The sequence below is a fragment of the Phaethon aethereus genome (assembly GCF_964289735.1).
Source record: "Phaethon aethereus genome assembly, chromosome: 1".
Lineage (NCBI taxonomy): Eukaryota > Metazoa > Chordata > Aves > Phaethontiformes > Phaethontidae > Phaethon > Phaethon aethereus.
The window spans coordinates 204,745,697-204,867,592 of NC_138575.1; the positions used below are offsets into that span (position 1 = coordinate 204,745,697).

The window sequence follows — 121,896 nt, forward strand, 5'->3', positions numbered from 1 at the left end:
GAAGGCCAAGGGCAGGGTCCTGCACCTAGGTTGGGGCAACCCCCAGTATGCATCCAGGCTGGAGGATGAAGGGACTGAGAGCAGCCCTGCCGAGAAGGGCTTGGGGGGACTGGTGGATGAAAAGCTGCACATGAGCCGGCAACATGTGCTTGCAGCCCAGAAGGCCAATCATCTCCTGGGCTGCATCCAAAGCAGCGTGGCCAGCAGGTCGAGGGACATGATTCTGCCACTCTACTCCGCTCTTGTGACACCCCACCTGTAGTCCTGCATTCAGCTCTGGAGCCCTCAGCACGGGAAAGACATGGACCTATTGGAGCAGGTCCAGAGGAGGCCATAAAAATGCTCAGAGGGATGGAACACGTCTCCTGTGAGGACAGGCTGAGAGAGTTGGAGTTGTTCAGCCTCGAGAAGAGGAGGCCTTCCAGTACTTCAAGGGGGCTTATCAGAAAGATGGGGACAGACTTTTTAGCAGGGCCTGTAGTGTTAGGACATTCAAAGTCAGGTTGGACAGGGCAAATCCGAGTGGAGAGAGGCCTCGAGCAACCTGCTCTAGTTGAAGATGTCCCTGCTCGCTGCAGGGGAATTGGACTAAATGACGTTTAAAGGTCCCTTCCAACCCAAACTGTTCTATGGTTCTATGATTTCCGTAAAATAATGTCCATTTGATAACCTCAAGTTTTTCCTAGGATCGCAGGCAGTGTTGTAAGAACATCCACCACCTTTACTGGCCCATTACTACACCAGATACCCATGCAAGTTTTATCCCACTTCAGCAGTCATATACACATGGGCTGTACAGGGAAGAGCTGTCAAAAAATCAGCTCTCCCTCCTGCATTTTCATGATAGACTGGCCACGCTGGTCAGCAGACACACTGGTCCTGGGGCACAGTCACAGGTTTAGCCAGCAGAACAGTCCCTCTTGCAGCCAAGACTTTGCCAGTATCAACAAGACACTGTAAAGGTACTAAAACAAGTCTCTTCCCCCTGCTAAATTCAGTGGTGGGGGATTTTACATGCGGCAAAAAAACAGAACCAAGAATAGGATATGAAAATACAGGAGCCAAACCAATCATACTAGAGACATACATTCACATACCTATGGGCACATCAGGAATTTGGTAAAAAGAGTAACCCTTCCAATGAAAACAACCTGAAGATGCGTAAGTGGATATTTAGGTAGAAAATTATCTGTATTTTTTTATTTATCAAGTCAATGACTACCGAAGACAAAAATGCTGCTAAACTGCCCAGATCTCCTATCAGCCAGCCTATCTAGAGCAGCAGCCCAGAAACCATGACAAAAGGGAAAGCTCTGCTACAGTATATCTGCCCACACAAGATTTTGGGTTAATGAGTCTTATTAAATAGCATCCTTTAATATTAATACATTCAATCATACTACTTAAAAAGATGCACAGAACAGTAATATTTGCATTTATACAGTTAAACAATAAAGTATTATACCTGCAAAACCAAAAAATTTGTTACCTGAATAGCCAAACACCAACACGTCCCTCCCTTCCCCCCCCCCCAAAAAAAAACCAAAACAACAAAACCTTTGCAACTGTCATAAGTGTGGAAGACAGTGCATCTTGAGAACTTACAGGTTTCTTGCCTACACATTGAAAAATATTAGAAGTGTTGCTCCCACTGTGCAAGGATGCACAGCATGTCTGTGCCATAGAAGGGATGCTCAAATACAGGGGAAAGTGCTGGGAAAGCATCAGTTTTGAGGGGGGGACAAATCTACCGAAGGGTACAGCGTAACACTTGAATGTGGATGTGGACAGCTTAAGACAGTTGGATTTATGAGGAAGCATCTCTAGAAGCTCTTTAAAGTATCTTAAAGTTTCTTCTTATTATTTAAAACCTATGATAGGAAGGGAACTTGTTCAGGTGCTTAGTGTTATGGGTTTTTTTTCTTTGTTTTGCAATTTTGGTTTTTTTGTTTTGATTGTTCTACCCCTTGGTTTGGTAGTGGCACACATCACGACTCAGAACGTCAGCCAAGTATCCTAAAGACAGGAGAGCAAGACTAGCATGATGTCTGTGTTATGTCAGTAGATTTACAAGATTTGCCTTTTTAAGGCATGGGTAGTACAGAAGAGTTAGCAAGAGTACAAATTATATATTTCCCCACCACCACCACTTACAGAACGTCTGCTGAAAGTGAGTTAGTGTTGGAGCTTCTGGAGCAACGTTGTAGAAATGGGTCTTCAGAGCTCCACTCACAAGCAGGTTGTATGCGAGATCTGTTATGTTAATGCCCACAATGGCAAAAGAATAGCTGTAAGAAAAAGCAGCAACGTTTGTTGACAGTTTGTCTTCTTTCAGCACACTATAATAAACACTGATGACACCAACGCTGCAGATTGTGTGCTACTGAGATGTATTAATTCTCTCCCTCATGAGCTTCCAAGGTAGAGAGGTGGAAAATGAGAACATTTATCCTGCCTGCTTTGTACACTCTAATGGCAGTGTTTCCCTTGTGAAACATATGGTCACAGTTAAACCAGGAGTTTCATTACTGGGCCAACATTCAGTGGAGCAGCACAGATTCATTCCTGAGGAATATGAACAAGCCCAGGCATCCCTGTGCTCGCCTCTGACATGGGGTGAGCACTCCACACGGTGGCTGTGTCTGCAGGGTGACCCATCATTTGCTATTTTAACCCGTCCACCCAACTGGAATGCATTACACACAGCTAGGAACATCAGGTTTCGACAGTCAGTCCTATAAAGACATTCATATGGCTAAAAAGCCTGAGAAAACAATCCATCTGAGTCAGCTCCAATTTGTTCCTAACAAAAGAACTCGATACGCAGGCCAGAAAACAGGCACAAACCTAAGAGCATGCTGGAAACAGAAATAAGAAAGTCAGACTCATGAAGGAAAACCCTGTCCTGCTAAGACAAATCAACAAGGAAAGTATATTTAGACACAACAGAACTCAGAAATTGGAAGTTATTTAACTTGTGAGCCTGTTGCATAAAGAACGCATTTCTGGCAGTGACTATTTCCCAAGAAAACATATAAGTGTCCCACACTAACATTTAGTGATAAAAGCAAACTTGTTTAGTTACTCAGTGATTTTTTTGTTGTTGTGCTGTTGTTTTTTTTTCCCTCTAAACACAGCTGTCTTCTGTAGACCATCCTGGGTATTTTTTCAGTTATCTCTATCAAGCAAAACACTTTTATTTCAGGAGGAAAAAATAATAAATATGAGTCCAGAAATTAACCACAACATGAGGCTTGATGGCAAGTTTCACAGAAAAATTAAATACAGGCATTAAAATGTTGTATTACAGATTTTCAGATACACTTAGAAGGAACATCCAGTTCCATACTCACAAATAATGCAGCTATACCAAAGCTACTGCTTAAGAAGAAAAAAACTTCACTACTATTTCTTCCCTATTATACTTCACTGAAAGGAGATCAGAACCTACCCTGACAGTAAGAAGTGAGACTTGATCACATTATGTGTTAAGAAGAATTAAATAGATATTCATTACTGCGCTATTCATAGCACACAGAGAAAGCTTCTCCTTGCTACAAATTTTTGGGTTATTTTTCATAATACTCACTTCAAAGTGCTTCTACTGTAATTTTTGATCAAAACCAAGGTGTGGTTAAGACAATACATATTAGTATGTACACTGAAGTTTCCTTTAAAAAGTAACCAGGAAACACCTTTTTCCCCTCCAATATACAGCATCATTGTTAACTATTGTGTTTGTGGCAACTTAAAAAAAAAAATTAAACTTACCCAATTGCCTTGTCAAACTTCTTCTTCTCCCATTCGGCTTTACTGAATTGACTAAGGGGAAAAAGAGATTTATAATCCAGATATTGCCATGCATTACTAACTGACAAATATTTTCTATTTCTCCAATATTGTAACATTGACTGGACACAGTATTTTACCCCCATTCATATGGCTAGTCACATTTAACTCTGCTTTTGACTGAATGGATTGGTATAAAAGGACTTGAAATGGGTAACTGGCTTTATAGCATTGCTGATAAAATCGTCTCATTGTTACAAACTATGAGCCTACGCTAGTGCTGTCAGTAAAATACAGTTATTTTCTATATTGACCACAAAGATGATCCATTTCAATTAAGTCTAAGCTATATAAAAACTTTAAAATATTACATTTCTTTTAACTAATCCAAGGTGGTTTTAGCCTTTTGTGTTTTCAGGCATATACATGACACTCATCACTGGAAGCATAATTCACCTTTGTAGGTGACTGGAAGTAGGAAGCATGATTCATCTTTGTAGGCTGTGGCATAATGTCAGTTACAAAACCCCAAGCAAACATGAAGTATACTCCTCTGATAGAATGTTTTTATGTCCAGCCAAATTAGAAGCCACTCAAGAGCCAAAAATAAACAACAATATTTCCTATTATTTGGCACAATAATGCAGAGCTTTTCAAGGACACAGAGAGCCCCTCCATTAAAACAAAATTAGTTAGGGAACAGATTGATCTTAGACTAAATTTCAGCCGTTCAGTAAGTTTCATTTAAAAAAGCTGTGTGATGCAACCAGCCAGCTGACATCCCACTAACTGGGTTTTAATCTACTCAAATGGAGCAAGTTTAGCAGAAACTGTTGCCTGCATTCATCACCACCTAAAAGCAGGAACAGAACCAATCCTAACCAGTGGGCTACTTACATGCCTGTGGGGTTTTTGCCTTGGTAAGGCGGATCAGAGTTTGCAAGCTTTAGATCCCAAATTACAGACAGCCATGTGTGAAAGCATTGCTCTTGGACTATACTTGAACTACAATAAGTATATCCTACACTAAAAACAATCCCCTGAACTTAATGTAAATACGGTATTTAAAAATTGTTGACATCATATTAAAGATGCTAATAGGTTCATGCCCATCCTGACCCGAGTGTTACCCGGTGGCATGCGTGAGGACAAAACTTCACCTCCCAAATGGCTTAGCATACAAGAATACATCAGTCTTCATTCATTCCCTAAAATCTTAAGCATCTTTGTAGGCTGTGGCATAACGTCAGTTACAAAACCCCAAGCAAACATTGAATAATAAAAGGTGGCACATGTAGGATGTGGACAAGTAATGCAGTTCAACAGAAATAGAAATTACATTGCTCACTATCACATCAGAAACCAGCATAGCTGCTAAGCAACCACACCAGGAAGAACACCACGGGCACCACCAGCAGCATCTACTTTCTACTGAATGCTCTTTCAAGGGATAGAAATCGTACGTGCTCACACAGCACTCCAAGACAGTCCTTGGTAATCAAACATGTAAATGAAGAACACTGATGTGTTCCAAGTGCTTTTAATCACAAAATTGCCATTGGGAACTCAAACACAAAATACTGAGGAGATCAAAAGGTTCACAGGATTCAGATGTGGACCTGCTGTATGGATATCTAACATTACTGATAGAAGACAAATGTCTTTTAAGGCAACTGATTACTACGTAACTGGCTAAGAGGCATCTCCCATCCCCCCCCGGGAAATTATGGAATAAGTCTCCTAGCCACAAATCATTCACAACACAAAATTTTTGCCACTTGAATCTACCTGATCTCTCAACAGTCAGGACAACAGACCAGCCAGATTATACCCTCATTATTGAAGGCAGCCAGAATATGTGACTATAAAGGGGCCTCCTAACAAGTCCTTGGCTACTTTTGATCACCAAGTCAGTCACAGCTGTTGTGACCATAGTGGCATTGCTTAGACTTTTTCCCTACAGATAGAAGTCACCCAAAATTTGTTTGTTAAGCCTGGTACTAAATAGGTCTAAAATACAGTCCTTTAGCTACATCAAGTAAGGCTGATTTCATTCTTTATATATAAGCATGCTCAGATATACCCAGTGTTGCACCATCAGCTACACTCGAGTTAACTTTACAGAAAGGAATACAGATCTCTTGATGTTGCAACAAAGATTCTCAGTTTATAACATGGCAAACTGCAGTACGGTTTGATCTTTGTTTACATGTAGAGTCTCATAAAACTAAGAGAAAAGAAAAAAAATACCTTATTTCCTTCTTAGTGACTTCCCTTCATTATGAAAAGACAAAAGAATTGAAAGAAAGGTAAATAAAAATACAAAAAAATCACTGGAAATTAGAAGTATAAGTGAAAACATTTAACAGAGTGTAACTATTTCTAAGATTCAGTATATATTTGCCTCTTGGACTTGATCGGTTTTCAGGATCAGCACTTGAAAACAGATAGCATGTGGCAATACGCTACCTGTTGGGCAATACCCAAGCCTATGCCCAACAAAAAGAAAGAAAAAAACCCAGCACCACCACACACATCCCTCCCCCCAGCACAGTACTCTCTCGAGTTATTTTTTCTTGACTTGAGCATTACCTGTATTTAGGCTGAAGAGAATCAGAGAGAACTTGCTGAGCTACCTCAGTGTCCCATTCAGCAAAATACCTGCAGAGATGTATGTTTAGGGTGAATTGTTAAAGAAACACAACAAAATACACACGCTTTTAAAGGTCACTACATGAGTTATGCAGTATGAGTAGCCTTTAATGTGTTAAATTTATTAAGCTACCAGAAACCCAAAATGAAAGAGAAAAGCAGCCTCAAATTACAAGTGCAATCCTGTAAGTGGTTAGTAAACGTGCATTACCAGAGTCCCCTTTCTACCCACCCTACAGAAAGTCAGTTGCTTATTACTAGAGCGTGTTGGCTGCTGGGCTCAAGAGAAAGCAGTTCAGGCTTCTTGATCTGGCAGATTCATTAAGCAAGATAACAGTCATCACAGGAGACTTAAGAAATTAAATACGTGGTAGGGATTCATCTCCACTGGAAGTTCAAAGCCAGAGTCAAGAGACTAGATCCTCAACTGAGCTTTGCTAGAAAACAACATATGGACCGTGGATGATTTACATCCTTCAATCTGTAAAAGAAAATACCTTTCCCCTCATAGGCAGAGGTTATTTTACCAAACATTTCTAAATTATGTAACTACCTGGAGTAGATACAAGGGTTGGAGGAAATAAGAGGCATTGATCAATTCCTGAATTACCAACTTCTTACCAACAATTACAGTACCGACACCTGGTGTGCGTGAGGCGGAAGGGAGGAGCGATGTAAACTCACTGCTTCATTTTGAGTATCAACAGAAATTAAAGTAGTCCAACTATGGACGACTGTCATCAGTGGCTGCACTTCAAGTGTTTTGCTTAAGATTTCTGCATGAAATTCCCAAACAAGAAAGCTGAGCAGTAACATAACCCTCCCACTTACCCACTTCCAGGGCATTTTGTTTAAGGAGGTCTATATATTTGTTAAAAAGTATTTTACAGTTTCTTTCTTGTGGGAAGAGTGCTAACGTACTGTGTCACAGAGAAACAAAAAAAAAAAAAAAAAAAAAGGGCTTAGCAAGCAGTGTTACTGAGTTGAATTAGGAATACTGAAAGAAAGAAAGAAGACCCCTTTGAGAAGAGAAACCCTCCAAAAATTGGGATAGCAAGTAAATTCTTTCATTTTTATATGAAGTTCCTAACACTCTTCTAAGTTATTCCCACAGTACTTGCTAAAGATCTGCAAGTGATGCTGCTTTTCATGACTTCAGACGTACATAAACCCATCTACAGAGGAAGATACTTACACCAAGTTATATAAGCCCAGGAGACCCATCCCTCTGAAGTCAGTTTTAGGATCGTCACCTTGGAAACCAATTTCACACCACTGCTTCGAAATCCGAGCTTTCAGTGGCGAGCTGGGCTTCAAGCACTTCCACAACTAGGAAGATTACAGGTAAAACATAATTAATCTTCCACATATTAGTATGGATTTTTCTTCTCTTCAAACCAAGCTAAGTATCATGTAGCATCACTGTGTTGCTGTCCCAGCAACCCAAATATAAATTCAAATTAAGTTTCTTGGGGTGACAAGGGTGGGAGGGAAATCCCAAACTACTCTCAAGTATCACAGACATTTCAGCCCTACAAGGCCCTTCCAACCATATTGGCAGCTGCTGTAACATCTCGCACAAGGACTTGTTTTGTTCATGCTTTGTGCGGCAAACTAGCGTCTGCCTCCATAAGCACAGAGACAGGAATGGGCTGGAATTTGGTTGTAAATCACTGACAGAGCAGCAGGCAATCAGCCCTCAGGTCCCTGAGGCTCTGCAGCAATCTTTTCTCCAGCATCTTTTGCAAGTCTCTGGACGGGTTATAAATCAGGAGTGCTGGACTTGGCTACCACAGTGCTAAAGAACAAATTGGAGAACATTTTAAAAAAAAAAAAAAAATCCATACAAGAATAGCATGTGCCACCTTCATATTTAACTAAAGGGTAAATCATTCATTGATCTCACATTTGGGGAAAAAAAAAAAAAAAAGACAAAGTGGTTTCACAAGCCAGATCCTCAGCCAGAATAAATCTACTTCACTGCACCAGTCCAGCAACTTCAGTGCCTAAATATCATGTTTAGCTTTAGCTAGACACCTCACCTAAAAGAAGCCTAAACCGGTATGCCTGGCAAATACATACCTTTCTGCACACCTCATGTGTCATAATACACTTAGCAAAGTATGAGTTTGTTATAAGAAATCAGATGTTCTCCATAACCCATAAGTTGGTGAGTAGGGCCTCAAGAAATGCAGTTAGACAAAGCCTACCCAAGGGAGAGCTGTATGCACATTTTCCAAATAACCCCCCCCGAAATGGTATTAATTTTAGCAATTCTAACTGCATTTAAAATGAAATGTCTTAGGAAGCTTAAAACTTCAATGCTTTCACTTTGTAATGACTGCATAAAGCATCATTGTTTAAATCATATTTGCTATCTATCTTGTTCATCCATTGAGAGTAAATACAGTATTATTCATTAGTTCAATCACATTAAGTTCATCTTTCTCTCATTCATAAAGTGCCCTCCTGGTAAACATGAATAAATGATAAGATATTAGGAGCTTGAATTACCCATTGCAGAGATCACTTAGCGGAATACCTGCAAGGAATGAAAAGCAACTGGCCTATTCTTCCCCAGCGTGGGCTGGAAACAGAATTAAACCCTTGGCCATACTTCCATTTCACATGAGAATTCGCAAAAGCAAAATGCCCGCTGTAAACAAGCGCTCATACACAGGTTACACTGGAGGCAGATGGTGAAACTGATATTTTCTTCAACATTGCGAGTTTTACAATATAAACTGCACCGTTTAATCTCCCCTCAGACAAATGCTCAGTTTCCATTCTGCTTTTATTCTCCTGCAGTTATGTTTTTAAAGCACTTGCGTGACTACACATCGTTGCTGACATGATTCTCAGGAGCATCTAAGAACCAGGACCTGGCCCTTACAGGCTGGGTGACTAGGACGGGAGACCACAGCCAGCTCCTCAGTGCTCCTCACCTGTGAAAAGCTCACGATGAAAGCTAGAGTTTTGCCATTGGGATACACAGACAAGCTCTATCAAAAATCCAAGCTATTTAGAAAAAAAAAAAAATAGTTTTTCTTGTTAGGAGAGAAAAATACCCTTCTCACCTTGAAGAAGGGTGCACAGAAGTAGGATATACATCTATTTTTTCCAGAGCTCACAGTACAGAGCTGTTAACTGCAGTAAGAGCTGCGTATCCAGTGCCTAGACATAGTCCAGCCAAGGGACATCCGTTCATCAACCAGGGAATGAGCTGCTTGCTTGGCAGGTGTTACACCCAGACTAGATTAATATGCTGTATAGCCTCATCTTAAAACAGGTACAGGATAGAGGAAGGCAACAACGCCTCTCGGTGTTTTAAAGAGGTTTATAAATCAAGCCATTTGGAGCAGGCATGAAAAAAGGATGCCCTCTAAGTACCTCTTAAGCACCTACCTTGAGAAGCATTTCCTCATGTTGCGGATTCTCCGAATCATACTGTTCTCTGCGCAGCTTTTCAACCTCTGCAATCAGGTTTCTGTACCCCACAATCTGCAGCAGGCACGCCTGAAGAGATACTCCCAACCTGATGGGGGGGATAAGGAGCAACGTAATCCAACTGTCATATGTTAACCATGAAACAGCACTACAGTGTACATACTTGCTTAATTCATATGAGTAATGTTATGTCAATGAATTGATAGTCTAACACTTTAATTACAATGGGAGAATTTCCAAGAGATTGGTATTACATAAAACAAGGCCTTGTGAAATGCATAGTCTTATTTAGTGCATTCCTTAGATAATAAAATTTGGGATTTTTAAAAAATTTTTGAACTGTGAATTTTCACACACTGAAATCTCATTGTAACTATACACAGCTGTGTTAAACACCTGCTACAAGCACATCACTGAATCTCTCCTCTCATGCAAATGGCAGCTTCTCAAACAATGCCCTGAGACCAGAGATGTGAACTTAAAAAGAGGTGGGTGGGGAACTCAGTAAAAAGCTAAAAATATTCATTTTGCTTCCATGCCACAAAAGCTCACATAAAGCAGCCAAAACCCTGAAGTACTGTAGTTCAAAGATCTGCCTCTAGAGTCTTTTTTCCCAGTCTCCTGTTAAGAATCACCATAATGGCTCTCCCTTCATTATAATGCAGATTTTACATTTCCTTTTTATATTTCCTGATGCATCACTAAAAAAACCCAAAACAAAATACCTCCCCCAAGCAAAACAAACAAACAAAAAAATCAAACCAAACATGTGGCTTCCGAGGCTTTACGTTGCAGAGACTTACTTAGTTTTAGGTTCGGATTTTGTAATCATAGAGTCTTTGGGTTGGAAGGGACCTTCAAAGGTCATCTAGTCCAACCCCCCTGCAATGAGCAGGGACATCTTCAACTCCAGCAGGTAGCTCAGAGCCCCGTCCAACCTGACCTGGAATGTTCCCAGGGATGGGGCATCTACCACCTCTCCAGGCAACCCCTGCTAGTGTCACCACCCTCATTGTCAAAAATATTAAATACAAGTCATGTAGTACACAACTGCCATGCTCGTAAGAATACTGATTATGTATGGGACTAAACTCTTTACTTTTTAATAATGTTTGAAGTTATCTGAACACGTACTGTGAATTCGGAAGGCACAGTTAGATGCGTACCCTCATTCCTCTGTGGAACACAGACTGCGCTAATATGAAGCTGCACAGGTTCCTCATCTGTCTTGTTTGATATACAGAAACATTTTGTTTATGCTGTAATACTGTAAATTTTCTGAGCAGAAGGATTTTCACCGCTTATCTTTTGAGATTAATCTACAGAATCAGAGATGTCATCTTAGGTAATTTCTCTTGCTGCAATTTCATGCTATTTGTGGCTATAACCCTTTTGGAATAACCTGTGCAGTGTTTTCCCTCCTTTGCTGTTTTTTTGGGTGTGTGGTTTTTTTCTCTCTCTCTCTCTCTAAACATGCTTCTCTTGCTATAACCTACAGTTTTACAGAAAGGCTGCATTTCAAAGAAAGCTGAAAAGCCTGACAAGACTGCACATGAATTGCTGTAGTGCATCAGTAAATCACAGCCATAATGTTTTTAACTACTCTCTAACCTCAGAATAGTTTAGAGCAGAAGACCACAGGCAGTGGCAAAGCACAGCAATCATATATTAAGAGAATAGATATATTTTTAAGTTCCGAGTTGCGCAACATCTACAAAGCAAGCCATGTTTGCACTTTTTCTAAAGCCAGTCAGATGCCCCAGCAGCACCCAGCAGAGGACATGGGCGAGCGGCTGATGCCCCAACGTCTCCTCCCTGTGCTGGCGGTTCTCAGAGCACAGGAACAACCTGCCCGGGCTTGCACCCCCACCCCACTCAGCCCCAGGTGCTCCACGAGATGGAGGCGAGCCTAAAACTGGCAGTATTTCACAGCCTGCTACCACAGGTAGCGCAGACTGCCCGTGTCACCGCCTGGTCATTCCAGCTGCTTGCTCCCACCACGAGACACACGGCCTGTTATCCCGGCGGTGCCGATGAAGGGCCCCCTCTCTCCAGGTCACAGCAGCTCACAGCATCCAAGAACAGCTCAGTGCAAACACCCCAGGGATGCTCGTTCAGCTCTGCAAAGATGCTACGGTAACAAAACTAACTGCCTACAGATTTGCAGAAACACATATAGCATGACACATGGCCCCTTGTCCTTACCCCGGGAGATTTCACGTCTCTACTATACAAGGAAAGGCCAGAAGAAAGGGTCAGAGCTGCTGAACAAGACAGTTTGGACGCAGGTTTTTTTATGTTCAAGAGTAGGCAAGCCAATAGATTTTCCTTAATCCTGTCTAAAGAAATAGCTGACCTGCTTTTGCTGAAGCTTCTCCAGAAAAATTTAGTATAAAATAAACAGCTCACATGTAAAACTTCAGTGCAGATGCTTAAAGTTTAGCAGAACTATGATTAATTTAATATGAGTTATTTAGTGGCAGGGTGCATATCTATGTATGAGGTACCACCTCGCATGTCCCAGGCCCTTATTTCTCACTGTTTTAAAGAGATATTTCACCAAATTGGGGGTGTGGTGTGTGAAAGACCGAGTCCTATAAAATGTTGAGTGCATGGGTTCCAGTCCAAAAAAATTAATCACTTGTTCTGTGCCAAGCATATGACCACCACCTGGATTAAACAAAAAATAGTTAAGGTTGTTGGGTTTTTTTAGTTGTTTTTTGGGGGAAGGTTGGTGGTTTGTTTTTGTTTGTTTTTTTTAAATATTAGGAACAGATCACTCAAAATGTAACAAGGTTTGGGGGCCTGGTTCAAGCAAGCAGAAGTCATTTGCACCTCTGTGCTTGCTCTCTTCGGGAAGACAGCATTTCTTCAGAGGCCAAAGGCAATGCCATAAGGAGAATACTATTGTAATGAATTCCTTGTTTTTTCTTGGAATTATTCCACCCAGCTACCCAAGGGTCCAACATGGAGAAGGGAGTAATCGAATCAGCCTGACTGCTAACACTGCAGTTACTGATGTCCACAGGCCAGGCTCCGAGCTGAGCACATTTACATCCTGCAGTTTTTCCTCATGTGTCACCGTCACTAATTTTGCCATCACTGATTTTTTTCCAAATTTCAGCTATCAGCATCCTGTGCAAGACAGGAGTACCAGAGCTGTGACACCCTCCTCAGATGGTCAGCCTCTCAGCATGGTGTCGCATCCACTTGAAGTGGCTGCTTTTTCATCACCCTCCCTTTGAAAGTCATGTGGGCAAGGTTCTGTGAAGTGACATCCCTGGAAATGCTCTGGGCCCACTCCCAGAAAAACTTCACAGGGCCCTCACCTATGAGAATGAGGTGTTTTCTTTGTCTTGTTTCTCTTACTTTCTTCCCTTCTTTAATGGTTGAGTGGCCATTTTTTTCAATCCGGGTGGACAGCAGCCATAGAATCTTTGAGCTGGAAGGGACCTTTAAAGGTCATCTAGATCAACCCCTCTACAATGAGCAGGGACATCTTCAGCTACATCAGGGTGCTCAGAGCCCCATCCAACCTGACCTGGAATGGTTCCAGCAATGGGGCATCTACCACCTCTCTGGGCAACCTGTGCCAGGGTTTCACCACCCTCAGTGTGAAAAATTTCTTCCTTAGATCTAGTCTACACCTGCCCTCTTTTAGTTCAAAACCATTACCCCTTGTCCTATCGCAACAGGCCCTGCTAAAAAGTCTGTCCCCATCTTTCTTGGAAGCCCCCTTTAAGTGCTGGAAGGCTGCAATAAGGTCTCCCTGGAGCCTTCTCTTCTCCAGGCTGAACAACCCCAGCTCTCTCAGCCTGTCCTCATAGGAGAGGTGTTCCATCCCTCTGAGCATTTTTGTGGCCCTCCTCTGGACCCGCTGCCACAGGTCCATGTCTTTCCTGGCATGTCCACAACAGTTGTCTCTCAAGTTAGAGAGACATCCAGTGTCCTCTATTTCCTCTATCATCAGTGAGGCCTCATTTTAAGACTACCCAGTTACTGTCCATTTCACTGGGGTGTAGGGCTGGGGGGTCATTCCTGTAATGAGACGGAAAAAAAAATTATATTTTTTCCAACTGAGCTTTTGGGTTTTGTTGTTGCAGCAAGACCTTGGGACCACCTTACCTTTTGATGCTGATCACTTAAAGAAAAGCAGCTATCAATTTATGGATGCCCATTTTGGATTACGTACATCAATTTCAAGTTTGGAAGAGGAGTGAACCTCAGACTAATCACCTGACTAATACAAGCTTCAACATTTCTCCCACTGATTCCTGACCTAGACCGTCTTGTGCCTTAAGCTAGGGGCTGAGAGGTAAGGCAACCACAAAAGTGTTATCGCTTACTCTTCAAATACATGCTTGTAAATTTAATGGTTTGTTGTCAATCTCTTCTTACCATTAAGATCTTGTACTATTAAAAGAATGTCAGCTATGTTGTATCATTAAAACTTGTGTTTGGATAGTTAAAGGCAATTTTAAAATATAAATCAGTTGTGGTTGGTGTATACCGTTTACATCAGTTACAACAGGATGATTTCTTCCCTACTTAAAAGGGGAAGTCTTGCTAAGAAGCCATCACTGTCACTGCCAGGACCACCTGCCTTGGTTGTATTTTATCCCTGGGGAATTGGCCCCCACAAATCAATGCATCAACAATATACTAAGACAGCATGATTCAGGAAGCAGCTAGATAAAGAGACTCAGGACTTGCCTATTACAGTCACCATAAAAGATCATTCATTTTTCCATCAGCTTTTTGACAGCAAAGCTTAAGTTGGAGTTTTATGCTGAGAGACAGAATTCAGCTTCAAATCGCGTGCCATGATCGCTATGGAGAACCACGTTTCTAGGCACTGAAGAAATCAATAATTCCCATTTGTTTTGTAAGGAAGCCATGGACTTACTGTGGATTTATATCTGAATTAATCCTTTTCAGCTCCATGATGTCATCTATAGTTTTTTCAATAGCATCAGGGTGAACACTTACTGAAGTTTGCAGCCGCTAAAAAGAGGTTTTAAACACATATTAATTCTTATGGAAACTATTAAGTTAACAATAGTAAATTTGGTACCCAAAAAACTAGATTAAGAGCCCAGAAGACCCAACTCAATATGTATACACACCTTTGCAGTCTGTTCAACCCTACTGACTAGTTTCAGAGCACCAGCTTAGTTGCTGGCTGGGTTAAACCACAACAGAACTCTAGTCGCTTCACCGTGCTCTTGTAGTCAATCACATTTCTGTGGTGGCTGCCAGTGAAGATGATCTGCACTAAGGCCTTTGATCAAGAAGCAGCTTCAGATCATCCATCTAATTACACTGAAATTGCTAGCCTTCATTTGACACCCCCTCTCCCAGACATGTTGCAGTAACACAGCAAAACATTTTTCCTTTCTCTTACATGTCATTGCACTTTGTAGAGATGCCCCTGGAAGTTCAGTATTCAAGAAAATCAACATGGCTTCCAAAAATTAAGAGGTTGAACTTTCTGGTGCTTGTCTCAAAACTATACGATGCTTAAATACAGACCTTTTAAATAAGAGTCTGCCTTTCTGTTTGTGCTAGAAGTATATTTGGAAGCACCATGGTGAACTATGAGCTATATGACATAGTTTTTGCTAATGTTTAGGTAAGGGTTTCAACATCACCGATTTTCATGCCAAAGAGAAATGAACGGCTGAATGATGCTATTTAACATGTACACAAATGTTTTGTGAGAAGAATTTAGGTTAGCACAACCAGTGCTACAGTGAAAGGATAACGTGACAGAGGCTCTTCTCCATTAACGTATTTAAAAAGAAAGCAGAGAACAAAGTTGTCTTGGCTATACAGGTACTGCTGCCTTCAGCCTCTTTTATACCTGTTTCCAGGCAAAACAACTGTGGTGTAAAGTGTGTAAACGACTGACTGTACGTTACAGAAATTCTAAGACAGGAGGAGGAATCAAGCCAAGAACTCCTAAATTACAACACATCACATCATCTCCACCATGACCTGTTGCTCCCTTGATTCCATCAGTCCCATGGCGTACTTGTCCCTGGAGCACAGGACACTCTCCCTGACTTTGCAAGATCACCTGCTATTGCAGACACAGGACCCTTTTCAGTAGAAGATGGTTTTAATGTAAAATCATAATCAAACCTTAAAGTGATTTTTTTGTGGTGAGCAAACAGCAGACTGAGCAAACCAAGTGCACAGGATGCAACAAAAAAGGTGAATGATGAGATCTTTCACTCACCTTACTTTTTGAACCTTTCAGTGATGCCTCTGTAAGAGAACAGTATTTGAAAGCATCATGTCAGACAAGCTAAGTTTATATTGGATTGATTTAGCTATTTATTTATTTCTAAGAATGAGGTCATACTATTTTTAGCACATGCAGAAAGGTACAAAGGCATGCAGAATGAAGGATTTTGCAGTTACCTATTTTCATAGTCCTGGCAGCTCCAGGCTTGGTATTGTAACAGATCCTTTGTAATTCACATCGACCCGTTAGTTTCCTGACCACGAATTTCAGGCAGCGCCACAAGCATTTGCAATAGAAGTACAGGCATACCTGGACAAACATCCTGGCGGGAGGGGGGCGGAGAAAGAAAGAAGCAGCCTGAAAATAAGAGTCTTGAGCAGAGTTTGTTTCAACAAGGTCATCACCCAAACAGAAGATACTTCCTCACCCCAAATTCCCACTGCCCAAGGGTACCTTTAAAGCAAAAGCAGCATTCACACTGCAAACGTTTATCCTGGCAAGTGTTAAATCATGCTTTTTAGCCTTAACCAACAAGAAAAAAAAAGCAATACACAAAGCACCAGAACTGGAAGCACAGAATAAATCAACTCCAGAGTTCGCAAGAGATTATCTCTAGAAAACTCTTTGTCTCCTTAAAATAAAAGGCCGTATAGATCCTATTAATGCTTTGGGGAAACAGGACTTCATGGGGAGGGAGCAGAGCTCACCCTGTTGTCATGGCTGCTGAAGATCCAGGGAGCCACTACACCCTGGCTTGGCTTTGCCTCTGCATCCAGCTGCTCCGAGCAGAGCGGCTAGTTATCCTGACAAACATGAATCAACATTCATGTCAGGTCCCTAAGAGTGAAGAGGAATGACCAAGGAAACCAAAGCTTCCCTGATTTGGGAGAAAAGGTGTGTAAGAACCTGTCCTGAGGACTGCCAGTTCTTCCCAAGATCAGCTTTTATACAGCACTGACGCTGTGCAACTTCCCAAAGTACAGAACTGATAGTAAGCCAAGAAAGCCCTCACTAGGATAATGCACCCAGTTTTGAGCCCCAGCAATACAAGCCAGACTTTGACAAACTGGATGGATTTCAGTGGAAGCCCCCCGAGATGGTGGGGCTGGAGCACAGGCCCTGTGAGCAGAGGCTGGGATAGCTGAGCTTGTTCAGCTGGAGCAGAGATGGCTTCAGGGGGACCTAACAGCAGCACCCAGTGCCTGTGGGAAGCTCACGGAGGAGACAGAGCCAGGCTCTTCACAGTGGTGCAGGGCAGAAAAACAAGGGACAACAATCATAATCTGAAACATAAGAGGCTCAGCCTAGATGTAAGGAAAAGCTTTTTCCCCATGAAGCCAGTCAGGTAGTGGCACAGGTTGCCCAGAGAGGCTATACAGTTTCCCTCCTCAGAGATTCTTTTATTTTTAATCCCTGAGCAGCCCAGTCTGACCCAAGAGCTGACCTGCTGTGAGCAGGAGGTTGGACCAGAGACCTGCTGAGGTCCCTCCCAGCCTAAACTGTCCTGTGATCCCAGGAAAGCCTGAAAAATGCTGCGTACATGAGAAACACGCTGTTTGTTAGTATTGCAGCTGCTACCAAAGCCCACATACTGCTGCCACAATTACATAACACCCCCCAAAAACAGATTTCATGGGCTTCAAGTTACTCGGACACAATTCAGCTTTCTTGTTCCTACAGCTATGAAGGCACAGATCCTGACATATTACCCAACTGTCAACCCTCACGGGGTACACCAGGACTTGAGGTGGGGGGCAGGATCCACTCAAGGTCCTTGGGTTCAAAAGCACATCTCAGAAAAGGCAAACTGCAAAGACCTGACAAAGGAACATTGCCATCTGGACATGGTCCTCAGCAACTGGCTCTAGGTGCCCCTGGTAGAGTGTGGGGGTGGAATAGATGACCTCCGGAGGTCCCTTCCAACCTCAAACTCTCTGTGATTATGTTCTATGATTATATTATGGGAGCATCAATACAGCTTTGATATTACCACTAAATGGTCAAAAATAATCTGGTCCATTATGTTCTAAGCCTGTATGTATGCATATTCATCATTAGCCCATTATCTCCTCCACATGCTATTGATGCTTTCAAAGGATGGTTATTTGTTGGGAGGCTCTGTGTTCTCCTTTTTGATGGAGCGTGCTGGTTATTCTGAAATACTGAATTCCAGATACTCAAATCAGTTCTAGCTTTAATAAAGCTTGAAAAGCTCCATCACTTCCTAAAACATGCCGAAGGTCACGGTGTAGAAGGACATTCATGGAAGGGAATATAAGTTAGCTCAACACTTGTTAATGTCCACACAGGAGTTTAATCTGCTTTATGTTCACTTTAGCTTAATCCCCTTTGAAGGAGGATTAAGCTAACAGAGCTAAAACCATTTTATGTCTAAATGAAGAGTATCTAACATGCTTTAAAAACACACACTTTATCTTCACACTTCCAGTTAATTCACTTACCACTCCCAAATGCCTGCATGCAGGCAACCCCCTTGTCTTTACGCAGCAGGAAGCCTCTATTTTAGATAGAAAGTGAAACCTAAAGAATGAGGAATCACTCCCACGCTGGAATCAAGTTTTAGACAAGCAAAAAAGTTTCAGCTGCTGACACTGAGATATTTGTTTGTCATCCCCTGCCTGCCCCGTCCCCCCAGATGTGCCAGAACACACTACTGTGAGGAGTTCATAGGTGCTTCACAGCAGGTGATCGCCTTCAGTATTAAGAACAAGACCAGTTATCAGGAGGCAAGTCCATCATCAGCCAAGCAGCCATTCTTTAAGTTTACAACAGTCAGAAGTATAAGTTAAAGAGTCAATCTCATATAAAGTCTACCACTGCTTTCAACTGCAGCCTTTAATAGTGACTTGAAAAATAAAAACCCACAGACATTTTGGTTCTCCAGTAGATATTTGATATCAACCATTACAGACTTGACTAGTCCACCATCCCTGAAGCATCCAAACACTACCTATAGCCAACCCTCAGCCTCCTCAGCACAACCCCGCTCTGTGCTCAGGCTGAAGGTCCGGAGATACAAGTACCAGAGATAAACGCCAAACTGGAAGATGAAGCGTGGTGAAACAAAAGTTCTGGGTTTTCACCATACTTTTGCAGTAGAAATTAGAGTTACTTTCTTTTGGCCTGCTTTGTTTACAAAGGTTAGGTCTCTATTAGAGCAACTCACTACCGAGAGAGCTCATTTATATGACAGAATAGAGGAAAGACTCCATTAACTTCATGTTTTAACCATCCATTTGAGGGGATTTCCTTCTAATGAGCAAAGTAGCTCCCACATAAACCACACTTCCTTTAAGAAAGTTTGTGCCTACACTCAATTGCCTCCAGGGCTGAAACATTACAACCAATTTCATTACCCAAAACCTTGTTTTTTACTGTATTGTGTGATGTGGATAAAATTTGGGGTTGGGGGTGGGTGTTAGATGCATTTGAATTATATGTTGCTGCCTTTAGGCTCAATGACAGATTTGCAAATCAAAGGAAAACCTCTAAAAGGGATAGAGCTGTGATCTTCCATGGTTGCAGCCACCTTACTCAACTGAGGTTTTGCTTTGGCTATGGTTTGCAAAAGATTAACTAATAAAAAATGCATCTACTAAAAAATGTCACTACAGCACGCAAACACTACATCTGTGATTCACTAAAATATACCTAGCAGCTATTACTAACAAAGCAGACACACACTAGTTTCGACTAGGTAGCTTATAGAAGAAAGTTAGCCTTTGTGGATACCTTCAATTTTCTACTACTTGTCCATCTCAAGCTTACAACAGTCGAAATCTTCCATTAGTAATGTGAACGGCATAAAAAGTAACACAAGTTTGTTCTCAAGGAGTTGTTCTTTATAAAAGCAAATTCTTGCTTGCAGAAGTCCTGTAATAAGAGCACACTAATGATAACGTAAGACAAGTTTTCTTTTAGCCACTACGCACTTCAGCTCATGTAAGCAAAGTGGAGACACTGGCAGCAATAAAACAAAACATAGCATATCATGAACAAGAACCCACACAGAAGCATAGCATAAGCCATGTCTTCCGATTCCAAATCTTCTCTCCACTGTCCTCTGTGTTTTTAGGTTTTTTTCCTGCTTGCCTTCGAAGGTTTTCTCAGCACAGAAAATAGTGTGCTTCACTAGCAGTTTGCATAGTCATGTACAGCAATATTTCAGATCCTAATGTGAGCTTTAAAAACAGAAGTATTACAGAAAGAAGGTATTTCTCAGACACTTGCACTCCACTCTTCCCATCCCGATACAAGATCCTTCTCCTCCTCCTGTATTACATGCAGCTGTACAGACCTACAGATTCGTGTTGATACATGCAAAGTGCATTACAAGAGTTCATACAAACATTTATTCAGGTAAAACAAAGAAAAAACTGCATAATAAGATGCTGATGTGCACAGGCCCAAACAACAGGCCAAGTATGAGTGAAAACACATGCAGCCATCCTCCCATGAGAAGTCTGGGTTACACATTCCCAGTCGTTGATGCCAATCACTTAAGACATTAGAAGCTACCTGTTTGGTCCTGAGCAATACCAACCAACGCAGCTCTGCTTAGTTCTCCCAAGTTGGCTTACGGAAAGGGGCACTGAACTCTGAGGTCAATACTACAGAGAAATGTACTTATTACTTGGGTTCCAATTTAAAAAAAAAAAAAAAAAATCAAAACAACAAAATATTCTGAAATAAGTAAGTATTCCCTTGCAAGTCTGGAAGAGACTTAGGGAATATTACCTAGTGCTTATAGCTACCACCACAATAGTCTGAAGTGCCACAGAAACATAGTTTTCTTCTGTATAATTAGCAGACATCAATTAAGTGCTGGTATATGCATCTATTTTACCTCTCCTTCTTCCTTGCTCTTCTACTTTTAACTCTTTCATATCTTTCCTGCTGCATGTCACACTACTTCTCAGCTCTAAATTTTCTGCTAAGAACAGCTTTAACCCAAAAAATAATTGGGCAGTCAGTACCTTGCAAGGACTATCAGGAATGCTGGAAAAGCAAGCAAGCAACCAATCTGTATCGGCAATAACAAGGCTCAGCAGAGATTCTGGAGAGCTCTTTTCCATGAGGGCGTGGATGAAGACAGGGGGGTTCTGCAATTCCTAGGATCCTTGCAAGACACAGAAATTTAGAGCCAAAAAGAGCAAAAAGTAAGAGTACCACTGCTGCAGTCACAGCATGTTTATTCTCCACAGCATGTGCTGCTCTGCCTAAGGTTTGCGCTCAACTAACCCAACTGATGTTGGGTCAGTATGATGGAAAGGGCAAACTGATAGTTATTAGAATATACATCTCTCTCCAATAACGGTATGACATCATATTTTCATGAAATCTAGTTTTTTCTTTAAAGTTGACTGGCTCTAGCCAGGCTTCTCCATGATAAACAAGCATAAGGAAAATTGAGCAAAGGTTTCCAAAGTTGCCTAGTATTTCTGTGAAGCTCTTTCCTGTGTGAGGCATGTTTGCCTAAATAACAAGATGTATGGGTAATGCAACATGCAGTATTTCACTGACATGAAGGGAAGTAGAGATTAACCACTGTGCAACATTTTTGAAACTAATAAAATAGAAAGTGCTTATTTCCTCCCCCGGTAATGTCAGAACCTTGGTATTTTCAGAGATAGTACCAAGCAGAACAAATACTTTGGGTAAAATGAAAACTTCAACTAGATATCCAATGCTAGTGACTGGACTTAAAATGAGGGCAAAAAGGCAAACCAACAAAAACACACACCCCAAAACCCACCAGTTTAAAAGAAAGAAATAAAAGTCACTGAATCTACTTACACATCATTTTCTTCCCTGTGTGTCCTGTTTTAGGTCCTATGGATAGGAAAGACTCTTACGCAACTATCTTTCCTGAAGGACATACTCAGGTCAGAGAAGAAAGCATTACACATCATTATTTCCTTCCTGAGAATTCTGATTACAGCTTGAGAAGTCAAGGACACACAAGTTAGTTATGGATGACAGGCTGTCCAAATAGATGAGTAAGCAAGTGATACTACTCTGTTAGGAGCTAATTAAGTTGACTACCTTTGGTTTATTTGTATAACTTACAGTCTGTATACAAGGTCAATGAAGAAGTCATGTACCAATCACTGTTTCTGCCATAAGCAAACCTGCTATTAGCTCCTTTAAAACACAAGACATTTTTTTCCACTCAGTGCCTTTGCAGACTTGACAACTGAAATCTACCTTTTCTCCCCATTTAGACATGAAAGCAAGTCACCGTGGCAACTAAGGAAGACGTAAGTGTAGTTTTTAACAGCAGCTTTCCACACTTACCCTGCTCTTGCTTTTTGCTGATTTGATTTTCATTTTATCTGATGTGACTTCAAGTAAGACAGAACTTATGCTTAAAATCTGCTAGTGCTTACAGACTGTTCTGCAGTAGATCAAGTGAAGGTTTCAAGTTTCTAGGATTTATTGGAAAAAAAACGTGTCTTCTACAGTTGGTTCTCCAAGCTGTAATTCCAGATGTTTAAGATAAGTTACGGTCAAAGCGGAAGTGTCGCTGACAGACTCCTCAAACCCCCTTTACAAAAAAAAATAAAAGCACTGAAATATTAAGTATTTCACTGAGAAACAGTTTTATTATTTAAGTAATTTTTCAGACTTTAGAAATATCAAGAATATCATTTAGGAATATCCTATCAGAGCAAGCAGAGAAAGAAAAGAAGCCTAAACCAGCTATTTTCATTTAGACATTGCCTTGAATTAGAGATATGAGCATAAGAGTCCTGTGGTTTACTGGCCAACAGCACTTCCCTAAATTTAGGGATTTAGAGTTATTCCAAGTACTGGATTGCCCGTTTAAAAAAAAGCTTCTCCTTCCACTGGAAAGCAGCAGCTGCTGAAAGCAGGTAGATGAAAAGCCAGAGATGAACTTCTGCTAATTAAGGATCCCCCAGTTTAAAAAAATTATATTCTTAGGAAAAAATCTAGATGTCAAAGTCATTTTTACAACAACAATTTCACTTTCTAGTTAAAGTAGAGATGGTGACTGCTAGCAAAGATAGATAACTTGAGAGTCGAGCCATTTTGCAACTGGTAAAGACTACCTTTCAGAGTATGTCTTAGAAAAAACACACACAAACAGACAAAAAAAACCCCACCCCAAAACTAAACTACTCACCCCACACCTCAAGTAAACACACACATCAAAAGCAATAAAACATTATGACACAAGTTTTTAAAGGGATATTGTATACTGGTCTGTTGTTCTAAATGGCAGTAGGAAAAATTCATCACCTTCACATAAAATGTAGTTTAGCTAGTGCTGTCAAAGGCATGAGGTAAACATCTTTTTACTTCCTTGAACTATAAGGATGTACAAGTGTTACTTGTACAAAACTAAGCGATTACTTCAATTGTGGAAGAGTAGTCAACATGCAAAGTTTTACCTTTTCCATTGCCTTTCATGTGCGGCCCTTAAATCTCCATGTAAGTTGTGGATCATACTCTATACTCAGCCCTGGTGAGACACATCTGGAGTGCTGTGGTCAGAGCTGGGCTCCCCAGTACTGGAGAGCCATGGACATACTGGACAAAGTCCAAAGGGCCATGAAGGTGACTAAGGGACTGGAACATCAGTTGTAGAAGTACAGAGGGAGAGCTAGGGGCCCAGGGGAACCTTATCTAGGTGCGTAAGTTCTAGAATCATAGAACAGTTTGTGTAGGAAGGGACCTTTAAAGGTCACCTAGTCCAACACCCCTGCAATGAGCAGGGACATCTTCAGCTAGATCAACTTGCTCAGAGACCCAACCAACCTGACCTTGAATGTTTCCAGGGATGGGGCATCTACCACCTCTCTGGGCAACTTGTGACAGTGGTTCACTGCCCCCAGTGTGAAAAATTTATTCCTTCTACCTACCTTAAATCTACCCTCTTTTAGTTTAAAACCATTACTCCCTGTCCTGTTGCAACAGGCCTTGCTGAAAAGTCTGTCCCCGTCTTTCTTATAAGCCCCCTTGAAGTACTGGAAGGCTGCAATAAGGTGTCTCTTGAGCCTTCTCTTCTCCAGGCTGAAGAACTCCACCTCTCTCAGCCTGTCCTCATAGGAGAGGTATTCCATCCCTCTGATCATTTTTGCGGCCCTCCTCTGGACCTGCTCCAACAGCTCCATGTCTTTCCTGTGCTGAGGAGGTAATACCTGATGATGGTAGTAAAGCAGACTCAGCCAGACTCTTCTCAGTAGTGCCCACTGACAGGACAAGCAGCAATGGTCACAGACAGAAATGCAGGAATTACATTTAACTGAAAGAGGGCAGATTTAGACTAGATATTAAACATAAAGGTGGTTTTTTTGTTTGTTTTGTTACTGTTTTTTAACTTTTAAGGGTTATCAAAGAATCGGAACAGGTTGTTCAGAGAAGCTCCATCCTTGGAGATGCTCAAAAATGTGACTGCACACAGCCCTGAGCTACCTGCTGTAGAAGACCCTGCTTTGGGCAAGGGGGTTGGATTTGACGATTTCCAGAGCTGTATGTCAACCTCACTAACCACAGAATCACAGAATGGTTGAAGACTAAACAGGGCACCTTAAATGGAAAGGTTTGGAGAAAAAAAGACAATTCAGTCTATTTTGCATTTAATATCACTATGTCAGAAGAGAGACACGAAATGTCAAGCTGATTATGAAAAGCCGTGTCAATGCTCCAACAGGTGAATACCAGGCACAGCAAAAGCAGCATGCAAGTTACACTAATCCCTCATTATCTGTACTCACATCTGCAGTATTTTGTTTGGAAGACAAACTCAGAGCCCTGATGCAGCGTATGCAGACTTGCCCTTTGATAGTAGCAGCAGACATTACAGCATGCCCCTAGTATACAAACCCTGCAGAGTTGAGTGGCATCTGACTACAGGTGAGAGTCTTCTCTTACAACAAGCTGGATTTGAAAGCCACTGTTGAAAGTGCTCCTTGGGTCTCCAGGTGAGTATCTGCTGCAGGAGGTTGCTGCAGGTGAACTACTGTCACTACTCAGAGAGGACCTGAGGTTATCTTAACTTTACAGCTGAAAACCCTGCTCCTCTCTTCACCTTTTTTATGGCATTTTCTATGTTGCAGTCAACAAGATGACCTGCAGTTTGTGTAGACTTAACTAAACTCATTGATTTTAAACACAGAGATAATCCATGCCATGAGCATCCGCTAGTCCAGTGTCTGTTCCATGTTGCGCAACAAGGAAAACACAGTGCTGCTGAGCGGTCCTCGCCATCACTACACCACATTCAGCCCTGCATCTGATCTTCACAAACAGTTAAGGATGCTTTTAGCAAACTCCTGGGCAGCTGCTGCTACTGGTAACAGACAAACACTAGGGGACACAATATAGGTTAACTTTTTTATTTTCCAGCTGATTTCCAAGCTGGAAGGTTTAATATCCTCGTCTTGCAGACAGATCTACCTGCAGCTCCAAACCTTACTGTCTTATTCTCTATCCCAGAAACCTGCAACCATAAGACATACAACAGAACTCACTATCCCCAGTAAGTGCTTTTCTTGGAGGATGACCCCAGTTTATTCCATAAATCTCTCCATATTTATTCTATATTTACAAAATATGAGAAGCGTAGTAGTCATACCAGTTCACAAAGGATTAACATAAAATGAGACAACCCGGATGCTTGTAAGAAAACAGAATAGCTTTCCTATTTCAACCGTGGTTTCCTATGTGAGGTGCTCTGTATCCCCCCTACCTTGATCCGACTTTGTTATGGAAAGTCCAGTATTCCAAATGCTAAACAAAGTCCTGAACTGTGCTATTTAGGTAAGCAATTGCTTTTCAGAAGATCAACGTTGGCTACTTAAGAGAAGCTAACACCATCAAGCCTCCTCAGATCTTTTAGGATTCACTGACTTTAGAAATATCACAAAAAGAAGCAGGAGGTAGTTTCTTCAAGACAACCTCAGGAACCCAAATATTCAAAACCCCGCGCTTTCTCCAACATGGAAAAAACACCAAGGGGCCAGGACAGCCAAAGGAGGGCAGAACAGGCAGTTTAAAGGGAGAAGCAAAGAACTTGCTGTAGTCAGGGGAGAGCTGGCACCTTAGAACTTGTCAGCAGCTCAGCTTCTCCATCAGGAGAGAGCAAATTTACACTGTGCTCAAAAGATACCACGCCATTAAGGGGGCAAGTCACAACATCTGTGACCCCAGCTGGAGGCTCCCACCCTACCCACAGGATGGTGGAGTCTCATTTATGTGGGCTTCATGGCCCAGATCCCGTAGGCACTAGAGGATGGATAGCTCTGAGGCATTACCTCAGCCTAGAGGTAATGATGCTGATATCTGTAGTGTATAAGATTCTTTGCTATAAACAGTCTAAAAAGAGAGAAAAACACAGTGACAGATGCTCTATACAGGAGCATATGTTTCAGCCCTCTTGAAAAGGTTTTTCCCCATGTAGGCAAAATATGATTTCTTTGGTTTATACACAAATTAACCTCTTGATCTGTGTTAGTTTCTAGGAGTGCTCCACTCTCTCCACTGACTCCAGAACAAAGACAACATGGGCTTTCTGCGCTTACAGGTGGTGTCTGCAAGTCCCCCATTCTACCCCTGGCTTATAGAGAAACAACTGCAAGTCATATGTAGGAGCAAGTAATAGACATTTCTCCACAAGTTGAGCACAATCAGCTTCAAAAAAACATTTGCACATCTTCACCTTTCTCTGCTTTCACAAATAACACTCAAAAAAAATCCAGACAGCAGACAAGAATGGGAAAGAAAAAACCTAACATTTTTCAAGTGCTACTTCTCCTATATTCCCCGGCATATAAGGCACTACTGATTTGATACATCACTGCTCCAATCCCATAAGACAGTTTCCACATTCTTTGCCTTTATAAAGAACTGGAAAGGAAACGTTAAATTAAACCAGCTTTAATTAAATCAGATAAACAGAAAGCAATATAGTATATAAACTAGTTTACAACTTTTGTACTACTGGTAACAGCTAAAACACTTAACTCACTACAGCATAGAAGTAATTAGCTTAATTTCACACTTTTGAGAAAATACAGAACAGTTACCTCAGGAAGTGTTTCATGGTGACGGTTTGGTTTGTGTTGCCGGAGCCGTAATCTATTGATCACTGATGACCTCTTCTTTGCAGGTGATACCAGTGCTGTAAAAATAGAATTGAGGTGTTCTTACTAACAGGAAAAAAAACCAAATGGCACTTCATTTTTTTAAATTGCTCTTGAAACAAACATCTATGGAAATACATGGCAAAGTTGTTGTTGTTAACATGAGATTTCTTAAAAAAAAAAAAAATCCTAATTTGTTCATGCTCTTCAGCCTGAGCACAGACTTCACTATCCATGCTTGTTTTCAGAAAATTAAAAAATTTAAATAAAAGTACAGAGTTAAGTGAGAAAGCTTGAAGAAAAATCTAGACAATTTCAGACACTTCTTGTGTTCTTCAAACACCTGTCTGGTTCACAGCAGCTTCTAAGTGACACTCGGTTCACTCTGCTAAGTCTTCTGTTCCCCAGAATTTGCAAGAGCACTTGGAGACCTTGGGTAAAAGTAGCATGTAAGCAAAGAGATACTACTACTGGGTCCTGACTTAATTCACTAAAGGAGATGCCATGTAATCAACTTTCCTGGCGACGAACTTTATTAAATGAAGTCTTAAAAGAGATACAGTTGAACAGGTTGCCATTCCGTTCCGAGATCTAGTTAATTATGTACAAATTAATACACTTAATTTTCATTATGATTACCATTTAGTTCCAGTAGAGGAGAGGAACGGGAATAATTTGGGAAGAAACATCACAAATACAACCCTGCGCACGTACTGCAGACTGTCTCCAGTCACCACCTCTTTACTTCAGGTTTCTGAAATGGAGTATTCACATACAAGCGATATTTGACTGAGAGATACAGACTTCTCAGATTACTGTACTTCCAATAAAACCTCTTTACCTGCTGCCCGAAAACAGAGTACTGTTACACGTCTGCTACTGGGACAGCTTAATCCAAGACTTAAAGGGAGCAAGACCATACTTGCAAGCTATGTACTAGTGCAAACCACACACAAAGGCCTGGATGAAAGTTGTGCTGTTAAGAGACAATTTTTCATTAGCACTGCATGCAGCATGATGAAAACTACCTGAAGGCCTTAAAAAATCTGGCCTCTTTTGTTACAAAGTACCTCAAATCTATTTTCTTTTGCAGCACTGATGGGATAAAAAAAAAAATCTTCTTAACCTACTCTGTTCTCATATTCTTTCACTTTTGTTAACTTTCAAGTTTTTACATAATGCTGTTGCCAGCTGACATGAACAGAACAAGCATTTAAGCTCAGAAAAATGCAGCTATCTTGTTGGATTACACCACATACAGCTTGCTAAAAATGCATAATCCTTGAACGGTGAAAGCTTCATTCATTTATATCATTTTTGACTGGCTGAATCATGTTGCTGTCCCCTGAATACAGCTGTAATTGGTGCTGGCTGCAGTGACACCTGCTTGCAAGGGCAGAGAGATGCTGACATCAAACTCTGGTTTTAATGAACGCAGCAGGCAGCCTCGTACCACCTCCTCCTACAGCTTTTGATAGGTCTTTGACAACAGCAAGCACAGGAGATAGGAAAAAAACTTAAGAGGATGTAACCTGCTCCCTTTCTCCAGTCTAATAATTTGCTGTTTAAAAGATACAGTTTGTGAAAGATTCTCACAGCTGACTCTCAGCTTTTTAGCATCAACTTGAACGAAGGAAGCTTCACCACAATATTTGACCCGTAAGGGCAGCAGTGTATGCAACACACCAGAAGCGCCAGGAGCTGTCAAATCAACCCTGTCTAAAAGTGTGTGCTGGCCTCAGCCTCTGAGGTCAGCTCTTTCTTGATTCTGACCAAAGTCCTTGCTGAAAATGATGCTGCTTCTTTCCTACTGCTTTAAAACGAGGAGAAGTTCCACTTGCCTGAACTCTAGAATTGGCTCATCCAAGTGTGGCATGGTAGAAGCTTCAAGATACTCCACCTTCAAGAATAGTTACCAGCCACAGCCAATTATAAACTTGTTTTGAATGCTCATTAAAAATTAGACTGTTTCAAAAACTGTGTTTTAAAAAGTCAACATTGCTGTTCATAAACCCCTGCCTTCTACCCAGAAAGTTAAAGGAAGGTCATTGATTGCAAAGAAAAAGCATAACTAAGTGGCACAAGAAGCATGACAAGTAGTTAAATCAAATTAAAAGTGCCAATTTTGGATCTCTTTAAAAGCCCACCCTTGGAATTACAAGAATAATTCTCCTTGCTCTCTCCCTTTCAATTAAAAGGGGGCAGAGGGGGTGGGGGTGAAGTCACCAGAAAGAAACTTTGCAGGCGAAAGTCCCAATGCCACAGAAGTCAACACCAAAGCCCTCCAGCTTGGAGAGGAACAGTTCACCCTGCAAGACTTCAACAGCTACTTCCCTACAGCACGGGCCCAGCCAGTAACCGGGTCCAGAAAGAGGCAGTTTCCTCCACTAGAGCACAAAACAATCAAATTCTACCTGACTCTACCAAGAAGGCGTTCAAGACCTAGAGGCAAGACTTCCAGCACGAACACAAGTACAGAGAGCCTACGCTGCTGTCTTGATAAGGTAAAAAGTTTACTTTAATTATGGCAGACAGGCTTTGGAAGTGCTGTCATCTGCTACGTACAGGGAGAGAAATTAATGCCATGCTCTGCGATTCTTGCAGTAATTCACTTATGTGGACACACACACAGAGCACATGACATCCAGGCTAGATAAGGGAAGCCAAATCATAAGGAAGAATTTACAGTCATCTTCAAACAAGCAGGAGGGCAGCATTCCCCATTTCCATATACCTCCATAAGTAATCCTCTAGGGGAGTTCAGTAAAGATTTTCTGTGAAGAAAACAGTGTTCAAAGTGTTTAAAAATATTATTACCACAATAAACCTGTAGAACCACCAGAGCTAATTTCTGCCAATCTCTTTTCCTCTCAAAATGTGATAGAAGTCTTTTAAGTGAAAAAAGAAATAAAATCCCATAAAAAAAGCCCTAGTATTCTATTTTACTTCCAGTAAAGTTGTTACAGCACCTCAGTGAGCAAGAGCAGCTACAGCTTTGGATGACATTTACACCACTTCAGAGTTTGCCTGAAAAGTTCCAGTCAATTGCCATTAGGTGGGCTGGCGTGGGTGGGAAAACACATTTGGGGTGAGGGAGAGGGACTTAACTTGCAGCCTCCCGTTTTCTTAAGGAAAGAGTTTCCTCAGCAAGCTGGATGTCTGCAGATCAAGAAGGCTTTCAAAGTCTGCTTGTGGGAAAGGAAGACACACATGAGAAAAAGATTTCTACAAGTGAGTGACAGAAAGTCACGGTAATGAATGTTTGTGAGCTTGCTGAAGACTCAGGTTCTTGCATTTTTGAAATATCACTTCTGTCAGAAAGTGCCAGAGCCACAGAAGGATGCCTGGAGCGAGCAGATAGCCAGTGGGGAGCAGCCCGTTGGCCACAGCACCCACCCATCCTGCTGAGAGCCCCAGTTTGCACTTTTACATGGTTTCACTCACATGAACTTGCAGCTGTGTTTTTCTGCTTTAAGCTAGAAACACATTTTCTCACTGAGGAACCTGCAAGATACTTCCCTTCTTCTCCTTTTGTAGGCAGCTTTTCAGCCTTTTCTGATTTTAAGTCATATAGCTGGAGTAAGCCTAAAGACAAGTAGGTTTGCCTTTGTTAGCTATCTTTCATTAATTCCCTAGAAGCAGCTTACATCAACAACACAGATCCACCACTGAAAACCTCTTGGCCCAGTGTTTCAAGTTTGCCCTTTCGCATGAAAGGACTCGTGTTCTAAGGCTCTAGATTGAGGAGGACAGAGCAAGGATGCAGTTTGGATCTCCCATGGCCTCAAGTTTCTCAGCTTGCAGGTTTTTATCCCACACCACTTCCACAAATCAACCTCCTCCTCCCTCCAACAGCACACCCACATATCATTCACTGCCAATTGTTTCATCCAGTTTATCTTAAACCAGACAGGAGTTTCCCCCTCCAAAAACTAGCTGCAGCTTTTATTGGAAGAGAAAGAGTACTACTACAATCACATAGAACTGCAAAACTATTGCAAGATCTGTTTCAAAATGTAAATGAAGCTTTCCTTAAATAAACATTACCTATTTGAATTCTTGTGACTATGTTCTTTTAAGCAGTATAGCAAAACATGCATTAATTTGAAAGGTTAACAAGTTGCTGGAGGCTGAAAGAAGCCAAGAGTAAGCCTTAAAAGTCACCTCTACTAGAAGCTTAGGGTTTGCTTTGTCTTCAAGAAAGCTGCAGATACAGCTGAGGGGAAAGCGTTGTGTTATTTAGTATAAATCACCATATTTGTAGAGTAAAATATAAAACCGTGGTAGTTTTCATCACAATATTTTTCTTGCAAGCTATTGACTCACGTGGCATATTGCAAACATTATAATTAAAATATAAACCTACTATAAAAGAATAGTTGTCCTGAAGATGCAAATCATCAGAACCATTAAGATGAGCAGGCTGAATACAGGACTTTGTTTATGTGGATCATTCCAGTTCATCTAAACTTTCCTCCTCACAAAAAAAAAAAAAATAAGGACATATGTTTGAAATAAAAGGCAGTAATTGTATCAGTCATCTTGAGCACAGAGGAAAAAATAATCTATTTTTAGGTTTAGTTTTTACAGTTTCAAAGTAGGTTCTTCTGAACTGAATGCCACCAACTACCATCATGATATTGATTTCAGGTTGCAACTTTTCTTTCCAGTAGCATCCCGGGCTACCACCTATCCCTCATTCACCTCAAAAGCCTACATGTATTCCTTTGTGGGGGACAACAATCTTGAGCCTTATGTCACCAAAAGTGTTTTGCTGCTGTATATTCCATTTTTTTTTGCCCATGGGAATGTTAATGCTTCCCTATCCTGAACACCAATCTGCAATAGCTAGAATTAGAAAGGGGAAGAATAGCTGATATACGTTATGAAATGTCCCTTGAGGTCCTGGCAAGCTGGCCACAAGCCAGTAGTATGCAAAGACAGACAACAGCACCCTGGGCTGCATGAACACAAGCAACACCAGTAAGCAGATTGACAGAAGGGATTATCTTCCTCTACCCAAGCATTCTTTGAACCACATTTAGACACTGTCTAGTTTTGGGACCCAGCAATACACAAAAGACGCCAATATACTGCAGAGAGTTAAGCAGACGCCACTAATGTGATGGGGTAGATGGGCTTGTTCAGCCCAGGGTTAAGACAGCTTTGGGGGGAACATAACAGCACCTCCAGTGCCTACGGGAGGTCATCCAGAAGTCTTAGAGGGACTCTTCACAGCAGCACAGGAAGTTTGTTTTTGTTTTGTTTTGTTCTTTAAATGAAAAACAACAAGCATAAACTTAAATAGGAGAGGTTCAGCCTGCATATAAGGCAAAGATTTTTCCCAAGAGGACAGTTAGGTAGTTGCCCAGGTTGCCCAGAGGGGTTGTGCAGTCTCCAACATTTGTGGTTTCAAGCCCCAGCTGAATGAAGCCCCAAGAAGTCTGACCTCAGAGATGATCCTGCTGTGAGCAGAAGGGTGGGCTCGAGACCCTCCGAGGTCCCTTGCAGCCTTTGATTCTCTGCTTCCCCCACAGTCACTCTTATGGGGGGATTTCAGATATCCCGAGTTATACCCAAGTACTCCATACAACAGACAGGGTGCCCAAGTCCTTGCTATTTTACTAGTTTAAAAGCTACCAGCTTCTCAGTGAAATACTGTATAATTTGCAATGTTTCCCGTGAAACAAGTTTAGTTTGAGGATGGAACAAGATTACTCCCTCTACCTAATCTCTCCCCACAACTCCCACCCGAAAGCCTCCACCACTCAATTTGACCAGAAACAAATAATTTTAAGGGACAAAATGTAGAATAAAACTAACTTAAAAATGTATTTAAAGACCTGGTAAAAACAGAGGATCTTTGACAGTCTCCATTGCAGCATAGTCATTTATAGGTCTTTCAATGTTATAGTAAGAACAGTGCTTAAATGTCTCCAACTCAGAACGCGTCCTGGGAAACAGCTCCATTGCCAAAAAGGCTCTCAGGAACAGGTCACCTCAAACGCCCGTTCCATGGAGTTCAAAAGCACTTTGTGTTGGCTCAGAAGTGGCTTTGCCTGACACCAACAGATGCAGACACTGGCAGGACCTCAGTAATCAACAGCAGATGCCCGTTCTGTGTGAGCTCAGTTTCCCATCTCAGGACAGAAGGGTATTTTCATTTCCGAGTGCCTAACACAAGGCTGTATTCAGCTTCAAGCATTCTTTAGAAGAAAGTCTTGGAACAAAATGTCACACTTGATTGATGAAGCTAATAAGCAAGACTTGACTTCAGTCACACTGTCACAGATAATAAGATTTTTTCCTCTCCTAATCTCCATTACACACTGACATTTTATGTTCCTGTATTTTACTGGGAGAGTGAAGGAAGGGCTAGACATGAAGCCAAAATTCACAGAATTATAGTCCTGTCTAAAAGAGCCTGTGAGCATGGGCACACACAAAACAATTAAGCCATACAAAGAAACAGCCCTGAGTAAAAAGACCTGTTGGAGCAGGTCCAGAGGAGGGCCACAAAAATCATCAGAGGGATGGAACACCTCTCCTATGAGGAGCAGCTCAGAGAGTTGGTGTTGTTCAGCCTGGAGAAGAGAAGGCTCTGGTGAGACCTCCTTGCAGCCTTCCATTACTTCAAGGGGGCTTCTAAGAAAGATGGGGACAGACTTTTTAGCAGGGCCTGTTGTGGTAGGACAAGGGGTAATGGTTTTAAACTAAAAGAGGGTAGATTTAGATTAGATCCAAGGAAGAAGTTTTTGACAATGAGGGTGGTGAAACACTGGCACAGGTTGCCCAGAAAGGTGGTAGATGCCCCATCCCCGAAAACATTCCAAATCAGGTTGGAAGGGGCTCTGAGCACCCTGATGTAGCTGAAGATGTCCCTGATCATTGCAGGGGGGTTGGACTAGATGACCTTTGAAGGTTTCTTCCAACCCAAAGATCCTATGAAAACTTAAAATCACAGCAGGGCTTGGGGGGGGGGGGAAGAGCACAAAACCCCCACCCTCCTCCCAAACCACAGAACAGTGCTTTGAAAGTCTGTAAGTCTGTAGTCCTAACTTAGCACTTCAGTCCATTACTGCCTCTTTAAAGCAGTAAATAATCTCATAGATACAAGACAGAAACAAGGAAACATCAAGAGGGTCCTACAATGCCTGTAACAGGCAGTCACGTAGGACTACATCCGGATTCAAGAGAACTTACTTACCAAGTCTCATATGGCAAGTTACCTCTAACACCATCCAGTTAACTCTACATACTGCAATTCTGCAGTAGATTTTTGCCCAGTGATAACCCACAGTCTGCTGCAGATAACATCAAACCAAAACTCAGTGTTGTAGAAGCATCTCCACAGCTCATTGTTGATCTCTGCTCTTTAAGAGAAAAGGGATTTTGCCCTGTACCTGACTTCTTAAAGCAAACTCAAAAAAATTCCAAAAATTCAACAAATGAGATGTACGTGCAGACAGACATATTACGCATGCAGCACTGTGGTAATAATCTATACCAATTTCTATCAGGTCTGCTCTGTTATATTGAAAGTTGTTCAGGAAAAAAGTGTATGAAGTCACTTCAGGTGAAGACTTCACTGGTACATTCTATTTTCCAAATACGAAGCTAAAAGAGAGGTTGTGGAGTCTCCTTCTCTGGAGACCTTCAAAACCTGACTGGATGCATTCCTGTGCAATCTGCCCTAGGGGATCCTGCCTTGGCAGAAGGGTTGGACCAGATGATCTTCAGAGGTCCCTTCCAACCCCTACCATTCTGTGATTCTGTGAAAAAGCAGAGAGGAAGCTTTGTACAGTGCAGAGTACTGTAAACTTCTAGAAGTGTAATCAGATGCTTAACTTCAGCAGGAATCAAAATATTCAAGTGTTGTCCCTGTCTATGATGTTTCCATCCTTAACAAGCTTATTTTACTTATTGAGGCAAGTATGTTTTATCCAGAAGAGGCCCAAGTAGATGATATATTAGCTAAAAATGAAGTCTCATGCTTGCAAACAGCCTTCAACCCACAGCAACTTTTTTTCCCCTTCATGCATTATAGAACAGCATCATTTTTAACCACTTCTCATGAACTTGCACTTGACCCTTGGTCAGTACACCCAGGAGAACATCAGTATCGTCTAGGTGGCTCACGTGTGCCTACATGGTTTGCAGTACAATGTTTCTGGCCTACTTGCTGTTTCCAGACACACCATAAAACAGCTTGTACTGCGAGGAAGACTGTTCTAAATAAAACATCACACGTTGTAGCAACATTCCTTCAAGTTTAGAATAAATCCTATGAGACTGGATGCATAAAATCCAAAGAGGCTGCCTGGTTAGTTCCCAGACTAATTACTGCAGAAGCTCCATGGAAAAAACCCAAAGTTACTATTTCCAGAAGTGATTGACTGATGCTGTTTTGCGTTCCCCTCTTGGTTTCCACCTCATTGCCTAGATAAGAGGAGGGTACAAGATAAAAGGCAAAGATGAAGTATTCACTTGCTACCAAGATTAACTGAAGTCTAAATTTGCTTTAGAGCCCTACCAATTCCCAACACACAGCAGTTTATAGGGAAGAAACATCACCCTATCAATGGGTCACATGCAGATCTGCAATGTCAACAGAATTACACCAGAGATGCTTGCTCTACCCTTTCCCCTACCTTTCCAACATCTGTTATATTTGCTTGGACCATGTAGAGTTACTTCAGCCATCAGTAGAACCTCACACCAAGCATCAGCCTGAAAGCATGTAGGACTTCCATATTTATTTTATTAACTGACAAAAAAAATTAAGACAAGGACACCAGATGTGGCAGGACAAAGGCAGACAATGCTTTCAGGCTAAAGGAGACTAAAACAATCAATTTACCCAGGAACTTGGTGAAGGTCAGACAATTCATACTCGTCTAACGGAAAATTCTTTCATGTGGTGCCCAGTTTTCCCATCACTGCATCCAGATTACTTTGGCATGCAAGCAACAACTTCTCCATGGAGCTCTCTGGAGACAGACACGCAAGAGTAGGGTACATAAGAGTTTCTGCATGTCCTTCTGTAATTTTACAGATGCACTGTTCCCTAAGACAGGATTCAAGAATGATGATGTCATGAAGCACCACATTTGTGAAACTGAGCATCCTATAGCAAGTGTTATGCACCAGCTGTCAGCTGCCTGAGGTACTGCAACCTGCAGAGGGACCACAATACATGAGCAACACACTTAACCTGCAGTCAAGAGCACTAAAAACCCCGCTGCAATTTTTTTTTGCAAACTTCATGGCCTACTATTCCATCTCCTGTTTGCTGCTCAGTGAGGTGTTCTGCTTCCCGAGGGGCAGGAAACCAGGACAGCTCCAAGTACATAACCTTGCTGGAAGTTCTGATTATATGCTTGCTGCCCAGAAGGCAGGGTAGATTGCTCTGGTTTTATCAATGTTTGGGGTGAGAAGTGGAAGGGGAGGGGGGACGGGGAAAGAAAATCTATTTGCCCATAGAAACCAGAAAGTTTTCTGAAGTTGCTGCAATAAATATTGCAGACTCCATGCTTTGGTTGAAACATGTTTAAGGCCTTCTTTAGGGAAAGTTTTGAATGGTAATATGTTTTTTCTTTAAAAAAAAAAAAATCTAGGAGCATCTTCCCACGTCTGTTGTTCAGACAGAACTTTGTACCAGCTGATTCTTCAATCTGAAGATTCACAAGTATCTTAACAAATTTTAGTTTCCATTAACAAGGATTGTGAACAACCGTGAGAGTGACTGTATTTAGACTCACTTCACTCTTCTGTAGTTTTAACTAACTCCAAGCAGCACCAAAACCAAGCACTGCTTTTGTAAGTAGTGGAAAAAGAAAGCTAGGATGGAGTTGGGTGTCGGGGACATTCACAGCAAGAAGGGATACAGTAACACAAGTACCCCTCTAACATGACAAAGCAAAAGGAAAAGGTGATGAAGATCCACAAAAAGTAAAGATGGAAAGAACAGGTTGAAGGTCAATAAAGTTACACGAGCTGGTAAGCAAGACTGATGAAACACACTTTCAGGCATAGCCGAGGAACCATCCTCGTGTGGTAATTGTACAAGACGCCCTTTCTTAACCACATAGGAAAAAAAAAGTCAGTGGCAAGTGAAGGGTGAGGTGCCATGGTGCTCTCCTTCCCTCTGTCACTTCCTGCTCAGTCCGACCAGGTGTTTGCTTTCTTTTAGGTGCCCAGTTTCAGATAGAAAAGGATGCTGGCAGAGATTTGATAGCAGAAGGTTCGAAAGGGGGGTGAAGACAACATGGGAAGAGAAAAGAAGAGAAAGAAGAGACATGAAGACCATTGGAAACTGTTCTCACAACACCATTACCGAGGGCGAGAAGAAGAACAAAACGGAGCCAAGAAAAATATAACTAGGACAGGATGATTGGCAGCATTGCCATAACACACTTATTCTTAATACAGTGCAACATAGTCTTCTTTCTTCAGCATCTCTTTCTACTTAGAATAGTGGGGCATACATTTTTTTTATAGTCCCATCCTTTACCTCATAAGTGTAAAGTGCTAGTTAGAAAGACTTAAAAGAAAATAAGTAAACCAAGTTTCCAGAACACTTGCAGCAGACACACCCATAATAATTCAGTAATATGAACTAATCTCATCCTTGAGATGGTGACCTGTATGATACAGCACAACATGCAGACCCAAGTTTTGTCCAGATTCAGTGGGTTGGTTGTTTTCAGTGTGGTTTTTTGTTGTTGTTGTTATTTGGTTGGTTAGTTTTTAGACTGAATGGTGACCACAATCTCACCTTTCACGTTTAGATGTACTCTCAAATTGCTTGGTTTGTGTATGATGTATGGATTGGGAAGAAAAGCCACTCCAGCTAAAACAGCGTATACTAGAAGAAAACTTAACACTGAAACATTTTTCCCTTCCACAGGGAAGCCTCAGTACTGCAGTTCTTGGGCATCTCATTCACATACATCTTTGGAGTCTTTAGGCACCTGTATAAAAACAACAAGCCCTGATCCAAAACATATGTACCGTAGGTCGTCAGGGCAAACAAGGTTCAAAAGAACATGACTGTCTTGGACCCTTAGAGACACTGTTGTGGTCCCCCACCAAACAGTTGGGCCAGATCGCATGGCCTTTTCTTAATTTGTGCCCAGGGTATGTCCTGTTTTCCATATCTTCCTCAGGGAGGACCATTGCTCCTCTCCCTTCCTCAAATGGTTCAGCAAGAACTCTTTTCCTCCTTCAATCCATCTGTTCTCCTCAAGCTGCTTTAACACTGACAGCATGAAGGCCTAGCAAGCCCAAATTTAACAAACCCCACATTGATCTTAGTGTTTCAGAGGCAAAAACCTGTTTGATGGCACACATCCAAACCAATGTTGATATGGATGTGGCTTTGTGAAAGCAGAGTGGAAGAGGAAATAAGAGACTTGCTCTTATAACTGCCTACCAGAACTATGGAAAAGGACTGCAGTTTCCATGACCACAGGACTGCTTTGTACTAAGGTGCCCAATTCCTATCACCTATGTGCCCATTTGATTGTGCAAGTCTTATCAGTGCAGTAACAAACTTGCTACACCATAGACAAGTCTTAATACCTGAAGCACCCTGGAGGACAATGAAAGATACCAATTTATTTTTGTTTTTAAATATATACTTAAGACTACTAAAAAAAAAGAAAAGGAGTCAGTGGCAAAACTCCTGTTCGTTATCAGTGCAATCTGGAACTGGCCACATGGCCCTTGCTCAATACGCTGATCCCAGCAGCATTGCAATTTTGGGGTCCTGTGAAACTTAATCAGTTCACTTCTGGCAGACTCAGACACAGGCACACAATATGGGTTTGTGTGGCAGGTGGCATATATGCTAAGGAATAATTCTTGTGTTTGTGAAAACTGATAGCCAGTTGTACGCAGTCCTGAATAAGATTCTTTACAGAAACAGTCTTTCTTCCTCACGCACCTTCAGAAGGTACGACATAACCGAGAGTGAATTAGCAGCACAGAATCTTGGGCTGGAAGGGACCTTCAAAGGTCATCTAGTCCAATCCCCCTGCAATGAGCAGGGACATCTTCAACTAGAGCAGGGTGCTCAGAGCCCTGTCCAACCTGACCTTGAATGTTTCCAGCAATGGGGCATCTACCACCTCTCTGGGCAACCTGCACCAGGGTTTCACCACCCTCAGTGTGAGAAATTTCTTCCTTAAATCTAGTCTAAATCTGCCCTCTTTTAGTTTAAAACCATTACCCCTTGACCTATCACAACAAAAAGTCTGTCCCCATCTTTCTTACAGGCCCCTTTAAGTATTGGAAGGCTGCAAGAGGGTCTCCCCCAGAGCCTTTTCTTCTGCTGGCTGAACCACCTCAACTCCCTCAGCCTTTCTTCATAGGGGAAACAGAGCTTGCTTTCTTTGTGGTACAAAGAGCTGTGGAGACAGGACCTCAGATAACTCATTTTCTTAGTTTTGTTTGGTCCTGTCCCTTAATCTCTCTGCCTGAGCATCCTTCCCTGAAGCAGCAAAATACATATCTACTACAGGAGCTACAGCTACATCAGTGCACAGCACAGATCAACAGAAGTGGCTCTGCTGAGGAGAAAAAGGTGCCATATATTTGAAATTGAAACTACATAGATTGGGGGGAAAGAGTGTTTGTTTTTAAACAAAACAACTGATATGGACACTGCAGTAGCTCCAGCCTGGTCCCCAGGACTGAATGGCAGGTTGCAGTTGCTGTGCTCCCAAAACAGACCCTCCCATTTATTCTCAGGTGCCCCAAGACTCAACCACAAAGTGAGGTGAAGAACAAAAAGCAGGGGCAACTGGGACATTTGCTTCAAAAACATACTCTCCATCTCAGCTAAAACATGAGTGTAGACATGTCTATTAAGACTAAAACCACCTTTGAAGTAATTCTAGGTTCAATACCATTAGAGAGGGGAGCACTTGCAGGTATGCACAGTTCCCTACAGACACAGTCATGAGGGCCACAGCATCCTGTGCCTCCTAAATCTGTTCTAACAAGTTGTAATTTCACCTGCTCAATCTCTACACTGTTTTCAATTCCAGTCTTTTCACCTCCTATATTTCTTCTATTCTCCAGGCTCCTCTGTACATCTGTGACTGTAGCTGGCTGAACCACAACGAAGCGCTCAGTCTGAGGATCTGCAGACAGGTTAGGACATGTTAAAAACACCACACCCAACCACTTGGTTTCCAGCACTTACAGTGGATGTAGAACTTGAAGGGTGTCGGAGCTGTAACAGAAAGCCAAGAAGGGGGGACATGGCACTCCAGAACAAACTGCCAGAAGGCTTTGAAGCTAACAAACTTGGTGTGGTGCTCTTCGTTGGTTTTACACTGAAGTGGGTGAGAACTGCTCACTTGATTACAGCTGAGAACTACTTTTAAGAAACCAGTACCTTTTACACGAGGCTCAGTAATTGACTGGAAGTGCTCCCAGAGCAGGACTCCTCGTTTAGTTTCATTGGGAGAGTTCAGATCTCTTGTAGCAAGACTGCTCCGAGACCTGAACCACCACAAGGCAATTGGAGAAGGTCTCCAGAAGATCTGTCAGATACTCAAGCTGGACATGAGCCAAATGACTAGCGTAAACATTGCCTTGAAACAAATCAGGGGTAAGTCAAAAAGGTCAGTTTACCACTAAAATGTTTGCTTTGCCTTGAAATGGAAGAGTGCTCACGAAGTCCCACGAACCACTGAGCAGAGCCTCAGGAAGCTGCTCCCACAGCCTCTGCTGTCACACTACCCTTTCCTCCGCCTGGCAGGAACAAGTGGCATTTCCACCTCGCGCTCAGGCTTAGCAAATCTTGTGGAGCAGCACAGCTCAGCACTCGGGCTCGGTTACATGGCTGAGCCCGTATCAAGTCACATGGATGCTGAGGATGCTAAGCCAGAACCATAGCCTCAGTCCTGCACTGCCACAACCATTCTCCACATCTCTTTACATCAGTCTCATTATCATTTTATTTTTCCTTACTTTACCCTTCTTTCCTGATCAGAATCTCACCACCTGGCTTCCTTCCCAGTACTCCAGCAAACACTACCCCAGAGTTTACTCTTCTCACCTCCTTCCCAATGCTTGCATTCAAGGAGGGCAACATATTTCATGCAGTCTTTTGGCCTACATCACCGAGCAAAAGATTTCAAATGAATGTCAAATAAAACAAGCTTTCCAATTAAGTAGTCTGAGCAGATGTTCATTAAAAAAAGTCTCATTAGCCAGAGGGCATTAAATCCAACAAGATTTGATCTCCAGGCAGCCCAAGCTTGCTCTTCTTGCAATTTACTGCTAACACTTCAAATGACCCCTTGGCTCTATATAGCACTTAAGCCCTGTCTGTACAACTGAACAGAATTTTTGTTAACATTGGTTACAGCTGATCACAGCTTAACTGTAAATACAAATTCTCCAGACAGCTTTAAAATACAAGATAATTTAAGCAGCAGTCTGGAGCCCTACACACACTACCATTTGCGCAAGAGCATCTTCTCTGCTTCCATCACTGCAAGCAGCAGCAAGACACTGTGCAGGGGAGATGACAGATAACAAAACAACCAACCTCAAGTTTCTCTGCTTAAATATAGCTTAGCTTGAGGGACTGTAATTCCCCGGCAAGAGTGACAGAAAGATGTTTGATCAGAGGAAATTCCTGGGTTCGCAAGTGTCAGTGCAGCTAATAGGACTCTGTCCCATGGTTAATAAAGCCCTGTCTCAAGAGCTGAGCAGGCAAAGGATTCGTAGACACTCTGGTGACATGCTTAGCCCTAGCAGGTTTTTACACTAGTAGAACATGTTTTACTGTATATCAGTGAACCAGCAGGCAAGTTAAAAAAATGTATTCTGTAACATGATTTTTCCATTGATGAGTGTTTTCTTGGAAGTATTTTCTGCTGCTTTCCTATCTAGAGCGATACATACAGCATCTGATGCTGTCACATGATTTCATTGCCAAAAAATCATAGGCTTCCTGTCTCCGAGCATCTATTAGGCTCGCTGATAAGTCAATTGCTACAGTAATGTGGTTTTTCATTAGTTTTAGTTGAAATACTGCTCAAAGTGATAAGCAAATTATGAGAATTTAACAAGTCAAAGGATATTTCTAGATGTAACTCCACCTGTTTCGTTTGGAAATTCAGTGGTCCACATTTTTTAAGAAAGTCAGGGAAAAGCAGGCTCTCCTAAGAATCAGCAAGTCTCCTCTGTACTTGTGCTTTGCTAAATATGCTAAATAGACATAAGTAAGCAACACCTACCAAATTACTGCACATAACGAGTCTTTTGCTGTTCTCAGGGAGATGAGATGTTCTTATCGCAAGCACACTCAACTGCTTCAACTATTCAAGGATCTACCAGTACAAAATAATCTTTAAAAATGCATAGCAAAATATTTAAAACAGAAGGCAAACGGTAAGCTTGCTGTACTGCATAGGGATGATGCAGGATTTAAGAGATGCCATTTCTTCTATTCTAGTTCGTTTTAGGATAAATTAGGATAGGGAGGGGAGCAGAGGCAGAAAAGAACAAAAACCTGGACTTACTAAAGCATGCAAGCCACAAAATAAAATTCTTTCCGTTTCTAAAATGGCTCCTTTGTTTCAAACGCCTTTGTCATAAAAAACAGTTTGTTGTGACTGTTGAGTTGACTGAATTGGGACAAAGGTGTTGTTCTCCCCCTCCTTCCCCCCTCCCCTCCGCCCCCATTCTGACACACACTTTAGCTACTCTCTTTTAGCCATTTTTATGGAAGAATGCAAGAAAAGCAGAAACGGTGAGGACAAAGAGAAACATAAAAAGCTACAGACATCAATCCTAGAGTTAACTCAGGAGCAAGTGTAACTTCAATACACAGTGACCATGGGGGGGGGGAGGGCAGGGGGTGATGCAGGGGAGGCAGGGAAGGAGTGCCATGGGGTGGGGGGGGGGGAAAAAAACCATCATCATTATCATGTCCCCATGCCGGTTTCACTTATGTCCACAGACCTCAGGGCAGCTGCGCGCCGCGGCGGCGGGGCAAGCCGGGCCGGCGGCCCCTGCGCAGGGCGCGGAGCCCACTGCGGAGCCGCAGAGCCGTGCGCCGGGCAGCCACCCAGCGCCGGCCTCCTCCAGCCGCCCCTCCGCGCACTGCCAAGGATGGGGGCGCTCAAAAATCTAAAATTAAAAAAATTAGTTAAAAAAAATACGCAAACCACCCAGCGTCGTCCCCCCCCTCAGTTTCCTTACGCCGCAAGGTCTTCCCAGGGTGAGTCCCTCATTCAAAGGGGCAAAACTTCGCTCCCATCGCCGGGAGCAGCGCAGGGGGCTGCAGCGCGATACCCGGAGCCGCCTCCCGTCGCCAGGCGACCCGCGGGGCCGCCGGCAGGGCCCGCCGCCGCCGCCCACTCACCGCTACAGCCCCATGGTGCGGCGCCGCCGTCCCGGGCCGCCCTTCCTCGCCGGGGGCGCGGATCTGGGTCAGCCGGCGCAGCGCCCGGCGAAGGTGAGGAGGAGGAGGAGGAAGAGGAGGAAGGTGGTGCCGCCTACCGGCCCGAGCCCGCCCCGCGGGGAGGGGAAGGGGCCGGGGACCGCTGGCAGACGGTGCGCAGGGAGCCGACGGGCTCCTACGCGCCGTCTGCCAGCGGTCCCCGGCCGCACCTCTTCTTCCTTTTTGACCTTCCCCCTTCCCAAAAACGAAGCTGGATTTCCAAGACCTTCCCTCCCGTCCTCGCTTCAGGGGGCTAGTCCGGCCACAGGGGTTCAGTTAAGGTCCTACAAGAAAGCGGGGAACATCTCCAAGGCGTTGGGGTCCCGGATAGCTCGGATAGTATCCAGCCTCCATAATCCCATCCAACCCACCGTGGAGATCAGTGTCCCTTCTTCCCCAGCTGTATATCCTGCACGCTTTTGATCTTCAAAGTTTAAAAGCTGCTAATCAGGATGTCAGGCCTGCCAGTCCATTTATACAGCTCTCCCCTCTGAGAGAATAATGACCGTTGTCTGAAACGTCCACAGAATCACTTAAAGTTGCCCGGTGCTATAACTACTGCCAGAAGGCAGATAGTCTGTGTTTCTGTTCATCCCTACTGCTGCACACATCTGTCCAGATGTTCCTCTGAAGCCGTAAGCAGGCTGTCAGGCCACATTGGCATCCCAACACTGTCCAATAGTCTCAGGTTTTTGCTGTCCTTTGAAAATTCTAATTAACCTCTTTTTCAAAATGTTTTCTATGCCTAACCTGAAAATAGCTTTCTGCACACCTATTAAAGGGACATGGTTTCATTTCTTCTGAGTCTCCTTTTCCAGTCGTTTTGATGCCATAATCAACTGTCACGTTCAAGAAGTATGGCAAAAACACTACGTTAAACGTTTAAAAAGCCCCCAGCTCTTTTGATTACAAGTAGTTAAAGAACATTTTACTATGCTGTACTTTCCTTCTAACAGCATGATTATTTTTAGTTTATGGCAAATGAAAGAAACTGCATTACAGCAGAAATATAGCCCGTATTTAGAAGTGGCAGTGAAAAACATATTAGAAAAAAATAGATACAGGACCCCACTAGTTGAGCAATGTCACACTTTTCCAGCAATAGCTCATACAGCCTGCTGTGCGTAATAAAAAACAGCAAGGTCACCTGCATGATTAATTTAGTGTCGGAAAGAAGGTGACAAGCAGCAAAAAAACCCACCAGATAGCAACACACCTAGGTCAGATATTGGTGAAAAATCAAAAGCTCAAGTCGCTCATTATTTTGGATAGAAGCTCTTGCTGTTGCACAATTTACTGATAAAGACAAGATTGATAAGGAGTACACATGCTATGCCCTTATAAAAAACCTAGTATGTTTTGACACCATCCAGCACTTTTCTCAGAAGACATGCCACCCAAGCATTATTAAATGCACCATAAGGAGTTAGGTTTTAGTTAATGCTTTCACAGTATTATTTTGTCTTCTTTTTAACAAATAACAGTTTTCATTTTGTGACAATACAGATGGTGGCAGAAATATTTTAGCTATACTTGGCCTCTTTTACTTAAAACAGACAAGGGGAAGAATATATTTTACCTAACAAACCCAAAATAGTCTTAAAAGCTGTAGTAAAGAAAGATAAGAAAGAAATAAAACCACAATCCCTCATTTACATAAGGAACTTTCTTACCTCAGTTTTCAAAATCTACAGTCCTGATTATCAGTATGTCTCAGTTTTATTCAGAATAAGACGGGCTACTCTCAGCATAAATGAAAACCTTCTCAGGCTGCTTTCAACCTTCCTCATCTGCTTTGGGCATCAGAGGACCCTTTTGTCAGCTGGGCATTATCAGGGTGTGATAAACCACGCCCTTGTCTTTAGGCTGCTGGCACTTTTCCTGAGACCTATGGATCAGCCAGAAGTTGTTTGGGTTTTTTATTTTATTTATTTCTTAGTGTTTGATCCCCTGGCTCTATTAACCCAGGCATGACTTAAGAGACAGTAATACACTAGGCAACTGGTGACAGTGCTGTGCATGTAAAAGAAAATTGCTAGAATGGAAGCATACTGTTAAATATAACGAGACCTGTGATATCAAAGGAACAATAGTGGATTAAGTACTGCACGACCAGCTGCTATGTTTCTTTATTAGTTTGACTGAACTGATCAAACTTTTTTGCTTGTGGGGAAAACTGCATTAAAAAGGCTATACCTTTCTCCTAGTACTCCCACCTACTGGAACACATGAAGTCTAATTTCAGTTTAAATGGCTATTTGCCCTCACTCCATAGGGAAAGGCATCATACGTCTTGTTATTTGGAAACTCATATGTTTATATGAAACTGTACAGGATCTGTAAGAAATGACCAAACACTGGTGTGTGGTGAAACGGAGCCTTTCCAAAGCCAGTAGCAAGTGGACTACAAAAGAATGCTGCAATGAACGAGTGTGATGCTAACTACAGCTTTTGTCAAGATGTTCAGAGAAGAATCAAGCTCAGATTACTTTAGGTGTAGGTTGTTGTCAGGCGAACATCGAGCTGTATCTTCTGGGAGGTGTTATATGGTCCAGGGGAACAGGACACTCAGGTAGAAGTGCAGATGGGAGGACAACACGGGTCTGAGCACAGCTTGTCACTGTTCTGCAGACATGCATTTGGGGTGTAAGTCACTTACTGAAAAAGAATTTCCATAACGCTCATTGCAGGGGAGGAACGTGGAGTCTTGGAGGCTGCCAGTGGGAGCCTCCTGTGAGAGCTATGTCAGCTATAGCGAGCTCTGTGGTGGAAGGTGTCTGTAGTAAATCGATTTCCAGCTGCTGGGCTGTACTACTTATGCAGCTGGACAGGTGCTCCCAATACAGTTCTTACCTCTATGTCAGCATAGCCAGAAACTTTTATATATTTGCCTGGAGCTCTATAGTTTACTTCTAATAAATTTAAAAGAAAAAAGTTATAAAAGATAGGGAAACAGGCCCTCTTGGGGTTATATGAGAATCAGGAAACGGAACACTAAACATCTGTAGATTTGCTTATATGTAAGAATTATCACACTTTTGGAGCCTTTCATCTGAGGATACTCATGCACTAGCATGAATTAACGCCTCTGTTTTATGTCTGATACTGCACAACATATGTATGAGCCTTTTGTTTTTACTCTATATAATCATGTATATCCATGCTGGGATTTACTGGGTGGGATCTGGGGTTTGGAGTTCATTCCTCCCCGTTCCAAGCAGTGCTCAGGTAGTGAGCATGATCCTGAACAATGTGATGCAGTCAGGGATTCCCCTGTTTGGTCTCCATGTACATTCAAGTAGGTGCTGATTCCATTCCTAGGACAGTGTCTGGTGTAGTTGACGAGTGTATGGGGACTTCCCTGCAGATATCCTCCCCCACAAAATTCCTACAGTTGAGCTGCAGAACACTATAGAATTGTGTAATAAAGAACCATCCTGCTGCACTGAAGAGAAAGACGGGATGACAAAATACATTTCCAATCTCTGACTTCTGTAATTTTGTTTTCTTAAGAAATCTGGTTCCCCAAATGAAAGGCTACTTTCTTGCTACATCTAAGTATCTATTTCAAGTATCACAGTGATTTCATAATCATTGTGATGCTTCAAATCTGTGTCCACATTCTATTTTGAAATACTGAGCATCTGGCAATTCTTTGTGCCTAGCTCAGGACAAGCATCGAATACAGAATTGTCCTGAGATATTGTTATTACATGGTGCTCACACACTGACATTATAGAAACTAAAGCAGTCCGCACACAACCTTCATGATCATTTCTTAAACCTCTCTCCTAGTTATTTTGCTCATTTTACAGTGCCACACTTCGTTTCACTTGTATTCCTTTGACTGAAGATGCTGTAAAGTTTAACACAGGAGATAATAACAAAAGCATGTAGATGACGATAACATGAGAGATTATGTCATGCTTACTCATATAGCCTTTAGAGAGATGACAGCTAAGTGAAGCAGCTGGTACGCTCATTCAGTTACCCATCTCTTGGAGCAAAGAATTTTGCCAGAAAGGACTTTGTCTACATATGAATTAAGAGCATTTAATGTTACAATGTTTTAACTGAAATGACTCTGTTTGATATTTCTATATAGAAAGAGTAAAATAAAGAGATGTAGACATGAATTTCAAATACTATATGCTAACAATGCCTGCTTTTTTATCTTAATAAAAGTGAACAAACATGAATATATGATGATTAACATTGGACTGTGTCCTAATCTTCTTCACGAAGATGTGTACCAACCATATTATGTCAGTGTGAAAAAGAAAGATTTGTGTTTGTAATAGAGAATTTCTTTGAAACCAATTTTGAACAAGGGGAAAAAAAATTATGTGATAATTTTTTATCTATTCTTTTCATTTATCCTCTCCTGTTAATCAGATCCATACTCTGAATGCATATGCTACGTTTCATTCAAGGATTACAAGGTGTTACACAAACAATGATTCATGAAGATTCAGAACCCTTGGTGAGTTGGGTAAATATTTATGTCAATGTCATACAGACTGGTGAACAGTCACAGAGAAGTGGTGTTTGTAAAAAAATTTCCACTAAATTTGGATGCATCTTTTCTTTTGGCCTATTCAGTTGAAAAACTTACAACTTCTATTTTTCAGATATGTTGAGTATGCATACAGATCCAGAGAAGTCAATAAAAACTGGATTATAAGAGCAGCAACTGGGGTCACCCAAGGAATTGACCATGTTTTCATGTAGAAAATTTTAATTTAAAGTTGCACAGCTATTCTTCCAAAGAAGGTGAATATATTGCACAAGCAACAGCTAATGAGAACTCCTGAGATGATGCCTGAGATGGACTGAAAGGATAGAGTCCCAGTCTAATGAATCCATTGCACTATTCTCTCCAGTCTTACTGGAGGCACCGAGAATCTAACTTATGATGGAAATGTAATATTTAGTTCTCTGTATGTAAACAATACCATGCCTTTAAATATTAACTTTGCAGATTGTGTCTGGACTGCAAGCACTGTATGCTTAAAAATGTATTGATTGATGAAGTAGGCAAAAAATTCACTGCCATGACTGTCCTTATGATACAGTTATGTCCTGAAAGATAACTGTGAGAAATTATAGTTTCCAAGGATATGCAGGAAAGCAGACTGCCTGCCTAGTGTAGATATCAGGGAGGATTGCTGTGTAGTCGCATTGCTTTCTGAATGCCTACCAAATTCTAATTGTTTGTGACAGAACTGGGTTTTGCCAGGTTAGTGTAAGATTTTGACTGTAGGGCTAGAAGAAAATAATATAATTCAATCAGTAATTCCAACAAAAAGTATTTCTTGTGTCGTCATGGAAAACAGGAATGAAGAGCAAGAGAAGAATGTAAAGTACGTGCAGGCTTTGAAGAAAAGATTGTAATTTTTCAGCTTTTGTGCCAGAGAAAACAGAAATATTTTGTTTGAATCTTACTAACAATGTTGCTTTCAAGGCTAAACTAAAGCGTGTGTTGACGGGTTCAGTGATTTGGAGGGAAATCAATATTTTGTATGGTTCTTTCAGTGTAGAATCATAGAATCATAGAATTTTTGGGTTGGAAGAGACCTTTAAAGGTCATCTAGTCCAACCTCCCTGCAATGAGCAGGGACATCTTCAACCATATCAGGTTGCTCAGAGCCCCGTCCAACCTGACCATCAATATTTCCAGGGATGGGGCATCTACTACCTCTCTGGGCAACTTGTGCCAGGGTTTCACCACCCTCAGTGTGAAAAATTTCTTCCTTAGATCTAGTCGAAATCTTCCCGCTTTTAGTTTAAAACCATAACCCCTTGTCTTGTTGCAACAGGCCCTGCTAAAAAGTCTGTCCCATCTTTCTTAGAAGCCCCCTTGAAGTACTGGAAGGCTGCACGAAGGTGTCCCCAGAGCCTTCTCTTCTCCAGGCTGAACAACCCCAACTCTCTCAGCCTGTCCTCACAGGAGAGGTGTTCCAGCCCTCTGAGCATTTTTGTGGCCCTCCTCTGGAACCTGTCCAACAGGTCCATGTCTTTCCTGTGCTGAGGGCTCCAGAGCTGGATGCAGGACTGCAGGCGGGGTCTCCCCATAGCAGAGTAGAGAGGCAGAATCACCTCCCTCGACCTGCTGGCCACGCTGCTTTGGATGCAGCCCAGGATACAGTTGGCCTTCTGGGCTGCAAGCACACATTGCCAGCTCACGTACAGCTTTTCGTCCACTAGGATCCCCAAGTCCTTCTTGGCAGGGCTGCTCTCAATCCCTTCATCCCCTAGCCTGTACTGATAGAGGGGGTTGCCCAGACCCAGGTGCTGGACCCTGCCCTTGGCCTTCTTGAACCTCAGGAGGTTCACATGGGCCCATTCCTCAAGCTTGTCCAGGTCCCTCTGGATGGCATCCCATCCCTCAGGTGTGTCAACCGCACCACTCAGCTTGGCATTGTCTGCAAACATGCTGAGGAGGCACTTGATCCTATTGCCCATGACATTGATGAAGATATTAAACAGTACTGGTCCCAATACGGACCCCTCAGGGACACCACTTGTCACTGATTTCCATCTGGACATCGAGCCATTGACCACTACCCTCTGGATATGACCATTCAACCAATTCTTCATCCACCCATCAAATCCCTCTCCAATTTAGAGAGAAGGACGTTGTGGGGGACCGTGTCAAAGGCCTTACAGAAGGCCAGATAGACAACATCTGTAAGCTCTTCCCTTGCCCACTGATGTGTTCACTCCATCCTAGAAGGCCACTAGGTTGGTCAGGCAGTACTTGCCCTTGGTGAAGCCATGCTGGCTGTCTCAAATCTCCTCCCTGTCATCCCTGTGCCTTAGCAGAGCTTCTAGGAGGATCTGCTCCATGATCTTCTCAGGCATATAGGTGAGGCTGAGGGGTGAGTAGTTCCCAAGGTCTCCCCTGCTACTTTTCTAAAAAATGGGTGCAAAGTTTCCTTTTTTCCAGTCATCAGGGACTTCACTTTACTGCCATGACCTTTCAAATATCATGGAGAATCTTCTCAGCCTTATCCTCATCTGTTGTTACCAGTTTACAAGTCTTGCTCATCAAGGAGGGTACACTTTGACCTTCCTTTTCTGGCTGACATACCTGAAGAAGCCCTTCTTATTATTCTTTGCATCCCTTACCAAGTTCAGCTTTAGCTGTGCCTTGGTCTTCCTGACTCCATCCCTACAAAACCGGGCAGTGTCCCTGTTCTCATCCCAGGATACCTGTCCCTGCTTCCACTGCCTGTGCATTTCCTTCTTGCTCTTTAGTTTGACCATCAGGTCTCCACTCAGCCATGCTGGCCTCTTGCCGCCTTTTCTTTATTTCTTAAACCTGGGGATTGAGAGCTCTTGCGCTCTATGGAAAACATCCTTAAAAGATCGGCCAGCTCTGTTCTGCTCCCTTGTCCCCGAGGGCAGTTTCCCAGGGAGTCCTACTGACAAACTCCCTGAGTAGCTGGAATTTTGCTTTCCTAAAATTCAGGGTCCTGACTTTAGTCTTCACTTGCCCCATATCCCTCAGGACTGTGAACTCCACCACCACATGATCACTGCAGCCCAGGCTGCCTCCAATCTTGACATCACTGATTAGCTCACTTGCATACTTCATATTACTTTTCTGACACCCTGGAAGGTGTACTAGACTGGTATGAGAAGATCTTCCCTAGATGTTGACTGAATTGCAGGGAAAGAGTCACTTGGGCAGTGAAAGCAGCAGTTCCTGTTCAGCAGAGAGCTGACAGAGGATTCAGGAAGTTTTTGGAGAAGTGTTTCCAGCAGTGATGTATGTATTTAATCATCACCCTCTGGTAGACAGTACATGGACCTATCTTGTAGTATGGTAGTTTTATGGTATTTTCAAACAAAACTGTGATGATAAAGGTGCATAGTGCCTGATGAGGACCTGACAGTGGCCAATTGCTCCAAACTGCATGAGGACTCCTGTTCTAAAGAGTGGAAATGTCAGTAGTATTCTTACAGCAGAGAAGGTATGGCTTTTGGGAAGACTTAAAGCCCTAAGTCTCCAAGATTGCTTATGGACAGAGAAAATTTAGAAAATGAAAATTGAGGCAAAAATACTTGCCTGTAATGTATGATTTGCTTAGTATTGGTGCATGTGGGACTTTGAAGGCTGGGGACTATTCACTGGGAGGTTTTATGTGAGCAGAAAAAGCTGGCAGGAGACAGAATATCAGAAGCTGCATTGGGAGCTTTTAGTTGATCTTCATGGTGTGGTGGGTTGACCCTGGCTGGATGCCAGGTGCCCACCAAAGCTGCTCTATCACTCCCCTTCTCAGCTGCACAGGGTGGGGAAAAAATAGGATAGAAGGCTCATGGGTCGAGATAAGGAGAGGGAGAGATCACTCAGCAGTTGCTGTCATGTGCAAAACAGACTTGTCTTGGGGAAAAATTAATTTATTACCAATGAAATCAGAGTAGGATAATAAGGAATAAAAAACAACTCTTAAAAAACTTTCCCCTCACCCCTGCCTTCTTCCCAGGCTTAACTTTACTCCCAAATTCTCTACCTCTTCCCCCTGACTGGCAACAGGGGGATGGGGAAGAGGATGCAGTCAGTTCATCACATGTTGTTTCTGCCGCTTCTTCCTCTACAGGGGGAGGACTCCTCACACTCTTCCCTTGCTCCAGCATGGGATTCCCCACATGGGACAGTCCTCCACGAACTTCTCCAACATGAGTCCTTCCCAAGGGCTGCAGTTCTTCATGAGCTGCTCCAGCCTGGGTCCCTCCACAGGAGCCGTCCTTCAGGAACAGGCTGCTCTAGTGTGGGTCCCCCACAGGGTCACAAGTCCTGCCAGCAAACCTGCTCCAGCCGGGGCTCCTCTCTCCATGGGGCCAAAGCCCTGCCAGGAGTCAGCTCCAGCATGGGGTCATGGTCTCCTTTGGGCAACCCCCTGCTCCAGCATGGGGTCCTCCCTAGGCTGCAGGTGGAGATCTGCCCCAGTGTGGAGCTCCATGGCTGCAGGGGCACAGCCGGCCTCACCAGGGGCTTCCCCAGGGGCTGCCGGGGAACCTCTGCTCCGGCGCCTGGAGCCCCTCCTGCCCCTCCTGCTGCTCTGGCCTTGGTGTCTGCAGGGCTGTTCCTCTCACATGTTCTCACTCCTCTCTCCGGCTGCAATTGCTGTTGCCATTTTTTCCCCCCTTCTTAACTCTGTTCCCCCAGAGGTGCTGCCACTGTCGCTGATGGGCTCAGCCTTGGCCGGTGGCGGGCCTGTCTTGTAGCCGGCTGGCACGGGCTCTGTCGGACACAGGGGAAGCTTCCAGCAGCTTCTCACAGAATTCACCCCTGCAGCCCCCTTGCTACTAAAACCTTGCCACGCAAACCCAATATCCATGGATATTATGCTTTCTAGTAATTATGCCTACGGAATTTACATCTCTCAGATCCTTCCTTAATCAAATGCAGAAATTTTCTGTTGACATCTGTATGCAGATGTAGGATCCTCTCAGGAGCTGGAGCTTTGGACTGGCAGTTCTGCTAACGAAAGGTCTTCAGTCTTGCAGTATGAACATCATAATTACAGTAATTTCTGTCTTCTGCCTGAAAGTTCACAGGAATTTTCTGAGGACTCTCCAGGAAAGATTTTGTGTTTATTGAAGTCTACAAAATTGTGCTGCTAGTTCTACTGAGATATTAATGATGACCCACCTTTGCAGTGTGTCTGACAACAGAAGTTAAAGCTAGCCGTCCCTGCCTGTGATAAAGCAGGCTTACATTTCATTAATGCAATCCCATGGTATAGCAGAAGTGATTAATTTAGCTGAACTCTGCCCAATCCTAAACATTCACTGACCGGTTTGGTTCTCTGCATGACAAGATCTGTAGCTGTCCCAGCACAGAACTGAAATCTGCCTACTCAGAAAAAGTTGTGTTGTCATGCAAAAGAAACTCGCTTCACTAGAGCATGGTACCTCCTAACAACATAAGTGAACCTGCCAGTAATTGTGCATTTGTGCCACAAAACCAGTGTTGACAAATCTTACAATTTTATCATGAGATTTAAGCTGCTTAATGTATTTCTTAAAGTTCCAGTACCCGAGTCTAGAGATTTCAGGAGAATTTCAGCTTTTACTAAAGGAAAGGAAAAAAATGTATTCCAAAGTCTTATGTTTGTGGAAAAAAGCTTGGAGGTGTCAAGAGAGCATAGCCTAAAACTTAGAAATCGGAAAGCATACTGATATTACTTGGCATTTTAAGTCTCTTGAGAAAAAAAAGATTTTTGTTTGCTAGGATTTGAAAATAAGGATAAAACTTGCCTTCATTGTAACAACTGGCATAAGTCCCATTGATTTCACCAGGGCCTAGATTTCTCATATCTCTTTTTGGTCTTATGCAATTGTTAAAAAATTCTTAAAGTTGTTTTTGACTGTTTTTTCTTTTTTAGAAAGAAATATGAAATCTAGCATTGAACAGCACAAATGCAGAATCGAAATGACATACAGCACAGAGCCAGCCTTGCTATCGTCCTGAAAAATATAAGCCTTTGGCATTGCAGAGGGAGAATTTTACTATTGCAAGCAGCAGCTGTAGCACATTTGGAATTTAGGTCAGCAGATATTTGTCAAAGTCCTAAACTATTACATGAATGCTATCCTGAAACAATTCCTCTTATGTCTCATCATTTACTACAGTACTCCTCTACAGCAGTTGTGGGTGATTTTGAGCTGGATTTTGTGCTAAGAGGTTTCTTCTTATTTCTGTAACAAACTGCTATTCTGAAACATATCCTATTTGTCATGATTCTTACACCACAGCTTCTTAAATCAAGAGATTTGATACAGCAAATCCTACTATCTTCCTGCGATTTTCTTTTAATTGGGTTTGAAAGTGATGGAAATCCAGGGTGATCACATTAGGCTAAAGCATGGCTCAGCTTGCATTGGTATAAAAGGGAGTAAGGTTGCCTTTCCATGTACAGACCAGTAACCTCTGGTTTGTTGAAGAAAACATAAGTGTTTTACTTACCATCATATGAAGTGAATAGGGAATTAGAAGGAATAGACAAATGCCTTGACTCGCCCTGGGAATGTGGCAAAGATAAAATAGCTAACAGCACAGTGAATATTGTAACCTACTCCTGGGAGAAGTCAGCAGCATTTTACTTCTCACGCATGAGTAAATGGGAGCATGACATTCTGCTTTAGAAGACATGTTTCTTGCTTATCAATTAAAAAAAGTAGAGCCAAAGCCAAGACTTTGACGTAAACTTTTTTTTCTTAAGAAAGATATGAAAACTTAATTTCAAACTAGAGTATTTCCCAAATTTTAAAACCAAAATATTACAATTACAAAAATTGGCTTTTTAAAAGAAATATTGAGACTTCTCCCAAAGCACTTTTAATCAGAGATTATGTTAACATCAAATATAAATGTATTTGAATCCCCACTTCTGTGAACTATTCTGTGGGTTAGCCAGTGACAATGTTGTTAATCATATGGGGATGTATTTTTACCTGTGGTCAATAGGCATTGTGGTATCTGTAGGAGTCTGTACCCATGTTATCTAGCATGAGAAGGGACTGCACAGTGCTCGAGGGCTTAAATTATACAGAGAATAATAGTTCTGGTTTGACCAAAATAAGCTTGTATTAAAACCCCTACAACCAGCCTTTGACTGTTTTCCTTTTAATTGGTGGAATTTTCCTATGTGAGAATGTTGTTTATAGAAGTAAAATTTTGATGCATTTACAAAGGAAACATTATTGCAATATGCATCACAAACTCTTGACCAATGGCTAATCATACAGAGATATTTCAAGAAAAAAATGCACAGCAAGTCTGTTCTCACCCAGAAAGCCATTTTCAAAATAATAAAGCAGAATAAACCCAAATGATGAGTGGTAAACACAGGGTCAGGCAACCGCCAGAACCTCTTGTTTTGTGCTCTGAGCTGTAACATTCCACTAAGTCTATGTCGTTACTTCTTACCTACCAGTAACACATCCCAGTGGGATAAACCACACATGGACAGCTAAGTAGAAGAATGGAGAACCCACACAATCAGGGCTTTGAAATGTGGGCACTTAACAGAAACAACCTTTGGACAGGTATTTTCCAGTTGTCAGAACAAATTGGTAACAACTTACAAACCAATTCATTAGGGTGGTCCTTTCAGTAGCTTTCAGGTTTGGTGGTTTCCAGGGCTGAGGGGCTCAGAGAACATATTAACAGAGACAGCAGCTGTTGACGTTGCCTGGCTGTTCTTTTCCCCATCTAGCTGATACACCTGAGGGATGGGATGCCATCCAGAGGGACCTGGATAAACTCAAGGAATGGGCCCACATGAACCTCATGAGGCTCAATAAGGCCAAGGGCAGGGTCCTGCACCTGGGTTGGGGCAACCCCTGGTATCAATACAGGCTGGGGGATGAAGGGACTGAGAGCAGCGCTGCTGAGAAGGACTTGGGGGTACTGGTGGATGAAAAGCTGTACAGGAGTCGGCAATGTGCACTTGCAGCCCAGAAGGCCAAACATCTCCAGGGCTGCATCCAAAGCAGCGTGGCCAGCAGGTTGAGGGAGGTGATTCTGCCCCTCTACTCTGCTATGGGGAGACCCCACCTGCAGTCCTCTGTCCAGCCATGGAGCCCTCAGCACAGGAAAGGCGTGGACCTGTTGGAGCAGGTCCAGAGGAGGCCACAAAATGATGTGAGGGCTGGAACACCTCTCCTCTGAGGACAGACTGAGAGAGTTGGGGTTGTTCAGCCTGGAGAAGAGAAGGCTCCGCAGAGACCTTACTGCAGCCTTCCAGTACTTCAAGGCGGCTGGTAAGAAAGATGGGGACAGCCTTTTTTAGCAGGGCCTGTTGCAACAGGACAAGGGGTAATGGTTTTAAACTAAAAGAGGATAGATTTCGACTAGATCTAAGGAAGAAATTTTTGACAATGAGGGTGTTGAAACAGGGGCAGGGGTTGCCCAGAGAGGTGGTAGATGCCCCATCCCTGGAAATATTCAAGGTCAGGTTGGATGGGGCTCTGAGGGACCTAATCTAGTTGTCCCTGCTCATTGCAGGGGGGGTTGGACTAGATGACCTTTAAAGGTCCCTTCAAATGCAAACTATTCCATGATTCTGGCTTCCAAAAAGGCCAGACGATGGTAATGCTCAGTGTTTGCAAAGGTTAACAAGCTCCCTGCTATACTCTTACTAGGCAGGCAGTTAATATTCACATTTTGCATATGAGAAAACTTAAGCAAAAAATGTGTGCTATCACAATACCTTGATACCCACTTCATGGGTCAAAGACAGAGAGAGATGTAATGCCACAGACTGCGTTGAAAGGACAAAAGTAGGACCACCTTTCTGACCAAATACTACCTTCACAGGCTGGTGGATGTGCCCCATCAGCCTCACATTCTTAGTGTGCTTGCACCTCCTGCACATGGGATAGCTGTATCCCTGGGCATGGTATATGCTCCAAAGGAGCAGGTTTTTGTGGGGTTTTTTCATTTTTTTTCTGGGCAAGCACAGCCCTACCTAACAGCATGGGTAGACTCCTCCAGAGTGTGAATCTGGCACAAAGCTGAGGAGCTGGCTTCTGACTGCAGGTTTACAGGCTCATCAGTCACCTTAGATACCACCAACCTGGAAATCCCACACCTAATTGATCTTGAGAAAGGTTAAATACCCACAGGAGATTGAAAGAAGAAGAAAATATCAGCTTGGTATTTAAATAGAGAGAGGAAAAAAAGAAGCTTTTTTAGGTAATAAGCTATAGTGAAAAGTAGAATAACTGTCAGATAGGGAGAAGAAAAAGTAGGAAATGGTAAAATTCAGTAATTTGGATAAAGAAGGAGGAAGGGGCTGTGTTGGTCTAGGGGCATAGTGTGGAGCTCTGTTAGTCTATGATAGCAGAAAAAAATGAAGGGCAGTGACTTACATGCTTTATCTCTGATTTAAGGGATCACTTTCTCATGCAGCGAGCCAGTGTGCTGTGGAGATGCTTCCTTTCAACAAGGTGCAGGTTGCTCAATAACACAGGTTTACTAAGCAACCTTAGTGGTGTTGCTAGTGAGCTGGAGTGGTGTGGGGAAATACCTATGTACAACCAGAGGCTCAGTCTTTATGGGGCCTTGGCTGCATTGGCATGGTTTTGCCTTCCTCTGTCTCCTGTGCCAAAGGTAATGGGATCAGTGCTGGCTGTGATGGTGGCCTCTCTAGGTGATGATCTCTTTTTGGGTGAGTGCCTCAGCCTGGGGGAAGCTGTCTTTAATCCATTGTGTGGATGTGGCTTCCATCAGCTGTTCTTGGATCCCCTGTGCTGGAGGAGGCTCTCTCCCAAGTTGCCCCCCGTGAAGGCGAGGAGCCCGGTGTGGGCCCAAGGGATGGTGCCCCACTGCAGGTGGGGTTCAAACACACTTTTCTTCTCCTGTGGACTCAGAGGAAGGCTTTATTCACTGGAAGGAGGATGACAAGGAGCCAGTTCTACTTGAAAAGGCAGCAAGGGGCGGGCCTGCAGGCAAACGAAGCCGGGCAGCACTGGGTGAGCAGAAGTAAGGAGATGGAACAGTTACAACAAGCGTGCTCAAGGCAGGAGGCTGAAGAAGGCCGCCTTCACCCCCTTGCCCTCGCTACACGCGGCTTCCCCCAGCGCTGCGAGCACAGGCCCCGGACCCACCCAGGCACGGACGCGCCGCCGCCGAGCACCTGCCTGAGTGCGGCTGCACGCCCCAGGAAAACCCCGCCCTCGTCCTCAGGAAGATTTGGCGCAAAGCACCGGTCGGTGTCGGAGAGGTTCGGCTTCCTTCACCCTGTGATAACGGGACAGACGTTTTGTCTCAGAAGAGACCCTCAAAGCTTTTGCCGTCCGGCAGCGGGGACCCAGCCACCCGGGGCGGGGCGCCGCCATGACGGAGCGGCGGAGGCGGGCTGCCTTCCTGTCTGCCTGCCCCAACATGGCCGCCTCCAGCCAGGTAACGTGCCGCGCTGGCCGGGCCCGGGGTTGTAGCGCCCGCTCCGCCCGGCTCCCGGCCGGGCGCTGGGGGAGGGTGCACGGACGGCCCCGGTCCCGGGCTTCCGTCCCCGCCGCGCCGCCGCCTGCGGGGGAGGTGAGCCCGCCGCGGCCCGGCCCTCTCGGGGCGAGTTGGTGTGAGAGGGGTAAGGCCAAGTCAACTGCTGCGTCTGCAGCTTTTACAGCCCCCCTGTGTTTCCTCAGGGCAGAACAGCAGGCGCGTATCCCTGTTGCTATTCCTCTTATCGTTGTTAGTATTTTTAACACGTGCCAGAGCCCATGAATTGGAGGGGTGTCGGTGGGAGGTTTAAGGGCTGGCTGTCACCGGCGGAGATGCGGTGGGGTTATCGCAGGGATGTGCTGGCACCTTCGGGAGTATTTGGCCAATGGTGGAACTCCTAAATCTCCCCACCAGGACTCCTACATTTTATTTTTTTTCCCACGAGTTTTGATGTCTCTGTGTATGCAGCGTCTGTATACGTTTATGTTTACGTGTCTATGGCACAAAACCAAGCCAAAACTAAGTAATAAGCTGCCAAACTTCATAGCCGAGCATGGCGCTCCCTCTGCTGACAGCTGCCGTTTAGCTCCACGCCTGTAACGTTGCGCTTTCATTTTCAGAAGTGGCTTCTACAGCAAATGAGGTTCCCCCATTACATTAAAGCCTTACATTAACCTTTGTAGTACTTTCAGGCCAGTTGCGTCACCTGCTATAACCTGAGCTAGCATTGCAAGGGGAGACTGTTTCAGTGTGTTTTCAGGAGCTACTTTTCTTTTTTAATACTCGTGAAAGAAGGTGAGATAACGCTAACGAATAATCCACTGCTGCATGCATTTTCTTATGTAGTCATGTTGGCCTTTGTAAAGGGGGTGTGAGATGCTACCAAATAAAGTTTTCCACTTCTATACAGTTGAGTGTGATTCCTTAACTGAGAAATCAAGGCAGACTGTTGGTTTCTGTGCCTGCAGAATTGAGCCTCGGGTAATGATGCAACCAACAAGGCAGAGGGTTTAGGCACAGTTCAGACAGAGACCAAGGGGAGGTTCTGCTGTCTCAGCAATGTGGGTAGTGCTGTTTGAGATGCCTTCAGGGACCAGAGGCATCTGGGTGATGCTGGCAAGCATGACACAGCACATAGGGAAAGCTGTCAGCTTCTTGAGCAGCAAGTGGAAGGCCACGCAGTGTGGGGTGGGGCATCTCTGCCAGTTTTAAATGCTGTTATTGAGGCAGTGGAGTCACACCTCATCTGTCCCTTGTTCCGTTGTTTAGTTCAGAGGTTGTGAAAAGATGGGAAGTAGCCTTTCAACTTCAGTTTCTGTCCTAGTTTGTCAAATATTGGGCCATGACTTCTTGGCTTTTCCCTGGAGAATGTGTGAGTGTGTGGGGGCCTGACTAAACTTGGAGCTGCTTTCCCCTGAGATCAGATGGAGTCTTCCTGTGTGCGGAGGTATAAATGTTATGAGAGAGGACTGAGCCTTTCAGTTCAATATTCTTTTCTGTCTGGGTCTGTTTTACAGAGGCTGCCTGACGGTGGTCTCATTGGTACGGGTAATGGTACATAGCCTCCAAGTTTTCCTTCTGAACCAGATTTGCATAGTTCCGAAGAATAAACCCATCCCATATTCTTTCTTTCTTTCTGTAACCCCACCTCACCAAATCAAAGATGTGTCTCTCCTATACTTTCCTGTGAAGTAGTTTAAGACTGCTTGTCCCCCTCCTGTGAAGATAAGAACTTGCCCATGAGCGCTTTGTAAAAACATTGGCCTCTGGTCATCTGTGTATGGCAAATAAAGTTGGGCAGGCGAAGCCTTTTGGACTAAATCTGTAAATGGACAGCTTGGTCATGGTAAGCTTGCTGAATGAGCCTGCAAGTCAGATGAATCCTGGTAAGGGTAGCCCGTTAGATGCACTTAGGGGCATGTACTTGATGTGAAATTTTCATGCCTCTCTTCATCAGATTTTCCTCCCCTCCCCCCTCAGGTACCTTTGCTTCCATTTATCTTTTGTTGGGTTTTTCGATTCTCACTGTGCTTTTTTTGTCTAAGCAACTTTGGGATTTCTTGATCATTATTTAACTTATGAAGGTTAAGGTGACCGTTGCTCTTTGTGTTTAACCCTAGTTGGAGATTAAGTGAAGAATCCTCAATAAGAAAACTATTTTGAACTATTTGTCTTTAGAAGCAAGTGTGGTTATGTCAAAGAATGAACCGCAGACTGTGTTTAGGTCTGCCATGAAGAAGGGAAAACAATTATTTAAGAAAGTACCAAAAGATTGAGGAAGAGAAGGGAGAAAATCAGAGTATAAAATCTGCAAAAAGCCCTTGGTGAGCACTGTTGATTTGAAGGGAAACGGGAGACAGTTGCTAATGAATTTGTAATAAAAATTATTTTTACAGAAAGGAAGATGTGCTCTATGACCCATTGATCTTTCCAGCCTCTACACTTCATGTTTCTGAAGTAATGTGAAATAATTATTTCAGCAGTCTCCTCCTTTTTCTGAAATTGTGCCCTCTTAGAGTTTTGTCACTAGTGAGATTTCCTTCTCATACATTCTGCCTCCATTGCATGTTATCATGGTTATGCTTGAATTAGCTTTGAGTAAGAGACCCTAGGAACTGGCAAGAGTCTAGTGGTGGTAGGATGGATCTTGGTGCTGAGTAGTTTTGGTCATGCTCAGATGTAATGTGATCCTTATGTGGTCAGGATATGTGGTTTAAAAAAATAAAAGCTGTTTGGCTGGGAGGTCAGGGTTCAAACAGTTAAGGCCATGCATGCACCATTTCAAACTTGACAGCAGGCACCTGAAACGATTTCAGGGTGGAATAGTTACCCATGCCAGTAACTTGCTAGGCTTGCTTGAAATTGTTGCCAATTCATTTTGTTTGACAAGTGTTTAAATTTGTTTGAGACTGCTATAAAATTTGGTTTGGGAGTGGAAGAGCAAGGGTAGGAGGAAGAACCATCAAATGGTAAGGACTGGTAAAGACTGAGTCTTCTTTGGCAGGGTTTATTCTGCTCCTTTTTGGAGGATTAGAATCTGTTGTTTCCATTGGGTGCTTTTGTCATTCTGAATCCTTTTAAAGATTTTTCTCTTTCGGTGCAGTTAATAGTTGTGCATGCTGATGATGGTAATGCTGCAGCAGTCACAGGGGATGCATACTTACAGCTCCTCTGCAACTCTTTAATATTTTTATAACAATTTTGCTAGCATATTTGCATTTGTTTAAAAGAAAATATTTACTAAGTCATTCAGTACAGAGTTGCATCAAATACTACTATGAAATTTTTTTTTTTACCTTTACAATATTCCTGTGGTACATTGTCATATTATCAGTTTAGATACTGGGAAGCAGCTATGCAGTCCTGCAAGCCAGAAGGTATGCAAGTGGATGACTGGCTGTCAAAGCAGTTGACATTTTTAAATAAGTAGATATAGTAGTGATTGGCATAGTTGGTTGTTTTCTTTTCTTAAACAGAAACAAAAACATTTTTGAGGTGAAGAGAAGATGAGGTGGGAAGGATTGTTATCAGCTCAATGATAATAAAAGAATGGAAAAGGACAGACAACTGCAGGAGGATTTTTGGGAAAGAGAAGAAACCCCTAAAATGTGTGTAAGGGATTATGCTATAGGGAGAGAAAAAGAGAAGGGCAAAGTCTAACCACATCAAAGTCTGGGAGCTTTGTCGTAGTCTTAAGTGAGGTCTGGGCCCTTCCCCCTGGTTTTGAAGAAGTGGGAAGGGAGAAAGGAAAAGAAAGTAGGCTCAGAGGGATGTAGGAAGGTGCTGTATGATCTCAGTATAGTGGTAGACCAGAAGTGGCAAAAGATGTGACAAAACCTAGAGAAGGCCAGTGACCCTTAACTAACTCAGTGATAGGTAAATGCTGTGTTGCCACTAAATTAAACAGTTAAAATATATACACAGTATTCTGTTCCCTCTTATGAGACGAATGTGAGTTGTGTGAAGTTTGGCCTTGGGACGTGTACTAAATGAGGTATGGAACATTCTGGTTGCTAGTTCTTGAACATCTAAGCATTGAACACATTTTTCTACTCTCAAAAAAAGCAATTTTTGCCAAATGTCATATTTACTTGAAAGTGGCAATTCAGAAACAGGAGCCAAATGGAAACCATTAATCTCCAACTCAAGCATTCAGTGAGGCATGAATAATTTAGAAGCTAAGATGATACAAATCTCATGGCAACTCCACTTACGTTTTTTTTTTTTCCTCTTGTTCTGCTCTGGAGAGACTGTAGAGAGAAGAAAATTAACTGAAACTACTATGTGAAAACAGGAGGGGCAGACAGGTTAAAAACTGCAAATGGATGTAGTGATATTGTAAATAAAGGAGTGAAGAAGAAGAGGAAAACTGGCAAATGAAATCTAGCATTATGGCAGTCTTTATAAAGTTTTATTTTTGGGAGGGATCCTCTTAATAAAAGAGTTTAATAACAGAACGTCAGAGATGGGGAAAAACATGCTATTGACTGAGGAAGAATATACTTTGCAGACTCGGTTTTGTCAGCCCCAAATAATTGATAAAATCTGGAATTATCAAAAGTCCTATTGCTATCCTAGAGATGACACATGAGATGGGAAGGCTATCTGTCTAAAGCAGACTGAAGTATTTAATTTTTCAAGCAGCACTCCTACTATGTGTTGTTACTTCTACTTCCCAGATCACCAGCATGGAAGCTAAAACCAGCAAAGATCATTTGAAAGTCCATAAAATGAAGAAGAAGGTATTGAGGAAGCAGGTCAGAGCTCAGCATACGTTGATGAGACATGAGGGCATTGAGTGCATCTCCCATGCCACACAGGTGACTGGCAGTTCTGATTTTGATGGGAGTGTGAAAATACTGCTTTTCTGTGTTTCTCACATATGTTGTGTCTAAAATGCACTTCCTGAGACTGAGGGCTTTCTGTGCCTTTTTGATTTCAAAGCAGAACTGTACTTCAGCAGTTTAATGTCTGTGGAGAGACTTTTATGGCCTTTGGATAAGGTGTGGGTGTTTTTTTTTCAAATCTGAAACAGTAGTTCCTTGGGTTGTGGGGGAGGAGGAAGCATGGGAAATGTTACCTTGTTGAAGTAGATAAACTTTTCTTCTCTTTCTCTGTGTGATTTCTTCTCTTTGACTTTTAGCTTTTGTATCTTTCTTTCCTCTATACTTCTGTCAGGTATGATTTTTCTCATTTAAACTCCCTGTTATAAACATATCTATCTTAGAAATTTTCACCACATTGTTTTCTTCACCAAAATTGATTTGGGCTGTGCTTCTGTGGGAGTGGAACTGATTGACTGACTTGCAGCTGTTGAAAAGGGGACAACTTACTTTTCCCTTGCACAAAAGAGGACAAGACAGGAGGGAATTCTGCTTTCTTATGATGCTCAATGAACTTTATCATAAGCTACTTTATTCCCTAACCTAACAGAAAACTATTTGACTTTTTGATTTGTAGTTTTCTGCCACAGTAGAGAGTTACAGCAGATCAGAGGGTGACCTCGCAGATACTGGTGTAGCAAAAAGTGACAGGAACTTGCATACAGAAAGGGAAGAAGTTAGAGAGTTTATAATTTCCTTCCATTCGTTGTGGGGAGATACTAATGGCTTGAAACACTGTAGAGCAGTATCATTTGCTGTAGCGTTGTTCACCTTGATCCTGCAAATTCTTCCTATACTCAAATATGGAAACATCAGTTAGATCTTTAAACTTTTTTGTATCAAAATTTGGCTTAGCTTTCTCTCAGATTTCACACCGTGTGGGCATACGGTAAAATGACACAACCATCTTGTATGTACTGTAAGCTCTTGGGAGCAGGGACTGTGGTTTTTTTTTTTTCCTACTGTTGCTTGGAAATGGGTCTGTAATCCAGGACTTGCTTCCCTTGACACTGCCCCAGATACCAAATTATCTATCTAATCTATTCAAAGAGTAATTTTTGGGTCCAGCAAGATCCTCATTGTTGACAGAACATTTTAATAAGTAATATATGAAACAAAATCATAGAATCATCTTTGAGTTGAAAGGGACCTTTAAAGGTCATCTAGTCCAACACCCCTGCAATGAGCAGGGACATCTTCAACTGGATCAGGGTGCTCAGAGCCACATCCAACCTGACCTGGAATGTTTCCAGGGATGGGGCATATGCCACCTCTCTGGGCAACCTGTGCCAGGGTTTCACCACCCTCAGTGTCAAAAATTTCTTCCTTAGATCTAGTCGAAATCTATCCTCTTTTAGTTTAAAACCATTACCCCTTGTCCTATCACAACAGGCCCTGCTAAAAAGTCTGTCCCCATCTTTCTTAGAAGCCCCCTTGAAGTACTGGAAGGCTGCAATAAGGTCTCTGCAGAGCCGCCTTTTCTCCAGGCTGAACAACCCCAACTCTCTCAGCTTATCCTCAGAGGAGAGGTGTTCCAGCCCTTGCATCATTTTTGTGGCCCTCCTCTGGACCTGCTCCAACAGGTCCACGCCTTTCCTATGCTGAGGGCTCCAGAGCTGGATGCAGGACTGCACGTTGGGTCTCCCCATAGCGGACTACAGGGGCAGAATCACCTCCCTCAGTCTGCTGGTTGTGCTTCTTTGGATGCAGCCCATGCTCGTGGTAAACTTGTACCAAGAATACAGAAAATGCTTTCAGGCTTTGTGCAAGAATCTGATTATATTGAAATTGCTCACTGAGGAGCTGTACATGCTGCTGTTGTGTAGTGACAGTCTTTGTAGATCAAGTGCCTACAGCCAGTGAGAGCACTGGTTTGAGAGTCTGCCTTTCCTCTACACACATGCGCGTCTCTGTTAATAACATTCTAGAAAATAACAATAATTAATAATGTGGTCACCTTTGAAAAATGTGATCAGTAATGGACAGCTTGATGCAGCGCTAAGAACAAGTGTTAACAGAGCCATCACAGTAGGCATAATCACAACGCTACCTCATGCTTGCTCACTATATAATTTTTAAAAAATAATCTTTCTCTTCAGTTTTAAACCTAATTTTCTGTCTTTTAGAGAAGTGAAATGCTATCATTTGAAACAATTAAACACTTAAGCAGCTGCCTTCAGAAAAGGTCATAGAATGTTTATAGACTTTAAGGAAAAGATTGACTGAAAGCTTTTTGGAAAGGTATTACATGGAGTCAATCTGAATGAATTGTTGCTAGCTATTTGGAGTCACCATAGCTCAGCCAAAACTTCAAGACTGCATCCTCATTTCACCTTAAAAAGGACTTTAAACTTCTTTCAACCACCATGATTAGATTGAACATCCATGGCATATAGCTATTTAGATCTCAGAAGAACTTTTTATTTTGAAAAGGCCTATGTATTTTCAAAGGACGTTTCTTGAATAATAGTTCTTTGAAAAGTTCTATTTTGTTGTTTCTTCTAATACTCGGCAAACTAGCAACAGTCCTCACAAACTGCATACTCCTTGATAACTTTGGATATAAATCACTGTGAAAACGTAGAATTAAGCAATTAGGCATTGTGCGTGAAGTAATCTGTGTTAACTAAGGATGGGACATAAATCCCTTTTTTTTTTAAATAAAAACAAGAGGGGAAACTTTTCAGATAAGAATGCTGGAGCAGAACTGGATGTTCTGTTTCTAGAGGCTGCTGCTTTTTTTGGTGAACCTGATGTATAGGGGACATGAGGTGGGACTGGGAGTATCAATCTCTCTATGCTTGGAGAGACTCCTTTGCAAAAATGAGAACACCTTTCTTAAAAGAATCACAGTTTCCAAAGGTTTTTCTCTTTGTTGGTGGTAACAGGTCCCTGCAAAAATTCCATTTTAGAAACCTCCAAAATTATGTGTTCCAGTGTCACTGTTTGCCTGCAGTACACTTGATGCATACATGCTGGTTTGAAGCTTAAGTGGTCTAGTAACAGTAATTACATGCAGTAATTGAGGTGGTATCTCTGATACAGGTTGCAAGCCTTCCTGCCAGAATATGTGCTGGGCAAACAAAGGTTACCTTAGCGTCATATACCAGGCCGTTGAAATGTAAATATCTTGTGTGGAATACGTAAGAGTACTTATGGGCTTAATTTTTCTATGTAGGGCTGTTCTCTTGGTACAATGTTAGTTTTAAATGAATGAACAGTAATCACTAATTCTCCTTTTATTTTTAATTGCTCTTCATTTAGAGCCTGGTTATTGCCAATGCTGGTCTCGGTAATGGGGTGAGTAGACACCAACTGCTCAGGATAGTAGAAGAATATGGATTGGTGGAAACACTCTTAATGCCACCAAATAAACCGTATTCATTTGTGAAATATGGGACAACAGAAGAAGCCAAGAAAGCCTTTGATGCCCTTAATGGAAAAGAAGTAACACTGGAAGACTTTGGCCAAAACATTGTTCTATATCTTAATTTTGTGGAAAAAGGTATACTTTTTCTGCTCTCCTATATATCCAACTTCCGGCATGCTGTTTCCCTTTGCTTTTACTTCCTACGTTGTAAATATAGCTAAAAGCATACTAGTTTTTGTAAGTAGACACTACTACAGTCAATCAGTAGAATAAAAGCCAGAATCTAAGATTCAGGGCGTAAAATAATCTTTGCTCCTTTTTTTTCATGATAGAATACTCTAATTTGAACTCCTTTACTTGGAGGCAAAAGGAAAAAGGATCTGGGTAGCTTCCAGACCATTCAGTACTGCACATGAGGGTTTTCTGATTTAAGGAGCTAAACGGGGGCCCAGGAGATCTCTGGACAATTCATTGGACTTCTTGTGTGACCTTAGTCTTGCAGTTTCTATCTCAACTCCAAGAAGAAAAATGGACATAATAACATTTCTGGCTTTTTTTCCCCCTTCTCTTCAGCCTTTTTTTTATGGCTGACTGTAAGCTATTTAGTACAAGACCTGTTGCTCTTTCTGTGGCCTTTATAGTGTCTAGTGAAACGGTTCCTGATGTTGGTCTGTATGTTCTGCCAGCAAATAGCTTTTTTAAGCTATTAGGATAGCAAACAGAATGTACCTACATCATGAACATTTTGTGTTCACCTAAGTATTGCATTATACTGCTCTTTATTTGATTACAGATAGCTTCTCTGGACTGAGTAATCTGGTGGTTTGGTAAATCACCAAAGTTCTAGAAAATCAAAATGAAAGGCAGGTAGAATCATGAAGTGATGGGGAAATTCTTTCTACCTTTATTTTGACAGGAAAATCACAAGTGGTTTTGCATTTGAATAGTGTGGAGTCTTGGTGGTCTTATGCAGTAAAATTTTTAGGCAGTACTTTGTGTGATGCAAAACTTGGGCCTTATCCTGTTTTGTCATGCCAAAAAGGGATCGTTCATTAATTAAATAAGACCCCAATGAGGCCTCCATTGTATCATTAAAGTAAATATTTCTACAGCTATACTATAGTCTCATACATAGTAAATATCCCTATATAGAACGCATGGTTTTATTTTCTTTGAACACTGATAGTACTTTTTTGTTTCTGTAAACACTAGTTTTTTGGCAGAACGATGTTCCTACAAGCTTGCCTCCAGGCCTAATGGTCATTGAAAAGATTATTTCTCCAGAGGAAGAAAAGAGGATGTTGGAAAGTATTGACTGGATAGGAAATGAAGATACTCAAAACGGTATAGAAAACCCATGGAAATCCAGACCTTCCATACTTTTATGCTGTTGTTTTCCTACAATTTCAGTTTACAAGAAGTCTACATCTTGATAAATGTATTGTTTGAAATCATTGTGGTTTTGTCCTTAGTATTTTAAAAATTGGGTCTTATATTGCAAGTGATAAACTCATGGGGGCAAGTGGTCTGAACTGATATTCTGGTATGGATTTACTTGAATAATATTCCTGCACCCAGAAACAACTAGAGTCTTTTTTAGATGTCTTATGCCAAGTACAAGACTGTTCTGTGAAGGTTTCCCTTGTGATTTGATGTCCAACTGTGTCTTCTCTTTAATCAAAAAGAAGTCAGTGAGGCACATTCTAGATGCTTTTGTGCTTTCACTTGAGCTCTGTGGAGTTCTTGGAATTCACTTCAAAGCTTCTATGTAAATTTTGTTCCTTGGAACAACACAAAGGGCTTTGACCCTAGCTAACATGTAACTTGGCGATTGGTGAAAGTGAAGGATCCTGCTGTATCCATAGGATATTGATCCGGGCAAGAATAAAGATGCATTATACATGGCTCAAGAAAATTGGTACTCTGCTTCTTGCATATACAAAAACACCATCAGTTTGACTTCAAACAGCAGTGAATGTGATGCTTGATGAAATAGGAAAGATAATAAGGCAGAAGTGTGTGCCGTGAAGGGCAAGGGGTCACGTACATTGTTTTAACTGTTAGTTAAAGAAAGTTTAGGTTTATAAGGTCAGATGAAATAGGGAAGCATGGCAAGTTGCCTCTACTGTTTTGTGTAGTCTAATCTTGCTTTAAACTTGTATGTTTTTTACAGCCCAGAAGACTTTGAAGCATAGAAGAGTAAAACATTTTGGATTTGAGTTTTGCTATGGTAACAACAATGTTGATAAAGACAAACCTTTACCTGGAGGTGAGAACTTCCCTATTAAATCATACTTATTTTGCACTGATGTTTGAACCATTTTATATAACGCCTTTAAGCCTCACTGAGATATGGATGTGAGATTCTAATTAAAGGAGAGGTGAGTTTCTAATAAAAGGAGAGCCTTCACTATATCTTAAGCACACATTGAACAGTGCTTTTGAGTGAGATCAATTTACAAATTACTGGAGTGCTTGAAGCTTGTTTTCCAATCACTTGCATCTAGGGTTTGCTGCCCTTTTGAGATCCAGCCAAATAAGGCTTTTGGGACTGTAAGTGTCATTCTTTTAGCTTTTGTTTCATGTAACGCATAATTGTTCTAAATTCCACATTCATTTTTTGTTTGGGGGCTGTGATGTATATCACTGTGTATATTTATCTTGACTAGCTTGAAGCTTGCTGGATGTGCACCAAAACAAAATTTCCTTTGGACTGAAAGCAATTTTGAAAAGGTTTGAATAACTTATTTGGAGTTGAGAGCTGTGAGTCAGAGCAAAGCAAGTGAGTCATCTTATAGTCTTGGATTTAAAAATAGCAAAATAGGGGAGTTAAACACCTTCAGGGTTTATAGAATTTAAAATGATGCATGTGTACTGGGATGGCTGTAGCTTCCAAGAGAAGGATTCTGGTTACATTGCAGTTTTAACAGTGAAGCCATATAATCATAAAAGTATTGATATTTGAGCTGTTTTCTAGTTTCACAGCTGGACTATTTTATGTGTGAGAAAACATAAACACTTCATTGGGGGAGAAAAACTAAAAAATAAAAATCAATAGGTTAATGGAAGGGTTATTACTAACATGTTTGTGGATGTTACCTCCAACTGAATTTTACAATGAAGTCCTCAGGTAAAATAGCAAACCAAAGATTCAGTGAAGGACTAACTTTCATTCCTGTTTCAAAACCAGTTTAACTTCAACAGATTTTTTTGGTGATATTTAATCTAATTCAGTAACAGATTTTTAGGGGGTAGATTTTTTAGAGCGCTCTGCACAACTTCTGACTATGCATAATAATTTTGCTTCTTGACTGCAACTTTTTTACTGTAGTTGGTGGAAACTTTGCTTCTGATTTGATATTCTTTTATTATGTGTAGAGATAGTGCAGTTTGCATTTGTAAGGAATGATCCACTTCTGAATGCGGAGGCCTTGGAGGAATGGCCTTTCTAATTGCGAGATGTCACAAATATATCAAACTGGCAGATGAGGCCCCCAATTCTGATGTGTGTGTTACAGCAAATGCAGAGTGATCATTATTGAAGATGGACTTGTGTATCTACGAAGCTGTTTCTATATATTTTGTCCAGTTATTGTATTTATTGTAAAAAGAAAGGAAACAAATGTAAAAAGCTATCCTGTCTTGCTTACAGTTTTGTTTCTATAACTAGGTCTTCCTGAAGTTTGTAACCTGTTCTTGGAGAAGTGCTTGAAGGAGGGATATATCAAACATAAACCTGATCAACTGACTGTAAATCAGTATGAACCTGGACAAGGTAAGCCTATTTATCCCTCAAAAATTTTGAGCTCTTTAATGTATATTGTGGTTTAACCCTGGTAGGCAACTAAGCACCACACAGCCACTCGCTCTCTCCCCCTCATTGAGATAGGGGAGAGAATTGGAAAGGTAGAAGTGAGAAACTCATGGGTTGAGATAAAGACAGTTTAATAAATTTAACTAAAAATAAAAGGGTGGCAAGGGGGAGAAAACAAAAACAAAAGAGTGATGCAAAAAAAAAAAAAACCCCCCAAACAATTGTTTACTACCATCCAACCAGTGCCCAGTCAGTCCCTGAGTAATGGCATTTCTGGTAAACTTCACCCCTAATTTTATTGCTGAGCATGACATCATATGGTATGGAATATCCCTTTGGTCAGCTGTCCTGGCTGTGTCCCCTCCCAACTACTTGTGCACCCCCAGCTGACTTGCTGGCAGGGGAGTGTGTGAACCAGTGCAAGCACTGCTCAGCAATAATGAAAACATCCCTGTGTTATCAAAACCGTTTTCATCACAAGTCCAAAACAGCACCATACAAGCTACTGTGAAGAAAGTGAACTCTATCCCAGCCAAACAGTACAACTTTAGTGAAAATCGGAAGAGAGTAGCATCTAAATGTGACATGATTTAGGGACAGGATTTAAGCACCTGCTTAGTGTATTTCCTCTGTGACCAGAGATACTTTGAATCAAGACTGAAGAGTTTATACTGGTTTCTGAACCTGGGAGCTTGTCTTTAGAAGTACAGTTTTTGATACCACTATTACGGAAATTGATGGTGTTTCAGAGTCCAAGGCCATAACATGGAAACTAACTGTAAAAAGATATAGGAATAAATAGTCATATTTAGTTTTGTAGTCAAGTGTGTTTTTTCACTCCAGACTCTTCTTGCTCAATGCATGCAGTCTCCAAGAAGCAACTATTGCTGTTAGTACATGGAATCGTAGGATCTTTGGGTTGGTATACCTATGATATAATGTTAGTATATGTGATACCGGCACTCTTAAGTATGATGCAAGCAGTGTTCCCTTATCTGAGGAATAAAAAATTATCCTATTTCTGTAATCTTTGCCAAACTGGAGACATCTGAAGAGAAATTTGTTTCTAATGATACCTCTAGGGAATAAATCATGTGCTGTGCTTTTTGCTAAAGCTAAGTATCTGGCTTGCGTTCTAAAGTGGATACCTCATTTGTCCTTAGGAAGAAAGGACAACAGCTTTTCTTTCAGAAGTAATGTCCAACAGCTAATACAGTATCTGCCAAACAAGGGTCTGAAAAGCTGATCCTGTTTTTTATGTATTTGACAGTACATTAAATTGACGCAGTCAAGTATTTCTGGCTGGGACATCAGAGGAGATTAGTTAGAATTGTAGATTTCTATCAAGAATAGAAGCATTTAAAAAACAAAACCAAAAAACCCCCAAAACAACAAAGCAAAATACCATTTCTTAAGTGCAAATTGTTAGAGTATTGATGAGCACAGAGTGCAGTCCGATTAATACCTTTAGTATCTGTGTTGTGAGCCAGATTGTCACTGGAAATTACACTTGAGATTTTAAAAATGACTGCTGACTTTGGGTATCTAAGCTGTAGGGCCCATGCTTAAGACACATTAAATGAATTCCTTTTTGAGGGCACTTTTTTCATTCAAGGTCTGAATAATGTTTTAAGTTGTTGACTTATACTTGCAAGTTACCATCCACTTTTGAATGCTTAGGTGACGGTCTCTTACTAGGTGCTGCATATGTGGAGTATAAACAGCAGGTAGGTAGGTCAGTGTGGTCTGGGTGATGCTGAAGAGAGCAGCTCATGTTCTCCTGTTGCACAGTGAATTGCACTGACTTCAGTGTGCATCTGAGGGCAGAGTTTCAGTGCTTTTATATGGAGGCACAGTTCTAAGCAAACACAAAAAGATCTGTGTTCTTGGTCTTCAAGTCTCACTGATTTCCTATCAGATTAAATGTTGACCTCATAAAACGCTTGTATTACTTTCATGGAAGCTAATGGAATTCAGAATACTTACATCTGGAGGTAAAATCTGGCATGTGATAAGGATGCTTTGTAAGTCTGACACTATTAGGAAAAAATGTTTTTTTGGTTCAGGAATTTGATAATGTCCAAAATGAATGTGGGTAGTTTTTAATAAGCAAATATAACTGTGTTGGTTTGGATCACGTACGAGTTACTCTATCCGTCTGGGCCTGCTATGGTGTCAAAGGAAGGTGTAGTTGCACTTCTCCCAAGCTGTCTGCTGGCCTTGCTCCACTGCTGACTACAGTTCCCCACCGTGCGGTGACATCTTGCTGTGGTGTGCACACTGCTGTTTCAGCACTGGGTGTTAAGATGTGCAGCCTGAACAGCAGGGAATGGCACTTTCTTTCCAATTAGCAGATCTGAAATAAAAATAATAAAAAATTGCTGTCCCTTTGGCAGTTCTCAACTATGTGTGTTTACTCATACACACACCAACAGATGTACTCAGATGAAGCATTCTATAAGCAACTGACAGAAGTCTCGCAATTGCTAGCCCTTGTTCTTGTAGGGGACTTATACTTCCAGCAGTTGTCTGGTAAGTTGAACACAGCAGAGAGGAAACAGTCTAGGAGGTTCCTGGGGTCTGTGGAAGATAACTTCCTGACACAGCTGGTAAGCGAGCCTACCAGGGGAGGTGCCTCGCTTGACCTGCTGTTTACAAACAGAGGAGGACTGTGATGGTTGGAGGCCGTCTTGGGCTTAGTGACAATGACATGATAGAATTCTCGATTCTGAGTGTAGTAAGGAGGGGGTCAGCAAAACTGCTACCATGGACTTCTGGAGGGCAGACTTTGGCCTGTTCAGGTCACTGATTGAGAGAGTCCCTTGGGAGACAGTCCTGAAGGGCAAAAGGGTCCAGGAAGGCTGGGCAGTGTTCAAGAAGGAAATCTTAAAGGCGCAGGAGCAGGCAGTCCCCATGTGCCGCAAGATGGGCTGGTGGGGAAAACGAGCAGCCTGGCTGAACAGGGAGATTTTGCTGGGACTCAGGGAAAAGAGGAGAGTTTATCACCTTTGGAAGAAGGGGAGGGCAACTCAAGAAGAGTACAAGGATCTTGTTAGGTCAAGCAGAGACAAAATTAGAAAGGCAAAAGCCCAGCTAGAACTCAGTCTGGCCACAGTCATAAGGGATAACAAAAAATGTTTTTACAAATATATTAACAACAAAGAGAGCCAAGGAGAATCTCCATCCCTTACTGGATATGGGGGGAGGAACATTGTGACCAAGGATGAGGCAAAGGCTGAGGTACTTAATGCCTTCTTTGCCTCAGTCTTTAATAGCCAGTCCAGGTATCTGCAGGGTATTCATCCCTCTGAGCTGGAAGACAGGGATGGAGAGCACAATAAACTCCTCATAATCCAGCAGGAAACAGTTAAGGACTATGGCTATGCCACCTGGACACCCACAAGTCTATGGGGCCTGATGGGATCCACCCGAGAGTACTGAGGGAGCTGGTGGAAGAGCTTGCCAAGCCCCTCTCCATCATTTATCATCAGTCCTGGTTAACAGGGGAGGTCCCAGACAACTGGAGGCTTGCCAAAGTGACACCCATCTACAAGAAGGGATGGAAGGAGGATCTGGGGAACTACAGGCCTGTCAGCCTGACCTTGGTACTGGGGAAGATTATGGAGAGGTTCTTCCTGGGGGTCCTCACAGGGCATGTGCAGGTCAACCAAGGGATCAGGCCAACCAAGGGATCAGGCCCAGCCATGAAAGGCAAGTCTTGCTTGACCAACCTGATCTCCTTCTATGACCAGGTGACCCGCCTAGGGTGAGGGAAAGGCTGTGGATGTTGTCTACCTGGACTTTAGTAAAGCCTTTGGTAGCGTCTCCCACAGCATTCTCCTGGAGAAACTGGCGGCTTGTGGCTTAGACAGGTTTACTCTTTGCTGGGTAAAAAACTGGCTGGATGGCCGAGCTCAGAGAGTTGTGGTGAATGGTGTTAAATCCAGTTGCTGGCCGGTCACAAGTGGTGTTCCCCAGGACTCGGTTCTGGGGCCGGTCTTGTTCAATTTCTTTATTGATGATTTGGATGAGGGGATCAAGTGCTCCCTCAGTGAGTTTGCAGATGACACCGAGTTGGGTGGGAGTGTTCATCTGCTGGAGGGTAGGAGAGCTACTGCAGAGGGATCTGGACAGGCTGGATAGATGGGTAGAGGTCAGTTGTATGAGGTTTAATAAGGCCAAGTGCCGGGTCCTGCACTTGGGTCAGAACAGCCCCATGTAATGCTACAGGCTTGGGGAGGAGTGGCTGGAGAGCTGCCTGGCGGAAAAGGACCTGGGAGTGCTGGTTGACAGCCGGCTGAATATGAGCCGGCAGTGTGCCCAGGTGGCCAAGAAGGTCAACAGCATCTTGGCCTGTATCAGAAATAGTGTGGCCATCAGGAGGAGGGAAGTGATTGTGCCCCTGTACTTGGCACTGGTGAGGCTGCACCTCAAATAGCGTGTTCAGTTTTGGGCCCCTCACTACAAGAAGGACATTGAAGTGCTAGAGCATGTCCAGAGAAGGGTGACAAAGCTGGTGAGGGGTCTGGAGCACAAGTCTTATGAGGAGCAGCTGAGGGAACTGGGGTTGTTCACTCTGGAGAAGAGGAAGCTGAGGGGAGACCACCTTGCTCTCTACAGCTACCTGAAAGGGTGTTGTGGCAATGTGGGTGTTGGTCTCTTCTCCCAAGTAAGAAGCGCTAGGACAAGAGGAAATGGCCTCAAGCTGCACCAGGGGAGGTTTAGATTGGATATTAGGCAAAATTCCTTTACGGAGAGAGTGGTCAAGCATTGGAACAGGCTCCCCGGGGAGGTGGTGGAGTCACCATCATTGGAAGTGTTCACAAAATGAGTGGACATGGCAGTTCAGGATGTGGTTTAGTGGGCATGGTGGTGTTGGGTTAACGGTTGGACTTGATGGATCTTAAAGGTCTTTTCCAACCTTAATGATTCTGTGATACCCGGGGGTTAGGCTAGCAATGGTGTGTGGAGTTCTCCTCGGAAGTGCAAAGCAGAGGCAGGGTTTGACCCTGACAGTGCCTGTGTTCATGGTAGTAAGTCCTTCTTCTGAAGCCGAGACCCTTAGCATAGTCATTTGCTTAGCAACAGAGGGAGTATTTGGGCTGACTCCTTCTCTGTGAAGAGACTGAGGGAGAAATACATGATCAAGGATGAGCTAAGGCCCCAAATCACCTAACGTAGCATAACTGTTCGTGCTAGTGCTATTGCCAAAGAAGCAAGCATAGTGATTTCAGGTGCTCTCTGCAGCAAGGAGAGCGTTTGGAGTCTTCAGAGGGTGAGTGAGGCCTTTGTATGCCCTGAACTGTCTTCTAGGTATTTGCACTGATTATACAGGACACTTGTGTTAACTGTGTGCGTCTAATCTGGGCATGTAAATAGGATAATTGTCCTGAATTCTTTTAGAAGGCAGCTCTGTCGGTTATGATAGGTTTTGTTTGTTCAACTGTACATCGCAGTTTTCGATACAGACATCCATGGAACTATTTCACAGAGATAGCACTCTTATTGTTATACTGACTCTTTTGTTTTTTCTTACGCAGGAATTCCTCCTCATATTGATACACATTCTGCTTTTGAGGATGAAATAATCTCTCTCAGTTTAGGAGCTGAGGTAAACTTAATGTTTGTGTGTGTTTTGATGATGCTTTACTGAGAAGTTTCATTTTTATATTGTTTAATACAAGTTGATTTGATTTTCCATGGTGTCTGTTCACACTCATCTGAGTTTAATATCAAGCATGTAAGGTAATGTGATATGCTAATTAAGAAACTGCAATGAGACGTTGTCACTGTAAGATTTGCTAGTAACATCAATGATACCCTATTTTTAAATCTTAGCATCCAGTTCTCCATTGATCTTCATCCATTTTGTATTCATCTTAGAAAGCGTGTCATTCCTGTTCACATTTCTACTTCCTTTTTTCCTCTGTGTTGTCATCTGTTCCCTCTGGTCTGCATAAGACTCCCATTATTTTTATATTCAGTACACTTACACTAGGCTAATGTAGATGTATTACCTGCAGAAGGTCCAGTCAAAGTCTGAACGCTACTGAGCTAGTTGTGGTGTGGGCAGAGGTGGATTCTGATCTTATGAGCTTCCAATATATGCAGGTGGTGTAGACAGAGTGGGAAGTGAAATGGAAGAACAGTGGACTAGCACAAAGTCATGCAACATATCAAGACTAGGGCTGAAAACAGTCCATATCATCTAGTCTCAGTGCTCTCATTAGTGTCTTTGCTTTTACTCTATTTGCATTCATCTGCTGCATCTGTGCCCATCCATGTTTTACAAATTCAGTGTCACCTTCTCTGCCTTAAGCACTACTGCAGCAAGTCTTTGCTACTTGGCCTTCTGTATTGTGTGGCACAGTTTTGGTTGCGAGGGGGATGTGTGAGTGGCTTCTGTGAGAAGCTGCTAGAAGCTTCCTCTGTGTCAGATAGAGCCAATGCTAGTCAGCTCCAAGATGGACCTGCCGCTGGCCAAGGCTGAGCCTATCAGTGATAGGGCTGGTTTGCTGGCAGGACTTGTGACCCCATGTGGGACCTACTCTGGAGCAGTCTGTTCATGAAGGACTGCACCCCATGGAAGGGATCCAGGCTGGAGCAGTTAGTGAAGAGCTGCAGGCCATGGGAGGGCCTCACATTGGAGAAGTTCATGAAGGACTGTCCCCCGTGGGAGCGACCCCAGGCTGGAGCAGGGGCAGAGTGTGAGGAGTCCTCCCCCTGAGGAGGAAGGAGCAGCAGAGACAATGTGTGATGAACTGACCACAACCCCCATTCCCCGTCCCCCTGTGCTGCTGGAGGGGAGGACGTAGAGAAAATTGGGAGCAAAGGTGAGCCTGGGAAGAAGGGAGGGGTGGGGGGAAGGTGTGTTAAGTTTTTTTTTGTTTTTTTTTTTAGTTCCCATTATCTCTACTCTGATTTGATTGGTGATAAATTAATTTTCTCCAAGTTGAGTCTGTTTTGCCCATGACAGTAATTGCTGAGTGATCTTTCCCTGCCCTTATCTTGACCCACAAGCTTTTTGTTACACTTTCTCTCCCCTGTGCAGCTGAGGAGGGGAGTGACAGAGCGACTTTGGGCATCTGCCATCCAGACAGGGTCAATCCACCACACTTTCCCACCGTCCTATGCATTTCTTGGGAGTGTATTCTACACATGTGCAGCACCTCCTTCCATTGCTGTCTTGGGCTTTTTGTGACAGGGCAGTTACATGTATTGCTGTGTATTCTCATGGTACTGGTAACTAGATGCTTAAAAAGGCTAAGAATAGGTTATCACAGTGCGTAATACAGGTTTGACTTTTGAATATTTCCATTGAAAAAAACTATGAATGTTGTATGAGAATGATCTAATCTGCTGCTTGTTTTTTCTTGCAGTGGTGTGTAGGTGGCACAGACGTGTGCTTACAGATGTGTACTTGTATTGCCGATAGTGTTCTCCTGTTAGAAAACTACTTTGATTATTGCTCTTGGTTTTTCTTACTCTTTAGGTGGAGAGAGGAACATGGCCGGATATTCTGAGCACTGACAGTTTTTCAGTATTTAGTTTGGGCTTTGACATTGACTTCCTCTTTTCTGGCAAGTTGTGTAGTGGATGTGGAGCTCCTGGGACTAGGAGTGAGTCCAAGGAAGGATAGCTTTTTCATTAACGTGTGTGGCAGTGGCACGTCTGTGTTCTTGGTCACTCGCAACACTGACACCCCATTTTCTAGTCCTCTCAGCCTGACCATGGATGTATTTGTCCACCATTCACAAAAGCATCCACTCTAGGGTAGGAACGTCTGGGATTAACTGAGTGTGGTATGCGCAGTGGCAGTAGAGTTCTTTCTACTTTTGTTTTGGAATCTCCCAGTCTAGGGGCTTTCTCATGTGGCTTCTGCACTCAGCCTTGTCTTGGAGATAGTGTGTTCTCCTCTCTTCAACTGCACTGTTGTCTTTAATAATGCCAACACCTACGTGCTAGGTAGAACATGGAAAAAACATTTCTTTCATGCACCTTCCCTAAGAGAAGGGCTCCAATGAACTTTCTGTGCAGTTTATCCATCATAAGTTTAATTTTTCTAATATTTGCTGAGTATTCAGAGCAGCACAGCAACAGTGGATGACTCTAACTTACAGCTGTTCCTATGTTGATCTTGTAGATAAAAATTACTTTAGTTTACTTTATAAAAATGATATTGATGCTGTAATTTCACATGTTCTGCCTCAGTTTGCAGCCCCAGGCTTTCTTACCCTTCCATTTCAATTAAAAGGCCAACTCTGGCACAGATGCTCTGTTACTTCATTGAGGCACCACAGGCAGTGCATTTCTAGATTATTATATTACAGCACACCCTTGTGATGGTCTCAGAGATGGCCAAAAGCAGAGTAATTTTAAGCACCTGAGAAATACAAACCTTTCTGAGAAGTGGACTGCCTGGAGCATTATGGTGCTGCCAAAAATTGGAAGGTGTACAATTCAATCAGGGAAACAGCCAGACTTGGGCCATTTCTAGGTATTTCAGGCATAGGCATTGGATATAGTCTGTTACATAGTTCCCAAGTTTCAGTGCCTTTTCCTAATGGGACATTAATTTCACAAATCTGCACTTTTCAGGGGCAGACAATCAACATACATGTAGTAAAACAAGCCAGTGGCCTGTGCAATGCTGCATTATTTAATGGCTTTTCTTTCTGGTACTTTTACAACTTTTTGTGATTTCTTTAATGTGTTTTTGTGCACTTAGCTCTTCATCTGATTTTAAAATCTAAGTATCAGTTGCAGTAATATGTGAGTTAGCTATTTTTAGGAGTGAAGCCCCTTACTCTATTCCTATTAAAGTTTACACTGTACAAAATTTACACACTCTGATAATAATTGGAGTTGCATATGCATAAGCAAACTTTGATATCTGTCTCGTCTCTCTATTCTTGTCCCTGTAGTGTGACTATTTTTTTTTCCCCACCTGAATAAATTAGGCTGTGACATAATGGAAAACATACATAAACAAAGTTGTATGTCTTGTCCTTTCTTTATTCTCCTCAACACTAATGCACACATTTAAATAAAGTGCCATAAAGAAATATTCCAGCCCAGCTGGTTCTGTATCCTATTTCAGAAGTTGACTAACAGATACTGCAGAGGTAGAAAAGAAAGCAGAATGCCTCATCCAGTTTATTCTTATATTAAATCATGGAAAGAGCTTTTCTTTCAATTGTTTGTATGCTTGTCCTTCCAGGATCTGAGTTAGGCAGATTCTAGTAACTAGTAAGTAAAATAAATGCTTTGGCTTATGAAAAAGAAGTCAGTGGCAGAGCAGGGAACTAAACACAAGTGCCTTCCCAGCCTTGTGCCTTAGTTATCAACATAGATTCTCAAACTTCTTATATCATCTTCACTGAACCACAGAATTGTTTAGGCTGGAAGGGACCGCTTGAGGTCATCGAATCCAAGGCCCCTGCTCAGCTAAAGCAGGTTGTCCAAGACTGTGCCCAGTTGTGTTTCACATCTCTGCAGATGGAGACTGCAGAACCTCTCTGAGCAATCTGTTCCAGTGTTTGACCTCTGTCACAGTAAAAAAAAAAAAAAAAAAACAAAACACAACTGTTTTCTTGTGTTCAGATGGGATCACATGGATTTTAAATTCTGCCCATTATTTTTTGTTCTGTTGGTGGACACTACTGGGAAGAGTCTGGCTCTGAGTTTTTCATTCCCTCCCATCAGGTATTTACATACATTGATAAGAGCCATCTTGCCAGAGCCATCTCTTCTCTAAGCTGATCAGTCCCAGTTCTCCCAGCATCCCATCATATAAAGGTACTCCTTAATCATTTTCATGGCCCTGTGCTGGACCTGCTCCAGTAAGTTCATATCTATCTTATAGTGGGAAGGCCAGTCCAGTGCCAGTACTGGGCACAGTACTCTAGATGCATCTTTATCAGTGCTAAGCAGGGAGGAAGGATCACCTCCCTTGACCTGCTGGCAGTGCTCTTCCTAATGTAACCCAGGAGGCTGTTGGCCACTTTTTCTGCAAAAGTACACTGGTGGCTCATGTTCAACTTTTTGTCTACCAGGACCCCAACGTCCTCTTTGGCAAAGCTATGTTCTAGCTGGTCAGCTCCCAGCACATAGTGATGCATGGGCTTATTCCTGACCAGGTGCAGGACTTTGCACTTTCCTTTGTTGAATTTCATGAGGTTACTGTTGGCACTAGTTTTCCAGCCTGTCCAGGTCCTTCTGAATGGTGGCACAACCATCTGGTCTGTCAGCTGCTCCTCTCAGTTTTGTATGGTCTGTAAACTTGCTGAAGGTGCACTCTGCCCCATTGTCCAGGTCATCAGTGAAGATGTTAAACAGTGTTAGCCTCAGTACCAACCCCTAGGGTACGCCACTAGTGACATATCTCCAGCTGCACTTTGTGCCACTGCCATCTTCAGTGATACCTTGCAGCATAAATACCACTGCTGAGAGTCAATTTTTTCCTCAGTGGTGAATGAGTTTATCCAGTAACAAAGCACTTACTGTTTTGTTACTGGAATTATTGTGAGTCAAATTTGTTTCTGCAAACTTGACGTATGTTGAAAAAGGAATAGCTATTGGTATGTGGCATATATGTTCATTTTAAGTATGAACAATCCTGAAAAGAAATTGAGGGCATGCTTCTTCACAACACTGCGGTTGTCTTGCATCACTTAACCTACAGCAATCCAAGTTCTTAACGCTTGTGTGAAATGAGGCGGAAATGTAGGTGTGAGATTCGCTTTCCAATCTCAGTCACATGGAACAGCTTGTCGAGAGGCACAGAGAAACCAAGTGCGTGAATTTTGTTCTAGTTGTTGCAATACGTTGTGTTTTGGGGAGTTCAAAAGACGTATTAAACTTGATATGAGGGAGAAGAATCTCGCTATTACTTTGTACTTCTGCCTAACTTACAAAAATCACTAAATAGTTTGAGGACAAAGCAGTGAGATGCGTGATGTGTCATAGAATCATTTAGGTTGGAAAAGACATTTAAGACCAAGTCCAACCATTACCCTAGTACTGCCAAGTCCACTGCTAAACCACGTCCCTAAGCACCATGTCTATACATGTCTTTTAAATACCTTCAGGGATGGTTACTCAATCATTTGCCTGGGCAGCCTGTTCCAATGCCTGACAAGCCTTTTGGTGAAGAAATTTTTACTAATACCCAATGTAAACCTCCCCTGCCGTAACTTGAGGCCATTTCCTCTTGTCCTATCGCTAGTTACTTGGGAGAAGAGACCAACACCCACAACACCCTTTCAGGTAGTTGTAGAGAGAGAGAAGGTCTCCCCTCAGCCTTCTCTTCTCCAGACTGAACAACCCCAGTTCCCTCAAACGCTCTTGGTAAGACTTGTTCTCCAGTCCTCTCACCATCTTTGTCACCCTTCTCTGGACACACTCCAGCGACTCAACGTCCTTGTGGTGAGGGGCCCCAAACTGAATACAGTATTCGAGGTGCGGCCTCACCAGTGCCAAGCACAGGGGCATGATCACCTCCCTGCTCCTGCTGGCCACACTCTTTCTGATACAGGCCAGGATGCTCTTGGCCTTGGGCACCTGGGCACACTGATGGCTCATATTCAGCCGGCTGTCAGCCAGCACCCCCAGGTCCTATTCCTCCACCTCTTTCCAGCCACTCTTCCCCCAAGCCTGTAGCATTGCATGGGGTTGTTGTGACCAAAGTACCAGACCTGGCATAATACTCCAGGGAAAAGTGAGGATCTTAGGCTAATCACTTTTCTGTTTTTTTACCCATTTCTCTGGCATTTCCTGGGAAACTGCAGAATAAAGTGAGACTTCCAGAATGTCTTGTGGACTTATAATGGCATTCTGTGAATTGCTGTATTCACCCTTTCTTTATAGGAGCTGATAAACTGAAAATATTAATGAATATCAGTCTCAATGTATTCAATGTTATTGAATACAGCTTTCTTTAATTCAGAAGTTGTCATCATAGAAGAAAGACAATGGGGTAAAACTAGTTCAGAGTTATTTTTATTAAGCTTACTGGCAAACCATGAATTTGAACAAAGTACTATAAAACAGGGAACAGTCCTTTCTGTTGAGAATTTTCTGTATTTATTTGAGTTAGGTGTTATTTTCAGTGCCTCCATTTGGTGTCTCTAAAGATACGTAATTTTACAGTATTTCATCAGCCTGGTCAAGTTTGCAGCTGTCTCAGAAAAATCCTAGTTAAAGCCTGTGTCAAATTTCCTTTTGCAGGTTTGCAGCAGGAGCTTGATCAATATTCAGGTTTCTGTTTTTCCACTTTTCGTAATTTGCAATTTTACATGCTGTCATGGAAGCCTTGATTCATTAGAAATTTCGAAATACAGAGCTAGCATTTCTGTAATGGGCTACATAGTGCTATGAACGTATCCAACTCATAAAAGAATTTTTTCTTCCTGGCTGCAGATCTTACCCTAAATAAACAGCTAGGGACACCCTGTAGTCCCTCTCATCAGCTCTGCCCTGTTCCGTCCAAGACTGCTGTGGGGCACCTGCTGCCCCATGCCAGAGGGTGAAGCGCAGTTATAGTTTTCCTGAAGGGTGTGTTGTGTTGGCACTATACTATGCTTTATGTTGTTCTGTCACGTTTTCCTAATATCCAGCCCTGATGTGGAATCCCCAGGATTGTCATTCTCTTCTTAGCTTCTGCTTTTCCGTGAGTGCCTTAGTCTGCTTCCTTTCCCGGTGCCTTGGCCTGGCAGAAGGCTGCTAGAAATGCTGAGAACTGCTGTGATGCTCTGGCTAGGCCCCTGCCCTAACGCCTGCAAAAGGCAACCTTCGTGGTTTTGAGTCAGATTTGCGGTGCAAGGTTAAACAATGGGGCTGTGTGTGGATCATTCTTGACTTCTGCCCAACTTCTGTTCTTTCTGAACACGTATTCATCATGTCTTAGCCTGCAGATATTAAGTGCCTTGATCTATAAAGAAAAACCGTGACTCTTAAGCCTTGAAAGCAGAGAAATGTTGAAAAGAAAAACTCTGCAAAGTCTTTTGAAATATGTACCACCAATGGTCATTCTAGAACTGATAGAATGAAGTACCCTGCTAGTACGCATTTCTCAGGCTGGTAATTGTCCATTTTTCCCTGCACTTCTGCTTCTTATCTGTTGATCTGTTTCTAATCTGTCTTGGTTAACAAACAGAAATCTTAGCTGCTGTAGCAGCAGCTGTTTTTGTAATAGCTGCTTGAGAGATTTTATCAGAAGCCTTTAGAAAGTCTAGATTGTACCCAGCTTTTGACAGTTAGCACCTGTTTCATGTCATGCATGAGCTCTAACAAGGCAGGCAGGCACTGGATATTGTTGTGTTAACTTTGTGGTCCTGCTCTTATTTTGCTTATCTTGGTTAATTGCTGATTCAGTTTAATTTACTGTTTATATTTGCATTGCTTTATTTTTCTTTTAAGGGAAGGCAGAAAATATCTTGCTTATTTAAGGAATTACTATGGTAGTGGTTATACCAAAGTTTTTTCCTCTGTCATTGCTAGTAGCATGATTGTAGCAGATAAAATAGTAATAATAGCAATCGATATTTAAAAAGGGATTGGATTGGCAGAACCAAAATGTCTCTTGACCCAAATGGAAGACATTAATTTTAATCACTGCAACCTAATGCTGAGTTCAGAAGTTTGTTCAAGTGGGTCTGGTGGGATTTCTGAAGCTTGATAGTGTGCTTTTCAGATCTGTAAGAGGTTTCTTACAGATGAGCTGTACCCTTCTTATAGTCATGGATTTTATCAGTTCTTGAACAATAGTGATTTGCAGTGGTTTCCATATCATTTAGCTGGAAACCCAAAGGGACTATATTTATAATTGTGTACCAAATTTTGTTGATTTTTTCTGTTTAAAGTGGTATTTCATTTTAGAAAAAGAGCTTCTCCATGTAAAAGGTGTCCTGAGCACCACGAGTTAAATGTATCAGGCTTCATAAATATGTCTCTCCTGTTTGCACTTAACTCTGTATAAATGTCGTGTGTTTCTTTCTGTCCATCTCATACCATAACGTACTATCACTGACATTGGATCAAATACAAGACCAATCAAAATCAAGACAGAATGTACTGTTCATGTAATTGAATGTAGAATTGTGCTCCCTGAGATAAGCAACAAAGCCTGTAGCCCTTCATGGGGGCTTACTGTCTTTTTGGGAAAAGGTGAACATTTAGTAAACCTACTGTTCTGAGATTTTATTTCTCTGCTGGATATCTGTTCCCCATATAGGTAAAGGATTCTGTTCACAGATACCAATGTGTCCTGCTGATGTTTCTACCTGATCAGTTATTTTAACCTTTGTAAGGATCTTGAAAGCCCAGTTTTCATATAAATTGTTCAGAGGCAACCTGTCCTGTGATACCTACTCGCTTCCTTCCACAGCCTTGGTTTTTATAGGCTAGCTCCTATTTTAGCCAAAGGTAACAACAGCAAGATGCTGACTATGTGCAGCTAATGCAGACAAGCGTTTGTTTCTCAGGTGCTGTATGAATCTGCTAACCAATCTTGATTCGCACCGAGATGCTACAAGAACAGCATTCAGACAGAATTGCCTGCAGAACAATGATCCTTGCAATGTTTCTCTAGAAGCCATGTGGCAGTAATTTGTTGAGAAACAAGACAACAGCATGGAGATCTTACCTTCTCTGCTATCTCCTCAGCTACTTGGGAGGAACAAAATCAAAGCTAAGCTATGACAGAGCCTGTATTTTAAAGTTTTATATGTAAAAATACACTTTTTTGTCTCCTCTTTCATCTTGGTGAGACATTACAGTTTCCAGGTGTCTCTTTGTATGAGTTGTCGTGTGGTGAGTCTCCGAGGTCTGGCATTTACTACCGGTGGGCGAATACTGGGCAAATAGCTCTGCAGAGCTTTGTCTCCTGTCTCCCTTTTGTTGGTTCATAGCAGCCTTCCTTCCTCACCACTTGTCGTCTGCTGTGTGTTTCCATAAAGCTGTTCCCCACCATGCAAGGCTTAGTAAGTCCTAAATTGGCTAGAATCCTACTTCCATGCTGAGGAAGGAAGGGCAGCCTGTAGTTTGATTGCTGTGGGATCTCTGGGCTGCAGAATATGCTGTGACTTGCTGAGATATTTCTGCTGGGTCTGCTAGAGTGAGGAGTTGCCTTACTGCATTCTGTGTAGCAGTTTTATGTTTCTTGCACGTGGTCCATTATTTTGGCTGCTGAGAGAGAAGGCAGAGCTGCAGCTCCTCCTGGTTCCTACCACTTTGCTTTCTTCACGGTCAGTTGGTTGGTTCTTTTAGCATCCTGTGTTTTCTTTGAGTCACTGGTGTGGAGAACGGGTGTGGGAAGAATATTCTCGTTTTTTCCTGATCTCCTCTGGGCAGTTGCATTAGCAGTGCAGCTGAGGTGAATGTGGAAAGAGACAAAAGAAACTGCTATTAGGAGGAATCTGAAAATGAAATCCACTCAGTATCACCTGGAAAAATACATAGACATGCTATAAAAAATGTCATATAGTTCCAGCTATTTTTTTCACAATTGCACCAAAACCCTACTGTGAGTGAAATGCTTTCTAAAATTTTTGAAGTCTGCAGTAGGACGTATGATTTTCTGACTGATCGTAGCTGCTAAATAATGAAGGAAAACAACTGCGTAATTCCTTTGCCAACTTGATTCTGTTTTAACAGAACCTGTTGTCTCCAGGCTATTTGCTGTTTCTGTAGTGTGCTTATTTTGTATGCTGAGGCAGCATCATTTCATTTCCAATTCTCAGACATCTGGCTGTTATGGCTTTACTGTGACACACAAATACAGATACTGAATTTTTCAGTGGAAACAAACATACTCTCTTAAAAGTGTCTTGCTGTCTATTGCTAGAGATTTCTAATTGGTTTTCATGTGGTAGGAAATATGTAGATAGATAAAAATCTTAAAAAAATAGATTATTATGCTTGATATTGCTCTTTTCAAATGAAAACCTTTTTTTTTTCCCCTCTTGTTCCACTTCACTTCCCCAATGTACCCTTCACTATGATACATGGACTACTTTTCAGTGGTGGTGGGGTGAATTAACTCTTTAAATACAAAGTTGCCAATTATTCCTGTGAAAAATGTAATTGTTGCCATAGAAGAAAACTAACAGCATTTAAATTTACATTTCAGTTAATCTTTTTACAAATGAAATTATTTTTGATTCAGGTTTTGGATTGTCGTTGTTGAAATATAGTTAAATTTTTAAAATAAAAATATTGTATTGTTGTTTGAGTAGTTACTAGTTTATTTTTTTTAAGAATTTTTAATTTCTGTGAAAGGTTTATCAGTGCAAATTATTTCTATTCCCTGTGTTATTTTTAGAAGATCAGTTCTTGATGCATGAAATGGAATCCTGGTGTCTGCCACAAATTAACAGCAAACACGCTGAACTCTGGGGCATTAAAAAGTCATTATCTTTAGCTGTTGTATTTCAGCCGTACTTCAGTTCTGGAATTCAATAAAGAAATCTAATTTCATTAGCTAGTGATGTCATCCCTATTGTCATAGGAGCCTGTTTTAAGGCTGTGGCAAATTTCACGTAGAAATGACAAATAATCAGTCAATAATAATAATAACAAGTAGCCTATAAGTAAAGAAACAAGCTTAACAAATTAAGCACCTGCTGTGGCTTATTGTCTCTCTTGGCTTTGAACTGGACATGTATAAAACCAGCAAGTGCAGCAAATGAGGTTTGAAGTCTGCCTGCATTTATACTATCTTTACAAATCTGAGCATTTTGCATACTGCAGTGTTCTGTTTCTGTTTTTCTTTCTGGTTACATTGAGTGTTTCAGGAGGAGTTTCTCCACAGAGCTCTTGTTTCAGTAGAGTTGACTCTGGAAATTTTCATCGCGGAACTGGCAATTTAGAGCGGTTGAAAGCATGCTGGAGCCAGAGCTGTCAACCCTGTGATGCTGATACAATTGACAGAAAGATTCTGAATCAAGGAAGGGAGACGTGTGTGTTCTTACCTGAGAAGAAAGGAGGCAGGCAGCCTCTTGGTGCAGTGCAGGGGCAATGCAGGTGAAGCTCTGGTCTGTTTGCTGGGGCAGCAGAATAATGGTTGGAAGGAACCAAGGTTGATGGTGCAGCTGAAAGCAGGAAAAACTGGACACTTCACAGTTCCTTGTGAGGTGTTTCTTGTTCCTCCTCCTCTTCCTCTCTTACTGTGTACATCTCTCTGCAGTGCACGTTCATGCAAACCATTGTAAATTCAGGGCCAGATGCTGAGGCCTCTTTTGTATAACTTTTGGCTGCATTATATGAGAGAAGAAAGAGATGACGTTGCTTGTGATGAAAATCAGCAGTGTTGGAATACTGCCTAGTCGAACATCAAAATGTTTTTTTCCTTTTTGATTGTTTTACCTGCTTTAAAATAATACATATGTTTCAGATGTGTGCTACTTCTGCGGGGTGAAGCAGCAGTTCTGTGAATTGATAAAACAGTTTTCTTCAAATGATTTTAAAGCAGCCTTTCGGTGTCACGCTGTGTTTTGAATGATAGTTTATGGCTCTAGGAGACATCATTAACCAAGAAGATGGCTTTTGTTATTTCTGTGGGGTGGTTTTTTTGTTTGTTTGGGTTTTTTTGAGAGAGAGTTGCATGCTTTTGACTGCTAAGGAATGACTTCTTTACGTCTTTAAGCCACTTCTGTAAATTCATGCCCAGATCTTTGTTGCTCAGTAGATTTCCGAATTAGTTTGGGAAGGCACGGTCTGCATGTCTTGTATTCTGGCAATTCTCTGTTATTGTAATGGTCTCCGGGACAGTTGTTAGATGGAGTTGTGAGAAGGTCTAGCTGATCTTTGTTTTGAGGTCAGGCTGAGTAAACTTACTTCATCCTTTTGAATTACAGATATTCAGCACTGGATTATTTCCTTGCTACTTTCTCAGTATGTAGGGGGCAAAGTTATAGTGATAATAGTGCAGAAAGAGGTTCTAATTAAGGCAGGACTGTTCTAAACAGAGTTGAGGCATCTGCTGAATCTGTACTTGGGTGCCTTATTTAATAACTTGTTGTCAGTTCAGGATTAAGACACTTTATATTTTAGAGTTTACAAGTAGGTGTGTACGTGTGCACTGCATGCCTGAGCTCCTCTGTAATCAATGGGGACTGAGGCAGTCCAGCCTAGGGGGTGATTCAGCTTATGCTAGACGAGACATCTAGTGTCTGGTTTCACAGGTTTCAGTTCCCTAATAGGATTTTTAAAAATCTGTGCCAAAATGCAGATGTCTTAATCTTTAACTGAATGACTATTCCCACCTTGTGACTTAAAGTTAGCCTGGATTCCTGTACTACAGTATTACAAGCAGAAAGCTGAGACCTGCAGAGGGGAGTAAGGTCTGATGAACAACCCCAGTGTTTGCGGAGAGTGAGGGAAGATGGTATTCCACTATGCAGAATGATGAGCATGCAGCCTGTTTTACCCATGTCTTGAAATACCCTGAACCTGTAAGGACTTATACAACCGTGGTGGCACATTAGTACGTGGTATGAGTACCACCCTGAATGTAAGTATTTCAGGGCCTCTTTCCTGGAAATGACTCTCATTACTGTAGGTGTTTCTTATTCCACATTTGGCAGTATTACTCAGGCAAGGCCTGGTTTGTCCTGTATCTATTATTATTTCTGTTACGTGGAGGCCCTATTCACAGTCCCTTACACTGCTTCTGTTGTAGAAGACTTGCAAGTAAAGGTTATAAGGGTTGATGACAGGGTGATAAATGTACAGGTAGGGTGGCATGGGAATAGAATTATGAGTGAAGAGAGTCCTGCTGCATGTATTTGCAACCTTGGTAACATGGAAATTGCTGTTTATAGTGTGTTTGCACAGATATTTATAAATTACCAGTGATTTTAAAAGATGATATGCTCTTTTTGAACCCTGAAATGTTTCCTTTTCTACTTGCATATTGAAAATCTCTTGAGAACTTGCAAGTTTTTAATGTGTGAAAGGATCACAGATAAGCCATAGAACCATGTACACAGACGTGCACACCAGACTCCTGTAAATGTCATCATGTTTGCATATAAAGTTGTACTCATTACAGAAGAGCTGCATCTGTGTTGTAAGTGGTGATACAGTGGTTTCTTGGTATGTATTTGGTAGGGCATTAAACATGTAAATAAGTGTTACTTGCTTTCAGAACATAGAGTAATACATTGTCCTGCTTTCGGCAAGCCTGAGGAGATGCATTTGAGTTTTGAGGATGCAGGACTGCTTTCTGGTGACATCTGGGCATTCTATCTTGAACAGATTGACCCCTCTGGAGACTGCTAGGATCAGGATGTTTAAGAGTCCTCTTCCGTTGAACAGTACTCCATTAGAGAGCAAGTGATACAAAATATTGGAAATTTCCTTTCCTTTGGAAAGGAGAATGAGCGATTTCATATATTTGGGGCACATTGTGTCCTGGTGTAGGTGGATGCAATTCCCTGTATGTCAGTGTAGTAGCACCCACGGATGTGAGGGAAGATGTATGACTGAAAGAATGGAAAATACTGCAGAGAAGGCTAAATCAATAAAGGAAATTAAATGAAGACTAACAGCATTAGCCTTTTGCTTTCTGTGCCCTGAAACAGCTAGGGAGGCGATTTATTAAAGGACGAAAATGGAATGTTAGCGAAATTGAATAAACTGGTTGTTGTTGATAACTTGCTTGAGTCTTTGTCTCTGGATTCACAAAAGGGCATCAAAGTCATATGTTGGGGTTAGATAGCATTTTCCAGAAAGGAGAAATTTATACCTGTGGTGACAGAGAGAGGAAAGCAGTGGTAATGCAACTATTGCCTTTTACTGTAGAGATTGAAAGTCTTTTATGTAAGAATCTAATATTCAACATTGAGTTTTAATACAGGTAGTAATCTGGGAAGGTGCAAAGGCCACAGATAGTGTCCTGACATACAAAAGAAATTTGATGCTTTTAGAGTTAGCAGGACCTGGCATCTTTGATAGGTAGTCTTAAATGAATTAGGTTTGTTGTGTTCTTCTTTTAGTCTGGCTGTTCAATCAGCAAGATTAAACAGTAACCCTGGATTTAAAAAGAGGCTTCTGAAACAAAGAGGAATCAGCCTGAGAAGACATATGAGTGAAGCATAAAAATCTGTAGCAGAAGGGAGAGACGTTGGAGTGGGAACACCAGCAGTCAAAAGTTGGTGTGACGCTTCTAAAAGTACCTCCAGCATCCCAACATCTGCTGAGGCTGGGCAGAACAGCCGCCCCTTTGGACACCATGAGGAGCTGGCATCCAGCTAGTGGGGTGACAGCATGGGGTGCTGCAGTGAAGACCCACACCTGGAGTGCCTGTGTGTGAGCCTGGGGGGCCTTTGTGACTGCTGTGTGGGCAGCACCCATAACTCACAGGAGGAGTGTGCCAGGAGAGGGATGAGTGCTGGTGGCCCACGTGGCCTCTGAGGAGGTGGTGGGCATGTAACTGTGCACACTGTAGGATTACGGCTTTGGGGTATTAGTTATGAAGGTTATTTTGAAATTTGTAGGTGTTTAACATTTTGTAGGCATCTAGTGCTGTGGTTTATCTGTTATTTGGTGATGCTTTTGTTGAATTTATAGCTTGTTAATTAAGTGTTGTTAATCAGTAATTAATCAGTAAACTACTTTGACCCTGATTAGATTTAAACCATAGGAGTTGAGCAGTTTTTCCTGTTACAGTCATACTTGAAGTACAGAGCTAAGTCTTTCCAAGACATAATGTGGTATGGTTTTAGGCTTAGTTCCTATGACAGCTGTCATCAAAAGGCAGGGTGGATGAGACTACACTGTGTTTTGTCCCCTTCAGCTGATGCACTTCTCCCCCGTCCCGTTTCCCCTTGCTTGTGCTGTCTCCTAAGAAATGTAACACTTTCCTGTTTTGTGCTATGAAACTCCAGGCTGGTGAGTTGCAACACAGTTCTACGCTTCAAACACCTTGAACTGTAAACAATAATCATACTTTTGGGTATACCTCCAAGCAGCATGGAACTGAGACAGTGTGGGTCACTTGGCCTCGGGGCTGGAGATTGTCTCTAATCACCTTTTGTTTAGAAACGTAGGTGTACCCAGGGTGGCTAAATTTCAGCACTGCAGCTGCTCTTCACTGGCAGTGATGAGTGATGAAGCATGGTGGAGGAGTTAATGGCATATCTCGGCTCTCCTGGTCGATGTCATACTGGATGAAACACTTCTAATAACTGGGAGCTGGTGAACCTCAAGAGGTGCATCCGTGGGTACAAATGGAGAGTGGTGTATATTCCAGCTCGCTGTGACAAGCCCAGTGGAGGATTGGAAGCTCCTCCATCCAACAGGAGTTAGCTTTGGAAATTGCAGTAGTTTTCCTCTTCTTGCGCACTACTTGAATCCTGTAAACAGAGTACAGACAACAAGAGAGTTTGTATCATGGAGTCAATGGCATATGTAATAGCTAAGAGAGATACTGGTATGCTGTTCAGTGGATTCACTCTCCTCCTTGGGCTTATCAGGAAAATCATGACAAGGTGAGACCTCAGAGAGAAAAGAACGAAGCACTGTCCATATACGGAAACAGTTTTTAGACGTTCATGTGCTGAACTTCAATTAAGAGGAAGAAATATATAGATACTTAAAATGGCACAGAAAATTCAGGAAGGTACTAATGCATTGCATGGATGGAAAATTGAATACAATTTTTGAAGAAAGAAAACCTAGTAAAAATATTAAGCATCTGACTAGCATCACCGTAGTGCCAAAGTAGATAAGCTGTTTAGCAAGAGATGGTATGCTTTGGTGTAAATCTGATGTGGAGGAGGCCTGTGCATGTATTGGGAGATCTTTGAGGTAGGCAGTACTGAAATATTTCATCGCCATGATTGTCCACATTGCACTCATTTTCTGAAGTATGGTTTGATACCATGATATAGGATGTAAATATCAGCATAGGTTACGTAAGTTTTCTATGACGTGGATTACTGAGAGAAGATAAATCCCTTTTCTTTTTCCCCTTAAAAGTCCGCATTTTTCTAAATTCCAAATTTTGGAATTGAGCATGGGTTTTGCAGTGAAAGGCACTGTGTATTACTTATTGATTGCCTCGGTCCTGTGTAAGCAGGATCTTGTTTCTGCATAGAGCCCCGCTGTATTGTTCAAGCTCCATGTGTGGGCTTTAAACCGCTCAGCTGTCTTTGAAGTAGACATTCTCTTTCATCTGTTTTACATGGAGAAAACTGCTATGTAGGCTGATGATGTCTCTTTGTTCTCTGAAAATTCAGTAAATAATGTCAGAGACTTGAGAAGCATTCCACATTATACTTTTTTTTTTTAGCTTTAGAGTGTGTTTTGTCTAAGGTAGTCTATTAACATCAAATACAAATTGCCCAGAGACAAAGCTTAGAAAAACAATGTTGCTGTTCCACGCTCTAGCCATAAAATCCTTATCCACATCCTTATAGCCCTATTGCATTATTTCTGTTTTGTCTTTGGATCGTTACTTATTTGATAAACCGGTCACCATCTCCATGCTCCTGCTTCTTCATGAAGTGCAGTACCACTGCACTGGAAGACAGTGCAGACTTCTCATTGCCTGAGGAGTTAAAAAAAACATACTTTCTTCCCTTTTCCTTTCAAGCTAGATTCTTTCTTGTTTTTTGTGTTTCACTGTATTTTATGCCACAGGAACAGTGTTCATGATGTGGGGGTGTCTTTTTTTTTTTTGATGTTTAACAATCGTCGAAATCTGTTTACTGCTTCATGTGCTCCGTTGTCATGAGCACTGTCTCTTAAATAACGTGGCGTCATGACAAGTTATTTCAATCCACAAGTGAGGTATTATTAGCTGTTTGTTTCTTTCAAGTTTTTTGCTGTATATATGGACACACTTTTTCCATAGTACAAAAAAAAGAAGGTAAAAGTTGTATAAGATCAAAGCATCCAGTGTTTTTATTTTTTAATGTAATCCCTGGATGATGCACCACGGGCTAGCTGGAAGTTTGATCTTTATTGACTCTGCCACCTAAGAGAAAAAAGAAAATACATAAAACCGAAAATAGTAATTGGAAAGAGCTCCTGTGGAGCAAAGCTGTCATGAAGCAGATTGATTCAGCAGTGGCAGAGTTGCTTTATTGATTGTGAGTCCTTAGTAAATTAAAAAGAGGACCAAATGCGTTAATCTTTTGTGTGCGTGTGTGTGTGTGACAGTGACAATTTAGAATGTTCTGCCAGGATAAAGACACACAGAAGTGTGGGAATGTTATCTACTTCAGTCAGTAATAGGCTTTTCAGAGATAAGAACAGAGTTCTTCAAAAACCCTTCTGGGTTAAATGTTCTTTACTGTACTGTAGACAAAGAATAGAAGAAATACAGTTGCGTGATTTTTTTTTTTTTTTTTTTAAACCAGGTGCAGTTATTCCAGATAAAGGAATGAAGGGTAGGAATTGCGCTGATTTTCTTTAGATGTTGTTGTGGTTTAGCCTCAGCTGGCAACTAAGCACCATGCAGCTGCTCGCTCACTCCCCCACGGTGGGATGGGGGAGAGAATTGGAAGAGTAAAAGTGAAAAAACTCATGTTTTGAGATAAAGACAGTTTAATAGGTAAAGCAAAAGCTGTGCATGCAAGCAAAGCAAAACAAGGAATTCATTCACTGCTCCCCATGGGCAGGCAGGTGTGCAGCCATCTCCAAGAAAGCAGGGCTCCATCACACGTAATGTTTTTTTGGGAAGACAGATGCCATAACTCCGAATGTCCCCCCACCCCTTCCTTCTTCTTCGTCCCAACTTTATATACTGAGCATGACATCATACAGTATGGAATATCCCTTTGGCCGGCCTGGGTCAGCTGTCCTGGCTGTGTCCCCTCCCAGCTTCCCATGCACCCCCAGCCTTCTTGCTAGCAGGCCAGCACGAGAAGCTGGACTGTCTTTGCCTAGCAACAACTCAAAACACAGCACGTTATCAACATTTTCTCATCCCAAATCCAAAACATAGTCTCACACTAGCTTCTATGAAGAATATTAACTCTAGCCTAGCTGAAACCAGGACAGCTGTTCACAGAGGGTTCCTTAAATTTGATTCTCTGTCTGAACTGCAATGTCAAATTTATTGTTAATAGCAAAAGTGCAAAACTTTAATATATTCTAGCTGAGGATCTCTCTCTGCTTCATAAGCAAAAGTCAGTTTTGAATTTGGATTTTTGATTCTTCCAGTTACTGCTTATTACTTAATGTCTTTGTCCATTTGCAAGTAAATGAATCCTTTATTTTTATTTTCCTCCCCAAATTATCATTGCTTGCCATAAGGATGAAGTTCATTTAGAAAGGGAGCAGCTACACAGTGTGAGGTGATACACAGAAGCTTTTTCCCCACAGAAAGGTAGGGAGCAGGGACAGAGCTGGGATCCTGTGTTGGTGAGGACTTGACTTGCCAGATGTTACGTACAATGGGTAATCTGCTTTCAGCCTCAAATTCTGCACCATCAGAAATTTGTTTCACATATTTCTTTTTGGTTTATCATAGGTGAAGTTCATCCAGGAGGACATGCTCTTCTTTTTTACTGTCTGCTATTTTCCTGTCACTTCTGCCTGAAAATCCAGCTACCAGGGATAGTTTTGTGGTCTCTCATTCCTAACGTGCTATCTGTTATAGAGCACTCTAAACCTCTGCTATTTTGGATGCCCAGTTGTTAACAGGACAGGGTTTGACGAGCATCTTCTGCTAAGAGACTCTGAGGGACCATGCAGTTGGTGGGGGAAAAGGAACTGGGGATGCATGAAGTAAAGCAGTGGAGAAGGCAGGGAGCTGGGGGAACTGTTTCCCACTGTTTCATATAGAGTCCCCCCGCCTGGCACGCAGGGAAGTGAAAGGGAATGAGGTGCTCTTCCAGAGCCTGGAGGGAGATGGGAACTGGAAGTGTAGGAAACCCTGTAGAGCTGGCGATCATTGACTCTTGGAGAAAGTGCTGTTCTTGAACATCATCTGCAAGAGTAGGATTTTGTAGCTACTACTGGCACAAAAAGAGGGACAGTGGGGTAACTGAGCTTCCAGGAAGGAATCTGGACAGTCTCATTTTCAGTTTATTCTGCCATACTGTCAAAGAACCCAGTCCCTATCTTGTCCCCTCACACCTGCCCCCCAACAGCAGTGAATGAGAGAGGCAAAAGACAGGCTGAGATATCATCTCACCACTTCATCCAGCCACTTCACTTCCCACTTCTTTTCTGTTCATGCTTTTCCTTTCCTTACTTCCTGGTCCTGATTAGTCATCCTCTGGTTTCTTTGCCTTGCTGGATAGCTACATCTTTTTATAGAGCCTTGCACCTAGTCATGCTTCATGGGGCAGCCTCCCCATCAGATCTGTGAAGCCACTGTATTTTCTCCTTCTTCACCCCATGCTTCTTTGAGGATACCTAGAAGAAATTGCTAAGTGCAAGGGAAGGAGTATATTGACTGCCATTCACCTGTTTGTGTAGCTACTGAAGTGTTTCATAATCTTTAATCAGAGCTCATAGGTAGGCTTTATTCCTGTTCCTCCGTATCTCTCTTCCCCTTTCAGCCCCACTGTTTCTCACCCTTGTCATTTCTTGCCTTTAAATTTAGATAGCTCAACAAGGAGAAGCTGTGTCACTCTATGTGGGTGGTACTACAGCGTAAATAATTTTTTTCCTAAAAATGTACATGCCATCCAGCGTGCACAATATTAAGTAGTAAATGTTGTAAGTGGTAATTTGTAGTGTTTAGAAGTCTTGCTTATTCAATCTGTCTTGCTGTTTTTTTCATGCTGAATGACTGATCATTGCGCCACTGTTTTCTCTTTGTTAAACACATCTGTATGCAGAAGCAGAATTGCTTAATTTGTTTCGATCTGGCGTACTGTAGTAAGTCTGCTTTTAAATTACATACTTAGTAGATTACAAATCAGGTGGCAGCACTTTCCTGGTGCTGATTCTTCAGTGTAGTTGGAACCACTGACCTGAATACTTTTCGACCACTTCTCTTTTTTGGTAAGTCTTCTGTAACTCGTTTGGCTTGCTTAAATGACCTGCTTCTTATTTTCCACAGAAAGAGTTTCTCTCATTTGGGAAATGTAAAAGGATAATATTCCTAGCCCAAGCAGAAGCAAAATGTAGCACTGCCATCTGGGCTATGAAATTGGAATAAAGCTGAAAGCTTTACCTCAATATATTGCCATGGCTAGAAGCCAGGTGGCAAATAATAAAAGGATGGTCTGGTAGTTGGCATGTTAGTCAGGATCTTGGGAGACTGCATGTGCTGCTTGTGCTGCAAACCTCCAAGAATGTAGGCAGGTTGGAAATTATTTCTCTCACCTAATACTGGTTATCTAAATGTTATGGATCTACTCTGAGCTAATTGTCTCAGCTCAATCTGCTGTGAATGGATAGGCATTTCCAGAGGGCATAGGGTCATTCCACATCACTTAGCTCTACATTTTAGACTAGAATGAATCACCCTGTGGAGATAATTGTCTCTCTCTGCACAGACTTCACAAAAAGACAGTAGCTGACTGCCTTAGCCCAGCTACCTAACTTTCAGATGCCTGAGTTACAGCAAGTGAGCCCTCTCTTCCTCTTATGCAGTTGCCTTTAGTTGAGGAGTGGTAATCCCTTCCTACCTCACAGGTACAACAGAGATTAAATGGTGCTACAGTGTTCTGACAAAGAAAGCTAAAAGAAAAGAAAAAAAGTGAAAAGACAATTACTTATGTATATATGCACATATATTTGTGACTGCCTCAGGTTTTTGAACACAGTGCTGAAAGGGAGAGATCTTAAGGACAGAGACCTAGAGGTTTTTGCATCCCTAGGAAATACATAGCTGTTTCATGTCAATACTCTGATGAACACATGGAAGAGGCAAACAAAGATAGGACTTAAGAATGCCTGGCATGTATATGAAGCTCTGTAAGCCATGCTCATTTGAGGTGGCTGGTTTTGTTTCTTTTTAGATTGTGATGGATTTCAAACACCCTGATGGCCATGCAGTGGCAATTATGCTGCCCCGATGCAGTTTATTGGTGATGGCTGGAGAATCCAGATACCTGTGGACACATGGGTATGTATAAGAGTCCCTGCATTGCTGATAATAGAAGAGTAATATATGTTGTTTGGTTGGTCTGTTAATGACATTCTATATTTAAAATTGCTCTGAAAGAAATCAAGTCAAGTTTTGTAATTAATATACAAATTCACTCCTCTGCTCAGATGCTGCTGACGTTAAATTGAAAAAATTGGGGATTTTAGGAAGCTAATTGCCAGTCCCTGAGCTGCAGTTTTCTGCTGCTGTCACAAGTGGAGTTTGGCTCTGAAATCGCTCTCACTTACATCTGCGGTGCGAAAGTCCTCAATGACTCTGAGCTGGCAAAGAACTGATTGTAGTGCAATTAGCTTCACCATTTCCTTTCTCTCTTTTCAGCCTACAGCTTTTCCCATTGCATCACATATGCCAAAGGCTTTAGAGAAGGGCTGGTTTAAGAGAGTGACTTCCCCTGCACAGAGGGCATGGGGGCTACAAAGGGGAGTCTCCTCCGAGCTCTTCCCAACTACTTTAGGGACACTTTAACTACCGATAAGGCTGAATTGTACTGAGCAGGTTTGGGATCCTGGAAAGAGATTCCTTGAAATGTGTCTTGAGGCTTTGCTTATTGTAGAGTTTAAATACATGCTTTTTAAGTTGTGCACCACCAGGAGATACTTACAATAGGAGAGCTGAAATTGGCAGAAGATCTAAAACCTTGACGAGCTCTAAGAGTGACAGCAGTGCACTTCAGGAGAATTGTAGAAACCTTCATATTGGACAGAAATGCCCACAGTAAATGTTTCTTCCTTTGCTTGACCCAAGCCATCACTGGTTAGAGCAGGAGAGTCTAATTACATTCTGTATAAATTAAACATCAAATCCTTTTATTGGCAGAAAATTTTCTGCCTTTTAATTTTACTGGTTAATTTGTATTATGAAGGAGGGTGAATATGAACTCCCTAATGACCTATACATTTTTAATTTTTATAGAGTGCTTACACCACCTGTATATTCCCTCATTAAATAGTTGTAAAAAGCAGTGGGTACTTCTGACATGCATCATTGTAGAAGCCCAGGGAATTGAAGTCCTTTGGTTTTTGGTATACAAGATTGAACACTGATACCAGCATTATAAGCTTCTTATTCTGTCCTGTGAAATACTGTTAGTTGTCTTTTGGAAAGGTTATCTACAACTCTAAGAACGTAATGCAGTTACCATGTCAGTGATGTTGCTGGCCTGGGGACCAGGAGGGGCTCAGGGAAGCCAGGAGGCAGCCCTCAATCCCAGGTATCAGGCAGCTCCATGGGGCTGGGCTGAGGCCAGTTTGGGATACCAGCCTGGGGGTCAAGGCCTGGATCAGTGGGGCAGTGGCTGTGCACAGACACAGCTGGGGCCACATCCGGGGCTGTAGCTGGGGCAAGGCCCAGCAAGACAGCCTCTGCTTAAAAGCAGCTCCCAGGGGAAGGAGAGACAGTCCTTGCTGAGACTTCTGACTGTCTTCATGACAGCTTTCTGCAAGGCCACCAGCTCTGCTCTTCACAACCTGGCCCTGGGTAGCCAAAATCCCAGGAGAGGCAAGGATGCACGCAGGGCACTTGCAGTACTTGCCAGCAGACATTCACGTTGGGGTAGTGTACCTGCCTACTAAGGACTGCAATGAGATTACTTAACTCACTTGTACCTTCAAGTGATGGTTGTCTTTTGAGAACGAATGACATAAACTACATTTAAAATTAAGATCACAGGTCTTTCTACTCGTGTTAGTTATTCCTGTCCTAGTGCTTGTCCACCTTTTCCAAAAAATAGTCTTTCTGTATATTTTTAAAAGCAGTAGTAGGTCAAGATACTCAACTGAAGTAAACTTTCCATCATGCTAGCATACTATTGTAAAAAACAAGATTAATCATCCAAAGGGGAAGTGTAGTTGATTCACTTGTATACATAATGTCAGGATGTATTTATGATCACTTGTGATGCCTTTTATCTACTCCTCAGAAGTCAAATTAGAGAGCAAAAGGTTCAGTTTTGGAATTATTATGGAAGTGGTTTCAATATGTATATTTGAATGCCAAGGGAATTAGAGACTTCATTTTGACCCTGTTTAAGTGCACAGGCAAAGGATTTTTGTTCTCTTCTCTCTGAAAGGGAAACTTATGGTTAAGAAATCAGCTATACAGTGTCATCAAGGAGAGCAAAATATACGTGCTCTTTTTGTCTCATAGGTGAAAGTAAAATTATTGGCTTTTCTGATGAGGTTCATTTTTGATTGGGTAACCTGGCAAAACACCATTCCTGATACCGCAATAGTAAAACAACTCTGTGCCAAGCATGTGCAGCATTTTATTTTTTACATTGGGAATCCTGTTTTTAGCCCAGCCTTTATCTAGAGTTCTTGTTTGTTGCATAGGCAAAAGGAAATTATGTAGGTTGAAACTAGAACCTTGAAAAAGATGACATTTTTGAAAATATTAGCTGCTATGCTTAGCTTATTGCTGCAGGTACAAAAGAAAATCAAGTAGAAAATCTCAAAGTTGTGATTTGAAGTGCTCCTGTCCAGGGAGTCTTGGGCATCCTCAGCTGATTATTTCATCATAGCTTCATTATCTGCTGTGAGCAAGGCAGCTCTGTATTAGCTCCCATCCTTTCCATGGCTGCCTCTGCGAGATTCCCATTCTTGGGACTGCTCCATGTCTACTTTTTGCAACATCTACATGGAGCATCAGTGTGCTGCTTACTGATTTGCAGACAGAAAGGACGTGCATGCTTTGTCCCTGTGACTGGATTAGAGATCAGCTTCCCTGTGATTGGAAAGATGGCATACAGTGAAGTACAAAATGCTGATCAGGCTGCAGGCTGCCTTCTCGGCATTTGGATCATTCTTCTTGGTTAAGTACAGGCACTGGTCAACAGTTTCATGTGACCTGCAAAGAAGTTCCAGTAGAAATCTGAAAAGAGTTTGAATGCTCTGCTTTATTAGAAGTTGTAAGACACTTTTTTCCCCTTTTGGCTCAAAAGACAGTTGAACTCAGCTAAACAATATGGAAGTCAGTTTTATACTGAGAGTTTGTCCTGGTGGGAGTCAAGTACTTTGAATTCAGCAGCTCTGAAGGGGTTTCACTGAGAGGCCAATTCCTTAGAGATATTCTTTTTTTTCCTTGAGGAAATTTCTGCTTTAATCTCCTTGATGACTAAGTTCAGGAAGCGTTTCAGTGTGACAGTAACAGCTTTGAAGTGCTAAGCTATTTCTCTGGAGAGTTTCCATTTTGTTCCAAGAGTATCTACTTTTTCCCATGTGCAAGTGATGGGAAAATACATGTGGGTGCAGCTGTTTCTCCCCTTCCCCTTCCCCTTCCCCTTCCCCTTCCCCTTCCCCTTCCCCTTCCCCTTCCCCTTCCCCTTCCCCTTCCCCTTCCCCTTCCCCTTCCCCTTCCCCTTCCCCTTCCCCTTCCCCTTCCCCTTCCCCTTCCCCTTCCCCTTCCCCTTCCCCTTCCCCTTCCCCTTCCCCTTCCCCTTCCCCTTCCCCTTCCCCTTCCCCTTCCCCTTCCCCTTCCCCTTCCCTTCTGCATTTTACTTTCTGATTTTCTTCTTCTCAACTTTGAGAGAGATCCATTTGTAGAGCTATTAAAAATTCTTTGTTTTGGTACTTTTTTTTAATGTAAACCTCTTTATAAAGTTACTTGAAACTTTTGTCACCCCAAGAAAGTTCCAAATCACTTTCATTTTATGAATTTTGTCCTTGCAAGAATGTTTTTGTGTTCCATTAAAATCTGTGCCAAATCCAGAAGTAGCTTAAGAAGATCTCCCAGGTTGCTTGCTTGCTAGATAGATTCTGGTCAAGAAAGATCTACAGCAGAGTTTCTCCACTTAGGCACTTTAGCAAATCTCCTAAGTGCTACATTCTTTGCATCTTCTATTGTTAATAAATCGAAAAGCAATTCTGTTGCAAAGCAGAGTTCATTGAAGAAGCTCGGTTGTAACAAGAAACTTCAATCTGTTGATGTAGAGCTCAGGCATTTCTATGCTTTTATACCCATAGCCACCTTTTTTAGTAGTGTATTTTATCTTCAACAAATATATCTTTTTAAATATAAAATAAATATATTTTAAAAAAAAGTCCATGAAAAATAAATGCTCAAACTTTATGGGAGGAAAGGAAAAGAGGGAAGGGAAATGTAATTGCTTGCAATTAAATAACACTTTAATTAACATCATTAGTTTAAGTGTCAGCTCCTCTTTTTTTCTCTGAAATTGAATAAGTTGAAAACTGAGAAGCAGCAGTACATTAAATAGCATATTGTAATCACACTTGTCACAGTATTTAAGAATTGCCTTCTTATAAAGATGGATTGCTTTTTTTCTGATGCAAATTGAATTATTCTTTTATTTTGTGTTACTTTGTTTTAGGATTACACCCCGAAAATATGATGTCATTCAAGCATCTGAGCTTGGGCAAAAAGTTGGAACAATCACTGCTAATGTTGGAGATTTAACACTCAATCGGAGGGAAACAAGGACATCATTTACATTCAGGAAAGTGAGGAGAAGCCCTTGCAATTGTAGTAAGTGTCTTGAGGTGATCTTCAAGTCAAAATTGTAATTTATCACCAATATGTAATCATTTTATTTATTTTTTGAGCAAACCAGTTTATCCCTCTGGGTAGTTTTGGCTGTCCTGGTAGCTGTTCCTGAATGGCTCAGGGTTAGGCATAGTATATGGTTTGAATTGTTTGCATCCGTGTGACTGCTGGAGTTTCTCTATACAGGAAGGCATTTGGCTTGCTCCAGAGCCAGGCAAGTAATCTGGAATCTTGTATTTCATTGGGACCTCAAGTGCCAGAATAGTGTAACAGAATAGAATTAGTTACTATTCTTCAGGTTCCTGTCAGTTTTGGTTGGGTTTTATTTGAACTGGACTGTAATTTTGTGAAAATAAGTGCATTAGAGAAGGAAAAGCAGTCAGATCTGCAGTTATAGAGCCATGTATGTGCCTTAGGGCAATATGGATAATAGGTGCCACCGGATAGGTGGCTCAGTGATTACATGGAATTGAAGTCCATTTGTGCCCTCAGAACAGAATTTCAGAGGCTGAATTGCAATGATGTCATGATCTTTGATTTTCGGGGCACTGTCTCAGTTTTGAAAACATAAACCTCATTAACATAGCAGGATGAATGATCACTGCAAGCAGGCTGTAGTACACATGGGCAGGTTGCTTTGTTTTAAGGTTATCAAACACTTCTGCAGTTTGACCTGCATTTCTGTTTTTAAAAAATAAAGGAGGAATGAAGCATTTTTTGCCTTTTAATATTTCACTTGTAATTTTATTTTGTTAAATAAGTTTAACCAACAAGGTATGACTTAAAAAAATTTATTGTTTGTGTATCTGTTGATATATCTAGTTTACGCATCTGTCTGTGACAGCCAGAAAGGACAGCAAAACCAGATACAGCCTTCATTTCCCCACAATGAGATGGAGGCCTCGAAGCTGGAGCAAGAATATGTACACAAGGTGTATGAAGAGATTGCCACACACTTCAGCAGTACCAGGCATAGCCCCTGGCCCCGAATTGTAGAGTTTCTCAGGTCCCTACCACACGGGTCAATAGTGGCTGATGTCGGTTGTGGTAATGGAAAATATCTAGGCATCAACAAGGATTTGTATATGGTAAGTAGTAGCTACTGTCATTTGTTTTCATTGGTACTCATGTTTATTCCATCGTGCAGTTGTAGCATGTGGGAGCTTCAGTTGTGGGAAGAGTGCCAAGAACAGAAAGCTGTTTGCTGATCCAAGATCAATTACCAGTTGTGTTAGGTTTCCACATCCATTCACTATGAGCATTACCCTTTTCTTTTTTTGAAGCCACTTTCGCTTTGCAAGTCAAAATATATTCATTTAAAAAACCAACCAATAATGGGTGCAGTGGATTGAAAAAAACGTAGCAGATGCTTTAGCCTTTGTTGTAGTTGTTGTTGAATAAGCTTATTAAAAGGTAAAATGGTTGGGCAGTTTGAATGCTTCCAACAGGTTTTTCACTTGGCTGGTGAGTGGGGAATGCAATGTACACGTCCCTGGAATCTCTATGGGCAATACTACTTTTCATATATTCTCTTCAGTTCCCTTTGCTGTGGTGGTGTGGCCCGTTTGTGAATGATGTCATGTTTGGCGGTCCCACCTCTGACTCTGTGCGTAGGCGCTGTAAATATGCCAATGTAAAATTCATAGGGGAGTCTCAACTTCAGCGCAGATTTCTGGCCTTTCTCTCACTCTCTTTTCTTCACTTTTAGACAGTTCTGACATCATTCTTGCTGATGTTCTCACCACCTTCCATGTCTCACAGTCTGTACTTAGCCCAGTTTTACTTCCTCCCTTCCTATGAGGGAGACATGAGGCACATACAAATACGAACCAAGAGATAGTTTTTATTGCAAATATTTCAAAGACTTTTTTGCAAGGGTCAAACTTGCTGTTGTTTTTACCCAAAAGAAATCTTTGAGGTGTGTATTATGCTATCTGCTCCCCCCCGTTCCAGAATTGTCTGATTCTTTCATGTGCTTGTACTGTGAAACACTTTGAAATTCAACAGGCTTGAAAACTTCTATGTAGGGCAAAACATTCATTATTAATAATAAAAGTCAGACTTGTTTGTCTGTTTCAGGAGTTTCTGTCCTGCTATTTATATTCAGCTATAAAACATAAGTTGTTATTTACAGCCCTGTCTGTATTTCTAATGGATTTATTTCCATTATTGTTCTTAAAAGCTAGAACAAAATCAACTGATTTATAAGTAGGCATGTTTATGCTTGACTGCTGTAGCCTGAAAATAATTTTTAATGTTCAGTACGTGTCAGTCTTTCACTCCTGACTCCTGTATGAAAAATCAGCAAACCTAACTAGAGAGGAGAAAAATTTATTGAGGTACTATGAAGGTCACACGGTCCTAGAATGAATTGGTAAATTTCTGTTGTGTAGGTTTGTGGAAGGCTTTTAGGGCGAAATCTCTGCAAGATGCTGTGTTGAGAAATTGCCAGCAGCAGTCGGCTTTCTGGAGCCCCCAGTTAACCGACTATGGGAGAGAAAGATCACATATTTACTGGCAGTCAAATGAAAGCCAGCTCCTCTCCTCTGTTACTTCAGGAGTTACCTCATTTCATACGTGCCTGCAGGAGAAATCCAAAATCTGAAAAATGACAGTGAAAGGGTGGAAACTTTTAAAGAAGTAGTTGAGACAGTTGAAAAATGGAATCTGGGAATTGCTTCATTCAGTTGGCCTCCCTTGACATTTTATTTTCTACTGGTGACAACTAGTTCTTCTTGGTTGGAGCTGGACTTTAGACTTTGTATTTGCTTACTTTCATCTGCAAGCTAGCCCAGAGTCTCAGGAGGATGGATGTGACTCCTTTCTACTATATTTATTTTTATATGTCAGCCAAAGCATGGTTAAAGAAAAAACAGTGTATACTGTGTTTACAGATGTTTTTAAACTTTTGACAAGGTATCTCAAAAAGACTAAGAGAACTAACTTATGTAGGTGAGAAGAATGGTGTGGTGTTACACTGGTTTGGACACAAAGGAAGGTAGGGCTGTTGGATATCATTCAGCACTGATGGAGGCTTATCAGTCGGTGTCATTTAGATCACCTAGCACAGATAGGAGTGGTTGCTACTAGTGAGGACAGTGAGGTGATCCAAGGGGACCTGATGGTTTTGGAGCAGGTTAAACTGCAGCAGTCTGTTTTCTGCTGAGAAGACAAAATACTTTGGGCACATTGGGTGGAACTTACCATCACAAAATGCCAGAAAGCCAAGTACTGAGCCGCAGCAAAGTTCTAAGAGACGTTAAGATCACTTTGTTGTTTGGTAATACAAACCCTCATGCTTTGACCTTAAGGAAAGTGCCAGTAGACAGGAGTTGGCAAGACATTTTTCTTATGGTCGGCTTTTGAGAGAGTGAACAGTACTGATGATTTTTTTGGTGCATATTCCTCTAAAGCAACTGGTGATGGCTATTATTTGAAGCAAGGTACTACTTTAAATACTTCCTTATTTCTGTGACTGCAGAAGTGACTGACATCAGTTCTTTATTTTGTGGATTCTGATTTGTGGAAAATCAGCACTCATTTATTCCTTAATCGGAAATAAGTATTCACATATGCCACGCTCCATAATATCTGAAAACTCCTGGCAGTCAGCCCTGGAGACTGGAAAAAGGGAAACATTGCACCCATTTTTAAAAAGGGTAACAAGGAGGACCCTGTGAACTACCAACCTGTCAGCCTCTGTGCCTGGGAAGATCATGGAGCAGATTCTCCTAGAAGCTATGCTAAGACACATGGAGGACAGGGAGGTGATTCAAGACAGCCAGCATGGCTTCACCAAGGGCAAGTCCTGCCTGACCAACCTAGTGGCCTTCTAGGATGCAGTGACCACACCAGTGGACAAGGGAAGAGCTACGAATGTCATCTGTCTGGGCTTCTGTAAGGCCTTTGACATGGTCCCCCACAACATCCTTCCCTCTAAATTGGAGAGAGATGGATTTGATGGGTGGGCTGTTGGGTGGATGAGGATCTGCTTGGATGGTCATAGCCAGAGGGTAGTGGTCAGTGACTCAATGTCCAGATGGATATCAGTGATGAGCGGTGTCCCTCAGGGGTCCATATTGGGACCAGTACTCTTTAATGTCTTCATCAGTGACATAGAGAAGTGGGATTGAGTGCACCCTCAGCAAGTTTGCAGATGACACCATCTTGAGTGGTGCAGTTGACACGCCTGAGGGACAAGATACCATCCAGAGGGACCTGGACAAGCTCAAGGAATGGGCCCATGGGAACCTCCTGAGGTTTAGCAGGGCCTGTTGCGATAGGACAAGGGGTAATGGTTTTAAACTAAGAAGAGGGTAGATTTCGACTAGATCTAAGGAAGAAATTTTTGACAATGAGGGTGGTGAAGCACTGTCACAGGTTGCCCAGAGAGGTGGTAGATGCCCCATCCCTGGAAACATTCAAGGTCAGGCTGGACGGGGCTCTGAGCAATCTGCTGTAGTTGAAGATGTCCCTTCTTATTGCAGGCGTATTGGACTAGGTGACCTTTAAAGGTCCCTTCTAACCCAAAGATTCTATGATTCTGTGATATTCCTTAATGGGACTTTTACTTCTATTCCCTTGCCATAGTGTTCTATAGGAAGTACTGTAGAATAAGTGTTAGGGATGTATCAGTATTATTACCGGTAGTCCATCTCTTTGGCATGGTTGATGGTGTTGATGAGTGTTGCGGTTTAACCTGGGAGGCAGCTAAACACCACACAGGCATTTGCCTACTCCACCCACCCACACCCTGCTGTGGGGTGGGGGAGAGAATCAGGGAAAAAAAAGTAAAATTCATGGGTTGAGATAAACACAGTTTAATAGGCCTGATAAGGAAGGGAAAATAATAGTGATAGAAGAATATACAAAATAAGAAATGCAAAATGCAATTGCTCACCACCCACTGACCAATGCCTGACTAGCTCCCGAGCAGCGGCCCCCAGCCAGCTTTCCCCCCAGTTTATATACTGAGCATGACATCCCATGGTATGGACTATCCTTTGACCCTGTTTGGGTCAGCTGTCTTGGCTGTGTCCCCTCCCAGCTTCCCGCGTGCTGGCAGGCCAGCATGAGAAGCTGAAAAGTCCTTGACTTAGTGTAAACATTGCTTAGCCACAACTAAAACATCAGTGTGTTATCAACATTATTCTCATCCTAAATCTGAAACAGAGCACTATACCAGCTACTAGGAAGCAAATTAACTCTACCCCAGGTGAAACCAGGACAATACGTCGGCCTGTTGAACTGTTCTTTTTATCTGAGGGAGAAAAGAGCAGTCTTCTCCACTTTTTGTTGTTCTCCTGGATTCTTATTTGGGCTCAACAGAACGGTCTGATTATACAGTGATATTTCTCATACTGTGTTACTTCCATTTACCACGGGTTGGGCACGGATCCAAGGGTGAGGAGTTAAAGAATACACTTCATGTATCGGGTGTGTCGTTGGGATAAGGAGAATGCTCTCTAGATGCAGAGCATCATTTTCCTCCCTCATTTACTCCTCTTGACTTCGGGGCATAAAATCCAGGGAGAAACTTAATGAACCACTGCATCCTTTCCTGCGCAGCGATGGCTGTGGCTCTTGGTAAGATTTTATGCACAGCGCACTGGAGCTCTTAGCCTAGGTCCTGTTGGGAAAGCAGCAATAGAGCAGTGCTGTGAAATTAGGAGTTATCTAGGGGTTGAGTAGAGCATTGTCAGTACAGGTGTGTAGGTTGGTGTGTTTTGACTTGGAAATACTGAAAACCTGAGGCAAGCACGTTCTGATGGCAAGCAATGTGCTATAAAGGTTACTGTACATTTTTAGGTAGGATCCTTTAAGTAGCAGTGCTAATGGTAGACCAAAGACAAAGGTATCTCTCTTGATGGTTTTAATCTTCATGCATTGTCTGAAAATGTCTCTGCTGTGGCCTGCACTATTGTAGTTGCTTCAGTTTCTTTGGATTATTACATATAGCCTCACCTACTTGAGTGTGGTTGTGTGACAATGAAACGCTCAGTGAACATGTCAGTGCTGTAATGGCCACATTATTCTGATGCAGTGAAAGAGCAGCAATTCATGACAAACAAATTCAGATTAAGTATGTTTGAGCAAGAGATGGAATCCAAATGTGATGTAGTTAATGCAAAGACTGGAGAAAGATTGAATTTAATAAAGTTTCAGATCACTTTTTCTGACACACGCAGCTTTTTTATTGTTTGAATGAATGCAAAAGAGAGAAATGGTTTTAGGTTTGGGGATTTTTGCACAATCCCTTCCCTGCCCAACCTCATTTGGGGGAATTATTTTAACAGTTTATATGTAAGTGCTTTCAAGTTTAATATTCATATCTGTAAGCAGGAGTTTTATTTTTACAGAATACGTTTCAGCCTTCCCCATCCCCCCATCACCACAAGGGTTTCATTCCAGAGCCAGCTGACATCACTGCAATGCATCTCATCCATTTTTATGAGCTTTAGTTCTGTCTCCCAGTTTCCAGTGTTCAGGTAGGTGTGGTGATGTGTAAATCCCCACAGGAGTGTTCAACATCCTCAGAGGGCTAGGGTGTGAGTGAAGGACATCGAAGCCTTTCAATTTTGTGGTTTACAGTTTTAATTGAACTGATAAATAGTGGGAAATTCAGTAATAAACAACTGCAAATGCCATTGGGTAGATATTTTTTTATAGATAAAGGAATTACTCTCCTTGCCAGAATACTGATGCTAGGAAGAAAAATGATGGGAATGTAGGAGCCCAAATGCTTTGCTTTAATACAGACATTTCTATTTCTGTAGTGCCTGTCATTCAAAGGTAATCAGTAATGTTGCTTGTATTTCCCGTGACCTTGTAAGACACCCTTTTGCTGCGAGATGTGCAGTTCTTTGTTTTCTGCATTACTTTCCCAAACTGGGATCTGCTGAAATTGTTTAAAAGTTTGATTTTGCCGGGGTGTGGGGAAAAAGAAGGTGAAGATTTGCAGCAGCATGGTTGCATAATGGTGTGTGGGTTTTAGTTACGCTGGGTCCATGTTGACTGAGAACAGGTTCCTGTCCAAAGGACTTAGTAGTGGGTAAAAGCAGGAAGGACAAAACTAACTTGCAAAAGTATATTTGGAGCCAGTTCACTGTACTTTAGTGGTTGGAGGGTGAGGCAGAGGAACCTTTCCTGCTCTTTTCTCTCAGTGAATAGGAATCACTAAAATGATGAGAGATATGGGATGAAGAGAGCTCGTAAGGAACTGGGCAACAGCAGCACAAAACCAGAACAAACGTGAACTGCCCAACTCGGTTCTTATGCTTTGTCATTGAGAAATGAACTTCATGTTTTAGACACAGCACTTTGTTTCCACAGACAGCCTGACTGTACGCAATGGAAAACCATAACACTACGTGAAAGGAATGCGAAAGGCCTGACTCAGACCAACTGGAGCAAGGAGATTTGTCTCTCTTGCTGTGCCTATGCCGGTGTGTCTTTTTTTCTATGTGTGTGTGTGTTTGCTGGAATGTAATTTGGTTCCTCGAGGCTCTCATGCCATCAGTTACAGCTGAAGTGTTTCTCCAGGGAGCCACATAATTCCATTTGGGGGCTGGATTTCAGAATTAGATGTTATTTTCTTCATCAGTTTCTAATGTGCTGAATCAATCAGGTTTCCAGATACTTAAATGAACTAGTTCTACCAGGTAGAGGTAGTTATAATGAGATAACATAGAAAGAAAATATATAATGGTGGGCAACATCGGCCTGTCTTTACCTATCTTTATTTAAGCTTGCAGGAGGATTTCTCAGTTGCAGATTTGCAGCACCATTATAAAGCAAGCTATTTATTTAGTGTCTTTTGCCCCCTAATGATCTATTCCAAACCACTGCATTAAGTAGATTTATAAAACTTAGTTTAGCTACGCCTGACTGAAATGGTTGAGGTGAAGGTGCCTGGGAATGCAAAGAGGCGGGATGGGATATCTGCTGGTGTTCTCCCCTTCCCAGGAAGCCAGTACAGAGCTGCTGCAAACTCAGACAACTCACAGATATTACATTTGTTTCTCCCTTCCCTTATCCTCTTTTATATTAGTCTTTTTTGATACTTCCATTAGCCTAAAGGTTTGCGTTACCCAGTGTGCCTTTTTCATAACTTTTGTGATCTGCTGGGGTTCTAGTTGCGGAGTTACAGGCCTCCAAGCTAATACAGATTTCCTGGCTTAAAACAAGTGTTGGATGCTGTTAATGTTTATCCAGATACAATGAAAATCAGTGCCTGAAATACCTGTTAAAAATGTAAGTGGATCCTGAGCCCCAGTACATAGATGTCAGTGGCCACTCTGGGGCTCCTGTGAGCCATTGTCCACATCACAAAAAGCAGTGAAGAGAGTGGTGGAGGTACCTGCTGAAAAGGCTGGGATGTGGGAATGGCTGTCTGGAGTAAACCCGAGAAGCCAAACTCCTTTGGGGAAATACTACAAGTTGTAGAGAAACTTGCTGAGAGCTGGACTCGCTGAGAGGTGGATTCAGCTGAATAGTTAGCCATGCTGTTTAAGATATATATGAGAAATTGGGGTGGTTGAGCAAGGAACTTGATTTGGAAAACTGGGATAACAGGTATAAGAAATTATTGAGAAGACTTGCGGATAATTAGAAATAGGGAACCTTAAAAATGTATACAGCTTGGCTCACCAAGAGATGTATTGGATTCTGTTGGGTTTGGACAATGAACTAATAGTAATTTGTCTACCTTTCTCCACTCTTCTAGAAGAAATGTCAGCAAGGACAGTATCCTGTGCTGACCATCAAAATTAGAGATACAAACTGTCAAAAATTAAAGCATTGCAGTTATATTTTGAGATTTTTTTTAAAATGTTTTGATTACATGTTTAATTAGAGAAAAGTAAAACTGTTCTAAATTAAAACATTCCTTTGAACCATTTTCTCTAAACGAAGCTTCATCACATCAAAGCTTTTGCATGCTTCAGAATGTAGAAATCGGTAACAGAATTGGGAAAAGCAGAGTTTGGGTCCTCTGCTCCTTGCTGTAAATGTGTCTGTAACCATAAAAATCACAGGCTCATTTTCCAGCTGTAATGTAATCTTGCATTGCACCACTGAAGTTAGCTGCTTTTTGGATAGCTTATTGTTTTCTAAGCAACTGAAACCAATGTCTTTTGGTTTTTAATGAATGCATGTTTCTTGTAATTTAAAAAATGCAGGAATGTGGTGATTATAATTCTTCTAAAATATCATACAGAGATAATTCTAGTAAGGATGCTAAATTTACTTAGCTTCAGCACCAGGCATATCTGTGGTGACTCCCACTGTTCAGCATTTATGCATATATGCGTAGCACCTATTATAATGTTTACACTTAAAAGCACATAAAGTTTTAGACTAATATACCATTTCAGACCAGCTGTGCATTCCAAGTGATCCATTTGAAGGTCTCAATTTTCACTGCAAAACAAAATCTCTTCGCTTTGGATGTAGGTTCACTTTAATAAGTATGACAATACAAGTAAACCTGTCTTTGTAATTATTTGATATAATTTAGATGCAAATGAGGACTTCATATTCTGGCAGTCACGCCTTTGTTCTCATTCTCAGTTCATTGGATTTCATCAACATGCAGTGTCGTCCTTTTCAAGGTCATTTTGGGAGGGGAAGATTGAGTGCCATTATCCAGCCCGTTTTTACTATAGACACGCAGGCCAAAGCAATTTGTTCTGGGAAAGCTTATTGTCAGTGGAAGTTGCAAGCATCCTTCCCCCTCCTTCCTCCAGCCATGAATTTGGTCCTTTGAGTTTCATTAAATACAGCATGCTAGTGTCTTAATTGCAAAAGTAGTTGAAGGCACCAGTAATGAGGCGTGGAATCTCTAACATGCAGGTTGTCAGCTAAATCCATTCCATGATGAGAGTAATTTAAAGACATTTCAGTTGGCTCCCAGTGTGAAATGATGGGAATTTATGTTTACTTCCAAGTAAACGTGAGTTTCCTTTTTTTATTCATAAATAACACTATTCACTCAGTGCTTCAGTAAACGCGAAGACAAGGCCAAGGAATAAACGGGAAGAAAGCAATGCTAGGATTGATCTTTTCAGGTCTGTTTAGAGGTAATTGGCAGGACAATAGGTACATATTCATCGTACTGGTTTTTTTGAGGATTATCTTGGGTTGTCAGGTTGGCATTTTCACAACTGTTTCATTTACTTTGGACCAGAAGTCAGGGACCTGACTAGAAAGTAGCTCACTTGGAAGCTTTCAGGACATATGACTGCAACAGAATCCTGGTTTTCTTCAAAACTGTGATGGTAGACTGAAAGCTAAAATTATTTGAACCAATAAAATGAAAAGTTATGATGGAAAAGAAATATATTTTCATTAATCACTGCAAAAGAGATTTTTAATTTTAGCAGTATTGTTGTCTCTGCTGGCTTGATTAACCAGAGCAAGTTGTTTGCTATTCTTTGTGCATCAAGGATACTTTAGTATTCTTTCTGTGTCAAATGCAATAAACACTGTCAGCAGTAATTATTTAGGATTCTGAATCTGTTCTCTGCTATCTACTTGTCGCCGATCATTGAAAACAAAAATAAATCTAATATTCTCAAGCAAGATGAGTTTGATATACAACTTGGTAACAGGGCTTTGGTTTGAGTATTCAATGTGCGTGGCAGATGTGAAAATGATGGTGGTGCATGCCTCACTGCATTTGTTCTTTCAGAAGGGTCTTGATCAGTTTGGATTTATTGCTTTTATGCAAGCAACTGAAAAACGTGAGCGCGTGCTCGTTCTTACCATCTTTGACCTGGACACTGGGCAAGGTTCAAAGCAGGAAAAAAAGAAATGTTTTATGAGGTGTCCTGAAATAGTTCCTAGGAGTCACTTCTTTTGGACTGTACAGAACCTTGGAAAATTACGTTGTGCTTAAACTTTTGTGGATTGTGATACTGAGGGTGAAGAGGACTGTACCTGAGCACTTCCTTACTAGTACTGAAATGACAAAACCTGGGTGTCATAGAATCATAAAGGTTGGAAAAGGCCTTTAAGATCATCAAGTCCAACCGTCAACCCAACACCACCAAGCCCACTAAACCATGTCCTGAAGTGCAACGTGTACACCTTTTTTGAACACCTCCAGGGGTGGTGACTCCACCACTTCCCTGGGCAGCCTGTTCAACCCAGTGTGACCACTCTCTCCGTAAAGAAATTTTTCCTAATATCCAGTCTAAACCTCCCCTGGTGCAGCTTGAGGCCATTTCCTCTTGTTCTATCGCTAGTTGCTTGGGAGAAGAGACCAACACCCACATCGCCACAACCCCCTTTCAGGTAGTTGTAGAAAGCAAGAAGGTCTCCCCCTCAGCCTCCTCTTCTCCAGACAACCCCAGTTCCCTCAGCCACTCCTCATAAGACTTGTGCTGCAGACCACTCACCAGCTTTTTTGCCCTTCTCTGGACATACTCTAGCACTTCAATGTCCTTTTTATAGTGAGGGGCCCAAAACTGAACACAGTATTCGAGGTGCAGCCTCACCAGTGCTGAGTACAGGGGCACGATCACTTCCCTATTCCTGCTGGCCACACTATTTCTGATACAAGCCAGGATGCTGTTGGTCTTCTTGGCCACCTGGGCACACTGCCGGCTCATGTTCAGCCAGCTGTCAACCAGCACCCCCAGGTCTCTTTCCACTGAGCAGCTCTCCAGCCACTCCTCCCCAAGCCTGTAGAGTTGCATGGGGTTGTTGCATGGTGACTGAAGTGTAGGACCTGGCACTTGGCCTTACTAAACCTCATACAATTGACCTGTGCCCATCAATCCAGCCTGTCCAGATCCCTGTGCAGAGCCCTCCTGCCCTCCAGCAGATCAACACTCCTACCCAACTTGGTGTCATCTGCAAACTTACTGAGGGAGCACTCGATCTCCTCATCCAGATCATCGATAAAGTTATTAAACAAGACCGGCCCCAGAACCGAGCCCTGGGGAACACCGCTTGTGACCGGCCGCCAGCTGGATTTAATGCCGTTCACCACAACTCTCTGGTCTCGGCCATCCAGCCAGTTCTTTACCCAGTGAAGAGTAAACCGAGTAAAGAGTAAACCACAAGCCGCCAGTTTCTCCAGGAGAATGCTGTGGGAGACGCTGCCAAAGGCTTTACTAAAGTCCAGGTAGACAATGTCCACAGCCTTTCCCTCATCCACTAGCTGGGTCACCTGGTCATGGAAGGAGATCAGGTTGGTCAAGCAGGACCTGCCTTTCATGAACCTGTGCTGGCTGTGCCTGATCCCATGCTTCACTTACGCCACCAAAGTCACCAGATTGTCATTTACACTTGTAGATTCAGCTCTTGTGAGTTCAGTATTTGACTGCTTCAAATGTTGTCAGGTTACAAATGGCAACTGAAAGGAAAAGAAAATACTGAGGTTGAGTTATGTGGCTTCTCCTGTTGCTGGTTTCAAGGTATGTTAAGAGCTGGTTTTGATTATGGCCTCAAGTTGCGCCATAATCAAGAACCTGCTTATGGCCTCAAGTTGCGCCAGGGGAGGTTTAGATTGGATATTAGGAAAAATTTCTTCACTGAGAGAGTGGTCAGGCATTGGAACAGGCTGCCCAGGGAGGTGGTGGAATCGCCATCTCTGGAAGTGTTCAAAAAACGTGTGGATATGGCGCTTCAGGACATGGTTTAGGGGACATGGTGGCGCTGGATTAATGGTTGGACTTGATGATCTTGAAGGTTCTTTCCAACCTAGTGATTCTGTGAGGAAAATTAGGTTGAAACCTGTTCTGTCATAAGCTGGTTCAAAATCAGGGTGCTATAATGAGCTGTCTAATATCCAGTCTGCCATCTTTGTTTTAAGTAAGCATCAGGGGTTTTTTTTTCTTTTTATCTATACCTGGGAACCATATATTCCTCTTACTTAAGGCTATTTTCTCACACTTGCTCTCGTTTTTATTTTAAGCTGAAATGTGTTACCTCAGTAGGAGACTGTGATGACTCTATTACTGTAAGCATCAAGTGAAAAATCATTTTCCAGTCATGTAGTTATCCTCTTACGAAAAGCTTAATGAAACACTTTCTGTTACAGGTTGGCTGTGATCACAGCAAAAACCTGGTGCATATTTGTGGAGAAAAAAATTTCCAGGCTTTTGTTGGTGATGCCCTGTCGGTGCCAATGTGCAGTGGTTCCTGTGACGCCTGCATCTCTATTGCTGTAATCCACCATTTCTCAACAGCGGTAAGTCGCCCCTCTCTGTGCTCCGCTGCGCTGTTGTATTGCTGTGCAGAGCTACTGATATGGTAGAAGACCTGCTAGTGTGGGCTTGTGGAAGCAAAAGGAAAAAACAACATGGGGGGAGATCGAAGGTTTGCACTTGGTGTAAGCAGTTGTCGGAGCAGAGTTAAGCTGTTCTGCTGCTGCTGCTGCTGCTTAGACTTTCTCTTCATATTCTCCCTCTGCTTGTCAGGTGCCCTTGCTTCTACTGGCACTTTGATCCAGGTGTTTGTGTTTCATTTTCGTCTGCTTGCAATTAGTGACATTGGAGAAGGGGGCTCTGCTCTGGGAGTCAAGAGATACCTTACCTCCCCGCTTAGATCTTGAGCAGATCTCATGTGTTTTTTTCCCCCCTCTGTGTGTTCATTGTCCACCTGCAACGAACAGCAGGGACACTACTCACTAGTCTGCCCCTATCTCTGGGCTGTGTAAGCTTCTCCTGGCAGCAACTGTGCAACTGCAACAAGTTTTTAGACCATGGAGCTGTAATCTGTGGTGGGGCCCAGTGGTTTCTCTGTACCGGAAATACAGCAAATGTTTCCAAATGTGATATAAAAAAGTAGGAAGACGTCTGTTTTGGAGCAGGCTGACATGTCTTTGGGTGGTCAGAGGACCTATGTTTAAGCTGTAAGTCTGACCCTTCAGCTGCAGATTGGGGTGTGTATCATCAGGTGTGGTGGATCTGAATCTGGGATTTTAGATATTGAACAACCTTCTTGAAGAAGCGTGTGTCATTTCCAGCTGGGCTGATGTGTCCAAGAAGTCCTGCTCAGCATAGCACTGTTTTTCCCAATGGAAAGAGAATTGCGTTCAGGAAAATGGCTTGGCTTGCGCATGGTGATGGGCTATATTATAAATGAAAATGGATAATGGAAAAAATTCCTCTGATTTTTATTGTATCTTGGGGGGGGGAGGGGCAGTAAGGAGGGATTCCTGCCATTCCATACTCCTGTCTCTCTGTTTATGTGCTAGCTTCACACTTTGCTTTTCCTTTATAGGAGAGGAGACTGGCTTCTATCCGTGAACTAGCCCGGCTTCTAAGACCTGGTGGAATGGCTCTCATTTATGTCTGGGCAATGGAACAAGAATACAAAAACCAGAAGTCTAAATACCTTAAGGGAAAGAATGGCAGTAAAGGCAAGGAGGAGGAAATCAATACTGGCACAGCCCACAGACCGCTTAGCGATCAAACGCTTGATAGCAGCAGCCAAGACTCAGCATGTCCTGACCGACTCTTTAATGACTCGGAGGGTGAAGGCTGTGATGCAAAGCCAGTCGTGGCCTCCAGACTGCCTGTTCACACTAACCGAACATCCTTTCACTCTCAAGATTTGCTGGTTCCCTGGCACCTGAAAGGTGGCACTAAAAAGAAAGGAGAAAGTGTTGATACAGTGTCATTTCCAGCTGGCTCTAAGGAGTCGCAAGAGCTCAGTCCTGTTTTCCACCGTTACTACCATGTGTTCTGTGAAGGGGAGCTGGAAGCAGCATGCAGATCCCTGGATTGTGTGAGAGTTCAAAAGAGTTACTATGATCAGGGAAACTGGTGTGTCGTTCTAGAAAAGCTGTAGCCTGTGATGTTTTGTTTGTTTGTTTTTTTACAGCATTAAAGGTATTTTTAATGCAGGCTGTAGCTATTACCTCTTTTAAAATAGCAGAATAAAGATTTTATTGAGTTACTAACAGCAACTAGCACTGTGTGCGTGTGTTACCAAAATAATGGCCAAACTCAGATACTACCTCTGCAGCGTGTTTATTTTACTTTGGTGAATTACAGTGAAGAGGATTAAGTGGGAAAATACTGGCCATGGAAATCAGTAAGGCCATTGTTGAGCTTTTAAAGGCAAAGGGCTCAAGTCTCCCTTCTCTTACACCAGTTTATGGTGGTGTAGCCACAGTGGCCCTCCCTACAGCCCACAGCTAGTTGGAATGAAGCTCTAGGCAGAAAAGGTAAAGCTGTTTGCTGTATAAAACTGTGGGTCAGGGAGGAGGGAATGAATGGCACGTGAAGCAGTGTAGCTGAAGAGCCAAAACATTGCCTGAAGTTCAGGAGAGCGTCCTACCTGTTTTGGTGTCTGTCAGGGGTCAGAGGTCTCTTTGAGCCTGGAATTTACTCTCTTGGTCATGGTACTAATGATTTCATCAAGGGGAACTGGAAAGCCAGTGGGATAGCACAGCCCTTTCTCTGTTCCTTGACCGTCAAGCACCCACAATTCATGTTGTCACTCCCCAGATTTCTCTAGCTCTTCATTGTAGTGTTGTTTGAAAGCTCCTCTGAGGTGTGAGGTTGCCCAGCTCTGCTAAATGCTTGCTTTGCTGGAAGCGCAGGGCTCTGGGCCTCTGGTGTGGTGCCAGCTCGCATGCCCCTGGAAAAAAAATGAGAAAAAGATCAAAGTGAAGGCAACATTGGTGCAAATTTTCTGCAGGGTAGTTTCAATACCTAAATGTTGGCAATGGAACAAGTTTTATTTATTGTACTTCAGCAGAACAAAGAACTGCAGTAGAGGGGAACTGATGCTGGGCTGGCTGACTCACAGCAGCCGTTGCCTGCAATGACTAGCACAATTTATTTAACACAGCTCTTGTGCTATCAAAGGAGCGTGCCACATGCAATGAATTTCCAGAATTAAAATGTAATGGACTGGATTTTGCAGGGTGAGTGGCTACTGGTGCTCCTGAAAACCAGTACTGCTAGGCTATGCCCCCATTGCCCTTTTCATTGATTCACTGCCTCTATTTGTAGCAAGATCTATATTATAGGCAGGTCATTGCTGCGGTAATTAACGGCATCTAAACTGAGGTGCCCATCCAGAATCACGGGGACTTGGAGGACAGCTGTGTGCCCTTGGCCTACTCCTGCCTGCCTCAGACTTGCAGGTTTGCAGACTTGCAGAAGGGTCGCTGTGCTGGCAGCCTGCTCCCAGTTGCCATTTCTCCCAGGCTCTGCCATTTCCTCCCATCATATAACGGAGAAAATCTGAGGGGAACGACGATGATAACAGAGGAGCTTGCTGCCACCACAATTCATCTGGCCTTGCTCACTACCTGCTTCCAAAGAGCCCATGGGGAAAGAGATCTCATTCCTCAGCTGCACAGGTTTTCCTTGTAGCAGCAGCTCTGTCCTAGTGGATTTCTTTTCTTCTGCTCCCAGCTGATGGGCCAAGAGCAGAGGGCAGCCCTGGGAAGACATGCAGGAGGGTGCTGTGCTGATAGTTGCCACGAGTAACTGGCAACACCGAGTAATACATATTCAAGCTAAGAAAACTTAAGGAAATGTGGCAAATCAGCTGTGAGATCTGGGTTGTTATTTTACTTTTATTTGGCATTATGTGCTGCTGAGAAACCTGCCTACCAGTTGTACACCCCTACATGTTTTGCGGGGGTGCCCCAGAGTGCTCTTTCCCCTCTGGGGCAGTTCCCAGAAAGCTGCATTTCCCACTGGGTGCCAGCTTTCAGAAGGGCCCTACATGACACAGTTTTGCATCGAGGCCCCGAGCTGGTTTCAGTGCTGGGACGCCGTGTTTGGATACAGCGGCGCAGCCCCTTCCAGAGTGGGCTGTGGGACCCGAGCTAGCCCGGGCGGCTCCCCGGCGCAGTGCACGTGGCGTCGGTGCGTCTCTGGGGACAGAGGGCAGGGACAGCCTCTGCTGGGTGTCTGTGCAGGGGCTGACTCGCTCCATCGGGCTGCTTATTATTTCTGGTTACTACGGATTGCATTCACGTAGAAGAAAGTAGGAGGACTGCATTTCTTACGCTCTTTATCCGCATGGCCATGTGCTTGTCGGTGCCTGGATTCCTGCTGGGCACACAGCAGCAGCTGCGCCATTTGCCAGTAGGTGCATTTCCCGTAAGGATGTACAATGTGCTGGCAAGAAATGCAAGCACTGCTTGAAACGGTACAAAGTGCTTCTGTTCATTATCTTGACCTTGTGTGACAAATTAGGAATCGGGTCTGTGGTAGTGCTTGAGTACTCAACCTACCGTTGCTCTGACTGAGGAGAGCACAGAGGTGCTGCCTCCGAATTAACTGCTGGCTCTGAGCTGGGCGTGGGGTTAAGCACTGTTCTAACCTCGGGCTCGAATGCAGCAAGTAGACATAAAGCCCGAACAGTAGAACGTGGACTTCATGTAACAGAGATCTGTTTTTCTCGGGCCTTGTGGGTCCCCCAGAGCTCCACTGCTTCCCTCTGCTTCCCCGGCAGAGGCAGCATTAGGCAGTGTCTGGTGTGGCGTTAAGAATTTCTTGACCACCAAGGCTGATTAACATCATTTCTTGACTGCTGCATAAATGAAGAGATCCGGTTCCCTCTTTTATCAGTTCTACGGTGAAGCACCTGGGATGTCTGAGAGAAGAGTCAGACTTTCCTATCAGCCTTTGAATACCATGGGGATCCCAGCTGCGAGGCATTCCCTCCAGCCAGCGGCTTTTAGCGAAGTCACATCAGCATTTCCCGTATGTTTCACCCTGAGAGAAAGTGTCACCCTCCCTGTCCCAGGCAGGCTGGTGGTGATGGGTCTCAGCTGGTCCTGGTTCTGGAAGGGGCTTCTGGCATGGAGAACACTGGCTTTGTCAGCGCTGACGTGCGGGTGGAATATGCAGTACATAACTCATTACTGAAGGGGGTTTTCACAGCGTTCGTGAGGGCTGTTGGCTGGAGGCTGGTCCCAGGAGCACGTCAGCTCTTCAAAGACAGTAGAAGAGTTGAAAGAACTCTGACATCCTCCGAGGCCTGGAAACATTCTGAAATATTTCTTTGATTAAAGGCAGGCAGTCTTTTCAGATGCTCAGAGAGGAATCAAGTGGTGAAGGAGAAAATGACAAGGGAGGACGGCAGGTAGAGGGTAACTCAGCACTGCCAAGTCCACCACTAAACCATGTCCATGTCCATCTACATGTATTTTAAATACCTCCAGCGATGGTGTCCACTTCCCTGGACAGCCTGTTCCAATGCTTGCCAGTGACAAAACTCCTCCAGACCTCAGAGGGGCCGGATTTCCCTGGAAGTGCTCAGCTTAAGCTTAGTAGGGAGAGGCTTAGGACAGCAGACAGCAAGGGACAAGATGCTGACTGTGTTGCTTTGCTGACTGAGAGTCCCAAAAATCTGCATGGGGACCACAGCTTCTCTTCAGAGAGCTTGAAGGACTGGCCTCAGCAGAGTGAGCAGGAGATGAGCTATTGTACACAAGGCTATATGAACTCAGCATAGAGGAGAATGCTGTGGGGAAGGCAATTTTCCCTGTTTTGGAACTTCTCCAGTAATTTTAATGTGATGGAAGAATTCTTGATAGATTTATGTCAGTCCTTGATCAAAGCATCAAAATCTACTTGAGAACCTATTTCTGGAGAAGCTTCCAAATGATCATTCTCAGAGAATATTTAGGTCTTTATTGAGCAATAGAAATCTCAAGTTTGCTACTTGCCTGTTCTTTTTTCTGTTTGGTGTTTGTTTGGTTTTCTTCAGAACTGTTTCTCTATTTTTAGTGGAGTTTGTCAAGATCTTTATTTTTGTCTGCACAACAATTTCCAACATGATTTTATTGAAATCCATGATGAAAAATTTGTGGATGTGTTTAGTGAAGTTCTGCATGTAGAAAAAAATGCCATTTCCACGTGCAAGAAACTATACCAAAAACTTTAAACTTTGATTTTAAGTAAATTCCTTGTTTATCAAACATGAAAATAAAAAGCTGATACAGAAAAATCCCAAGTACTCTCCCCTGTAGCAAGCCATACTTCAGCCATTGCACTGGCTGGTTAGTCTGTTTTTTCCCATTTTATGTGAATCTGGGAGGGGTCTCAATGTGCAGCCCACAAATTTTCCATCTTACTGGGGTCCATATTTCTGCAAATTCCAAAACTGAGGTTTGGTTAACTTTTTTGCCTTGTCTCCTGTATGGTTAATAGCATGTACTATCTTGTCCCCTTATTTCTCCCCTGTATAGTGATGCCTAGAAGATACTGGAGCAGTGCGCTATCAAGAGCTGTTGCCTGTCCCACAGCTGGGTGACTCCTTACTCCCCTCATCTGTATCCCTATTTTCTTCTGTCTTACTTTGTACGTTCCTTGAGGCATGTGCTCTTTGTGTTTGTGCAGTGTGAGCGCAGACGGCGGCTTCTCTGCAGCTGTATTTCACACAGGGTTTGGTTCCACAGGCGTGCTCCTCACCAGCAAAGGCAAAATGAGATGTGTCCTCTCTCGAGTTGCAGATCCCATCCCTCAGCTATGCTGAAAGCTCTGTTTGAGGTCGCTGCACAGGGAATAATTACCTGAGATACGTGATTTGTAGGAGGAAAGAGGCCTGAGACAGATGAGATTGCCCCAGCTCAG

The 121,896-nt window shown here is 42.5% G+C and overlaps 2 protein-coding genes across 2 annotated transcripts in view; one reads left to right on the forward strand and one right to left on the reverse strand.

Moving 5' to 3' along the window:
• ELMOD1 (ELMO domain containing 1) overlaps positions 1 to 16,459 on the reverse strand; it is a gene marked incomplete at both ends in the record, with an annotated part of 18,434 nt that extends 1,975 nt beyond the window's left edge. Inside the window, 9 exons of the mRNA XM_082002884.1 lie at positions 2,155 to 2,288; positions 3,772 to 3,822; positions 6,040 to 6,063; positions 6,382 to 6,450; positions 7,637 to 7,770; positions 9,847 to 9,976; positions 14,795 to 14,892; positions 16,130 to 16,158; positions 16,315 to 16,459. Of these exons, the coding sequence (XP_081859010.1) occupies positions 2,155 to 2,288; positions 3,772 to 3,822; positions 6,040 to 6,063; positions 6,382 to 6,450; positions 7,637 to 7,770; positions 9,847 to 9,976; positions 14,795 to 14,892; positions 16,130 to 16,158; positions 16,315 to 16,459 (814 nt within the window). The remainder of the gene's footprint in view (positions 1 to 2,154; positions 2,289 to 3,771; positions 3,823 to 6,039; positions 6,064 to 6,381; positions 6,451 to 7,636; positions 7,771 to 9,846; positions 9,977 to 14,794; positions 14,893 to 16,129; positions 16,159 to 16,314) is intronic.
• Positions 16,460 to 58,634: 42,175 nt separating this feature from the next.
• Positions 58,635 to 117,227, forward strand: ALKBH8 (alkB homolog 8, tRNA methyltransferase). The gene is made up of 12 exons (XM_082002895.1): positions 58,635 to 58,655; positions 63,374 to 63,514; positions 66,842 to 67,082; positions 68,160 to 68,291; positions 69,121 to 69,216; positions 70,618 to 70,722; positions 76,302 to 76,372; positions 97,689 to 97,795; positions 102,165 to 102,319; positions 103,160 to 103,425; positions 115,386 to 115,535; positions 116,570 to 117,227. The coding sequence occupies exons 1-12, from the start codon at positions 58,638 to 58,640 to the stop codon at positions 117,137 to 117,139; spliced, it is 2,052 nt and encodes a 683-aa protein (XP_081859021.1). The 5' UTR covers positions 58,635 to 58,637; the 3' UTR covers positions 117,140 to 117,227.
• The last annotated feature ends 4,669 nt before the right edge of the window (positions 117,228 to 121,896 follow it).

Bases quoted from the DNA above. Each gene is read 5' to 3' on its own strand.
- ALKBH8 (XM_082002895.1), top strand. The intron at 76,373-97,688 runs GTAAACTTAATG...GTTTCTTTTTAG, and splicing joins CTCTCAGTTTAGGAGCTGAG to ATTGTGATGGATTTCAAACA. The intron at 97,796-102,164 runs GTATGTATAAGA...ACTTTGTTTTAG, and splicing joins AGATACCTGTGGACACATGG to GATTACACCCCGAAAATATG.